Source organism: Cryptomeria japonica, chromosome 7 (assembly GCF_030272615.1).
Source record: "Cryptomeria japonica chromosome 7, Sugi_1.0, whole genome shotgun sequence".
NCBI classification, from domain to species: domain Eukaryota; kingdom Viridiplantae; phylum Streptophyta; class Pinopsida; order Cupressales; family Cupressaceae; genus Cryptomeria; species Cryptomeria japonica.
Genome location: NC_081411.1, coordinates 9,477,894 through 9,622,072, shown reverse-complemented (window position 1 = coordinate 9,622,072; position 144,179 = coordinate 9,477,894). Strand labels below are relative to the sequence as shown.

Below are 144,179 nucleotides of genomic sequence, written 5' to 3'. Positions count from 1 at the left end.
GCACCTAATGTTAGCTTAAGTGTAAAAAGATAATAGGGAACTTAAAGAATTAAACAAATATTGTTTAATTAATTAAGTAAATACCCAATTACTCTAACACCCCCCTTAAGCTAGACTTAGGGAGAAGCTAAAACCTAGAACAACTACTAAAAGCAGGAAAGATGGGTCTCGGCAACAAGGCCTGATCAGGTACCCAAATACAATGAAATCTCTATGAAATGGAGATAAAGGAGAAAATCCAGTGGGAAAAAACTCTTCTCCAAAAAGAGATAAAAGAACATGCTGAAAGAAGAAGAAGAAGGAAGGAAGGCCTCATAAAGACCCCCCAAGGACAACTTCCTTCACCCCAAGCATAGAGCACAATTGAAGATAGCGAGGCGATGCAAAAGGTTTCATGAAGATGTCTGCAACTTGCTCGGCAGTGGGAATGTACTCCAAAATGAGAACACCATCCTAAATCAACTAGCAGATGAAATGTATGTGAAGCTCAATGTGCTTCATCCGCTGATGCTCTACCGGGTTGCGGGAAATATGACTAGCACTCTGATTGTCACACCAAAGAATAGTGGGACTATTAGGAGGAAAACCAAACTCAGTCGTCAACTGTCAAAGCCATAAGATCTCCTGACTAGCGAGCACAGCAGCTTGGTACTCAGCCTATGTAGATGATAATGCATGAGCAGTCTACTTCTTGCAAGACCATGTGATAGGACCAGAGCCAAGACAAAAACCAAAGCCAAAAGTAAACTTCCGATCAATAACAACACCAGCCCAATCGGAGTCAGTGTAGCCAACAATGTGAGGGTCCCCTGATGTATAGTGAATGCCATGAGAACTAGAGCCCTGAATGTGCCACAAAATACATTTGGTTGCTTGTCAATGACTCTCATGAGGATCATGGGAGAAGCAAGAGACAAGGCCAGCCGCAAAGAAAACATCAGGACGAGTGTGAGTCAAGTACAACAAACTGCCAACCAACTACCTGTAAAGTGTAGAATCTACTAAAGGAGTGGGGCAAGTGGTGGTCAAAACAACCCTTGACTGAAATGGAGTGGGAGCAGGCTTGCAATCAAGCATGCCAAAGCATGTCAAGAGCATACTTCTGCTAGTAAATGAAGATCCCATCAGAAGACTGAATCACCTGAAGACCAAGGAAATAGTGTAGAAGACCAAGATCTGTCATCTCAAACTAATCCATCAAGGCTCACTGAGTATGTTGAATCATAGAGGATGAGTTGCCGATGATGAGGAGATCATCAACATATAGCACAAGAATCAGGATCTCACCCTCAAGAAGCTGAATATACACTGTGTGATCAGAATGACTGCGGGTGAACCTAGTGGAGAGCAAGAAAGAATCCATCTTCTCATACCAAGCCCGAGGGGCCTATTTAAGACCATACAATGAACGCCGAAGTCTGCAAACCAAAGAACTGTCCTGCACAAATCCCTAAGGTTGGTCTATGTAGATTTCCTCTTTTAGATCCCCATGCAAGAAGGCACTCTTCACATCCATCTAAAAAATAGGCCAACCTCAAGAAGCTGCAAGAGATAGTACAAAGCGAATGCAGTTCATCTTGGTGACAGGGGCAAAGGTCTCGAAGTAATTAATACCCTCAACCTATGAGAAACCCTTCGCAACAAGATGTGCTTTGTACTTATCAATGGAACCATCAGCAGCACCTAACCATCTTTCTACCCTTAGGAAGAGGACAGAGATCCCAAGTATGATTCCTCATCAAAGAAGAATACTCCTCCTCCATAGCACAATCCCACTCAAGATTACTGGTAGCCTCTGAAAACTTCTGAGGATCGATTGAAATAGCATGACTCAAAAGACTAGAACCCACAGTATGAGAACAGGTCCGATGAGTATCTGAAGGATCACCGACCAGAGGACCTGCCGCCTCAACAATAAGGCGAGCCCACTTGGGCATCAGAGGTGGGGCAGGTGGAGGTGGGGATGGTGGATCATTAGCACCATCATCAGAATCATCCTCAAAAAGATCCTGAAGAAATGTAGTGGAAGGAGTAGGCAGAGGAGTAGACACTAGATTCGGGGTATCCACTATGGGAAGGCGCTCATCAAACTGAACATCTCATTGAAATAGGACCTCTCTAGAATCAGGATCAAACAACTGGTATGCCTTAACATCCTCATAGTAGCCAAAAAAAATGAGTGGTCAGCTCTTATGCTCCATGGCTTTCCTCTGAGCATCAGGAATAAAAGCCCATGCCTCACTGCCAAACACTCGAAAAAAAGAAACATCAGGCTTGTTATGAGACGAAGCCTCCTCAGGAGTCATATGTCGAACAACCTTGTGAGGCATCTGATTTTGAATATAGTTGGCACAATTGACTACCTCAACCCAAAAAGACGAATCCATGGACCTGGATTGAATCATACAATTTGCCATCTCTCGTAAGGTTCTGTTCTTGTGCTCAGTGACACCATTCTGTTGAGGGGTGTAGGGAATAGTAAACTGATGTTGCAAACCATGCTCAGTGCAAAAATCTCTAAAAGCCTAATTCACATACTCCCCCCCATTATCTGTATGTATCCGCCGAATAGAATAGCCTAGCTACTTCTCAACAAATGTCTTGAAGATTTGAAATGAATCAAAGACATCAAACTTGTACTTAAGAAAGTACACCCATGTGCGTCTAGAGAAGTCATCAATAAATGTGAGCACATACTTGGCCCCAGAAAAAGGAGTGGGAAATGACATGAGATCACTGTGAATCAACTCCAACGGTGCCAAAGCATGAGGAGCTCTTCCCTTCGGAAAGGGCTCTCTGTGATGATTGCCAAGCACACAACCATGACAAACACCATCAGTGCAAGAAATCTGTGGGAGCCCAAGAACAAGTGCATGTGTACTCATCTGCTGAAGATATCTATAATTGACATGGCCCAAGTGCTCATGCCAAAGCTTACTCACTGAATCTGCATGTGCTATAAGAGATGAACCAACACCCATAGAGGGCTCAAATCTATCAAATTTGTGCAGACGAGATGCAGTATCCACACTCCCAGTAGCCACAACCAAATCAAAGTCATGGAGGTCCCGAATAACCACATCATGTGGTGAGAACTCAACTGTCTTACCAGAGCCAGAGTGGCAAATCTGATAAATAGATAGGAGGTTCATCGAGATGTCAAGAACAACCAGAACATCCTATAGAGTACCCCCATCCAATGAGATAGAACCTGAATCTAAGACTGAAAGTTGAACTGAGTCACCCAGTGCAATCTATGAAGTACCACAAGAGGCAAGACAAGTAACCAACTGCTAAGTGTGAGTCATATGGTGAGAAGCACCAGAATCAAGTATCCATGTGGACCCATAGGTCGAAGCTCAAGTAGTGAGAGCATGACCTTTCCCTATGGAAGGAGAAGATGCCTAAGGTGAGGAGATGTGATGCTACTGCATGGCTTCCTCTAAAGCCTATAAACATTTCCAACACCTAGAAACGGGATGTCCTTCCTTGCCACAAAAACTACAAGTATCTCCTGATTTCTTCTTAGTCTTGGAGGAATACTCACTAGACTGTGAAGATTTCCCATGCTTGGGAGGAAATGGTGGTTTAGATTCAGACTTATGAGCAGGCTTGGAGGGATTCTCACTACCTGCAGAAGGCTTCTTTGGCTTCAGTTTCTTCTTTTGTTTCTCCTTAGAGGACTGAGCAACCAATGCTTTGTTCTTGGATCCTGAAAGCATATCCAGCTGAGAAAGATGAGACTTCTCATGAGACAAATGCTCACAAAAGACATCAAAGGTAGGCATGGTGAAACAAGCACCATCCATGGTGGAGTAGAAAGAAAAGGCAAAAAACTGAAAATGACCCCGAAGCTCCGAAATAATCAAATGAATGCACTCTCTGTCTGTCTTGATCTTGCCACATCCCTGAAGAACAGATCGGGTAGTCTTGAACTTGTTCAAAAAATCCTCAATGGTGGGAAAGGAATCAAGAGACAAAGAAACCAACTCTACCTCAATCTGTAATGCCTGAATCTCATTAACCCTCCCAAAGAGAGAATCAAACTTCAACCACATAGCTCAAGGAGTGAGCAACTCATCAAGGTGAAACAGAAGACTGTCAGAGACATGCAAGGAGAGAAAACCCATGGCCTCATCCATCTTGTTCCTGTGTCGAAGAAGCTCATAAGGACACTACAATATAGGCTGAACCTCATTCAAACAAGACCACAAACCCCGTGCCCTAAGAAGCCTCGTGATGCGGGGCTTCCAGGTGTGATAGTTGTGGGAAGTCAACAACTCAACTGAAGGATCTGCCATGAAAACAAAAACTCTGTACCTACACCTACACTTGCTTGTTGGTTTTTTTTATTATGTGATCTTTTAGAATAGACAGAAGGTGCAGAAGGGTTTATTTGTTTTGAGAGTTTTGGTGTTCTAGATTTCTGATATAAATGACAGAAAGCAAGAAAAAAATACCCCCCACAATAGATAAACCCAAACCCTAGTACATACTCATGAGAAGGAAGTAGTGCATAAGAAAAAACACTTCAAATTGATATCTCATGTACCTGATGAAAATTCTAAGAAAAAATATCACAAATCTGAATAGATCATGCTGAGGGCTTTCCAACGCCTATTCATTTTTGAAAAACGAAGTCCGTTTGCACAATCTACGGCCCCGGAAGTGCAAAAGAGAAGCCTGAATTTGACTAGAAAAAAGGATAGTCAAATAGAAGATTTGGGAAAAAAAATCCAACTCCACGATGTTTGGCTCAGAACTAGCTTTCCGACTCCTATTTATTTGCAAAAAACCGACTTCGTATGCTCAAGATAGGGCCAAACAACGAACCCCCCCCCCCCCAAAAAAGGCTAGAGGGTGGTGGTCCGGTGGAGGAGCCAGGAGGAGGTGGCGATGGTGGCAGCCAGGCTGGGTGGAGGTGGTAGAGTTTTCCAGTAGTGATGACTAGATTTTGCTGGCGAGGCGGAGGCTGGTGGGGCCAAAAGGCGGTAGCCGGCAACGGGGGCTGGTGGTAGCCAGCGACGGGGGCCGGAGATGGTTTTCGGTGGTGGGGGTCAAAGTGGTTGGTGGGGGCCACAGGGGCCAGACTGATAGGTCTGGCAGGCCGTACGGCGGCCAGACTGTAAGGTCTAGTACCGTGCAAAAAACTCTTTCCCAAGATGCCAAAAAAAACTTTTTCGTGTCGTCCTTTGTATTTTTTATTTTTTTGATTTTTTTTGTGATTTTTTTTAAAAAATCAAAAATCTGGCCTGCATGTCGTAAAAAGGCACAATTTTTTTGATTTTTTATTTCAATTTGCGTGCCAGAGCCGTACGACCTTGTTTTGGAGAAAAAAATTCACCCAAATGCTCAAAAGTCAAAAATAGACAAATTTTATATGACTATAGGGGTTTTGGGGCCTTCTGAGAATGATGGTGAGGTCCATTTTGGCCCAAAGTGCTCAAAAAAAATGCCTATCCCTAAGCACACCAAAAAAATTGTCTGAAACCCCAGATCTACTTCCAATGCAAAAAATCTCAAAAACAGGAACAGATAGCTACAAATCTGAGCTCTAATACTATGTTGAAGTTGAGAAACACAACACCACAGGAGCCTAAAGATCTTCTACAAGCTAAAACAATCTGTTACAAGGAGAAGCAATGAAGCAAAGCAATCTGAAAAACAATACATAGAAAAAAAATATGCTCAAAAGAGGAGAGCTCAATGTTCACCAAAAAATGTGTAGTATCATAATAATACAAAGAAAAGAAAAATAACCTCTAATAGGTCAAGAAACCCTAAAAGGGAAAACCTAGGCTTTCACATAATAATTAATAAAAGAATTAATTATTATGCACCTAATGTTAGCTTAAGTGTAAAAAGATAATAGGGGACTTAAAGAATTAAACAAATATTGTTTAATTAATCAAGTAAATACCTGTTGATGTGTTTTTTATGCACATAACAATATAGAATAAATTACCAAAGTAATTTACCCTCTCTTGAACAAAATCACCTCAGATGCTAAGAATGAGATCAACTAAAATGATTCCAAGGTTTCTACCTATCAGGTCTTGACGAGTGGGTAAGTTCAGTGGTTGATGTGAATTGTTGTGTTTCACTTGGGGACTTACACAAATGTTTGGATTATCATGAATGATGCGGAATTGGTGTGCTGACAACTTAAGATTTATCAATATAGCTTTGGATTTACTTCTTACTAAAAAAAGGACAAAAGGAATAGGGTTCAGGAAATCTATTCTAATCCTAGGAATGTAGGAAATGATGAATAGATTTAGTGGAATCAAACCAGGCAAGGTCTCACAATCAGGCATTGACACAAGCTTAGTACAATCATCTAAGGTATAATTAAAGATTTTCAGGCTATCACCATCAAACGTAGACACCATCCAAGTTGATGCTTATCAATGGACGCATAATAGTTGAAGTTATGCTTACTTAAATTCCAGTTGACCACACAAGGCACACTTACCAGCGGCAAGAGGCTAGTGGTATGGATTAAGGATTCCACACAAATGAATTCAACAAATCTTCCACTCAATCTAACATACATGAAAATAAATTCTAATCTAACTTGGAGGAATTGAGAACCATGAATGAAAATACAACATTTGAAGAGAAAAATCACCAACAATTGAACAATGATTAGGATTCAAATAGCTGCAGCATATACCAACAATTCTACAAAAACTCTCCCTTACAAATGAGAGACAAAGGGGCATATATAGAGTCTCTTACAAAATGGATGGCCCAGATTGATCTAAGATCAATGGTTTAGATCATGCCAACAAAACCTTAGAATTTCCCTAATTAGGGTTACATAAAAAATTGCGCCACCAACATATGGCCCAATGAAAAGATACCTAGTCATCATATAAGGAATCTTCTAGAAGATTCTTCCTTGCATATCTCTCTCTCTCTCCTAGCATACTCCAAGAATCTAGCCAATATTGAATCTAACTCCTTCATGGAAATGCTAGGCAAGGTATCTTGTTGTAAATCAATCACATCCAATGAATCCGAGCAAGCATTCAAAGTGTTCTCCCATTCTGGCATGAGCTTCTGCAAACTATGAACATGAATCAACAAAGAGACCAAGTCATCTATCTAACTCTTCTTCAAAGAGTCCAACTGGCAAAAATACATAAATTTCATCGTGTCTCTTAATTCGGCTAAGTGTAAACCACTAGCATCACTAACATCAACACCCAATAATTCCTCAATCGAGGCAAGGATCTTCATCTGAATATCTTGAATTAATCCTTCCATCTCCATGCAACTCAACTAGGCATTCTCATAAGTTGATTTCTTCACAGCTAGTGAACAATACCAGCTATGGAAATTGTATTTGTCTCCACTATGCACAATGTCCTCGCTAACCAAGGTGGAATTAGAAACATTCTTCAACGCCTGGAGGCATGGAATAGTCTTGTCTTGAATAGGCCGGAATTCTTCCCAAACTCCCTCAAAATACTGGATTTTGAATATAAACCATGTTGTCCTATCATATGCATGAAAAAACTGAGTAAGGAAATCATCTGTCTTCTTTCTTGTGCTTTCAATCCACTTTTCCACCTTTGAGTGTGTACCTCTCGCTACCTCGCAGTGTGAATGTATTCCATGGTCAACTGCAATAGGGGAAATAAGGGTGGGATCTCCATGCCTTGTCCCTACAATATACTCTATGAGTCTAATACTTTCTTCTCTGTACCTTTCATTCTCTGCAACTGCTCTGTCTAACCTTTCATTGATTGCCTAGTCACCAATCTCCTGGAATTCCTGCTTTGTGGATGTACGACCAAGGGCGACTGAAGTGATCTGGAAATCCATAGGAGTGGCAGTGTTCATTTTCACACCTGCAATAGGAACAACAATCTGTGCAATCCACACTCCTATCTCATCTCTAGCTATGTGTGATAAAATCTCCGCTCTCTTGGGCTCCTTCTTCTTAGCACTACTAGCTAGGTAGTCATCAATATCATCAATAGGCTGTACCTCTACCATTTGTTTTCTTTTCTCCATACTTCTCCTCAACCATTCAGGAATAGCGGCCATCTCCAAACATCACCGAGACATACTTCTCGATCAAGTCCTTTCAATGCCAAAATAACATCATCACTGTCCTCAGGATTATCCCTGGTCCAATCATATACCTCATTTCCCAAACTAACGTCCAAAAGGACAGTATGGGATTCTGGCTGATCATTATTCTCATCAGGAGGTGCAGATGTTGTTGTGGCATGGAACTCCTAAATATTCTCTGGTAGTATCACTGTGTTGGAACACTGTTGAGTCTCCTTGTTCTATTCTGTTACTTCAATCACTTCGATTGATGAGACACTGGGAGGGGGTGAAGGAATGATAAGTGGAATGATAGTCTTCTATTTCTTCTTCACATCCTCAATCTTCTTCCCTCTATCCTTAACTTCTCTTGGCATGTTATTCCTTCTCTTGGGAGCTTGACTCTCTTCGTCTGCATGAATCCTGACATCACTGACAGTCCTCTAATCATCCTCAGAAGTAGACTCTTCTGGCTTCATCTTTTCATAAGTGAAGGGAACACCCATGTCAACTAATTTATTCATCTGTATATCCACCCATAGGCAAGAGAAATTCAAGACTTGTCTCATCAATATATTCAGGTCAATATCTTTTGACTCTGACCAATTAGGCAATAGGATTTCCTTCTTCATTTCACTCTCATACTATGGATGTGTATGATCTTTATCATCTAATACTTGATCAAGAATGAGGAAAAGTCCACAGTTCCTCATGAAATCCACTGACATTTTGGACCACATTCTTCTCTTCACTGCTTGCTCGTCCATTAGGTTAGCCCAATAATCTTCTATGTCAATCTTATGAGTGAACTTCTCTCCTCTAATCCTTTCGACCTTCTTGTCTGGATCGAATCTTTATCTCTTCTTATATGTAGCAAATGAATAGAATGCAAGCTCCTCACTCGTGGTGCTGGTGGCTATGGTGGACTGACAAACCTCTGACATCTTCCCAACTGAAATAGGGAATATCATTCATGTCTTGTGCTTCTCTCTCTAGATAACATCGAACTCTAGAAGTTGTCTCACCACTTCCAACAATATCATTATGTCAGTCGGATACCTAGGAAGTCTATAGGGTTCAGATTGAAACCCATGAATCCGGAGGTATGTGAAAGTGGGAAACTGTATATACCACGATCCACATTTTTCTATTAACTTTGTTGCCTCCTTGGACAATCTTCTGTGGATTCCGCCTTGCAGCATCCATGTGGTATACATAGTGAATGAATCATTCACTCTCTTATAGTCTTCAATTCTATGCATGCTCAACAGGAGGTAGCATTCATAACTCTTAAATTGTCCTTGCCTGTTCCCGACTTCACCTTTGCATATTAATCCTCTGTATGAAACAAATCGCGAAAGCATGTACACCAAGTAAGAAGTCATGGTGAATGACTTGGACCGCTCTACATTCCTCAGCAAAAAATCCAGATTATCACTTATAATCTTGGACCAATTCACTAGTGTTCCTCTAAGACAATCTTGGATGAGGTAGAAAATCCATCCATCAAATATTGCTCCTTGCGGCATCCCCATCACTATGTTGAGTAGGAATATCAAATCACTATATTCCTCCTTGAAATCTATGCACATAAGTGTCTTGGGAGCCTTGGAATGATGAGACCTAGGCTCAATCATCCACTCTTTGTTAATTAAATTCTTGCATACACCCATCTTCTATGTGTATCTGTCCGCATAAGCCTCCTTGGTCACATCCTTCATGTATGTTCCGCGTGGAATTCTGAACACCTCAACAATGGCATCCTCGATAAGGTAGGCGATGACAATGCCTTTAGGACTCTTGATCATTCTCATGAGTGGATCATAACATCGTGCACATTCCAGGATAAGCTCACTGCACTGTATCAACTATGGAAATCCAACGGCATGGAAAATGCCACTCTTCATAATATTCTCGTATGTTGGGGAAGGAACCTGATCTCTGACTCCGAACATCCGATGCTGCATCTGGTCAAAGTCCAGGAAATGCATGTTTGTATCAGCGATCTCCTTCCATCTGGATGAAATCTTAAACTCTAGATAAAATCTAGTCTCCAGCGTCTTCAATAGTTCTTTTCTTTCTTTATATCCTGACTTTGACATCGCACCTGTACGAAGCTCGAAGTTATACTTAGGAAAATATTCGTAATAAAATTCCTGACTTTCTAAAGATTTAGCTAATTTAGAGCATGGAGTCAAGAAACTAATCCATACACTTGGTAAATTTTAGGTAAATTTTAGCAATTAAGTTCGAAGTGTGGCAACACTAAGGCATGGAAGCCTTCCATAAAATTCATTTAATACCTCCTTATGCTTAGAAAATATGCAAGCTAGAATGCAAAGGAGTATATCGGATTGATGATGACTAAGGAAAAGTGTGAAAGGTTTGTGTTTTCACACAATGAATGTCTAAAGACACCTTCCGCAGTCAACAATGGAGGTCAAAATTTTGAAGACAACCTGAAAATCAGACTTTAAAACATGTTGTAATCTTCAAAAATGTGCATAAAATCAATAAAAAATAGTTTTATTGATGAAAGCAATCATTTTCTGGAATGTAAGTATGGCTGGTAAAATTTAGTTTTCTGAGGACAAGTCTGAAAATTGAATACTTCAGACTTACCAGCACCTTGCAAAGTGGTTTAAATCCCTAAAAATGATGAAAATTTGCTAAGGAAATAACCTAAAGCAAATTCGCCAAAATTGGTTAGGTGGCTGGAAATGAAAATTTCTGAGGACAACGGCCTAACAATGGAGTTTCAGACCTCAGATCTGAAGTGAATCAACAGGCTGGAAATAATGGCAGCCACCAAGAATGCACGAAAATCATCAAAATATGGCACCAAATCACCTCCCTGGCAAAATCGAATTTTCCCAACTATGGCGCCAAACTGAAAGTTGAAGATTGATGTCAATGGCAGCCTTGATCTGCAGTAGCAAGGATGGTAGCAATCTAAAAAATCGCCCAAGTTGGGATTGAATACCCCAAACACAAAAAAAATGCCTTCCTTAGGAAAAATCAAAATTTTCAACTTTTTGAAAAATGTTGTTAACAGCAGCAATCTGCAGCAATGAAGGTCTAAATAGCAAGTAAAAATGGTGGAGGAAAAATCGCCCCAAGTCTCCAATCATGAAATTGCCAATTTTCACCAAAAAATGCTAAAGTTTGCAAAAAATCGCCAAACTTAGCAAAATCGAAATTCTAAAACTGGTCTTTAATGGCAGCCAAGAGGAATAGATCAGCAAGATGGAAAAAATTGAGGAAAATAAATCCTCAATCCCACACTTCACAAAAACGCCTTGCTAAAAAAATTTGCCCAACTTGGAGAAAAATCACTTTCATGGAGACACCTAGCAGATTTAATAATAAAATAATGCTAAGTCTCCTCTCATATACTTGCTTTCACCTCTCTCTTTCACAATACAAGCAATGTGGGATAAAACACTTGTATAAATACTTGCTTGGTGAAACCTTAACTTGCTTCTAGAAGGTTCAAACATTAAATAATTGTTGCAAGTTATTAAATTTTGCTTTTAAATTTTAAATAATCGTTAATAATTATTTAAAAGCAATTAAATGGGCACCCGTGTGATGGAAGATTTTAGAGATTTTGTGACAGATATCAAGCAATATATGGAGCTATCCCCATAAATGATAGCACTTATCTTAAATAAATAAAAATAAATAAATAAAAGCAATTAAATGGGGTTTATTTATTAAAATATTGTAAATTAAATCCAAAATAAAGCCTCCAAGGGAAAATCGATATAGGTTGGGATTGAAAAATCCCTTCAAAAATTATTAAAATGCCAAAATTTACCCCATAAGGTAAATTCAACCCATGCTTGGACAAAAATCCATGCATAACTTCATCAAAATGCACACAAAAAACCTCCCAGGGGAAAATCGATGTGAGTTTGGACAAAAATCCAAAAAAAAAATCCACTCTATTTGCAAAAATTCACCCTCAAGGGAAATTCGATATTAGTCTGGACAAAAATCCACACTCAAAACTCACTTAACTTGGAAAAAACTTCCCTAGTGGAATTTCGACCTCAGTCTGGATGAAAATCCGAACTCAAAACTCTTCAAAAACATTCCCAGTGGAAAATCGATCCCTATCTGGATGAAAATCCAGACAAAAATCCTTACAAATGTTCTCAGGGGAAATTCGATCCCTGTCTAGATGGAAATCCGAACAAAAATCCTCACTTAGTTGTCGCAAAAATCCTGGTGGAAAATCACCCCAGGCATGGAATTATCCTCGCGCTCTAGTCCGCACTCCTAGTGGAAAATAGATGGCAATCTGGATAAATCCTCACACTTAGCCAAATTTTAACACTTCCAGGGGAAATTCGATGGCAGTTTGGATAAACAGTGGGGGAAAATAGTAACCAGTATGGATTTCAGGGGAAACCCATGTGTAGTATGGATTTTGAGTGGGGGAATGGGTTGGGTAGTCTAGAATGTGAGGGGAAAAGCACCTCTAACATGGAATTTGACCCTTTAACCCTTGGAATAAGGATTTCCCTTAGGATTTTATCATTTTAACCACTCAAAATCACTTAGAAACATTGAATTTACACTGGACTTAGGCTAATTTTCCAAAAATATGAGTGAAACGCTAGGAAAATATTGGAATAAAGTGCAAAACCAACTTAAATAATACCTTAGGAGAGAGAAAACAACTCCAAAAGGTCTATGAATACCTTGGCACTTTAAAATCACTAATGTACATGTTTAAAAACACATTAACGCTCAATAGGTCTACACTTAGCAAAAAACTTAGAATCCTTAAAATATCAACTTTTGCAAATTGATCCTATAACTTCAAAAACCCTAGACAGCACTAGGCATGATCAAAACTCCGAGACTCAGACACGGGAAACGTAAAATTGACCACTAGGCAGCCAAAACCTTAACTTAACAATGCAGAAAGCTGGCAAAGAGGGGGTCCCCATTAGCAATGGGGCGATGTGTGAAAAGGTCACAACAATACCCAATTACTCTAACAACATCTACCTCTCCATTAATCTTATTTCCTTTTGCCCTTATTGAGTTCTCACTTGGCTCCTTCCTTTTCTACAATCCAACACTTTTTGGAATCCTTGGATTGCTAGATGTCACATAGTGATTAGAAGACGTGGACTCATCAGTCCCCATGAGATCATAAGTGAGGGTGATATTCCTTGCTTTGAACTCTTTTGTCCTCTGGATTTCCCACCACTTAGAGTATTCATTCAAGAGCCTCTTTAGATCACCCAAATTAGATCTCTTAGAATCTATCCAGTCAACCAAGACAAGAGGCTCGTTTTTCAGGTTGGCATAGTGTGGCTACTCATTCATTTTCTTCCTCAAGTTGGTCTACCACTTGGAATACTCCAGATGCCCTAATCAAATTCAATGGGATTATAGACTAGAATCTCTTCCTTATCTCAAAGTTATCAATAACGTTGGCCCAATAATCTTCAAGGTCTAGCCTATTCTCTAACTTCTCTCCATTAACCATTCCCACCCAATGAAAAGGATCATAATGACTCCTTGCTTGATATTGCAGAAATGGGTACCATTGAATCTCCTTGTTGGCATGTGTGGTAGCTTGGGCTGATGGACAAGTATCCAACCCTTTATTGATACTGAGAGAAAAAGATGTTTCTGTGTGTGTGAAAAGTGGATCGTATCTGTATCTGGAATACACAACACTTCAATTAAGTCATTAGATGCATGGTTAGCAAATCAATCAACAATGAACAATAAATCATTACAAAGTGACCTATTGCCTTCTAGTAGATGCGAGTTTAGTTTTGCTCTCAGATTTCATATACAATACCAGTGACTAGACAACACCTAAACGAAGGATTTAATATGAGCATGAAATTGAGCTAAATGGATGCAAGATTAAGCTAAATGAATGCAAGATTATGCTAGATGATTTAACAAATATGCAATAACTAATATGCAAAGATTTTCAATATGATCTTAATGAACCTAGAGTAAAAACAACATGATAACAATATATTCTTCAGGATCCTTGAATGGGAGATGAGAGCCTAAATTTATAAAAAATTCATAAAGAAACCAACAACTGAGATCAAATGATGATGAACGGTCAAGATTTTCCAAGAGGAAGCACAATCCAAGTGAAATGATGTGATTGGTTGCTTTTCTCTGTTTGAAAGGAAATTGAACTAAAATTAAGATAAAATCAAAAAAAACTAATTTATTCTCTATTTCATTCAATTTTGACATTTAATTGTTTTAATTGTTTTCTTTGAGATTTTTCTTCAATTTTCAATTTGATTTTCAATTAATTTACTTTTTTGATGATTTAATGGCAAATTGATTTATTTAATTAAATATACTAGGATATTTAACAAAATAAATAGGATAATTATTTATTTTTTAAATGATTTACTTGGAATGATTAATTAATTAAATATATTTATTTAATTAATATTGAGTGATTAATTTGCCATGTGACATTGATGATTTAATAAATTAATTAATTAGGTGCTCAAGGTTGATTTAATTGCCTTTGGTCAGGACCTTGGTGATGTTGTCGAGATTAGGGGCCCATGGTTTAGATGACCATTTTTAGGGTATTACATTTGCCCCTCTTTGAATTAATGTGCGAGCAGCGCGTTGGTTCAAAGAATAGCTGATGTCAAATAGATATCAATTTTGAACTTGATTGATCATGAACCAAATGAAGAGCGAGGTATTCGGTTTGTTTTGAAGTGATGAAACTGAATAGAGTTGATTAAAGTGATACCGATCCCGAACTTGACTGAACTAGGACCAATGAAGAGAAAAGATACCGAACTTGAACTTGATGGATCAAAAAGCGGATCTTACTGATCTAGGACTTGATTGAACTAGACACAGAGAGCGAAGATAAAATTGATCTTGAACTTGATGGATCAAGACACGATGAGCGAAGATAAAACTGATCTTGAACTTGATGGATCAAGACACGATGAGAAAAGATAAACTATCCAGCTTGATTTGATGTGATGAAACTAAACACTTGCTTAGATTGAGTGTGCGATCAAAGATACTCTTTAAACCCTTGATTGATTTTAAACGAATAGTCAACTTGATGAAAAGCAATGAAACTGATTAATGTTAAGAGACAGAATTAGATGAAGACAATATCAGCTTGATTTGATGCAACAAAACTGATATGCCCCTAGAGATTGATTTGATTCAAATGATCAAGAAATCTCAACTTGATATGAAGCGATGAAGCTGAGATGCCCCTAGCGATAAGGTCTTGTTTGATGTTTTGTAAAGATTAGTTGCTCGACTTGTAAGATTTTGAAAGAAATTCTCGACTTTGACAATGTGATCACTGATGATGATGATGTCATGAGTATGCCCCCTCGGGAGCGAAATCGAAAGATTGGCAGGTTGCGTAGTGATTTTAAGCAATTTGATAAAAAGATTAAGTGATTAATGATTTGAGCGCAAAGAATGATCCAGAGGTTCATTTGAAGATTTAGCATTGATTGATGAGAAACTGAGCACAAATTGAAGAAAAGAATGAGCAGTTGATGAAAGTGCTAAGTGGTCACAGTTATGCGAAATTGATTAGGAAGATGATCTCGGATTTCGATTTTGATCTCGAAAATGGAATTAGGATGGTCAAATTAAGGGTGCAGTTTTCATGCCCATCGGATAAAGTTTGAAAATTAGGGTTTAGGCTATATAAGAGGTTCATGTGTCATTTTCAATTCATTTTCACCTCCCAAAGTTTAAAATTTGAAAAGCCCTCTGCAAAGAAAAATGGCTATTCCAATCTAGGAGCATCGATTTGAGTGCCAGAGATGACATAATCGACTACGGAACTATGACCCAACGGTAAGTGATCCATCTTAAGCCTTTGCATTTCTTAAATTTTAAATTTTTGTTAATTTTTTTTTGTATTTTAGTTTCATTCAAAGTCGGTTTGCCTCGTTTTGTCGTGCGGTGAGACACCGTTTTTCATACAACAAACTGTCCCTTTAGTGTTTTGTCGTATGGGTATATAGGGTTTGTCGTCTGATCTCATCCCATGTCTCATATGAGATTGTTCTTGGGTGCCCATTATATTGTGTGATACGTTATGTTGTATCATATGGGGATAATTTATCATGCAGAGTGTAATCCTTATCCGTATGAGTTTTTGCCTATCTATGAAAACTCGTAAGAAAAGTTTCAAGCATTTTTTAGGGTCTAAACATGAATTTTTGATTTGGCATTTTGTGTATTTGGCTTTGCGATTATTTTTAGCATATTTTTAGCGCAATTTGGATTACTTGCTAATAATTTGTATGTTTGATTTTGCAAATTCGGTTGTCGGATATCCTGTTTCGGTGTGTATATTCATCGACGATGAGGCTAGTCTGTGATTTATCAGATGCAGATAGAGCATATATTGATTTGTGTGGTTTTGGGTACCTTTTACAGATGTCATATATCCGTGTGAATCACGGGATGTTGACTTCTTTAGTTGAGCATTTCCATTTAGAGCATAATACCTTCCATCTACCAGTTGGAGAGATGACGATTACACTCAGGTGACTATGATTCTACTCAGGGATCGGGTGTCTTATCACCGAGGTGAGTATTCCATGATGAGACCATTCTGGAGCATGCCATCACCTTGAATGATATGATGAGAAGATTAGGTGATCAACATCCTCTAGCATGCTTATTAGTAGGTATTATTAGTTGTTTTGTTATGCCTGATAGAGGACAGTACAGTTTTCTTTGTGGTTGGGCTAGGATGCTTGAGAGGCTATTGACTCAGCTTGAGAAACTAGGGTGGGGATAATGTTTGCTTGCCCATATGTATCATGAGATGCAAGATATTGTGTATCGGGAGGGTAAGAGTATGGCGACAGGTGTTTTAGTTTTAGAGATATAGGCATGGGAGCACATCCTAGTATGCAGGTCAATAGTAGATGATTCGAGATAGGTGCACCAGTCTACTGTGTATTGTTATTCAGGGTATGTTACTCATCCCCATCTGGGAAAGACAGACTATTCGAGGAGACAGCTCGATGATTTTATTGTGGTAGTGTGGAGACCGTATATGGGTCTGGAGTTGTGGGATGATTAGAGAGCTCAGAGGAAGGACATGTTCATGGCTCAACCTCTCATTGGTCGACCAGTGTCTATCATTGAGTGGTTTGTAGTATCCAGGGTGATGAGGCAATATGGGAGACCATGGGGTATATCCCAAGAGTTTACAGCTTATGTCCAATATGGACGAGGAGAGACGAGGATGGGCCCCGAGACTATCATATGCATTGAGCATGTAGAAGCTAGTGGGGTTACAACGACGGAGATGGGATTATTTAGAGGATGTTGTAGATGTGGGGGTATTGTCGTAGTACAGAGATTGGTTCCAAAGACATCCTTTTCCTTGGTTCACGAATCCCAAAGAGCATGCACCTCTTATAGAGGAGGCTGAGGATGAGGCACCAATATAGGCATAGGTACAAGGACAGGTACAGGGATGGAGAGTGAAGGTTCCTACGAGGGAAGGAGGTGACCCCGGGGCAAGTAGTAGTGGGGTACCAGTTGGAGTGAGACAATGGCAGAGAGGGGAGGGTAGATATCTAGGGGTTGTTGGGGTTGAGGCCAGTGGTGCTAAGGCAGCAGAGGGTGGAGGTGAGGAGGAGAGAGAAGTGCCTAGGCACGTTAGATAGTGGAGAGATGAGCAGGGAGGTGGAGAGGGAATCAGAGAGGGAGGAAGAGGGGATGTGGGAGAGAGTAGGGAGCACCAAACACGGTATGGTCTCTGAGGACTAGATTGGCGGGTTTGCAGTCACAGTTGACAATGGTGAAGACTCAACTTGCAAAGTGGTACCGACAACTTGTTGAGGTCAGAGCAGAGCATGACGCTCTCCGGTGAGAGGTGTTACATTAGATGAGTCATGCAGCCTACTATGTTGCAGCTTACAGTGTAGCGATCCTAGTAGCACAATAGGTTGTTTCGTACTCTCAGTATATGGCTTGATCGCAGGGAGTTAGGGCACCTAGGTAGGACGTTGGTCAGTAGGCACCACCTCCTCCACCTAGCGATGAGGGAGAGGTAGAGAGTTAGCTTTTTATATCTCCTAGATTTTTTTATATACCCCATTTTTGTAGCCTATACGGTTCTTGCTCCGATGAGACATTGTATATTGCAGTTGATATCATTTGCACTCTAAGACACTGAGATTATGATGATATATACGATATCTTGATTTGATTTCATCGTATTTGTGTTGATTGATTATGAGATGTCTTTCTATATGATTTATTCTATATGTATGCATATCTTTTCAATATGGATGTATGCAATGGAGATGAATATGAATGTTTTTTTTTTGTTTTTTTTCATATCCAAATGAATGATGAAAATGAGTAACTAGTAATGCAAATGTTTATTTTTCATGCAATAATATGAATGCCAAAAAGTATATAATGAAATGTATGGATCTATATAAGATGCTCATGTATGCAGCTAACATCTCAATACACAAGTACTCGACCAGAAAAATGATGATGAAAAAAAGACCACTTAGTTGAGAAAAGACGATTGCTTCATATGCTTATTCAAAAGATAAAGAGATTATTGTTATCACGTTGAAATCACTTGAAATGCACAAAATTTAGAATGAATGCAACCTAAACCTAGTCACTGGATTTAAAGTTCTTACTTTTCATCACTAAGTATTTTACAAACACAGCAGGAAAAATAGAGTTCCTTCCTTGTCATATGCAATATTAATTATCTTGTGCACAATGACCCTTTATTCATTCATATCCTTGGACAGATTACGTATGCATCTGGATTGCACATTTAAAGAAATTCCCTCAAAAAAGTCAAAGAAATGATGCCAACCTCCCTGTAGCATACAAATAAGCGGAGTTGAGGTATGTGTGGTGATTTCACCTTGATGTGAAGGCACTTATCATAGACACCTAGTTGATTAGATGTTTCCAGATCATCAGAATCACCCCTACAAGAAGAAAACAAAGAAAAGTATCATGCCCCCAATCCTTGCTCCTCTTAGTCAAGATAGACTTCCTCGAGTTACTGAGGGGGAATAATAATTGAAAACCAATGTAAAAGACAGCACACAAAGAAAATTTCAATCATATCTCAAACTGTTTAGTGATTGTTTTCAGTAATCTCGTTTTGCTTGTTTACTCAGTGATAAAACTCTTCAGTGGTTTGGAGACAGATGGCTGACTCGGATTGGATGACCTAGTACTACCAACAGAAAGATGACTTGGTTGATACTGCTTAGGACATGTAGATTGATCATTTGATTACCTTAAGACTAGGACATTGATTGGTTTCAAGCCATGAGAGTTCCAAAAGAACCAGATGTCACAAAATCGACTAAAAGATATGTACAAGTGAAAGCAAAGATGTAGGAAAGCGGGAATGAAAATGAGAAATGCCAAATTGGAGTTGATAGATAGAGCGATTGAGTACAAGAGGCACATGTTTACCAAGTTTTCACCTGCTTGGCAAAGAATCTTTTTTTTTTTATGGGACATTTTATGATTTTTTGGATTTTTTCAGGACATTTTAGTTGTACAGGTTGTTGGAGCAGAGAATACTAAGTGAAGAATTTCTTCAAGTGGATGGTATTTATCAGTTCACGGAGTTGTTCTCCTTTCGATGTTGAGAGTTGATAGGCACCAGAGCCAAAGACTGCAGTAACGATGTAGGGACCCAGCGAGTTGGGTTCAAACTTCCCTTTGTTGTCTTGAAATTGTTGATTTTTAGGATTTTCTCTCAGAACAAGGTCACAACCTAAAATTCTCATTTTCAAACTTTCTTGTTATAACCTCTAGACATCCTCTTTTGATACGCTCTTCGGTGATCAAACGCCACTTGCCAACATTCATCCAGCAACTCGAGTTCTTGCAATCTAGATATTTTATAGCCTTCGTCAGTAACAAAACCTTGCAAATAAACTCTTAAAGATGGTATTTCTACCTCAACAAATAAGAATGCTTTGGACCCATACACCAAAGAAAAAGGTGTAGCCCCAGTAGGTGTTCTGATACTTGTTCTATAAGCCCATGGTGCAGGATTGAGTTGCAAATGCCAATCCTTTCCAGATTTATTTACTGTTATGTGTAAGATAGTCAACAATTTTTTGTTAGATGCTTCAGCTTGTCCATTACCTTGAGGGTAGTATATGGATGACCAATATTGTTTGATTTTAAATTTTTCTCAGAGTTCATCTAGATCTTTTTTTTTGTAGGATTTTGCCAAGATCAAGGGCACAATGAAAAGCATAAAAAGAGAGACAATAGAATGACAAGAACAAATTGTATTCTCATCAATATGCAAATGATCAACTGGATTCACCAATACAATGAATATAGGCTTGCTTATATAGGCAAGGCCATATGGATGTACAAGCACACAATTATGACATGTGGCTCAATGAGAAACAAGGGTAGGTAAGAAATACTAGGGGTAGGTAGGAGAAATAATATAATATTCCACAAGAGGTGGATGACCCACCGAATGTGGAGTGTAACGGCAAAATAAGACCACAAAAGATGGAATGTCTCCTACAAGCTCTATCCCTATGTGCACACTTCCCTAAGTGTCTCAAATCCAAACTACGAAGAGATGCATTATCCTAAGTTAACTTAAGTAAAGTGTAATAATATCCAAAATGAATATTTATTTACACCAACACCCCCCCTTAAGTGCAACTTAGGGAAATGAAGACTCAAGTCAACAATGCAAGATGGGTCCCGGCTACTAGGCCATGATAGGTAACCATGTACAATATGCAAATGCAAGCAAAACCATGCAATGCAATCTCTCACAAACGAAGAAAGGGAGAAAACCCAGTGGGAAAAAACTCCCCCCCAAAAAAGAGATGAAAGTACAAAAGACTCTCAAAGAAGAAGGACAAAACCTCAAAGAGGAAAAAGTCCCCCCTATAAGAGAGGAAGGAGAAGTCAGCTCACCCCCCCTAATGACACATCCTGAACCCCCAAGAGAGCTCGCAACTGCTGGAACTTACTCTCGGTGAAAGGTTTGGTGAATATGTCAGCAACCTGCTCTACTGTAGGACAATACTACAAATCAATGACCTACTCCTGAATGAGATCTCGGATATAGTGCATATGAATCTCGATGTGTTTGGTCTGTCGGTGCTGGACCGGGTTCTTCGAGATTGCAATAGCACTTTAATTGTCGCAATGTAGAACTGTCGACTGTGGAGTGGTGAATCCAAACTCTATGAGAATCTGCTGGAGCCAAATGGTCTCAGTTGTTGCGTTAACAGTGCCTCGATACTCAGCCTCAGCTGAAGAGAGAGCAATAGCATGTTGCTTCTTGCTCTGCCAACAAATGGGACCCGAACCAAGGTGAAAACTATAACCGGAGGTAGACTTACGATCATCAAGATCGCCAGCCCAATCGGAGTCTGTGTAACCAACCAAGCGAAGTCTTGTGCCTGCTGCATAGTGAATCCCATAGTGATGTGTACCCTGGATGTAATGAAGGATGCGTTTGGCGACTTTCCAATGAAGCTCATGTGGTTCCTGCATGAAGCGGGAAACCATGCCAACTGCAAATGAAATATCAGGGCATGTATGGGTCAAGTAAATGAGACTACCCACAAGCTGACGATACAAAGTGGCATCAACTGGTGGAGAAGAACACTGAGCCTCAAGCTTGACTCCTGAAAGAAAGGGAGTCGGGGCAGGCTTACAATCAGCCATATGAAAGCCTGCAAGTAGATCAAGAGCATACTTGGGCTGCGATAGTGTAATCCTGGAAGGTGACTGTGAAATCTCTATCCCAAGAAAATAGTGCAAAAGACCCAAATCAGTCATAGCAAATTTGTTATGCAAAGCAGATTTGACCCTACTAATGATGGATGTAGTACTCCCTGTAATGATCAAGTCATCAACATAGAGCACAAGTATCAAGTGATAGTCATCCTGTCACAAAATGTAGACATTCGGATCGGAATGACACCTAGTGAACCCTGCGGAGAGAAGAAAGGAATCCATCTTGGCGTACCAAGCCCTGGGGGCCTGCTTAAGGCCATAGAGAGATTTCCTTAGTCTGCAAACCAAGGAAGTATCCTGGATGAAACCCTATGGCTGCTCCATATAAATCTCCTCATCAAGATCACCATGAAGAAAGGCACTCTTCACATCCATCTGATGTATAGCCCAACCATGAGCTGCAGCAATAGCAAGTGTCAAACGAATGGAGTTCATCTTGGCTACGGGTGCAAAGGTCTCAGTATAGTCAACACCTGCAACCTGAGAGAAACCTTTCGCAACAAGCTGAGCCTTATACTTATCCACACTACCATCCGCTGTAAACTTGGTCCAATAAATCCACTTACATCGAACCATCTTTCTCCCCTTAGGGAGATGGACTAAATCCCATGTGTTGTTCCTCATCAAGGAACTATACTCTTCCTCCATAGCTTGGTCCCACTCAGGAACCCTTGATGCTTCCCTAAATGTCTATGGATCAGAAGTGGTAGCAATGAATTCATGTGGTAGATCCTGATGTTGTGATCGAGTTCTCCGGGTATCTGAAGGATCCCCAACAAGAGAACCCACAGAATCAAGTATCTATCGAGCCCAACGAGGTCTTGGTGGAGGTGAAGAACAAGGCTCCTCAACTGCAAGTGGACCCTGCGGAGGTGTAACCCTGCGAGTCGGAGTTGTAGGAGTCTCATCATCTGAATCACTAACATCACTATCCACAATGGAGGAAGGTGGAGGAGGTAGATAGGCTAAGCTAGGAGAGCTTTCCTCAAAGTGAACACTCCTCTCAATGAACACCTCATGTGTCTCAGGATCCATCAATCTATATGCCTTAACACCCTCAGGATATCCAACAAATATGCAAGGCCGACTCTGAGGTTCCAATGCCTTGTGTTTCTGCGGAGGTATGCGAGCCCATGCTGGACACCCAAAGACTCTGAAATGTCTCACAATCGGTTTCCTACCAGCCCAAGCTTCAAAAGGAGTAATACCTTGCAAAGCTTTGTGAGGAACCCGATTGTGGATGTGTGTGGCACAACTAATAGCCTCTGCCCAAAAGGCGGGATCAAGAGAACATGCATGTATCATACAACTAGCCATTTCTTTGAGAGTTCTATTCTTGCGTTCTGCAACTCCATTCTGCTGTGGAGTGTATGCAATAGAATGTTGAAGATCAATCCCCTCAAATGTACAAAAATCCTCAAGTCTTTTGTTCACATATTCCCTTCCATTATCTATACGAAGAATCTTGACCACTTTCCCTGATTGCTTCTCCACATGAGTCTTGAAGTCCTGAAATCTGTCAAATACTTCACTCTTATGAATGAGAAAGTAGAGCCAAGTGAAGCGGGAGTAGTCATCAATGAAGGTGAGGACATAGCAGGCCTTGCTAAATGAAGGTGTTGGAAATGGACCTGCTACATCATTGTGAACAAGTTGAAGAACTTCCAAAGCTCTCCAAGCTTTCCCCTTATCAAACTTCTCTTTGGGATGCTTGCCCATGGAACAACTTGAACATACACCCTCTGAAAAACTGATTCAAGGTAGACCTGTGACCATGTCTTTAGTGTTGAGCTGTTGAAGATAGAGGTAGTTGAGGTGACCAAACCACTCATGCCTTAGCTTACTTTCTGAATTTGAATGAGTAAGCAAGGCCCTAGAAGGTGAACTTGGCACAAAGTGGGAGAATGAATAAAGCCTTGAGTTGCCATTGACTTGTCCCACTGCTACCAAGACATCATCATCAAGTTCCTTTACCACAACTGAATCTGGTGTAAACTCAACCTTTTTCCCATTCCCATAGTGAGTGATTTGGTAGATAGAGAGAAGGTTGGTAGACAAGTTAGGGACATAGAGAACATTCTCAAATGTTCCATCATCCATGTCAACTGAACCTTTCCCTTCAACCTCTACTTGTGTATCATCTCCTATGTAAATGTGAGGTACTTTAGATGGCTCCAATGAAGAAAACTGCTCCTTTGTAGAACCCATGTGATATGAAGCACCCGAGTCAAGTATCCATTGCTGTGAAGAACCTGTTGTAGCCATAAATGCTTGCCCTTTTCCCTTAGATTGTGAGGAAGAGGAAGGAGATGAATCCTTCTTTATGTAGGTAGATGGCAAGTTGATGTTGTTTTTCTTAAGAAGATTAGTTAACTCATCAACTTGCTTTGTGTGGCACCGATGCTCATCATGACCATACTTCTTGCAATATGCACAAGTTGGTTTATCCTTCTTAGGTGGTGTCCCCTTCTTGGAAGAGGATGAAAAATCGCCTTGTGATGGAGAGGATGATTGTCCTTTTTCCTAGTGTGGCTTAGACTTGGAGTGCTTCTTCTTCTTGTTGGAATCTTTGCCTTGACTTCCTTGATTCCCTTGATTAGCCACCAAAGCCTTGGACTTTGAAGACTTGAGAAGCCCCATGTTCAACAACTTAGATTGTTCCAATATCAACATTTCTGTGAAATCATCAAATGAAGGCATAACATAGGAACTCCCCACTATCAAACGATGAGTTTGGAAGCTAGACACAAATGCTGCATATTCTGGTGCAAGCTTGTCCAACAAGTTGAATATCAACTAAGCATCCTTTTTGTCAATTCCACAATCCTTAAGCTTTGCTCTTAGCTCATTTTCTTTGGTGACATAATCTTGGATTGTATCAAAACTCTTGAGATCCAAGTTGGTGATCTCATTGTCAAACTTATAGCCTCTGATTTCATCAACTTGACCATACAATTTCTGAAACATATCCCAAGCATCTTTGATTGTAGTATACTTTTCAATATGAAAGATGAGGTCATCTGATACATACTTGCGCAAAGTTCCAAGAGCCATGCAATTCTTTGTGAGCCATTCTAACTGAGCATTTGGATCAGCCTTAGGATCAGGTGGTGTTGCTATTATTCCATCTATGTAATGCGTGAGACCCTTTTCCATTAATTTACTCCATACTTTAATTTTCCATGATGCATAATTATGTGGAGTTAAAGGTAGAAATTTATGAGGACTCATTGCAAAAAAAATGAAAGAGCACAAAGAGAGGCACAATCACACAAGACACCCCCCCAAATTCACTCAATCAAAGAACCCCCCCCCAAAAGTGATGATTCGGCACTTTATACTTAGTGCGTATACAATGGGCCACTTGCAAAAAATGGCAAAGTGGGCTTCTGATTACAATTTTACAACTGCCTCAATAAGGCCAAAAGAGACTCAAACTAATAATGCAAGAGATCTAAACTAAGATCCAAACACTTTACAAGTACCTAATAGGCCAAATAAGACCAATATCTAAAAGTACAATTTCCACTCAAAATCTCTAAAATCTGATCATAGATTATGAAAGTAGATGAAAAAACATGCACTTTCAAAAAAAAAAACACCTGAAAAGGAGGTCGTATGAGCTCAAACGAGGCCTTTGAAGTTGCAGAATTGAGGATTGGATAGGTACAGCTGAGAGAATCCAAAAATTCTGAAAAACATGTGCACAAAAATCAGAAAATAACTACACCACTGCAAAGATCATGAAATTTTAGCCCATTTCAAAAAAAATTGCACCAAAAAAGGAGCAAAAATGAGCAAGATATGGCCTTTCAAAGTTGAACTGCAAAACTGAAAAGCTCAATGAAGAGGGGGTCAAAAAATTTCAAAAGTCTGCTGATGTGGCACTGACGTCAGCAAATGATGGGCTTAAATTTAATGCCCATCTGGCCGTCACAAAAAATTCATCTCCCTGCATGGCATCCGTACCATACGGACTGTTGATGTGGCGCGGTGACTGGGCAGCTGATGTGGCGATGACTGGGCAGCCAACTGGGCTGCTAATGTGGTGGTGACTGGGCACACAGTCGAGGCTATGTGTGTGTCGCGTGGCAGAAGTGCAGGGCCAGCGGGAGGTACTGGCGGCGAGGTGCCAGCGGTGGTGGAGGGGCTGACGACGGGTGTAGCGGCAAGGCGGCGCGGTGGAGGCCGGGAGATCTAGGCACCGGTGCCGGTGACGGAGGACCACGGCTGTTTGCGAGGCCCAAGGAAAACGTACGGGCGGCGGCAGTGGTATAGCCCTGCAGTGCCTGCAACACACGCAGGTACGAGGTGGGGGTCTGCGGACCCCCCTAAAAAAGATTTTTTTTTTGTTTTTTTTTCTTTTGATTTTTGATCACCTTTTTCGAAATTTTTCCTTTTCTCTTTTTTTTTTTTTTCGAAAAATAATTTTAAAAAATTTCAAAATCCATACAATAATAGCCAAAATGGGAAAAAAAAATTTCTCACCAAAATAGGTCGACTTTATAGTCAAAATTCATGGAAACGGCCTCCCGGATTCAACCGTGATGTCCAAATCGATGTATGACGCCCCCAAAAAATGAAGATCACCAAATCCAAAAATTGAAGCCTCCAAAATGTCTCCAAAAAACTAATCAATGAAGCCCTATAAGCTCTGATACCATGTAGGATTTTGCCAAGATCAAGGGCACAATGAAAAGCATAAAAAGAGAGACAATAGAATGACAAGAACAAACTGTATTCTCATCAATATGCAAATGATCAACTGGATTCACCAATACAATGAATATAGGCCTGCTTATATAGGCAAGGCCATATGGATGTACGAGCACACAATTATGACATGTGGCTCAATGAGAAACAAGGGTAGGTAAGAAATACTAGGGGTAGGTAGGAGAAATAATATAATATTCCACAAGAGGTGGATGACCCACCGAATGTGGAGTGTAATGGCAAAATAAGACCACAAAAGGTGGAATGTCTCCTACAAGCTCTATCCCTATGTGCACACTTCCCTAAGTGTCTCAAATCCAAACTACGAAGAGATGCATTATCCTAAGTTAACTTAAGTAAAGTTTAATAATATCCAAAATGAATATTTATTTACACATTTTTTAACTGCCCTCCATTGTCAATCACAATGGAAGAAGGTATCCCATACCTATAGATGATATAGTTAAGGATGAATAGAGATACTTGTTTACCGGTTGCTTTGATTAGCAGAACCACTTCTACCCACTTAGTGAAGTATTCAATAGCAGTTATAATAAACTTGTGTCTGTTAGATGATGCAAGATATATTTGGCCAATGAGATCAAACACCCATTGTTGAAAAGGCCAATGTGTAATGAAGGGTATGAGATCCCTTGCTGGAGCATGTATGAGATTCCCATTTAGCTGACACTTCTCACAAGTCTTAGCAAATTTTATAGAATCTTTCTCCATGTCTTGCCAATAATACCCAGCCCTTAGAAGTTTCTAAGCTAAAGTTAGACCGTTTGAACGGGATCCACAAATACCTTCATGGACTTCGGATAATGCGCGTTGGGACTCTTCAATTTCTAGATACCTACAAAAAGTACCATCCAAACCTCACCTAAATAGATTGTTAGTGATGATGATGTACCGTGTAGTATTCCTTATCTCATTACGAGTAAGATTAGCAGGGATAATTTGGTTACGCAGGTAAGAGTAAATGTGGTTGTAGTGAGATGATTCATGTCCAATAATAGAACAGACCATCTGGGACTCAAGAGATCATAGGCAAGATAATGTAACTTTTCCACCAAGAATTCAAAGCGAAAATTAGATTCTTGTAGCTGTGGTATAGATGTCAAGGTGGCCATAGAATCTACTGATCTAGGGATCTGCTGAAATGATACAAAGGTAAAGTATTTCTTGAGATCATCAACCATCCTCTTATAGGCCATCACTTTCTTATCTCCAGTCTGATATATATCATTAATTTGGTTGATGATTAGCTAAGAGTCTCCATACATGTGTAATTCAACAACCTTCCATTCGATAGCCAATTTGATCCCATTTACCAAAGCTTCATATTCTGCAATGTTGTTTGTGCAAGGGAAGAGAATCTTGTAAGCCTTTGGGATTGAATATTTTTTAGGAGTAATAAAAAGTATTCCAGCACCAGAACCATGTTGAGTGAAAGACCCATCAAAAAACATCTTTCATGATCATTGAGTAAGGTGCATGATGGATTCATCCAGAAATTCTATGTGCAAAGGTTGATTGTCTTCAAGTGGGGAATCAGCAAGTTGATCTGCAATGACTTGTCCTTTGATTGCTTTGCGTTCTACATCTTCAATAAAAAATTCTATAAGGGCCATGACCCATTTAGCCAATCTTTTTGTAAGTGTTGTTTTGCTGAGAAGCTATTTGAGTGGATCAATCTTAGCCACCAGCTTAATAGAATGTCCTAACATGTAGTGTCTTAATTTTTGTGATGCAAAAACTAATGTCAAACAAGCCTTTTCTATGATAGTATAGTTCATCTCATAGGACACCAAAGTCCTGATGATATAATATATAGCTCCTTTTTATTTTCATCGTGTTGTGCCAAAAGTGCTCCCAGTGATGTATTGGTAGCTAATATGTATAGAATCAATGGTTTACCTTGAATTGGTGGCATCAATATAGGTGGATTAGAAAGATAGTCCTTGATTTGTTTTAAATGTTGCTCACATTCCTCATCCCAATTGTATGTTACTCATTTCCTTAATACTTTTGTGAATGGTTGAGCTTTATCTGCTAGTTGAGAAATAAAGCGTCTTATTGATTGGAGACATCCTTGTAAACTTCTCATTCGACTGATATTCTTTGGAGGTGGCATTTCCATTATGGCTTGGACCTTCTTAGGATCAACCTCAATTCCTTTCTTTGAAATAATGTAACCAAGCAATTTCCCTGATGTCACTCTGAATGCACACTTTTAGGATTTAGTCATAGCTTGAATCTTTCCATTCTATCCAGTATGAAGCCCAGTTCTTGGATATGTGTTGATCCCTTTGTGGTCTTTACTACGGTGTCATCAACATAATCTTCCATGTTTTTGTGCATCATATCATGAAGATGTTTTTGATTAAGGTAAAAACAGGTTTTGAAGGGGCCCCGAAACCCTTTACAATAGAGCCTTATGAGATAAAAGCATTTAAGAGACCAAAAGGAACTAACATGAGAAAAACCAACAAAACAACCAGAAAAGACCAGCTAAAAAAGCCCCAAAAAACCAGCCAGACCAGACAAAGCAGAAAAAAGGAACTAGTTTATGTTTTTCAAGGTATTAGCAAAGTTGTTGCTAATCCCATGCAGATCTTTTATATTATCCCTAAGATTAGGGATTTCTTTAGCAGATGTCGCAGCTGCTTTCTTCACACTCACCCTAGTTCTCTTAGCTACTCCACTAGGCATAGCCTCCCCACTCCCAGTCTTGATATCATCATCGATGTCGAGGTCCACCACCGGTTTGGAAGAGCTGGAACTTTCAAGGATCTTAGAAATATCCTCTAGGTTCTTTGTAAAAGCAGACAATATATTCGGGATCATTCCCAATAGGTTTTTTATTGCCTCTTTACCTTCTTCCAGATAGTCAATCTGAGCTGCCATCTTTTTGGCTTTTTCCTCCATGTCCGGCTTCCATTGCTTCTAGGTCTTGTCGTCTTCCTTCCTTTTCTCATCCATCTGCTTCCCATTTATTTCCAAATTCTTCACCACTTCATAAGTTCATCTATCAAACCCCAATCTAGCCTCGATAAGGTTTTTGAGGTTATCCAGGAATAACCCTTCTCCAGCATGATCCTTATCCTTACCCAGATTATCCTTAGTCGTTTCCTTCTCAGGTTTCTTATTCTTCTCCATCCTAGAATCAATTTCTTTTTCCTCATTAACCTTATCATCCTTCTCCACCATAGGCTGGTTGTTGTCATTGCCTAAGCTGGCATTGTGAATTGGACTATCTTGGTTGGACACGTCCTCGGCTTCATCTTCCTCTGCCCCCATGTCCTCATCTTTCCAACTTTCCTCGCCTCCCAACTTGTTTGTTTCCATTTCACTACCCTCTTTTCCAGTTTCCTCAATGTCATTCTTGTCATCTTGGGTTTTTCATCCCAGTGGCACTCTTGCTTTTTTTGCTCTGAATTGACTCTTCCTGGCTAGGTCCGTCTTCCTCCAGTTTTCTCTTGCCTTTCCCTGGAGAAGCTGACAACCTCTTGTTTTCCTGAATGGCAAGGATTTTGCAGTGAGGCCACAGTGAAGCACCGAGTTCGAGGGGTTCTTGTTGTGTTTGTTGAGGGACCTCGACAAAGACCTGAAAAGATAGTAGGGCAGGGAAACCCTTTTTTCATTCCTGAAATGGTCTAATAGCACAAAGTGGTATGTATGGGCCCTAGTAAACTGCCCCTCAAAAGTTATGTATTCCATGATCACATTCAACACCCAGCCCCAAATTTTCTTGATGTTAGAGGCATCATAATAACCCGATGTGGCTTTACCAATTTTAGCCCTCTCCTTTTCCTTACGCGAGAAGATTTTAACTGCATTATTGGAAACTTTAAGATCTCTAAATAAATTGAGCCCTGAGTGGGGCATACCTGTTACAGTCGCAATGAGGCCCGCGTCCAAATAAAACCTCACACCATAGATTTTAAAAGACCGGTTACTCCAATTTTTAGTTATTTTGGAAACTACGAAATTGACCCTACCTTTATCGTAATCAACTAGCTTCTCCATAAAATTTGTCAGGGACCCTTTTTCCAGCTTCTTCCAAAGTTTTGGCATTTCCTTCCATCTGGAAATGTTGTCTGGTTCCTCCCTTTTGAGATCCCCTCCCATATTCAAATTCAGAATGTCACCTATGTTCTTCTATGAGCTCAAAGCTTTCTTCCCGTTCTCTCTCAAAAATTTGAAAATGATAACCCACAAAGTGTGCAGAGTGTTAATATCTTTGATTGCAATTTTGCCACTTTGCCATGTAATCATCACCTTTCTATAAATGCATAAATTACTCATTTCAACTATCATGATTATGCGGTCCTTCTTTCCCTGTGAATCTATCCTTTCTTAGAAGATCTTTAATAATAAGATTAATATTATCTTCCCCGTGCCAAATGGTTTGAGCTTTGGAGTTAACGCCTAGGTTCGCCAAGCCATCCGCAACCAAATTTTTTTCCCTAAAGGCATGTTCAATTATGATAACTTTAAAACTAGCATAATTTCTCTTGCTTTCATAATTATGTTTTCAATAGACCATGATGGCTAGGTTTCCCCCTTCAAGCACTTGATAATATTTAGTGAGTCTCCCTCCAACCATAAGTTGTCATGATTTAGGTTCTTAGCAATAATCAGAGTGTTTAGAGTAGCTGAAGCTTCAACAAAATGAATGGTTTGACTACCCAGAGGGCCAGCAACCGCCACTAGGCAACTTCCAACAAAATTCCTGACTATGCCCTCATAACCAGCTTTACCCGGATTCCCCTTCGACACCCCATCAAAGTTGGCCTTTATCCATCCCTGAAGAGGAAAGCACCACACTAGACCTTCCCTACCCTTCTCCTTACTGGATTTGGTTGTAGAAAGGTTCCACCTATCATTAAAGTCTTCTTTAGCTGCTAGACCATGATTGGTACTATTGAGACATTCAAATATACTTCTGTATATTTTATCCACCACAACTTCAGGATTAGCAATTTTATCCCTAAAAACCCTATTATTGCGCTCCTTCCAGATGTTCTAGATAACATTAGGGAAAGTAAGTTTCCAAAGCTCCACAATCTTAAGGTTGGGGTTAGGATAGTACCATTGCTGCCAGGACTCCCCTAGAGAGTTCGAAAAAATCCAGCTCGGCTTCCACCTACTAAAAATAATTTTCCAAATTTCCTGGCTGAAAGTACACTGGTGGAGAATATGGCAAGCTGACTCGTCTTCCCTGCAACAAAGAGAACACCTGTTAGGAAAAACAAATCCACGCTTTTGGAGGTTGTCCAAAGTCAACACCTTATTTTGGATAAAGATCCAGAAAAAGATATTAACTTTAGGAATTAACTTCTTATTCTAAACTTTAGCCCAAATAGGAGTATCTTCCCTAACATTATTGTGGATAGCCACAGCCAAAGACACGGAATAGTTCCCATCCGAGGTTTCCCTCCAAATCGAACTATCCTCTTTTTTGCCCAGAAACTTTAAACCCGGACAATATTGGTTGAACTCAATCCAATTCCCGTTTCTCCAAAAGTATCTAACCAAACCCCCATACCTATTTTTGAACCAATCTTTCCAATCATAAAGGATTGGAATTTCCTCCAAAATTTTTTCCATAAGCCACCTGTCTTCCCAAAATCTAATATTTCTACCATTCCCCAATTTCCACATTCTGCCAGCAGCAACCCAACTTTTAGCCGATTGGACTGCATTCCAAATTGCAGAGCCTTCAACTGTAAAAGATTTATCCAGAAATTCTTCCTCAGAAGGTTGCATATGAATATATTTCTTTCTCCAGATTAAATTCCACTCTCTTTCCTCCCCTTTCAATCTCTAGATTTGTTTTGCTAATAAGCCATTATTCATAGAGCTTATATTCCTTAAACCCAACCTCCCAGAGGCCTTGGGAGAGCAGATTTTATTCCAAGCTATAAGGGGAATTCTATTCTTGTCTTCCACTCCCGACCAAAGAAACTTTTTTTGGATTCTTTCAATTGCCTCTGCAAACTTTCTAGGGATTTTAAACAAGCTAAGAGCATAAATAGGCAGGTTTTGGAGAGTTGCTTTAAGCAACGTAACCTTGCCAACTTGACTAAGGATAGCCCCTTTCCAACCTGCCAGTTTAGAGTTGAATTTGTCAACCAACTTAATCCAGAAGTTATTCGTAGGCTTGATACAAAGGGGAAGCCCTAGGTAAGTAGAGGGAAATTGAGCTATTTTACATCCAATAATTCTTTCAATCCTTAATTGTCTTTGAACAGGGGTATTGATGAAGAACAATGAGCTCTTGTCCCAATTAAATTTTTCACTAAAAGCATATTCATAAATATCCATAACCTTCTTCATATTTTTTGCTTCCCTAATAGTAGCTTCCCCCATGGTGATCGAATCATCAACAAACTGTTCATGAGTACAAGTGATATTGGACGAAGAAGGTTTCAGACCTTTGAGATTACCTTCTTCCATGTTTTTAAAAATAAATCTGCCCAAACTTTCAACTAAAATAGTAAACAAGATAGGGGATATGGGATCCCCCTATCTTAGACCTCTAGTGCTTTTAAAGAAACTAGAAGGAGATCCATTGACAATAACAGCAGATGAGGAAGTTTCTATCAATTGAGGGCAGAGCTGAATAACTTTTTCTCCGAATCCAAAATCTTTCATAATCCTAAAAATAAACTACCAATTCACTCTTTCATAGGCTTTAGACATATCTAACTTAAGAAAAAAGCCCTGGTTTTTAGCAACCATTAGAGAATGAATATTTTCATGAACTGAAATAATGGAATCCAGAATCTGTCTACCAGGAACAAAACCATTTTGCTAATTAGAGATAATTCTTGGAAGAATATCCAGCAATCTAGTTGTAAGAACCTTGGACAAAATCTTGTAAACAGAATTACAAAGACTAATAGGTCTAAACTTATTGAGAGAGTCAGCTCCAGCAATCTTCAGAATCGAAACAATGAAAGTCGTATTCAATTCTTTTAAAAGCCTTCTAGAACCAAAGAATTCTTTAACTCCTTTACAGATATCATTCTCCACAATATGCCAAAAGGAATGGAAAAAGAACATTGGAAAACCATCCGGACCAGGAGACTTATCTCCTTGAAAAGAGAACGCCGCCTTTTTTATTTCCTGACTAGAAGGTATTCAAGAGAGGTATTTGGTAAGTTTCTCCTGCATTCTTTAGTCCAAATGGCATGACATTCTAGTAGAAGGTTCCCCATGCACAAGTGAAGGTTGTCTTTTCTTGATCCTTGGGAGCTATTTTGATTTGATTATAACCGGAGAATCCATCCATTAATGAGCACATCTCATATTTAGCATTCATATCCACTATCATATCAATGTTGGGCAATAGAAAATCGTCTTTCGAACATGCTTTGTTGAGATCCCTGAATTCTGTGCAAACCCTAATACATTTGTTTGCCTTTGATACAAGTACTATGTTTGATATCCATTATGAATAGTCTATAGCTCTGATAAATCCATCTTTTAGCAATTTTTTGAGTTCAGCCTTGACTAGCAGTTCCACATGAGGATGCATCTTACAGATTTTTTGCTTGACTACTTTAACTCCTGGTGTAATAGAGAGATGATGCATGATGAGATCAGGATCTAGGCCTGGCATATCGGAGTATGTCCATGCAAAGTTGATCTTCTTTTCTGAAAAGAGGTTGCTAAAATCTTTTAACTCTTCTACTGATAGTGATTGAGCTAAATGGATGATATGTGGTGTCTCTTGACTTCCAATATTTAGTGGTTGAGTTGGTTCAATCAATATTGAAGACCTTTCTTGGAAGTGACTTGGCAGCATATCAAGTATCTCACCCTCAGGTGCCTCAAAGAGGTTTTCACCCTTAGGTACGTCCTTTATTTTTACCATTTTTTATTCTGACACTGCCACAGTGTGGTTTTTGCCATTAGATCTCTTATTTTTCTTTTTTTGATTTTTGCGACTAAGATACTTGAGACTTGCTGCTGCCATGTTCCCACTTTTCTCACTAGTGGAAGAGTCCATTGGTTCAACTACATTAAGATAGTAGGCTAATGTGTAGTCATTGGCAAAGATAGGTACATTCAAAGGTTGGTCTTGGAGAGTACAATAAATTAGTTCAGGATGTACCAAGGATACAGTTTGAACAAGTTCAAGGGAGTTCACGGTATTATCATCATAACTTCAAACCGACAAGTCGAGTTCCAGAAGACTACCTTGCGTAAGTGTCTCGAGACCAGGAAGAGTTACAACACGATGATCGAAGTGCATATTAATATTTAGTTGACCTAATCCAATAGACCTACTCCTACCACCATTCTCTACTCCAGACTAGACTACATATCGTGGTTGGACAGTAACAGGGTCAGCAGATAGAATCTCCACATTCATGACGGAGTAGTCATAGTTTGATGTCGAATAGGTATTGTCATAAATAGAGCTTATGTCAGAGTGATCAGAGTCATAAGATGAATTTTTTGACTCTTCTTCAAGTGATCTAGTAAAATTATGTATAGTATAAATACCTACATCTTTGATGTTGCAAGTTCCTTTGTGATTGGGTTCATTGATCACTTGTATTTGACATACTTGCTGGCAGGACCGTGATGACTTTGTTAGTCTTTGGTGTCTTTTCCATTCAGCTTCCTCTGAACTAATGATTGGTCCTGCTTTTGTAGCTTCTAATTCTTCTTTTGTAGCTCCATACATGATTTGTTCTATCTGATTAGAGGGAGATATAGTAGGTGAATAATTTTCTTGTGTTCTTCCTTCTTTCAGCTGGTGTTCATAGTCTTCTTGTCTTTTTAGTCTTATTTCCTCTATCTCCTTTTGCATCTTTAAGTGTATTATCTCTTGTGCTTCATCTATGATATCACTAGATTCTTGAGGAGTTTTTGTAGTAGATGTATCTGAGAGATGATTTGGACCCCATTCATACTCATTCGATTCAATTTCTGAATCATCTATTTGTTGTCTACCTATATATATGACCGAAATGTTCAGTGATGCAAACAACTCTTTAATTCCTTCGATTTCTTCTCTCGTGTCTTATGGGATTTCTACTCCTTGTAGTTTTATTGCTGATATAATTGGAACTTGATTACCAGCTGCTTCTTCTCTCTTGATTGTCAATATTTCCTGTTCATTTTCATACTCTTCCTGAGTTTGCTAAGTATTGATTTCCTATGATTTTGAAGGTAGTATCTTTCTCCTCCACTTAGACTGATGATGAGAAGTATGTTTATGATCTGATGACTTTCTTGGATTGTATCTCAGTCCATCTTTATCATTTGCAGACTTAGTTTGTAGCTGAATAGGTTCAACGATACCTTCTTGACACTTGCCTAGAGGACCGGTTCCTGAATATCTCATGTGTTGAATCATCTTATAGCTTGGACCATATTGTGTCGGGGAAATTTCACAATGTCGTACTTCTTTGTTTTTACTATCTTCTTTGAAAAGTCATTTGAGAACACCATCCTCTTCTATTTAATCTACAAGGGAAGTAGAGGATTGTACAAAGAGATCATCATAAATGATATTTGGAGTTGAATTTTGTGGCTTCATAACCTCTGATGGTTTTCCCGACTGTCTTGGTGATGGAGGAAGAGACATTAGTGAAAGTACGGGTTCTATTTTGTATCCATCCATGCCAGTATCTGTGATTTTTTATTTCTTTTCTAAATCTTTCATCAGAGTTTCTGAACTTTCAGCTATAGAGGTTGCTCTGTTATGAGGAAAAAAATCATCAGTACTTTGCATCAATGTATTACAGGTATAGCTTGTATCAGCAAGAATACTTACTTCAACTCCATTATAAGGAAGTGTCAAGCACTGATGATATGTAGATGGTACTACCTTCATTTTGTGAATGCATGGCCTCCCTAGTAAGATGTTATATGAAAGAGGAAGATCAAGCACCTGAAAGATAACATCTCTTTCCACAAGTCCTACCCTGATCGATAATAGTACCAGACCTTTAGAGGTTCTTTTTTCTTCATCATAAGCTTTGATTGTTATTCTCTTTGTTGGATCAATGACATTTTCATAAAAGCCCAGTTGTGTCAGTAAATTGTAGGTACAAATATTCAATCCAGTGCCTCCATCTATGAAAACATGTTTGACTTGGTGTTTATGGATCATAGCTTTGATGTGCAATGGTTGGTTATGTGGGTGATTCAATGAGTTGACATATTCTTCAGAGAAAGTGAGATAATGAGGTGAAGTTAGGTGACCCACCATAGATTGAAACCGATTGACATCTAGATCTTTAGGGAAATTAGTGGTGAGCAAAGCTTTGTTCAGGACCTCTCTATGAGCAAAAGAGATTTTAAGCAGTTCAAAATTGGAGATTTGAGTATTTGTTCTTTTCAATTGTTCGACAATGCTATAACTGGGAGAGGATGATGAAGCTAGTTGTTTAGATTTAGTTGTGATTGTATTTGGTTGTCTGTTTGAAGAAGTTGGTAGGTTTGATGTTATTTGAGCAGGAGTTGAGGAACTAGCTCCTTGGAGAGTAACCTTGTTTTGGGAATGGGTCACAGCATTTGCAGTTTGTGCTTTATTTTGTTTGTCTTTGATTATGATCACATTGCAACATTTAGGTTGGGAAGATTCAATCAAGTTGATCACATTGTCATTGTTAGTGTAAGTGTAATTCACTTTGGCACCTCCCTTGGATTTTGAGGAATCACCTTGTTCATAAGCAGGTAAGGGATCTTTAAAAGCTTTATGATCAGTGTTATTCATGTGATTTCCAGCAACAATTTTTCCAACATCGATGAGGTCTTGAATTTCATGTTTGAGCTTCATGCAGTTGTTTGTTGTATGACCCTTGTTTTGATGATATTCACAATATTCGTTTTCCCTCCACCATTTAGGCTTAACTTCTAGATCATATGGCCTAGAGTTGTCTGGCAATGTTATCAGATCATTTGCCAATAAAGTTTTTAAAGTGGATTCATATGATTCTTCCAAAGGAGTGAAGTCTCGCTTAGGCTTTGAAAGCCAAGGTTTCTCTTTAAACCATTCTTTTGATTTTTTTGGAGGATTTCCTGTTGCAGTTTCAACTGCATTGAGTGCTTGTGTGTCGTTAGCCAGGTTAAATATTGTGGATTTTGATTTTGCTTTAACAGTGTCTACCACTCCATCATTAACAATGTTTTTGTTGTTATCTTTTCCGTATTTCCAATATTTTCTCTTTTCTTTAGAACTAGAACCTTGTTGTGTTTCTTTCCAAAGTGAGATATCTCCTTTCTTTATAAGCACATCTTCCATCCTGAGGGCACTATCTACCAGTTTTTTGAATGAAGGGTACACTTGCATTTGAATACTATATTTCAATTCAGGGATCAAGTTATTGACAAAGATATCCATCTTCTCAGAATCTAGAATATGCCATGAATATGTAGAGAACATCTTTCTCTAACATTGAAGAAAAGTGAGAAAGGGCTCTCTTGTTATCTGTTTGGTATTGAAAAGCTCAATCATAGTGACTAGATGACGAATGTTATAGGAGTATTGTTGTAGAAACAATTTGATTAGTTCCTCAAAAAATTTAATTCCCATAGGTAGATTTGAAAGCCATTCCATAGCTTGTCCTCCTAAACTCCTCAGGAAAAGGCGCATGAGATATGTTTGTTCGTGCATGAACTCCATACATAAAGCACAAAATTATCTAACATGGTCTTGTGGATCTGCATTTCCATCATATTTGTCAAACTTAGGAATCTCCACTCTTTAAGGAAAAGGAGGCATGTAAAGGTTTTTGTCAAATAGAAACTGGCATATTGTGTCCAGAGAGTATTGCTTTGATGATTTATCCTTGTTTTTCAATTGTATGATTTCAGTCTGTAATGCTTGCAATTGTTTGTTTACCAGCACTAAAGGTGTCTCTTCTTCTTTAGTGATGAGGGTTTCAATGTCATAATTAATAGGAAGTTTGGCACCTTTCTTTGCTAACTCTAGAAAATGTTCTTCCTTTTCTCTACACATGATGATCTTCATCATCTTTCGAAAATGTTTATCGTTTAGGCATTTATTTATGCTAGTTTATGTAGGTTCAAAGGCTTCAGAATTGCTTGATGAGGAATCATTGTCAGTAGCATGGATGTTGAGGTTGTCATAAGTATCGTGTTTAGCAACTTGTCTTTCTTGCCTTACTCCAGACATGGTGTGAGATAAGGGTAGATCAAAAATTGGTAGATTTTGACGATGAAGGCTTATTAGAGACGGACTCTTCTACAAAGAATGGATTGTCATTTGATGAAAAGGATGGTCCTTTACCTTTGTCAGCTTTCTAGCGAGAACTTTTGGTTTGAGCAAGCATTTACAACTAACGGGATTGAGAGCCAAGAGTAATGCAGATGCCAAGATCAAATTGCAGCTAGGTGTTCGTTTAACATAGTGATTGAGAGAAGTAACTAAGATTTAGTTTGGTTTCAGGAAAGATTTATCCTGTGTAAGACGTGGTCTAAGCAACTTAGGTTTGATAAGTACTTGATTTAACTAGCTGAGAGACGATCGACAAAATCGTACAACACAATGGTAGGGGTACACTATCAAGATTGTTTATGCTCAGGATTATGATAACCAGTTTTATGCTTGTTGTAGACAGGTTTAGGCAAGTTTGACTATTCTGGACTAACAAAATCAGGAATTTGTACGACAGAGTATATAGACCCAGACGACAGTTTAGCAACTCTCAAAATGATAAAGACAGCTCCTCATACGAGTTGTTGCCTAAACTCGTAGGAGAGTTTGGTAGCCTCTAGACAACAATATATTGAGTATGAGTTGTATTCATATGACAATATGCAAAGTACCAGACGACAATTGTACAGTTTCATACGATACTTTTTACAGAGCTAGACGACAAACTGATAGGCTCAATGAAGTCTCGTACGACAATACTTATATAGCCGGGTGACAATTCAGCAGACTCGTATGATAGGGTACTAGAGAGAGACGAGATTCTGACAGACAGAGTTTCAATGACTGACGAAGACCAATTTTGGACACAGACAGAGTTTTGATTCACTGAGTTTTTGATGTTTTTTATTTATTTTCTCCAGTTTCAGTATTTTAGTTTCAGGGATGAAAACACAGTAAACACAGAATATGTATAATGACTTTCAATCACAACACGCTAACCCTACGAAAGTTGTCTTAGAGAAGAAAATATTTTCTTGCTAACTTAGGTACACACCCAATCGATAATCAGAATACGGTCATTGAGTCTCACGCAATGGATTCTCAATGTCATATTAGTCGACTCCAAACGCTAATGGGGGCATGATATGGTAAGTATCTCGGGAGAGTTACTATCTCTTGCACAAAGATTATCCCCCTTTCGGAGGTGAACCTGGTAGCTTCTATCTTATAGATCTTAGTTAGGAATTATGTTCGAAATTACCCCTTGAAGTCACACAAGCATGATTGAGGCATATAGCCCAACAAGGTACCGAAACAAGTTGTAGTCACGTAAATGTGATTGAGACCGTGAGGCCCTACAAAATGCTCGATATGAGAGATCTCAAAGAGAAAACTCAAATAATCTCATCCTCTGAGATTTTAATCACCAGAGGCCTATTTATTATAGTGAGTTGGAATGCTTAGGTCCAGCTATACTCACTTGGGTTGTTCTCACAAGGTGATTACTTTTTCCCATTGTCCACTAAAGGTACACAAATCTCAAAACTTAGAAAAAGCTTTGAGGGTCTAGATTTTTTATTGTCTGTAAAAGACAAGAGCATACTCTCCTACCTCTTAGATTTTTCTTCAAGCACAAAAGACAGATTCGTTCGTTAACCAGATAGCAATTTAAGTGCCTAAAACAAAATAAACTTTAAAGAATACATGATGTTTGGTTGATTCTTTTTAGGCAACCTGCAAGAACAACGCATTAGTAGTCATTTTGCTTTTGATTCTTTGATGGGCGTATGTTCGACTGATGTATTCTTTGACAAGTGTTATTCCTGTATGAGTATTCCCACAAACCCGAATGATAAAACACGGAATCAAATATGGAAAGCAAAAACTCGTACGAGCACTCACATTGACCCGAACGATAAAAGACAGGACTTGACAGAACTTTGTATGATGCAGAATAGATTTTCATACAATATTTCGCAAAGACTATATGAACGAGACCTCAAAAATAAATTAAATATTTTGAGGCCAAAGGATTGAATTCCGAGCCCCACGATGGGCGCCAAAAATGTGTGTGTGAAAAGTGGATCGTATATGTATGTGGAATACAGAACACTTCAATTAAGTCATTAGATGCATGGTTAGTAAATCAATCAACAATCAACAATGAACCATTACAAAGCGACCTATTGCCTTCTAGTAGATGTGAATTTAGTTTTGCTCTCATATTTCATATGCAATACCAGTGACTAGACAACACCTAAACAAAGGATTTAATGTGTATGAGCATGAAATTGAGCTAAATGGATGCAAGATTAAGCTAGATGAATGCAAGATTATGCTAGATGATTTAACAAATATACAATAATTAATATGCAAATATTCTCAATATGATCATAATGAACCTAGAGCAAAAACGACATGATAACAATATATTCTCCAAGATTCTTGAATGAGAGATGAGAGCCTGAATTTATAGAAAATTCAAAAAGAAACCAACAGCTGAGATCAAATGATGATGAGAGGTCAAGATTTTCCAAGAGGAAGCACAATCCACATCAGATGAATTGATGTGATTGGCTGTTTTTCTCAGTTTGAAAGGAAACGAAACTAAAATTAAGATAAAATCAGAAAAAAAAAAACTAATTTATTCTCTATTTCATTCAATTTTGAGATTTAATTGTTTTAATTGTTTTCTTTGAGATTTTTCTCAATTTTTAATTTGATTTTCAATTAATTTCCTTTTTTGATGATTTAATGACAAATTTATTTATTAAATTAAATATACTAGGATATTTAACAAAATAAATAGGAAAATTGTTTTTAAAAAAATGATTTACTTGGAATGATTAATTAATTAAATATATTTATTTAATTAATATTGAGTGATTAATTTGTCATGTGACATGATGATTTGAGAAATTAATTAATTAGGTGCTCAAGGTTGATTTAATTGTCTTTGGTTAGGACCTTGGTGGTGTTGTTGATATTAGGGGCCCATGGTTTTTTAGGGGATTACAGTTTCTGTCTTTTATTTTCATCATTGCACAATCATAAAATTTTCCAACTGTCTTATTACTTCAAGTAAAACCATTCAATTTGTAGGAAACATGGGCAGCTTGTATGGGGGTCCAAAGAATCCTTGGATCCTCAAGTAGGTGAACCTAGGATATTGTATGTACCAATGCCCTAACCTGTTGATCAAATCATTTGACTCTTGAGAGAGTCGCTAATGGAGACCTCCCTGAAGGGTTGTTGTGATGTGCATAAGGAATGCATCATTGACCCTCTTAAAATCAAATTTCTCCTCCAGGTGACTGCTCCTCTACACACAAGGCCTTTGTATTTGTATGTTTTGGCCAAGGAGTAGATCAAGTAGGAACTCATGTAAAATGTTCCATTCTTTTCCAAGTTTCTCAACTGATCATCTAAATTGTCACTCGTGATCTTGGCCCAATTGATCATCTTTACACCAACAATAACCCAATGGATAAAATAGTGCATCCATGGTTGAAAGGGTGCACCTTGTTGGTTGCCCATAACTTTGTTTAATAAGACAATGAGGTCTCCATAGTCCTCTTTGAAATAAGGTTTGAGAAGGGTCTTAGGCATCTTTGAAACACTTTTTCTAGGCTTCTCCAACCATAAGTGGTTGATGTTAGCCTCATACTCCTCGGTGTTGTCCTCATATAATTTGGTTCCTTCATCCCTGGTTATATAGACTGTGTTGTGGTATTCAGGGATGAGGAAGGCTTCTCGAATTGCTACTTCACCAATGTTCGCAAGCACTCTACCATTAGAAGCAACTATCTCTCTATTCTCAAGGTTTTAATGTCTAAAACATTCTATAATCAATTCGGTACACTGAACTGTTGTAAGGAAACCAATGACCTACACTATCCCATTTTTCACCATCCTTCATGCAATTGGAGTGGGTAACTGTGTATTCATGTCGTGCATCCTCTTCTTGAACTCATGAAGATTGATGTGCCCAAGGTTGGTGTCTCCAGCCTGCTTCCATTTGGATTTCATCTTGGATTGGGGAGGGGAATCCTTATCAACTTGGAACTTCATTTGAACTTTGTGTGATGGTCCAACTTCTACGGTCTTCCAAATCTACAAAAATTGAACAAAATTAAATTGGAATCTATGTCTTAAGTGGGAATTTGGAGTTTTAATATCTTTTAAACACTTAGCATTTAAAAGGGGTTTCAATGCTTAGATATTCTTGAAAATCTCAGAAAAAACCTTGAATATGACCAAACTTGGGAACTTGCATGTTTGATTTTAATCAAAAATCAGAACTGAGAATTAAAACTAGGTCCACGAAATTCGATTAAGTGTGCATTAAAACTGGTTTATGGGGCAAAAAATAAGAAAGAATAGAAGGAGGATGCAATATATTAGTTATTTCTTTCAAAAAAATTTGAAAAATTAAGTTAAGAAACTTGATAATCAACCTTGAAACCAAATTTCCCCTTCAAAATAATAAGAAAGAAGGGAGAAATGCTACTTGTGATGAAAAATCAAAGGTTGCACTTCAAAATGTTGTGAAATTTTCTTGAAAACAGCCAAAATCATTCTCCCAACTGTGTATAAACCTTTAAAATCTTGTTGGAAAGCCTCAAACCTGCACAAACTTCTTCAAAACCTTCTCAACCTGCTCTCTTAAGTTTGAATTTCTTATGAAAGAATGAGAGAATGAAATCCTATTTGTAATCAAACCTCATGGAGTTCGAACTTCTTAATTAGAAACATAGAAATCTTCTTTGATTTGTTTCCAATTACTCTTTACTCTTTCGGTTTGCAAAAGGAAGTTTCTAATTTGAGTTTCAGTTGAGTTGGAATATTCTTAGCAAGTTTGAATGGTGAATTTCAGTCCAAAAGAAAGTTTCTATTTTGGATTTTCAATTGATAAATTGAACTCAATATTCATTCTTTCAATTTAAAAAACTTTCTAAAATTACACTTAGTTCGGACATAGACAAAATGTCTTGTTGATCACCATGAGAATATTCCTTAATTCCCAATTTAGCAAGTTTCTACATTTAGGCGGACTTGGTGAACTTCATTGCTAGTGATCTAGGAGGACTTTTCTTGAGTGTTGTTTCCATTTTCAACTTGTATGGTGGACTTGGTTGATTCTCTTCCCAATGAGGGCGGACTTCATAGGCTGCATGTCCCTTAGGTAAGTTGACTTCATTGAAGTTATGCACCTTAACTTGTGATGTTGGGCGGACTTGGTTAGACTTGTGCACCATTCTTGCTATTACTTCACACCTTAAGATGGACTCCCTTAACATGCCTTCCATTTTGTTGACTAGTCCTAGGCAGACTTCATAAGCTTTGTGCACTTAGACTCGAAGGAGGGCGGACTTGGACATGTCTTTGCACTGATTTCTTGGCAGAGTTGCTCATATCCTTGCACTTTACAAGGCGGGCTTGAGGGGAGTTATGCACCTTTCACTAGCAGGGCGGACTTCATCAAACTCATGCACCTTCTCCTTGGAGGGGTTCATCAAACTTGAGCACCATGAGGGCAGACTCAGTTCATTTTGTGCATTGATTCCAAGCGGACTTTATGACAATTGGGCACCAAGGTGAGCGGACTTGGAGAGATCTCCTCCCCTTGCAAACATCATGAGGGCAGACTTCATGATATCCTTGACCTTGTCAATACCTTTGTTGGGCGAACTTGGAGAGACTCCATCCTCATGAGAACCAAATCTTCATAACTAATGCATTTTAACTCGGATCTTCTTGAAAATTGAAAATCACACATCTCTTAACCCCTAAATTCCCTTGGATCCCAAAAATTTAGGAACTTAGCTTTTTTAGACAAAATTTAAATTTTGGAGGAAATTCTTGATCATTTTCGATGTAACTCAGAGCCAACAGTGCAAACCCTAGGTCCCCTTTCCAAAAATAGAAAAAGCATCCCTAAAAAATAGGGAAAACTTTCTAAAAATAGTCATTTCGTGGATTATGCTTAAAGTGTCAAAAATGAAACTTCCTAAAATATAGGAAAAAGAGAAAAAGAAAAACTTTTCAAAAATAGAGAGTTGTCCAAATTCACTCGAATCAATTACAATCTTCATCCTTCGGGCTTTCTAGGCACATTGGCGATGTCTAGACTCTGTTCTAACCATGGCTTGCACAAACTGACTCATGACTTCCAAAGCTCAGACCATTCAAAATTGAGAAAGTTGGTGCCAGAAAGGTTGCGAGGCTCTAACAAAAACCCTAGAAAGCAAGAAACAAGGAGGGTCCCCATTCTCAATGGAGTGATGTGTGGATAGGTCATAACATTTGGCGACTCCATGTGGGGAATGTTCCTAAACATTCCTAAGATAAAACCCATTTCAAACCTAGAATATTAAATTAATTCTAGCTAACTTACCCACTGGCTAAGAATGGTACTCAAAAAGGAAGAGGAATCCTAAATTGTATCAAGATCTTTCATCCTTCAATTACAAGTGTGTGCAAATGTGTTCATTTCTCTCTCAAAAGAACATAATGACTTTCGGTTCCATCATGGCAAGTTAAGTGATTTTAAGTGTTTTGTTCTAACTTCAAAAGCATCATTGGATAGAGCCTCGCTATCAGCGAACGTCCATAGCCCCAGTGAGGTTATCTCTATAATCTCACGGAGATTGCTCTACTTCTGATGATTTATGTTTTTGTTATTGAAGGGTAAACCTATAGAGATTTCTGCACACCCAAAGCCAAGTGTCTTGATTTTTCATTCTTTTCTTCTATTTCTTTTTATTATTCTTTTCTTTTCACATATTTCCACACTTTGGCTTGCAAGCAATGAAGCTCACAATGGGCTTGAGCATTTGAGTGGCACTGAAGTAAGACTTTTGATGATTTTCTTTATGTTTTTTCCATGACTTCACCTAGGAAATCAAAATGACTCGGAGAATTTGTTAATTGAGTATGATATAATGATTGAAAGATTCAGTGTCAAGACACAATAGATGATTCCCTTTCTAGTCAAGTACTAACCTTAACATTAAGATACTTCAGAAATAATTAATCTAAGATTTAGAAGTTCTCCACAAATATTTACCAAAGGAATACCCCAAACATAACTTAGTAGGATCAATCCCGAGTGTGCGTGTAAGCAACATTACCTTTTTGCTAATGGGAATCCTCTTTATTCAAAACTAACCCAAAGAAAATGAAAGCAAAGACAACTAAGCTAACGAAAGCAAACTAATCTAAGAAAACAAGAACAACTAAACTAACAAAGATAAACGAAAAATGAAAGAAACTACTCTAACTATGTACAAAACAAGTTCCACCATGGAACTTAAGGCTTGAAATAATGCTTCAAAAATTGCTCGTTAACAGGCAAAGGAATATCATCTCCTATCAAAGTTTTTAACTTGAATGCATTTTCTCCCAGTATTTCTGCAATTTGATATGATCCTTTCTACAGACAATCGAACTTATCATGATCTCCTCTCCGTTCATGAGCTTTGTCCCAATAAAGGACCAAATCAAAGATTCTGAATGCCTTTACAGTAATGTGTATGTCAAACCATCGTTTGACTGCCACTTGATACTTTGCCAAATTTTCTAGGGCTTAGTCTCTTTGTTCTTCAAGTAATAATAGTTGTGAGAGACGAATTTAAACTCTCTTTAGGTCCAAGTATTCTTGCATGAACTTAAGCGTTGGGATCCTCACTTGAATTGGAAAAACTGGGTCATGTCCATAGACCAAATCGTACAGAGAAGTACCCAAGGACCTCTTGGCTCTTGTTTTGTCTATCCATGAAGCAAACCTAATCTGAGTATGTCAATCTTTTGGATTCTTCTCTAGCAATTTCTTGATTGCGCTGAGTAAATTCTTGTTGGTTGATTCTGCCAGTCCATTATCTTGAGGGTAATAATTTGAGGAAAATTTCAAGGTAATTCCATAATCAAACACCCAGTTTGAAAATCTCAAAGAGGTGAAAGCAGAGCCATTATCACAAACTAGAGCATTAGGACATCCAAATCTCATGATAATGTGTTCTTCTAGGAATTTAGTTGTTGCATCCATTGTACAATTCTTCAAAGCTTGAGCCTCAAACCATCTAGTGCAATAATCAGTTGCAGTCAAAATATATGTGTTGTGTTGATGATGATGGGTTTATTGCACCAATAAAATCAAGTCCCCACATAGAAAATGCTCTCAAGATCTAGAAAGCGGATGCCTGACTTCCTCTGTGACATGTTCCGAACTTGGAGTGGAAATGCTCCATAATTTTTTTGGCTTTATCATTTCCCACACATCTTAAGTAGACTCCATGATTTTTCCTGTAAATTATCGAACCTTGAAGCATATAATGTTTCCACTTGAGTCTGAAAGATCATTTCTGTGTTGAGTTCCTGGTAGCAGGATATCTGTGATTTAAAAGATGCAACATTATATCATGGTACCATTCTTCAAGTGGTGTATTGATCAACACGTGTCTATTGAACTAATCCAAGTCCTTCAATAGCCATAGTTTGTGTTAATTCTTGTCTGCAGACTAGCTTCATTGGTTGTAGCTCAATATTATATTCTTGGATAGAGGCAACCCACTTTCCTCTTCTTTCTCCTATTTCATTTTGCATTAGGAGTGTTTTGATAGTAGCATCAGGAACGATGGCGAAAATTTTGCTTCTTAAAATATAGTGCATGAACTTTTTAATGGCCTTTACCAAGGCATGGGCCTATTTTTCAATACTAGGGTATCTCGATTCTGCATCCTTGAGAGGTGAGCTCATGAAAGCTATAGGATCATCATCTTTCTCCTCTATTTGTTGCGTGAGTATGCAGCACAAGAATGCTCTAATGCAAAGGAATATAAGTAAAATGGTTATGTAATCTGGACTGACCAGGACAAGAGAATTGGTTATAGCTTGCTTGATTTCTTCGAATGCTCTCCTTGTCGGTGGTGTCTGCTCTATCTTTACATTTTTTTTCAACATTTCATTTAAAGGTTCCAAAAATAGAAAGTTGTCTGCATTCACTCAAATCAGTTGCATTCTTCGTCCTTCTGGCTTTCTAGGCACATTGACGATCTCTAGACTTTGTTCTAACCATGGCTTGCACAAACCAACTTATGACTTCTAAAACTCAAACCATTCAAAACTGAGAAAGTTGGTGCCAAGGAGGTTGTGAGGCTCTATTGGTGCCAAGGAGGTTGTGAGGCTCTAACAAAAACCCTGGAAAGCAAGAAACAAGGAGGGTCCCCATTCTCAATGGGGTGATGTGTGAAAAGGTCACAACACCTCCAAAGGTCACCCAAGTTGAGGATGTGTAAATGAACAAGAAAATGCCGACATGATGTTTTGTACAAATGAACCATCAAATGCTACTTAGGTTGTGTAAACAAATTCAAGATTTGCACCTTGTGCAAATGATCCTACACATGTCACTACCCTAAGTTTGAATTAGGCAAGGTGTAATTGTGCAAATGAACACATGAATACTAGCTTGACTTGGTGAAATAGGGCAATCATATTTGATTGAATGAATGAGCTCATACAAACAAAACCCTAAAAAGTGATTCATCTTGATGAAGTAAAGCAACTAGAATTTGATCAATTAAATCATCGCATGCAAATGAGGCTTGAAAAGTCAATTTGATTAGTTGCAATAAGGCAACCAAAGTTTGATCAATCAAATCATCATATGCAAATCAAACCACAAAGGTGGGTTTGTCTCGATAAGGTAAGACAATCAAAATTTGAGAAACACTCCATCATGATAATGTATCAAGTTTGCAAGTGCAAATTGAGGTGGCATCCTAGTCATCATTCCACCAATCAAGGGGCTCCATATCAACATGTCTAGACGCAATGTATCTAACACATTCGAAGGAGGCACAAACTTTAAGATACCTAACCTCATGTTCTATTGGTTCATATTCAATATTGAACCTAAAGGTAATTTTCTTATCGGCTAGAGGGAGTTGTTGTAACAAACCCTAATTAGGGTTCCCATCTTATAATCTTGGCCATTGCTTGTGAATCAATCTGAGCTATTCATTGTAAAGAGCTATCTACAAAAGGCTCAAATCTCTCATTTGTAAAGGTTAACAATGGTAGAGAAATAGACATTAGTTAACATAAGAGTAGTAGAGTAAGAAGAATAGGGTCGAATTATAGTAGAAGCTAGAGTAGAAGGCAAAGATTGTTGTCAAGACTTTGTTGTAAAGAGCATGTGATTTCATTGAAGCTATGGTGAATTGATGTGTTAATTCAACAAGCTCCATGGTCTCTACTTCTCAATTTGCTTTCATGTTGATTAGATGAATGAAAGAAATGGTGAATGATTGATGATGAATTTCGTTTATCCATACCACTAGTGATTTGCCGATTGTAAGTTTGCCTTGTGTAGTCAACTGGAATCCTTAAATAAGTTCAACTTCAATTGCTATTCACACTTTGATATGCATTGCCTTAATGGTATCCTTGTTGATAATGATTTGAACATCATGTACTTACCTTAGAAGATCGCACTAAGCTTTGTGGAGTTGTTGCTTTGCATGTCAAAGCAAGGCTTAGTCGAGTTTCACCAAAGATTGTTCATTGTTCCTACATTCTTAGGATTAGATTAGAATCCCTAAACCTTATGTCTTTTGTCCTTTCATTTTCCAAGCAAGTAGTTAGAATCTAAGTTCTAGCAACATCCAAACATTCAACATTCAACATTCAACTATTCAACATAATTCCCCTTGGATTACCAACAATCACATCAACCAATTGAGCTATCTACAAATCAAGACCTAACTATAGAAACCTTGGAGTCATCTTAGTTCATCATATAATTTAGCATCCGAGGAGATTTTGATCAAAGAGGATAGAATACTTTTGGTATTTTATTTTGTGTTTGAGGTATCTAAAAAACACATCAACACAGTTCTGACAAGATGGCAGATTACACTTAGATGAATACAAATTTGAGACTGGAGGTACAATATAACCCCCACTATATATATATATATGATGGAAAATAACATATAATATATTATAAATTTATGAATCCTCTTTCCAAACTGATGATAACACATAAGATTTGATCAAAGCACAATAGTTTGAAAAGATGAACAAGTTAAGAAATGAAAATATTATTCAGTGGTGGTTAAAGTCAAGTAAAATATATTGATGATCATAGGAAAAAATCCAATCAGCTGCTAAGGAGCGTTGGGGGAGGATTCTGTTGGAGTTGAGTTGATTTGTATGTGTTTTTGGTCCTAGGCAATATGTTCCTAGTTCTGCCTTAGTTACTTAAATGTTCGTGTCCTTTTCATACGGTGCTGTATCACACTGGATTTTTTATGCATTTTTTAAGTTTTGTAGCGCACAGTTCTGACGGGGTGGCAGATCATTGTTTATATGAATACATATTGAAGGCAGAAGGCCCAAAAGTAACCCAACTTAATTATCTTAAAAGTGTATATATGATGGAAAATAACATATAGTATATCATAAATTTATGAACCCTATTTCCAAACTGATGAAAAAACATAAAATTTAATCAACACAAAATAGTTTGCAGAGTAGAAAAAGTTAGAAAGTGAAAATGTTATTCAGTGGTGGTTTAGGTCAAGTAAATAGTATTGATAACTATAGGGAAAAATCTAATCAGCTACCAAGGAGCGTTGGGGGATTGTGTTGGAGTTGAGTTGTTTTATGTGTCTATGGTCCTAGGTAATATGTTTATAGTTAATGTTCCTAGATCTGCTTTGGTTGCTTAGATGTTCTGTGTCTTTTTCTTACAGTGCTGTTTCACTCTCTCTTTTTGATGCATTTTGTAAGCTTGGTACTACACAGTTCTGACAGGGGGACAGATTACTGTTTATATGAATACATATTCAAGGCGGGAGTCCCAATAAAATCCCCATTTAATTATCTTAAAAATATACATATGATAGAAAATAACATATCATATATTATAAATTTATAAACCCTCTTTCCAAACTGATTAAAAAACATAAGATTCGATCAACACAAAATAGTTTGGAAAAAATAAAAAGTTAGTGTTTGGATTTTTTCCAATAGCCATCAATACTATTTACTTGATTTTAACCACCATTGAAAAAACATTTTCACTTATACAATAAAGCTTGTGAAACTTCAAAGTATCCTAAAATGAAATCTTTTAAAAGATGTATGAGATATTACTACAATAATTTGAATGCAAAATAAATCATGTTTATAGAATTACTTAGCAGTAGTGAGTGGCCAAAAGTTAAAACAGGCGGCAAAACCTTAAGTATCATAAGCCAAACTGTTCTCTCAAACAGGTATTGAGGAACGGTACCCCTGATTGGGTAGTAACAATACAACATTATTATAAACAAGTTTGTCAGTTTCCCACCTTTCATTAAGCGCCTGCACAATAGTAGCAACAATGCCTACCAACCATGTGCAAACTGGGAATCCAATAAAATGCAGCAAAAGCGATGGAAATATTAAAAATAAGTTGATGTTTCTTGTATGACCTCTAATTGCGCTAAAACTTTAGCTGCCTTTCTCCTAAGAGTTCCATTCCCATGAGTTTGAGTTGTAAGATCCACAAGAGGAATTCTTGCTTTGGATCCATATGCTTCTACAATTTCTTTAACCTGAAACACCTTCTCCAAAATTTTCACTGCTTCTTCCTTGGACTCCGGTGTTCCCTGAGAAAGAATTTCAAGGATATGATCAATAGCCTTAGCTTCATGTAGAACACTAGCTCCCTTGTTCAGGATGTCATCATCGCTCACCAATGTTGCCAGGGCATATATCGTAGCCCCAGCAGCCTTGCCCTCCCTTTCTTGTAATAGGTTCACCAATCCAGGTAAAGCATCAGCCTTTACAAGACAAAATGTTGTCTTCACATCACAAGGGCCTAAGTGCACCCTACATACTGGAGGTGGGACAGGTTTGAAGCACCAACATCCATTCACTGTCGGTGCTACACTGAGACGAGCAGTACTCAAAGAAAGATTTCCAATAGCAAAAGCTGCTCTGGATTTTGCCAGAATTGTTCCAGAATAAAGTAAATTTACAAGTAATGGGAAAGCTCCCGAGTGGACAACCATATGCTGAGTTTCCAAACTTGATGGGTCAGTAAATCTAAGGAGTACTCCAACTGCATTTTCCTTCGCATTAGGAGATCCATTATTCAACACTTGGATAATTGCTGGAAGTGCTTCAGCCTTTATTAAAGCATCAGTTACTTTACCATCAGAAGCAGGGAGGGTTGACAGTATACCTGCAGCAGCTGCTTGTATATCACCTCGAGAATCATCTTCAAGAAAAGTCACAAAAAGCTCAAACTTATTTCCATTCAACAGGAAATGTGAAATCTCTTGAGAACCCCCCTCTGAAAGACTACAGAGCAATTTAATAACAGACTCCCTTATTTTTTGATCAGAACCTTCTATTAGAGGTAAAAGAACAGAAATCCCATTAGCTGATCTGGCAACACTTCTAACATTTTCACCATCTGGCCCAGATAACATTCCAAGAAGAGCATTTAAGACATGCCTGCGTATAGAAAAAAAAGTAGAAGGATTTTGCTGCAGTGCTAACAAGTTTTGGATGATAGGTTCTAGTACAAGGGGCTCAGCATTCTCATCCACAAGAAACTGAACACCATCATCACACATTATTCTCTCTAAAATTATGGCCGATGTCTCCCTAATATTAGAAGGGAACTTTGAAGTAACCAAATGATCCAATATAAGAGGAACTGCACCTGCATTGGCAATATGCTTTTTGTTCTCATGATTTGTAGATAGATTCTTTAAAGCTCCCAAAGCTGCTGCTTTTGATTCAAGATTGCTTGAGATCATTTTGACAAGGGGCGGTATTGCTCCTTCATCTCCCAAGAGTTTTATATTTTGATCAGTCAATTCCATTTTTGAAAGGGCTATTGCCATCTTCAGCTTTGAGCCTTCTGAACCTGGAGTATCAGACGTACAAAATATTTCAAGTTATTCCAGAATTTAATTATATGACACCAATGCAGAGAACATCAGAAATAAAATGTTGGCCAAGTAATCTTCAGTAAATGTTTACAATCAGTTCTGTAACTGCAGGTACATTAAAATTTGGAGAGCAGGATACTGAAACAACAAAATGAATGTGTGTGTAATGTGTGTCTAAAAGGACTATCGGAGAATATTGGAACCATAGATGCAAAAGTGAAAAAGCTGCATCAGCTTCTACAAAACATGGAAGCTCCATCAAGAACAGAGCAGGAACAATTGGGTAATTTTATTCTGAAGAATTGATAGATATTTGGTGTTATTTGAAGCTATGCAATCCTTTCCACCATTACGATCATAAATAATTATCATTACTTGAAACAAAAACTTCAAATTACAATGTGGTACTATAATTTTTCATTGTTGAAGGTCATTAAAGCTCAGGAGCAGAACGATCATAAATGATTATCATTACTTGAAACAAAACTTCTTCAAGTTACAAGATGATACTATAATTTTTCATCATTGAAGGTCGTTAAAGCTTAGGAGAAGACAAATCGATGCTCCAGTCAAAGTTAAGGGACATTCTGTCTGTAGACAATATGATAAAATTTCTTATGTTACACATCATTCGAGTGTTAAGATTAAATACCATGAAATGTATGTATGCTAAAACTGTGGCTTTCATGCAAATAAATTAAACTTACTTTTCTGCCGATACAACTTTCTTCAAACAGCATTAATATCAATTAAGAAATTCGAAATAGTGAAGGTGGCTGTGCAAGGTTACAGAGAAATGAAGATTAAAGACCCAGACAAATCAAAAATTTCAAGCCTGTTAACTATGCTTAAGAGCTTAACATAACAACGAAGATTTCCATTTCATGTGTGTTTAACATGACTATGGAACATATGAATACAAATGAGAAAATTTTGACTCTAATCAGCAGTTAAGAAGAAACCTCAAGAGTTGAATTCCAGAGACCTATGTTCACAAAGAACAACCCACTCCACCCTCTCCCCCTCTTCCCCCCCTGCTCCCCACCTTGTACTGGTATGGTCCAGTCTAGGTATGAGACTGATCCTGGTTCAGCCCCGGGTTACCACTCGGGAACCCAGGATGCTTGGGGAAACCCATGGCACCTAAACCCCAATAACAATCTAAAAAAACATTTCTTTACAACAAAAGCTAATCTAAAAGCATCTACTTGCCCTGAAGTGAGGGCATAACACTTTCTTCAACTCATTTAACAAACACAAAAGACCAAAACTACATTTTTTTCCTAACCCGCCATTGTTGGGTTTTGAAGGTTGTTCATTTTTTTCAAAGATGAGGGCTACACAAGAGTTAAACCTACACCAAGAAGGGAGAAATAACTGCACAAAGAATATTTAACCATCAAATGTGAGTGAATCTTTCTTTTTTACAAGTTTTAAATGCTATTTTTTAAGACTTTTCAAGTTTTCATTTTTTAAGTTTTGAATGTCTTTCTGAACTTTTTATGCATCATAAAGAGTTATGATGCCAAATTTTAAAAACAAAAAAATTTAAGTTGTAGTGTTGTTAATTTGTAATGTTTTTTGTTTTAGGAACATACAGAATGGATGGTAGTTCCACTTCAGTTGCCACAAATGACATATGAAATTGATTGAACAACTTCCAAGGTTATCATTGGCATTGTAACCAATGTGGAAATGGATATAAGAGCTCATACTCTCAAGAGAAAATTCACATATGTGCTATTCCTTGCAAGGGAATAAGAGTTTGTTCTGGGCCAAATAACAAAAAAGTTGCCAAAGCATCAAATAATGGCTAAATATAAAGATCAAGAGGATGTCGGCATGGTAAAATAGATCAAAGGAAAGAGCACATCCTCTTGCCAAGAAAAGCTTATACAAACCTCCTAGTGGCTTATCATCACAACCAATTCGCCCACATCCTTTTGTGCCATCGCCACCATCTTCCGAAGAAGAGAATGTTTCACTTAAAAGAGGTCCATGGGGAAAGGCCTTCAAGAATGAATTGAGAGAAGTTGCAAATTGCTCATTGCATATATGGCAATTGGCTTTCTTTTAACCTTGTTAAATCATCACATTCGTGAGATACAATGAAGGTCATTACCAACGCACCTTCTGATTATGTTAGTCCTTGACTCGAAGATGCATGGCCCAAAACAAGTGTATCTATCATTTCTAATGGATCAAAATAATGCAAAAATAGACCATTGATCAATGTCAATGCAATGTCCCCTAAAGAGGTGATGTTTTTGAAGGCAATGGAATGTGAGGGCCAACTTAGGGGTGCAACTTTCATTGTCAATATCCTTATAGAATGCATTGAAATGATGGGCCTTGAAAATGTTGTTCAAGTCATAACAAGCAACACTAAAAATTGTAGCGTATAGCTAGTTCCATAGTGGGGGGTACATATGGTCACATTTTTTGGACACCATGTACAATCCACTCACTCAATTTGATGTTGAAAAGATTGGCACGGGAATTGAGTGGGTCAAACAAATCTACATAAAGGCCGAGGAGATTCAAATGTGTTAATGTTAGAACCAGAAAGGTAAGACACAAAAATCTGAAACTTAAAAAAATCTCACAAGAACAAGATACACAGAATTTTATCCTGGGAAAACCCTCCACCTGAGGGTGAAAAACCCAGCCACACCAAAATCAAACTCTTATTGAAGGCACAAATCTGATACAAAGTTTCGCAAGCTTAATCACTTGACAATTAATAGAATAAGTCGATAATGTCTTAGACAGCTGATAGCTGCTACAATAAGGCTTGAGCATAGGCTTTTTATATATGTCGATCCCTTAAACTTCACGCATCCCCCAAGATACAATCTGCAACAACTGTGTGATGACAAAGCAAGCTCGAATATGAATATAGTGAAGGTAGACGAAGAGCCAACACTTCACACGCCCAATATCCAAAGCAATTACATTGAATTACGTTTCATAAACCGCCACCGACAAGAGCAGCAAATACATTGACACCATTGCACTTCTTATCAGATGTAATACAATAAGACACTTCCACCAAGTGTGAAATTCCCATGAAGCCAAAGGCAATATGCGATGGTCGGTGACAAGTAACAAGAAACTGGAAACACTTCCAGCTAAGAAGGAACTCATAAATGCAGAGATCAATATCTTCGAACAGAGATGAAGTGATAAAAGTAAGGCACGATATCAACAAAATGGTTATACAACCATCGCAAGAAAAATAAAATCTCTTGCAGCGTACGCAAACATTAACACTCCCTCTTAGCAAAGGAGATATTATTTTTTGATTTGCAAGTCATGGAGTCTCTCACCATGACAAACACAATGGCTACACCCATGTGTAAAAAGCAACATTTTATCACGGATTCTCTCAACGTGATAGCATCATGAATTCACTCAACATGATGTTCACCATGGCTACTCCCATGAGTGAAATAAACACAAGCTCTCATCACGGAGTCACTCAACGTGATGTTGTCATGGAGTCTCTCAACATGACATCCACCATGGCTACTCCCAGAGGGTGGAACAACGGCTTTCACCTCAAACTTCTCTAGCAGAGAAGAATGCATTAACAAGGGCTTGCACCTCAAATTTCTCCATCACAAAGAAAAATGCATTACAAGGGCTTTCACCTCAAATTTCTCCATCACAAAGAAAAATGCATTATAAGGGCTTTCACCTCAAATTTCTCCATCACAGAGAAAAATGCATTACAAGGGCGTTCACCTCAAATTTATCCATCACAAAGAAAATGCATTAACAAAATCTTCATGATGATGTGGCTCCCTTTAATCTTCATGATGATGTGGCTCCCTTTGAACTTGATATCAACCTTCTGACCTCCTTGTCAAAGGTTGCCTCTAATGAAATTACAGGCTCCTTCTGAAGATGGATGTCAGGCTCCCTCTGAAGCTGAAATGTTAGGCTCCCTCTGAAGCTGAAAAGACCACAATCCTAGGACCTAGAACATGTGTAGCCTCCACCTCTTTATTGTCGGTCCTTCTGACCTCCTTGTCAAAGGTTGCCTCTAATGAAATTACAGGCTCCTTCTGAAGATGGATGTCAGGCTCCCTCTGAAGCTGAAATGTTAGGCTCCCTCTGAAGCTGAAAAGACCACAATCCTAGGACCTAGAAAATGTGTAGCCTCCACCTCTTTATTGTCAGTTCCCATTGAGTTAGTCCTGTAGCTAAGTCTTATCTTCTCATAAGACTCCTCCAGCACTGTTCTTTATATCAGGAATCTTTTGGTATGCATTAAGGTCTGCTCAAATACACCACATACTTTGTGTTCTCTCCTTTGAACAAGACAAAGATTGCAGATTATAGCAATGACAACAGTGTGATAAATGATCACAACAAATACAAGCTGATAGGATGCAAATGCCAGATAAGAACAACGACACAGAGAAGTCGTGATCTTGTCCTTCCAAAACAATAAAGTGGACCTCACACGATGCAATACCCTTAGATCAGTCACATTACAGAGATCCCGACGTGTTTTGCAAGGCCGCTCAAGAAATCCGAAATAGGAAGAAATGAAGTCACAGCTTAGAGAATGGCGTTGTCTTCAGAAAACATAGATCAAATAACACCAAACAATAAACAAGCAACCCTCCCAGAATCCTGAGGCCTCCTGTGAGGGAGACGGCCTCGGACTTGCTCTGCTACCATGTTAATGTTAGAAACAGAAAGGTAAGACACAGAAATCTGAAACTTGGAAAAATCTCACAAGAACAAGATACACAGAATTTTATCCTGGGAAAACCCTCCACCTGAGGGTGAAAAACCCAGCTACACCAAAATCAAACTTTTGTTGAAGGCACAAATCTGATACAAAGCTTCACAAGCTTAATCACTTGACAATTAACAGAATAAATCGATAATGTCTCAGACAGCTGATAGCTGCTACAATACGGCTTGAGCATAGGCTTTTTATATATGTTGATCCCTTAAACTTCACGCATCCCCCAAAATACAATCCGCAACAATTGTGTGAAGACAAAGCAAGCTCAAATATGAATATAGTGAAGGTAGACAAAGAGTCAACACTTCACGCACCCAATTTCCAAAGCGACAGTTACATTGAATTACGTTTCATAAACCGCCATCGACAGGAGCAGCAAATACGTTGACACCATTGCACTTCTTATCGGATGTAATACGATAAGACGCTTCTACCAAGTGCGAAATTCCCATGAAGCCAAAGGCAATATGCGATGGTCGGTGACAGGTAACAAGAAACCGGAAACACTTCCAGCTAAGAAGGAACTCATAAATGCAGAGATCAATATCTTCGAACAGAGACGAACTGATAAAGTAAGGCACGATATCAACAAAATGGTTATACAACCATCATAGGAAAAATAAAATCTCTTGCAGCATACGCAAACATTAACAAACTGCTTGTGACTAATCATCATATATCACAAGGCATCTTCAGGATCTCCAAGTTGGAGTTGTTGAAGGCAATTTAAATTTTATTTTTTAATATTAATTTTTAATTGTGATATTTTAATTTAATTTGTCATCTACCTTTTAATATTTTAATTTGTATATTTTTACACCATGTTAGCTTGTTGAAACACAATGCATTACAAGCAATCATCTTAAGACCACTTGTGAAGGTGCACGATGCATTGAGTGCAATCATCATTAACAGTCTTTGACGTGTATGGAGGGAATCAAATATCAAGAGCCCAAAAAGTCAAAGTAGATGATGCGTGTAGTTCAGCAAATAATTAAATAAAATAAAAATGTAATTTAGTCACCAACAATTGGTGGTTACTTGGCAACTGTCGACAATTGGCTTTCTCAACCAATGTCAACCTAGCTATATATTTCGTGTTCTTGAAGTCGAGGACTACACATGAAGTTCTTGTATACATTACATATCCAAAGAATGAAAATAAACACATCTTTCTGGAATATGATTGCAAGTAATTAGAATTATTCTATTTTGTTACTCTATTATTTTCGTTTACTCTATAAATTATCCAAGTAGGGTACCTGTTGATGTGTTTTTTATGCACAAAACATTTCAGAATAAATTACCAAGGTAATTTACCCTCTCTTGAACAAAATCACCTCAGATGCTAAGAATGAGATCAACTAATGTGATTCCAAGGTTTCTACATGTCAGGTCTTGACGAGTGGGTAAGTTTAGTGGTTGATGTGAATTGTTGTGTTTCACTTTGGGGACTTACGCAAATGTTTGGGTTATCATGAATGGTGCGGAATAGGTGTGCTGAAACCTTAAGATTTATCAATAAGGCTCTGGATTTACTTCTTACTTAAAAAAGGGGGAAAAAGAGTAGGGTTCAAGAAATCTATTCTAAGCCTAGGAATGTAGGAAATGATGAATGGATCTAGTGGAATCAAACCAGGCAAGGTCTCACAATCAAGTATTGACACAAGCTTAGTGCAATCATCTAAGGTATACTTAATGATTTTCAGACTATTACCATCAAACGTAGACACCATCCAAGTTGATGCTTGTCAACGGACGCATAATAGTTGAAGTTATGCTTACTCAAACTCCAATTGACCACACAAGGCGCACTTACCAGCGGAAAGAGGCTAGTGGTATGGATTAAGGATTCCACACAAATATACTCAACAAATCTTCCATTCAATCTAACATACATGAAAATAAATTCTAATCTAAATTGGAGGAATTGAGAACCATGAATGCAAATACAACATTTGAAGAGCAAAATCACCAACAATTGAACAATGATTAGGATTCAAATAGCTGTAGCATATACCAACAATTCTACAAAAACTCTCCCTTACAAATGAAAGACAAAGGGGCATATATAGAGTCTCTTACAAAATGGATGGCCCAGATTGATCTAAGATCAACGGCCAAGATCATGCCAACAAAACCCTAGAATTGCCCTAATTAGGGATATATCAAAAATGGCGCCACCAACATATGGCCCAATAGCAAGATACCTAGTCATCATATAGGGAATCTTCTAGAAGATTCCTTCCTGCATCTCTCTCTCTCTCCTAGCATACTCCAAGAATCTAGCCAATACTGAATCTAACTCCTCCATGGAAATGCTAGGCAAGGTATCCTGCTATAAATCAATCACATCCAATGAATCCGAGCAAGCATTCAAAGTGTTCTCTCATTCAGGCATGAGCTTCTGCGAATTATGAACATGAATCAACAAAGAGACCAAGTCATCTATCTGACTCTTCTTCAAAGAGTCCAACTGGCAAAAATACATAAATTTTATCTTGTCTTTTAATTCAGCTAAGTGTAAGCCACTAGCATCACTAACATCAACACCCAATAATTCCTCAATCGAGGCAAGGATTTTCATCTGAATGTCCTGAATCAATCCTTCCATCTCCATACAACTCGATTGGGCGTTCTCATAAGCTGATTTCTTCAAAGCTAGTGCACAATACCAGCCATGGAAATTATATATGTCTCCACTATGCACAATGTTCTCACTGACCAAGGTGGAATTAGGAACCTTCTTCAATGCCAGCAGGCGTGGAATAGTCTTCTCTTGGATAGGCCAGAATTCTTCCCAAACTCCCTCCAAATACTGAATTCTGAATACAAGCGTTGTCGTCTTATCATATGCTTGGACAAACTGAGTAAGGAAATCATCTGCCTGCTTCCTTGTGCTTTCAATCCACTTTTCCACCTCTGAGTGTGTACCTCTCGCTACCTCGCAGTGTGAATGTATTCCATGGTCAACTGCAATAGGGGAAATAAGGGTGGGATCTCCACGCCTAGTCCCTGCAATATACTCTCTGAGTCTAATATTTTCTTCTTTGTACCTTTCATTCTCCGCAATCGCTGTGTCTAACTTTGCATTGATTGCTTGGAGGTTGTCACCAATCTCCTGGAATTCTTGCCCTGCGGATGGACGACCAAGGGCGACTGAAGTGATCTGGAAATCCATGGGAGTCGCAGTGTCCGCTGTCACGCCGGCTCTAGGAACAGCAATCTGCGCAATCCGCATTCCTGTCTCATCTCTAGCTATGTGCGACAAAATCTCCACTCTCTTGGGCTCCTTCTTCTTAGCACTCCTAGCTAGGTAGTCATCAATATCATCAATAGGTTGTACCTCTATCATTTGTTTACTTTTTTCCATACTCTTCTTCAACCATTCAGGAATAGCAGTCATCTCCATACCATCATCGAGACATATTTCTCGATCAAGGTCCTTCAGTGCCGAGATAACTTCATCATTATCATCAGGATTATTCCTAGTCCAATCATATACATCTTTTCCCAAACTAACTTCCAAAAGGACAGTAGGGGATCCCAGCTAGTCATCATTCTCATCAAGAGGTGCAGATGTTGTTGTGGCATGAAATTCCTGAGTATTCTCTGGTAGTATCACTGTGTTGGAACACTGCTGAGTCTCCTTATTCTGTTCTGTTACTTCAATCACTTCGATTGATGAGACACTGGGAGGGGGTGAAGGAATGATAAGTGGAGGAATGATAGTCTTCTGTTTCTTCTTCACATCCTCAATCTTCTTCCCTCTAGCCTTGACTTCTCCAGGCATGTTCTTCCTTCTCTTGGGAGCTTGACTCTCTTCGTCTGCATGAATCCTGACATCACTGACAGTCCTCTGATCATCCTTGGAAGTAGACTCTTCCGGCTTCATCCTTTCATAAGTGAAGGGAACACCCATGTCAACTAATCTGTTCATCTGCATATCTACCCATGTGCGGGAGAAATTCAAAACCTCTCTCATCAATACATTCAGGTTATTCTCTTCTGACTCTGACCAATTTGGCAATAGGATTGCCGCCTTCATCTCATTCTCATAATGTGGGTGTGTATGATCTCTATCATCTAATACCTGATCAAGGATAAGGAAAAGTCCACACTTCCTCATGAAATCCACTGACATTCTGGACCACATTCTTCTCTTCACTGCTTGCTCGTCCATTAAGTTAGCCCAATAATCCTCTATGTCAACCTTATGAGTGAACTTCTCTCCTCTGATCCTTCCGACCTTCTTGTCTGGATCGAATCTTTCTCTTTTCTTGCAGGTAGCAAATCTGTAGAATGCAATCTCCTCACCTGCAGTGCTGGCAGCTATGGCGGATTGCCAGACCTCCAACGTCTTCCCAACTGAAATAGGGAATGTCATTCCTGTCCTGTGCTTCTCTCTCTGGATAACATCAAACTCTAGAAGTTGTCTCACCACTTCTAACAATATCATTCTGTCAGTAGGATACCTAGGAAGTCTGTAGGGTTCAGATTGAAACCCATGAACCCTGAGGTATGTGAAAGTGGGAAACTGTATGTACCACGATCCATATTTTTCTATTAACTCTGTTGCCTCCTTGGACAATCTTCTGTGGATTCCGCCCTGCAGCATCCGTGTGATGTACATAGTGAATGCATCATTCACTCTCTTGTAGTCTTCAATTTTGTGCATACTCAACTGGGGGTAGCATTCATAACTCTTAAATTGTCCTTGCCCATTCCCGACTTCGCCTTTGCATATTAATCCTCTGTATGAAACAAATCGTGCAAGCAGGTACACTAGGTAAGAAGTCATGGCGAATGACTTGGACCGCTCTACATTCCTCAACTGAAAATCCAAATTGTAACTTATGATGTTGGACCAATTCACTAGTGTTCCTCTAAGACAATCTTGGATGAAGTAGAACATCCATCCATGAAATATTGCTCCTTGTGGCATTCCCATCACTCTATTGAGTAGGAATATCAAATCACTATATTCCTCCTTAAAATCTACGCACATAAGTGTCTTGGGAGCCTTGGAATGATGATTCCTAGGTTCAATCATCCACTCTTTATTAATTAAACTCTTGCATACACCCATCTTCTTCGTGTATCTGTTTGCATAATCTTCCTTGGTTACATCCTTCATGTCTGTTCCGCGTGGAATTCCGAATACCTCAGCAAGGTAGGCAATGACAACACCCTTGGGACTCTTGATCATTCTTGTGAGTGGATCGTAACATCGTGCACACTCCAGGATCAACTCACTGCACTGTATGGATTGTGGAAACCCAGCGGCATGGAAAATGCCACTCTTCATAATATTCGCATATGCTAGAGAAGGAACCTGATCTCTGGATCCAAACATCTGACGCTGCATCTAGTCGAAGTCCAGGAAATGCATGTTGGTATTAGTGATTTCCTTCCATCTGGATGAAATCTTAAACTCTGGATAAAATCCAATCTCCAACGTCTTCGGCAGCTCTTTCCTTTCCTTGTATCCTGATTTTGACATCGCACCTGTACGAAGCTAGAAGTTAGTCCTAGGATAAAAATAAATACTTGTAATAAAATTCCTGACTTTCTAGAGATTTAGCTAGTCTAGAGCATGGAGTCAGGAAAATAATCCATACACTTGGTAAATTTTAACAATTACGTTCAATGTGTGACAACACTAAGGCATGGAAGCCTTCCGTAAAATTCATTTATACCTCCTTATGCTTAGAAAATATGCAAGCAAAGAATGCAAAGGAGTATACCGGATAAGTGGTGACTTAGGAAAGGTGTGAAAGGTTGTGTTTTCACATAATGAATGTCTGAAGACACCTTCCGCAGTCAACAATGGAGGTCAAAATTTTGAAGACAACCTGAAAATTCAGACTTTCAAAACATGTTGTAATCTTCAAAATGTGCATAAAATCAATAAAAATCAGTTTTATTGATGAAAACAATCATTTTCTGGAATGTAAGTATGGCTGGTAAAATTTAGTTTTCTGAGGACAAGTCTGAAAATCAAACACTTCAGACTTACCAGCACCTTGCAAAGTGGTTTAAATCCCTGAAAATGATGAAAAATTGCTAAGGAAACAACCCCAAGCAAATTCGCCAAAATTGGTTACGTGGCTGGAAATGAAAATTTCTGAGGACAACTGCCTAACAATGGAGTTTCGGACCTGCAACAGCGATAAAATGGTCTAAAAAAATGCACAGAAAACTCCATAAAACACCTCCAAATGCTAAATGTTTAAGTTGGAATTGGCTGGGCAATAAAAACTTAAGTCTGAAAATTAATGGCAGCCATTAATGGAGGTCAAAATCTGAAACAAATCAACAGGCTGGAAATGATGACAGCCAACAAACATGCATGAAAAATCCACCAAAATGTGGCCTCCAAGCAAAATCGAAATTTTCCCAAGTCTAGCGCTAAAATGGAAATCTGAAAATTGATGCCAATGGTAGCTTAGATCTGCAGCAATGAAGGTTGGCAACAATCTGGAAAAATCGCCCAAGTTGGGATTGAAAACCCCAAACACAAAAATTTGCCTTGCTTAGCAAAAAATCGAAATTTTCAAAATTTTGAAAATTGTTGTTAATTGCAGCAATCTGCAGTAATGAAGGTCTGAACAGCAGCAAAAATGGTGGAGGAAAAATCGCCCTAAGTCTTCAATCAAGATTTTGCCAACTTTTACCAAAAAATGCTAAATTTGGAAAAATCACCAAACTTAGCAAAAATCGAAAATCTGAAACTGGTCTTTAATGGCAGCCAAGGAGGAATAAATCAGCAAGCTGGAAAAAATGGAGGAAAATAAATCCTCAATCCCATGCTTCACAAAATGCCTTGCTAAAAAATTCGCCCAACTTGGAGAAAATCGCTCTCATGGAGACACCTGGCAGAAATAATAATAAAATAATGCTGAAGTTCCTCTCATATACTTGCTTTCATCCTTCACTTTCACCACACAAGCAATGTGGGATAAAAAAACACTTGTATAAATACTTGCCTGGTGAAACCCTAACTTGCTTCTAGAAGGTTCAAACATTTAATAATATTATTGCAAGTTATTAAATTTGCTTTTAAATTTTAAATAATCATTTAATAATTATTTAAAAGCAATCAAAATGAGGCTTTTTATTAAAATATTCCAATTTAAATCCAAAATAAAGCCTCCAGGGGAAAATCGCTATAGGTTGGGATTAAAAAAATCCCTTCAAAAATCACTTAAGTGTCAAAATTTGCCCCATAGGGGAAATTCGACCCATGCTTGGATAAAAATCCATGCTCAAATTCATCAAAATGCACATAAAAACCATCCCAAGGGAAATTCGATATGAGTTTGGATAAAAATCCAGACAAAAATGCACTCATTCTGCAAAAATCACCCCCCAAGGGAAATTCGATGGGTGTCTGGACAAAAATCCACACTCAAAAATCACTTAACTTGAAAAAATACCTCCCTAGTGGAAAATCGACCTTAGTCTGGACAAAAATCCGGACAAAAAAACTCTTCATAATGTTCCCAGTGGAAAATCAATCCCTGTCTGGATAAAAATCCGGACAAAAACCCTTACAAAAATGCTCAGGGAAAATCAATCCTTGTCTGGATAAAAATCCAGACAAAAATCCTCACTTAGTTGTCACAAAATTCCTGGTGGAAAATCGACCCAGGCATGGAATTATCCTTGCACTCCAGTCCGCACTCCCAGGAGAAATTTGATGGGTGTCTGGATAAATCCTGACACTTAGCCAAATTTTAGCAATTCCAGGGGAAAATCGCTCCAGGTGTGGATAAACAGTGGGGGAAATTAGTGGCCAATATGGATTCCAGGGGAAACCCATGTGTAGTATGGATTTTGAGTGGGGGAATGGGTTGGGTAGTCTGGAATGTGAGGGGAAAATCACCTCTAGCATGGATTTTGACCCTTTAACCCTTGGAATATGGATTTCCCTTAGGATTTTATCATTTTAACCACTCGAAATCACTCAGCGTCTTTAAATTTAACTGAACTTAAACTAATTTTCCAAAAATATGAGTGAAACGCTAGGAAAATATTGGAATAAAGTGCAAAACCAATTTAAATATTACCTTAGGAGCGAGAAAACAACTCCAAAAGGTCTGTGAATATCTTAGCACTTTAAAATCATTGATGCACGTGTTTAAAAACACGTTAACGTTCAAATGTCTACACTTAGCAAAACTTAGGATCATTAAAAATATCATCTTTTGCAACTTGATCCTAACATTTCAAAAACCCTAGACGGCACTAGGCATGATCAAAACTCCGAGACTTGGGCACGAAAAACGCAAAATTGTCCACTAAGCAGCCAAAACTCTAACCTAACAATGCAGGAAGCTAGAAAAGAGGGGGTCCCCGTTAGCAATGGGGCGATGTGTGAAAAGGTCACAACAGTACCGGAGTAAACATTTGGCACCATTGTTGATTCGAACTCTAGCAAAATATAACTCACAGATGGGAAGCATGAGGACATAATGGGATAGCATGTTGATGAACTAGTACAAGCCAATGAGGAACGAGAAGATCAACTTACACAAGACCTAGTAAAGTTGTGGAACATTATGTTAAAAGAACACATTCAAAGGGAAGCTCTTAGGAGAGAGGTCCCTCAGGATGCCATCTAGGATAATCTCACTGTCAACGAAGAAGCTGATCATCCGTTGCATAGACTACCAAGGCTTATTGCACACCACTTTATCATTCTTCAAGGCCTTCAAGCAAAAAGGGTTAGTCAACGTACAATGTCTATCGTTATGTTCGATAATATCAGTTATTTGACAATGTATTGATTGTTCATATTGAGTTGTTTGTCATCCTCGGGTAGTTATAAGCATCGGTTGGTTGACAGTTGTGTTCTTCTTGGTAACCATCAAGTCCTTTAAATACATTGTGTATCATCAAGGAAGGTAGTATGATGTAGTAGGATCACTATAATCCTTGGTCAACCATCTTTCGTCTTCTTCTCTATAATAATTTCATATACAAATAAAGATATATTTTATTCATGTATCTGATATGCATTGCCATCTTCATTATTACTTCATGTATTTAATTTATTAGATATAGCAATAAACATTTTGCGTCATTGCCTTAAAAGAAATTGGGTCAAATTTGAGTGATTCATGCACTTAGATCCCAATAAAGGCAAGAACAGGCCACAAGGTGGTCAAGACCAAGCAATCCAAAGATCTTTATAGATTGTAGAACAAAGAGAAAGAAGAAGATTATGAGAAACATTCAAGGAAAATCTAGTCGAAGCCCTTCCCCAAAACAAAGAAAAGTCAAAGGGTCAGTAGGAGTGGTAGTCAAGAGGAAAGGAAACAATCCAGCAAAGAAGGCACACCTCATACGAGGAGTGAGTGGAAGGAGATTGCTAGACACTTACCACTCCCAAACAAAACATATCCCAACCTTGCTTACCAGGCAAACAACCCGCTTGTACAGTCAACATTGGACAAGGAATACAAAGAAGGGAATCCTAAACTCACAGACATATTCCACCAAATTGAGAAACTATCGATCTCAAGGGAACTGAGAATTGGGGGATCCAAACTGCAGACCCCAGAACGAAGGGGGCACAAGAAGGAATCAGTGGTATCTGTCTTTCCAGTATCTAGGGGATTAGTGGATTGTTCTGTATGTGTTTCAATCCCAATCTCAACATTTCCAACTATATCCTCAATAAGTGTTTCAACTGCAATGTTCTCTGTCGATGGCTCAGTTGCCACATCATTCTTCTCAGCGGTTTCCTTATCAACCACAATGTTTACTTCATGTGTGTCAATATTCATTGTAAATAATACCTCTAAATCAAGATTGGTGTCTTCATGCGTTGTCTCCATACTCTCAACATTATCTGTTACCGGTCGTGTATCAACAATTTCAATCGGTGGAGTATCAGGAGGTGGGGGCAAGTTATCTGTTACTTTTATACTCGGAGGACCACCTACCTTGCCTTTACCTTTATCCTTTTCCTTTTGATTGACTCTGAAAGTCTTTGGTCGTTTAAGTTCTTCTTGCTTTTGCTTTTCCACAAAGAAAATATCCCATTTGTCTATTGTTTCTTCAATGATCTCATTCACTCTGTCAGCCATTAAAGCTACACGCTGGTGACCAGTGGAAAATACTGTCTGGTTTGCCTCACTTATCAGTTCATCAATTTCTTCTGCTGATTTTACTGGGTGAACTGCAAGTAATTTTTCTACCTTTATCTTCTTGTCCAGTTCCACAATTGCTAACCTTTTTGCATCTAATCTTCTATACAAGTCACTTGGCAAGTCATCTACAACTTCTATCAAGAATTTCTTGTAAATGTCTAAGTGTAAAATAACACTGTTTTCTATACTTTCCTTTTCCTCATTTGTAAAAGTACCATACAGCTTGCTAACATTTGACAAGTTTCCATCTTCAGTTATTTCATTAAAGAGATTGTCAAGTGGGGGGATAACTTGTTTTTCTTTCTTCTTCCTCGGTGTTATTTTCTTTGTTGGAGGCCTTACAGCCTGCTGTTTTCTTCTTGTTCTCTTGGGTGTAGGAGCGGGTACCGGTGAAGGTTTCCTTTTTCTTTCTACTCTCTGAAACTCTGTCGGTATTTCACTGTCAGAGGAGGTACCAACCGGTGAAAGATGTGTTTCCAATTGTAATCCTTCCAAGTCACTTTCCTTGATACCAGTCATATTCAGTATGTTTTCCTTAATCTCTTTTGCCTATCTTGTTGCTTTTCCAATTGTTTGTTATGTTTTCTTTATTCGTTTCTGTGATTGAACTTTGCTTTCAATTACTTCTTCTATTGGTTCTCTAGGGGCTTCAAGGAGGGCTTTAGCATATGTTTCTATTATGTTCTCATCTGCCTCATAACCCATTTCAGTTACCCAAATTGTTCTAGGAACCACTACCTCCATCCAGATTTCATCATTTTTTATAACAAAGCATATTTCCTTTTGGTATTTGTCAACTATGGATTGAGAGAGTCTTTCCCTAATCTTCATTCTAGCCTTTAGTACCTGAAAGTATTCAATTATGTTCTTCTCCCTATCATCTCCCATGTTGTTAAAGATATCCAAGAGTTATTTTCCTACCGGTATGTCAAAACCAAATTCTTTTCTACCTATACCGGGAACTTCTTTAGTGATGTATAGCAATAGACATACAAGTTACCAAATCTGAAAGTACCTTTCTTTTCTCCTTTGATTTTCTTCAGATTATCAATCAATTCATCTTTTAACCATTCACATATGTCAATCTTTGCATTACTGTTTACCATGTCATAAGCACTTTTGATACATAAACTAGAAACAGAGTTTAATCTGTTGGCATGTGTAGTCTTGTATCCTAGAATCATGCTAATGAATCTTACATTAATATCCTTTACATCATTTACTCTCAAGGATCTGCTATCATGGGTTGCACTGGTTAGGGTCATCACAGTGTCGTTAGAGACCTCCTTTCCTTTTTCTGGTCTGCTACCGGTGGAAGGTAAGCTAGTTACTGCCTGTTGTGACGTTTTCACACATCGCCCCATTGCAAATGGGGACCCATGTTTTTTGCTTTTTAGGGTTTGTTTTCTAGGTCTTTTAGGGTTTTGTCAGTTGGCTTTTGCATTTTGAGTGCTGTCGGGGAGATCAATAGGATAGCAAGTCCGGCTTGAGTGATGTCCTGATCCTGAAATTTGGCTAAGTTTGGAATGTCCTGATCCTGAAATTTGGCTAAGTCTGAAAGTCCTGATCCTGAAATTTGACTAAGTCTGGAAACTGAAAAACCTCCAAAAACTAGATTTTGCTATATAACTCCTGGAGGTCTGAAACCACTCTCAAACATCCTGAGAGTATTAAAATTATCCTGATAGAGAGTTCAAAAAGTCAAATTTCGCTCCTGTCCTTCACTGAGGATCCAGAGTGAATTTCGCTCCTGTCCCTCTCCAAGGGACCAAGGCGAAGCGCTCCTGTCCCTCACAAAGGGTCCAGGGCGAAAAGGCTTATTTGAGTCATTCCTGACCTTCTTTGGTCAAATTGAAACATCAAAGACACAATGAAGGACGAAATGAGCATGATAGAGCATCCAGACTTGACAATGAAATGATGAAGTTTTTTGCCTAGAAGGTCAAATTCGCTCCTGTCCCTCACTGAAGGACCAGAGCGCTTTTCTTTATATGCACAATTTTAGACCTTTTTTGGACATTAACTTTTATTCATAGCATGAAGTAAGGTGAAATCTTCCCTAGCAAAGGAAATTTGAGATGACAATTGTAGTGATTTGGCCTTGAGGACAAAAATCGCTCCTGTCCCTCACTGAAGGACCGGAGCTTGATTTTCAAATTTGCACTGTTCTTGCAGGATCAAGACAATTTTATGATTGGAAGAGATCAAGGAGGGCATGTTTTGTCCATTGAATATAATTTAAGCAGTCTACAAAGGAGCAAATCAACCCAAATGACAAAAAGTGCTCCCATCCCTCACTGAAGGACCATGCCACTTTTTCAAGTTTCTCCTATTTGTTTGATATTTTATGGCAAAACTTGACTTGGATGGGAAGGACGAAGGATGTTTTATGCCTTGGACGCAATTGAGAGATTTAAAGAACAAAAGGGTACGCCAAGATGTCAAAAGTGCTCCCGTCCCTCACTGAAGGACCGTCCCTCTTTTCTAAAAATACAAATTTCTTGCAGAGGCAAGGCAAGTTGCGTGATTGAAATGAATGAAAGAGGGCAAGATTCATCCATTGAAGATAATTTGGAAGACTAGCAAAGGACGAATTGGCTTAAAAATGAAAAAGTGCTCCCGTCCCTCACTGAAGGACCGGAGCTTGAATTCCGAATTTGCATTATCCTTGCAAGATTTAAGTGATTTCGCGATTTGAAGAGGTCAAGGGAAACATGATTTATCCATTGAATATAATTTGGAAGGCTAACAAAGGACAGATAAGCTTGGATTTGCAAAATCGCTCCTGTCCCTCTCCAAGGGACCAAGGCAAAATGCTCCTGTCCCTCTCCAAGGGACCAGAGCGAAGTTATCAAAATTCATTATTTTTTTGCCTTATTTTAGCAAATCGCACTAGATGCCAAGTTTGCCCAAAACTTCGAAATATTTTAAAAAATTTTAATTAAATTGGCATTTAATGAAAAGCGCATAGCATTTAATAATTAATTTTGAGCCTTGAAAAATCGTTTTTTTTAATTATTAATTAAGGCATTTCGAAATTAATTATTATTAAATTAAAATTAAAAGATGAAGTGCTTGAGGTATTATTTTTATTCATTTTTATCAAGTCGGCCTCATCTTTTTTTAATTTTTTTTTTTTTTTTTTGCCTTTATTTGCAAGGTCGGCCTCATGGGTAAGTGGAAGGTGAGCGCTCTATATATTGGAGGTGTTTTTTCACAATTCAAATCATTCTTGCATTATCTCTCATGCGAACTTGAAAAGCAAGGAAAGAGGTGCGAAATCTAGCTTGTGTGGAGCGAATTTCTACCAAGTGTGGAGACTAAGGAAGGTGAAATTCATCTTGAAGGCTATTGGAGAGGCGTATTTCTTGCTAGATTGGAGGATAAATTCCAGATGTTTTGAAGGTATTTGAAGGCGAATTTCCAGATTTTTGAAGAGGAAGGTGGAGTTCTTTTCCAAGCTAAAGGAGGTGCATTTTATCCAAGGGAGTCTTGATCTACATTTTGCCTAGCAAATTCTCCTATTTTTGCATCATTTTTTAGAATTAATTCCCAAGTGGAGGTATGGCGTAATCACCTTGGCACCATTTTTGAAGATTTAAATTTTGCTTTGAAAATCCTAAATTAGGAAATGATAACTCAAGATTTATCATGAAGTTTCCTAATTAAAGTCTTGAATCTTCCTTTTAAAGTTTAATTTTTAGATTTCAAGATATATTACTAATTTTGAAATGTTGTGTAGGTATCAAGATGGCGACTCCATGCTCAAAAGATCTACAAGTCGGAAGACTCTCCTCAAGGAAAATCAAGCCAGATCAAGGACGATCAAGCAAGGACAAGGACGACCTTCTTCGATCCAGTCTAGCATCGACAAGGATGGCCTTCTTTGGACTAACGTCATCAAGGGCGACTTCTCCAATCCAGTATTCCAAGGCGAGGTACATCAATCATCCTGCAAATCAAGGACACAAAAAGTTAGAACAAGGGTTCGTTGAAGAAGCAGATAGTACCAGATGAATTAATTAAAGCTAGCTTCTCAACAACATCAAGTTGAATATTTACCAAGTTACAAGTGTTAGACGAGGTGGCATCCTAGTCATCACTTCTCCAGTCAATGTGGTCCACCTCAACATGTCCAGATTCAATGTACCTAACTCATGGAAGGTGGCACAAACTCCGATGTACCTACCTCGACTATCCATTGGTCGAATTTTTCAGAGAGGACATGTGTCCAAGCAATACAATTATTTCATTGGTCAAGCATTAAATGTTATGTAATGGTTGTAACAAACCCTAATTAGGGTTTTCATTGTAAAATCTTGGCCATTGATCTCGAATTGATCTCAGCCATCGAATTGTATTGAGGGCACTATATAAGCCCTGGCATTTCATTTTGTAAAGGCAATATAGAAGCAGATAGATAGAAATAATAGAATAGAGCTAGTGAATAGAGAGTAGTTAGAAGGTGATTAGAATAGCAATTAGAGTAGAGTAGTGAGAGAAGGCAAAGATTGTTGCCAAGATGTTGTTGTAAAAGACTTGTAACTTCATTGAAGAAATGGTGAAATTTATGGGTCGATTCGACAATTTGCATGGTCTTTATACTTTTCATATTTGATTTCATGTTATTAGATGAGTGGAAGAAATGTGCTTGATTGATGGTGGAATTCGTATATCCATACTACTAGCAGTTTGTTGATTGCAAACTTGCCTTGTGTAGTCAACTGGAATCGTTCAGATTAAACCTAACTTCAATTATCGCTTCTTTATTGATATGCATCAGCCTGATGGTGTCTATGCCTGCAGTGATAATTTGAACATCATAAAGCTTTCCTTCGAAGATCACACTAGCCTTGTGGAGATGGTCCTGCGATGTCAAAACAAGACCTAGTTAGAATTTCATCAAAGATCATTCATTGCTCTTACATTCTTAGTGTTAGAATTAGATCCTTTCCTCACCCTCATCTTTTTCCTTTTTTTCAAATCAAAGCTAGTAAAATCCTATGTTCCAGCAATATTCAAAGCAGATCAGAAGTTCAATCATCAAATGTAAGTCCCCTTGTGATTCCAGCAAATCACATCATACCACAGAGAGCTTATCCACACGTAGAGACCCTACATACAAGAACCTTGAAGTCACCCTGATTGATCCTTTTCGCGATATCTTCAGCATTCAGAGACTTTATTCAAGAGAGGATAAGGTACCTTTAGGTATTTTATTCTGTGTTAGGCAGTGTACAAAATACACGTCAACACTGCCCTAACTGCTTCTTTTGTAATCTTATGGATGGAATCTAGCCAAAAGAACTCCCCATGAACTTTGCTAAGTACAATTCTTATAACTTCCTTGGGAAAATCAGGAATGCTAAGTATCTCCACAAAACCTAGGGTTTCAATTATCTTGTGTTCCGGGTTCACATTACCATTTTCATCACAAATTATAGTCCTATACATGTTCATAATCTCATCAACACCAAGTTCTTCAATATGACAATGTATGTAAATTCTAGGGTCTTCAGCATAAGCAACTCCTTTGGGAATTTTAGAAAATGCTCCTAGGGTATCATCCTGCTTCGCAACTTCGGGTATGATTTTAAATACGGGCCTAGGGCGTTTAACCACTTCAATTACAGTAGGGATTGCAATGAATTCAGGTGCGGAGGAGGAAGCCATTGTATAAATACCTTAATCTGCCTTTAGGTTTGAATGCTTGAATGATTTTGCTTTACTTCTCGTTGTGGATGCCTTTGCTCGGGTTTTTCGTGCTCTAAGGAAGTTTGAATGCTCAGTGACTGAAAAAGAGTGAAAAACACTTGCTTTATAATGTCATTTCCTTCAACTACCATAATAAATGCCTGTCGGTTAAGTGAAAACTTAACTCATCTACCGATAAAAAAGCATTTCATCTTCTTAACATCAACCGAGGGTAAACTAGCATGTTTTCAATTTGTTGCCATACCCCCAAGGGATTTCTTTTCAGTTAGATGAAGAATCTCCTGGCAGTGGAGCGATACTCTGTTCTACCGGTGAAGGAATAGCCTCATCAACATTCTGGTCTCTCTTTCTAATCCATTGTTTTGAAAATTCTTGTTTTACCTCTTCAACCTTTTCTTTACCTTTCAAACTGGGTCCTTTGTTATTTGCCGGTGATGCCTTAATTCTACAAAATTTTGCAATATGTCCAATCTTGTTACAAGCATAACAAGTCACATTATTTTTCTGAATAGCTTTTCCATATCCTATGCCGGTATGTGTTTTGCATTGATTAGATAAGTGTCCAAATCTTCCACAAACATAACATCTTACATTCATTCTGCAATTTTCTGAATTATGACCAATTTTGTTGCATTAGAACATTGACCGGTGGGTGCATTATTGTTCTGATAGTTTCTAGATCTACACTGATTTTCTCTATGACCATACTTGTTAGAGTTAAAGCATTTCCCATTAAATTTGTATGCATTAGGTTGTCTTACCGGTTTACTGTGATCATGATTGTTTGCAGTACCGGAGCTTTCACCAACTTCAAAGCCAAGACCATTAGTATCTCCATTAAGTTTCTGATTTTTCAGCATGTCATCAAGTTCTTCTGAACTTTTCTTGAATTTCTCCTTATGTTGATTTGCAGTAGCCAACTCATTTTCCAAGAAATCTTTATGTCTCATGAGTTTAGTTTTATCATTGTTCCAAGTGAATTAGATCTGTCTTCAACATATCATTTTCATGATTGAGTCTTAGATTCTCATTTGCAGCATCATTGATTCTCCTAGCCAAGTCATCTTCATTCTTCTTTTTGTCTTCAATGTCTTTACAAAATCTCATAGTCATATCTTACATCTCATTCCTCAAGGTCATCTTTTCTTGTTTCATCTTGCTTACAAGATCATTAAGAGTTTCTTTTTCATCATCATCTTTCTGCATCTTCTCATGAAGTTCTCTTCTTTTATTCCGGGCAATATTATAATTCTCCTGAAGTCCTTGAATGATTTCCTATGCAGGCCTTCAAATCATCTTCAAGTTTGATATTCTTCAACTTTTCTGCATCATAATCTGCAAGAGTTGTTTCTAATTGCTTTCTCAAATTATCCATCTGTACCGGTGTCAGAATCTCCCTCAAGCTATTAGGCTTTTGAAAAAAGAGGACCAAGCTCTGATACCAATTGTTAGGATTCCCAAAGATACTGAGAGGGGGGGGTGAATTAGTATCTAACCGGTTTGCAGATTTTCTGATCTTATTAAACAAATTGCATTCCAAAACAGTGTACCGATAAACCAGAATTAATGTTGTAAATAAGAACAATAAGCACAACATAGAAAGCACACCATAACACAATATTTTAACAAGGAAAGCCGGTGTGGGAAAAACCTCGATGGGATTTGTGACCCACAATATTCACTCATTGGCCAATAAATGAATATTACTTACAATAGGGGTCTACACATGCAGGAAGGCCAACTGCCTAAAGCTCACTGCTTAATTACAAAAGGAAGTCTCACTGACTTACAAAATGTATTATGCAAATCGAATATAATGTACTGCTTCGGTTCAGCATTTGCTATGCCAGGTTCAGTACCGGTTTAAGCTCATACAATAACCATAAACCTTACTCCAAAATCTGTCTTTATATTCGCATATTACTTCTACAATAATCTAACCATGTTCGCATCTTAAATGATCTACAAGATCTCATACTTATATATGAGTCCTATTACAATTCGCCTTGTTGTCTTACAAAAAGATATTACAATTAAATACAAAATGTAATAAACAAAATCCTGTCGGCTGGGGTGCCGGTGTCGGTGCCATAGGATTGCAAGGTTGCCATCAATGACAATACCTTCAATCACCTACAATTTCTCATTGGAGTGTGCATTTGCCAACAGAGCACATTGGAGCGAACTTCACCTTAGCGAACTTCAGAGCGAACTTCACCTTTGAGCACTTTGGAGCGAACTTCATGTTGAAGGACTTAGGAGCGAACTTCATGTTGGAGCACTTGGGAGCGAACTTCATGTTGGAAGACTTACGAGCGAAGTTTCTTTCTTCACAAGTTTGCATTTTGAAGCGAAATTGACAACTTCATGTTTGGGCACTTTGAAGCGAAATTCATGATCTAGCAAAATGAAGTGATCTTGAGAGTGAAGTTGGATATAAATAGGTGAAATAAATCAACTTCGTGCACTAAAGGGAGTGAGCGAAGTTCTAACTTTGGTAGTTGAAAAATGATTAAAGCAACTTCATGTTTAAGGGATTAAGAGCGAACTTCATGTCTAGAGGGAAAGGAGCGGATTTCACACAGAAACAATCAACTTCATGAGTTAGGGATTTGAGGCGAATTTCATAATTTCATGAAGATGCAGGGAGATCAAAAGGAATTTCATGCTTGAAGCCTGCTCAAGTGGTGATAAAGGAAGATCCAAGAGTTGAACAAGCAATCCTTGAAGAATTCTCATTTATGCTACAAAAGGAGATCCTTGAGAATGAATTACAAGAAGTTTCAAATAGCACCCTTGGGGAACACAATCAAGCTGAGATGTTGGACAAAGAGCTACAAATCATCATAGGTGAGCCCAAATATGAAGAACAATTTGAGGGGGCGCTCAAGGACGTCCTCACTCTCATGATATTCGAGGGAGCACTGAAGCACCATATAGAGGAAGCACAAATGAAATCACTGCCAAGATTTTTTAAAGATAAACAAGTTATGGTGAGTGATGTGATTCATCATCAGCTTCGACCTCCTGAGACTATACTTGAAGATGAAATGCCACCAGAGATTATATTTGATCAACTAGAGGAGATGTTTGAAGATCAATCCATCAAGGAGACTCTCATTTTTGAAGATATGCTGACAAAATTTCATGACGATGCCTAGTTTATGCACGATGTCTCAATGAAAACAAAGAATGTTGAGCTATTCAAAGGGGCGCTGAGCTTGTTTCAAGAGGAGCTTCCTAATCAAGATCAACACATTGTGAATGCTCGTGGAATAGTTCATCATCAATGGCGACCTCTTGAAGCAGCCGGTGACCTCGCTTCCGACAATGCAGTTCCATCTAAGCCTGAAATATGCCAGTTTGTCTCTTCCCTTAATCCTAGCTTTGAAAGTTATTATGATTTTGATTATGGGGATTTGGGGAAAACAACTTGCATTTGGATTGATCATGGTCCTAACGAATTACCCCAGTTGATCATTTTAAGTGAAAACTTGCCTGAATATGAGAGATGCATGGTGAGAGCTTGCTTTTCTATGTTTAAGGATGAATTTGCCCGACTGAGAACCATCACGTTTGCCATGCTCCTGTTGCACTACCTGAGAAACCATGTAAAGGCATGTAAATATCTTGCTTCCTTGAGTCGTGTTGAGTCTAGGAGTCTTGTATATAGGTTTAGAGTAGGTTTTCCTTTCATGTGTTTTAGATTAGAGGTCTTTTGAGCCTTGTTCTTAATTTGCCTTGAGTCATTTGATTCATGATTCTTTAGTGGCTCAAGTAGTTTAGTTCGTTGGTTTTTAGTTTGCTTTAGTTTAGTTTGCTTTAGTTTAGTTTGTTTTGAGTTGGTTGTCGGTCGATTTGTTGTCGGTCGTTTTCTTTAGTTTAGGTGTCTTGAGTGGGAGCCTCCATTCATGAGAAAGGCGTCTGTGTTGTTGCTCACACACTGGCAACATCTTGGATCTTATGTTAGACTCATTTCTTAGATATCTATTCATGAAGTGCTCAGAATCTGAGGTTGTTCCTCTCCAGCTTTATCATCTAATCAGGACCTGTATTTGACTTGGAAGGGAATCATTTTCTGTATCTTGATGCACACATCTGTTGATTACTATATCTTTACACATTAATAGACTCCAAGACATTATGGTTTTCACGCAAAGCTGTGATTAGTGAAAAATCTAAAATCCGACTTCAGGGCCACCGCAATCCTCAAACCCTAGTAAGCTTCACTACTTACGAGCCAAAGGAATTGACGGAATGAAAAAGCAATATCAAAAAGAAAAAATGAGAAAATGAAACAGAAAAATCAAGAAAAAAATGAAATGAAATGAAATATCAAAATTGGCTAATGGGAATATGCGAGTAACTCCATCGGGGCTATGGACGCTCGGCTGGCAATGGAGCAATGTTCATGAGATTGCGGCGATAACCTCGTCGGGACTATAGACGTCTGACTGGCAACGAGGCTCTATATAGGATGCTTATGAAGTTTAGATATACTACATAGCCAATCACAGGGGAACCTGAAAGTCATAGTTGTCTTGTCGAGAGGAATGAATACACTTGCACACACCTGGGTAATCAAAGACTAAGTGTCTGGATCTGGTTAAGGATTTTCCTTCCACTTTGTACATTTTCTAATCTCTTGATAAGTTAGGTTGAATTTTCCGAAGGTTCTAAGTGTCATTTGAGTCTTTATCTCTGAAATGTTTAGGAAAATTTATTCAAGGTAGCGCTAGATGTTGTGACGTATTCACACATCGCCCCATTGCAAATGGGGACCCCTACTTTTTGCCTTCTCGGGTTTGTTTTCTAGGTCTTTTAGGGTTTTGTCTATTAGCCTTTGCATGCTGAGTGTTGCCAGAGGGATCACTAAGATAGCAGGCTTTGTTTTAGCTGAAGGTGAGTCAGTGGATGCTCTGGATTAGGGTCATCTTTGAAAGTCTTCCTTAGGACAAAGTTTTGCTTTTGTTGCTAATTGTGTCTTGTTTGAGTTTGAGGAGGTCAATGAAGCTTGGTGAGTGAATATCCTCTTTGAAGGTCTGAGTTAGGTCAAGTTGGTGAGTGATGAAGTCTGGAATGTCATCTCGATCTTCAAATGTCCTGAAATTCGGCTAAGTCTGGAATGTCATCCTGATCCTGAAATTTGACTGTCTGGAAAATTGAAGAATCCTCCAAAGACTAGATTTTGCATTATAACTCCTGGAGGTTTGAAACCACTCTCAAACATCCTGACAGTATATATGGAATATAACTTAAAGTATAAGTGACTTTCTTCTTTCTTATACTTAAATATTATATTCCATATATGAATCCTGACGGAGAGACCAAAATGTCAAATTTCGCTCTTGGCCCTTCCAAAGGGTCCAAAGCGAATTCCAATTTCGCTCTTGACCCTTCGAAAGGGTCCAGAGCGAATTCCTCTATAGGAGATTCTACTTTGATCCAAACTTAGAACTAACTCATTCCTAGGCATTATTGAGGGCAAAACACTTATTTGGAGTGAAGAAATATGAAAATGAAGTCAGGATTTGAGCATAAGGAGGAATTTCGCTCTTGACCCTTCCGAAGGGTCCAGAGCAAAATTCATATGAGACCCTTTTTTCTTCACAAAACCTTGAAGTGAATACTAACTTGGACTACAGGATGATCAAGAGAGGCCTAATAAGTTATATCCAAGCCAAAGAAGGGAGGGAAAAGGTGAAAATGAGCCTAAAATGAGAATTTCGCTCTTGACCCTTCCAAAGGGTCCAGAGCAAAATTCACTTTTCCTCTATTTTGCTCTTTGATATGGCCAAGTTTGGGGTTTTTGAGGCATGGTTGAGGAGGCTTTGATGCATATTTGCCTTTGAGAAGAGGTTTGAGGCAATGAAGTGGTAGAAATCAACCCAAAAGGAGAATTTCACTCCTAACCCTTCCAAAGGGTCCAGAGCAAATTCCCTATAGGTCCTGTCCTTGGCCTAGGTCCAGAGCAAAATCCTCAGTTTGACCCCCTATCTTGCCTAAAATGATGAAAACGGCCTTGTCTTGAGCTAGTTTGTTGGTGGATTCAATTAAATGTGGAGAAAGGAGCTTGAATTTGATCAAGTTTGAAGGAGAATTGGATGAAAGAAGTGGAAAACCAACCAAGAATGTGGATTTCGCTCCTGACCCTTCCAAAGGGTCCAGAGCGAAAATCCCCATAAACCTCATTTTCTTCCTTGTTTTGGCCAAGTTCTTAGTTTCTAAGGCATGTTGGAAGGTGGATTGACATGTTTTTGCCTTAGGGAGTGACTCAAAGTGAAAATGTGAACGATTTTAGCCTAAAATAGAAATTTCGCTCCTGACCCTTCCAAAGGGTCCAGAGCGAAATTCTTGGAAACTCCTATTTTCTTCTTGGATGAGGTCAAGACAGTGGTTCCTATGGCATAGGTGCAAGTAGAGTGGTGTATTTTTGCCTTGCAAGGAAGATTGGAGTTGAAAAGATGAAGAGTTAAGCCTAGAATGTGGATTTCGCTCCTAACTCTTCCAAAGGGTCCAGAGCGAAATTCCCCAAAACCTCCCTTTTTTCTCATTTTTGTGCCAAGCCAAGTGTGGGTTAGGGTGAATTATGATTGGAGATGTCCTTAAGCATGGCTTTGAGTTGCTAGTGATCACCAAATGTGAAGGATTTTGGCCTAGAAGGAGAATTTCGCTCCTGACCCTTCCAAAGGGTCCAGAGTGATTCTTAAGAGCACCTATTTCCCTTTCAAAACAAGTCAAGTTCTTGGTTTTTATGGCCTGGATAGGAATAGATTGATATGTCCTTGCCCTTTTGAGGTGAATTGAAGTGGAAAAATGATAAAATAGGCTCAAGAAGGTGAATTTCGCTCCTGACCCTTCCAAAGGGTCCAAAGCGAAATTCCTAAAATCCACATTTTCCTTTCATTTTTGTGTCAAGCTAAGTGTGTGTAATATCCCACTAATTTTTTTTTTGTTTTTTAGGCCAATAACAATTCATCCACAACAAATAACCCGTTACGATTAGAGGAATAAACCAAACAACTGAAAGGGAACCCTTCCACCTTTTGTTCACCGAGAGCCCAGACTGAGAGGGTGAGAGCATACGGTGTTCCGAGGATCGTCAGCAACAAACTGAAAATTACAATGCATGGGCGGCAAGCCAGCCCCTTCTGCTTATCCAGCAAGATAGAAACTAAACTCTTGGCGGTAAACCGACCAAGGGAAAATTACAAGAAATTGAAGTTCAATCACTCTATCGGAGGACATTACATTAAACAATCACTCTACCGCATATTTCAGTGGGAGGACCATAGCATTGAACTTATCACTCGACCACTTATTCAACGAGAGGACTGAAAATTACAAATTTGTTGCATATCAGGCGGCAAGCCAGTCTCTTCCACTTATTCAGTGGGATGAGAATTACAAAGATAGAACTAGTTAGTAGTACTACTACCTAACCTTACAATAATAGAGATGATAGAAGGAGAGTAATGCAGATTTCTACAATAAAGATATAAATTTCTGTTACAACCAATCTGCAGGTTGAAAGTACAGACTAGCAGCCTAGAGAAATGTCAAAATACTCATAACTCCCTCATTTTACATCCAAATCAGCTCAAACTAGTCCCAAACCCACCATACATCATATGCAATGGCAACCGATCAAAACAACACCCCAAACAAACCCTTATTTAATTTGCACGCATCACAATGCAAGGCAGAAAACCCACGCCTAGCCTAGGAATTTCGATTTGGCATAATAAATTCAAAACTTAAACAAACATGCTATAAACTTACAAAGTTTATCGCCAGTGCTAGGAAGGAAGATAGGGCTGATACCCATAACTGTCAGTCGCTCTAGCAGAGAGGTGTGAGCAAAAATGTGCTTCAACCACAAGCGAAACCAGCAAGTTTCCAAAATCACTTCAACACCAAAATGTCTATGGCAAACTCAGAGAATGTAGAAGAATACAATGCACAGCTAGGTACTGTATTTCATGTACGAAACCGGGTAGCACTAGGGAGACGCACTGCGAAGCCTCAAGTTCTGTCGCCAAACCGGCAGCATAACCTTACAAATTTTCAAGATGTCCCAAATGAGAGCCCAAGGCTCTTATTTATAACTTCTCACCATTCAAATTCAAATGCAAATTCAACTTCCCATTTGCATCGCATTTCATCTTCATGTGGACCTAGTGTAGCGCCCAATGCAAGAGTCAAACCTCACGCCCAAGACTTGGACCCACGTTAACCACTTTTGGCGAAATTAGAGATAAGTTATAAAAAAAATATAACATCTTCCTCAATATTTCGATATCTCTCTAATAAATATGAATTTGCCAAGAACTTAGGAAAATAGGCATTGATCCCAATTTATAATAAATCAGTCGTCAATAATCAAATTAATTAAATATTAACCTTAGGATAAGGAATTAATATTCAATTATTTCACATATGGCTCTGGTACTGATTATTAACACTCCTAGGATGAAACTGAGTTGGGACAACCACCAAACTGCTGCAGAATCAGAACCCTGTCTACTGCCAAAAATAGAATTGTGCTACACTGCCACTTACTAAAAATAGTAAGTCAAGAATCAATGCTCAGAAAAGCATGATCATCGTGTCCAGAGGCGAAACATGGAGAACTCAGTAGGACAGTAACATCAGAATTGTCAATCCCTGACTTACTAAAAATAGTAAGTCCTCGTTTCATCAAGGCTAGACCCTCACTCCTCATTCCACCTAACCTACGGGTCTCAAGAATAGGCTAATGGACCACTAAAAGAGCATCAATGAGAAGGGGACATTACAGTGTGGATCAAGGTAGATTGAGATTGGAAGGACCCCTAGGCATGCCTTGGAATGGATTGTGGCCACCAATGACAAAGATTTTGAGCTAGGACAAGGATTTCGCTCCTGACCCTTCTAAAGGGTCCAGGGCGAAATCCTAAATAGGTCCTGTCCCTAGCCATGATTTTTAGCAAAATTCTCCTTTCTAGCCATTTTGAGGGTCAAGCAAGTGTTGCATGTGTGGGAGAGGGATTCAAAGATGAGAGTCCAAGCATAGAGAGTGAAAAGGGTAGACCTTGGCGAAGGAAAACAAGCAAGTCAAGAATTTCGCTCCTGACCCTTCCAAAGTGTCCAGAGCGAAGTTCTCAATTTCACCTAATTTGCTCATGATGAAGGTCAAGAGATGGATTCCCAGGCCTTGGTGGAGAGAAGACTAGTGTATGCTTGCCTTGGAAGGCATTTTGGAGTAGAGAAATGATAGAATTTGTCCTAGAAGGGGAATTTCGCTCCTAACCCTTCCAAAGGGTTCAGAGTGAAATTCTTAAAACCTCTATTTTGCTCCAATTTCGCATCAAGACTAGTGTTGATTGAGATTAAAGGCATCCTTAGACATGCATTTGAGCAAGTTGTGGTCACAAAATGTGAAGATTTTGTCCTAAAATGCAAATTTCGCTCCTGACCCTTCCAAAGGGTCTAGAGCGAAATTTTAATAGGGCCTGTCCCTAGGGAGGATCTTGAGCGAATTTCATTCTAATGCCTTTTTGTTGATGATTTAAGGTAAGAAATGCTATGATCGGGATAAATATATCATGTGTCCTTAATCATCTTTTGGTTTGCTTTGCAGATGGAGGATAAGACCAACACAAGGACGACCTGTTCTAGTCCATCATCATCAAGGACATTCCAAAGGCATAAAGGTGGACTACATGTGTTCTAGGAGTTGCCATCTACCTCCAAAACCTTCACTTCGCCACACTAAGGAACCACAAGATGACAAAGAAAGGCTTCGCCAGCACTTCAAGGCAAGGTATGCTACCAGAGAAGGAAGACTTGACGATAAGAAAGCCTCATCAAGCACTTGGGAGTAAAAGAGGTACATCATTCATCAAATTGAGACAGAAAAGAGATCAACCAAGACATAGATGTAAGACAAGGTGGCATCCCATTCACTACTCCTCTCGTCGGATTGGTCCACCTCAGCATGTCCAGATTCAATGTACCTGACTCATCGGAGGCGGCACAAACTTCGGTGTACCTACCCCTGCTTCCTATTGGTCCTCGCTCCAAGAATGTAATTTTCTAATTGGCTAAGGAAGTTTGTTGTAACAAACCCTAATTAGGGTTTCTATCTTGTAATCCTAGCCATTGATTCTAAGTCAATCAGAGCCGTTTGTTTGTAAAGGGTTCTCTATATAAAGCCCTGGCTCCTCATTTGTAAAGGTTAATAGTGAATAGTCAGAGAGTAGTAAATAGTTAGAATAGAGTAGAAAGAGAAGGCAAAGATTGTTGCCAAGATATTGTTGCAAGAGACTTGTAAACTTCATGAGAGAAATGGTGAATTCTGTGGGTCGATTCAACAATTTGCATGGTCTCTATACTTCTCAAATTTGATTTCATGTTATTAGGTAAATGGAAGAAATTTGTATGATCAACGGTGAAATTCGTATATCCATACTACTAGCAGTTTGTTGATTGCAAACTTGCCTTGTGTAGTCAACTGGAATCATTCAGCTTAAGCTTAACTTCAATTATCGCTTCTTCATTGATATGCATCAACCTGACGGTGTCCATGCTTGTAGCAGTGATCTAAACATCATAAAGCTTTCCTCAGAAGATCGCACTAATCTTGTGGAGATGATCCTAGGATGTCAAAGCAAGACTTAGTTAGAATTTCATCAAAGGTCATTCATTGCTCTTACGTTCTTAGTGTTAGAAATAGATCCCGTTCCAACCCTTATCCTTTTTTCTTTTTTTTCAAAATCAACGACCAGTGAAATTCCACATTCCAGTAATATCCAAAACAAATCAGACGTTCAGGTCGTCAAAAGTAAGTCCCCTTGTGATTCCAGCAAAATCACATCATACCACAAAGAGCTTATCCACACGTAGAGAACCTACATATCAGAACCTTGGAGTTACTCCGATTGATCCTTCGGCGAGATCTTCAGCAGTCGGGAAACTTTGTTCAAGAGAGGATAAGGTACCTTTAGGTATTTTATTTTGTGTTTGGTTGTGTACAAAAGACACATCAACACTACTCCATGCACTCGGTTTAAGCACAACCATTTGAGTGCAAAAAAACGTTGGGGATTTGGTCTTTGTGCACTCCAACCTTCATCCCTTGTCACATAAGACACATGAATACAACGAGGAGGTGACAAAGAATTGGGATCAAAGTCCTAAGTGTGTGAACTTAGATCCTATAGTTGCATAGCTTGCTGAAGTCTCTATAGATGAAGCAGCTTTTGCATGTGACATAGCTAGTAGGAGTGGCATTCCATTTGATTGTGGTTCAAATGAATTAAACTAAATGTTGACTTTGATGCTTTTGATGCAGAACAATATAAAGACTATTAAATATTGATTGTAATTTTCATTATTTATTGACATTTTGATTTGATAAATCATGAATTTGAGAATTTTCATTTTTACAAATTATGAATATGATATTAGAGTAATATTGTAATATTTAGCTTATAATGGTCATTTAAGTCATTTAAATAGTTTAGTTAGTAAATTTATATTCTAAATGTTAGCCAATTTTAGTAACTTTTGTTTGTCTTTAGTTCTCGATTGTATCTATTATGGAAAGATTTTCTGTAATTGCTTATAAAAAGAGTACTCCTCTCCTTTGTTAATATCAAACAATCAATTGTCATTTCATGGTATCAAAGCAGAGATAATTGTTTGACGGATTTTTAATAAAATTCACGATTTCTTTACTTGGAATTTATTTCCAAAAGTTTTTTGAAACGATTTTTTGAGTTTTTTACTATACACATTCGTACGAAGATTGTTTTCGAAGGTTTTTTTTAGAATCGCAACTTTGATTCTGGGTTTTTTGAGTTCATGGATTTGTTTTTTGGGCTTGTGACAAGATTTTTTGGGAGTTCCTGCACGTGATCTAGGGTTTTTTCTTTGCACCTAGTTCTCTCTATGACGCCACCTAGGGTATTCTTCCACACATCAAGGGTTTCTTCCACACGAAGGTTGTTTTACACGAATTTTCTAAAAATCATGGATTTGCTGGGGTTTTTCTCGCACACCTAGGGTTTAAATGTGTGACCTAGGGTTTGCTGAGACTTCTATTTTTGGCAAATTTTGCATGATCTTTTTCCAAAAAAATCGTGGAGGGTTTTTTGCATGATTTTTTTCCAAAATCATTGCGAGTTTTTTCATGATTTTTTTCCAAGAAATCTTGGTCTTTTGTTGTTTTTGATGATTTTTTTTCAAAACAAAGGTTTTTTACCGCGTTTTTCACAAAACAAAGGTTTTTGCTGATTTTTTCACAAAATCGTGTGCAGTTTCAACATCGCATCAAGGGTTTGAAGATTTTTCCACAAAATCGTGGTGCTGTCTTACAACTTTTTTTGACAATATTGTAGGTTTTAGTTTTTTTGCCGATTTTTTTATCAACAAAAATCAAAGTTTTTTGAGAAGCTAATCTCAATTTTCGTGTCTTTGGATAATGGGAGGGATGGCTTCATTACCCAGCATCATGTTGGAGAGCACTTAGAGGTTCAATGGCAAGAGCTACAATACCTAGAAGCGGAGGTTGCTCACTATTTTTTAGTACCAGTGCCTAGACCAAATTGTTCTGGGTAATTTTGTTCGTCCCATAGTAGAAGGGAAAGACTAGGAGAAGTTTGATGAGCGTAACCATGAAGCAATTATGTTGCTCAAATTCTCAATCTCCGATGAGATGATTCTAGAACTATTATCTTGCAAGACTACTGCACAAATTTGGACTCACCTAAAGGATCTACACGAGATGTCAGATAAAAGCAGCGCTTTCTTCTTTAAAAATATGTTGTTCTTGATTATAATGGATGACAAGATGTCTTTGCAAGATCATTTAATGAAGATCAAAGACATTCACAATCAACTGAAGGCCATTGGTTGCAAGATGGAAGAAGAGAATATGGTGGTTATCATGCTAAAAAGCTTACCATGATCCTATGAGCATTTCATCGAAACTCTCAACATTACATCCACTAATGTTGACCTGGAGTTTGATGAGTTGTTTAATAAGCTCTTGCAACAAGCCAAGTGAAAACAACAATTAGGTAGCAGCAACGAGACGGCCAATATGGAACAGATATTTACTGCCAAGGACAAAGGCAAAGGCAAAGGCAAGTCCACTCAGCAGAAAGAACAAAGTGAACCTGATGATTCTTCAAAGAATTTAAAATCTATCACATGTCATTATTGTGGTAAACTTGGTCATGTATAGAAGTTATGCAAAAAGCGGTTGGCTGATTAGAAGTCCAACCAGGTAGGGTCTTAGTAGTAGGCTCATGTCACAGAGCAATCTGAAGAGGAGGAGCCAGCCTCCTATGCATTCGTGGCCAAATGACCAGCAAATTATGTCAAGTCTTCCATAAAGTAGTTAGTAGATGACCATTAAGGGAGGGTATTAAAGTAATATTGTAATATATAGCTTATAATAGTTATTTAAGTCATTTAAGTAGTTCAGTTAGTAACTTTCTATTTTGTATGTTAGTTAATCAGTTTTAGTAACTTTCATTTATGTCTTTAGTACTCGATTGTTTCCATTATGGAAAGATCTTTTGTAATTGCCTATAAAAGGAGTACTTCTCTCCTTTGTTAATATCAAACAGTCAATTATCATTTCATGTGATGTATTTAAATATTTTGTTTATTGGCAATTATGAGTATCACTGTTTTATAGTTTAAAATTAATAGTTTTGTGTGCATATGAATATTAACCAAAACCATACTTGTAAGTTGTACCCAAGGAAAAAAAATTGCTCCACCACAGTACCTGCACCCATACTAGGACTGGTAACTTAACCAGAAACTAACAAACCGATTCAAACAGCCATGTTAAAATTCTGTGTTTAGCGATTTGTATTGCCTATTGCAGTTTAGTTTAACATTGTTTAAAATTTAAACTAGTATTATTTTGCAGAATTCTGTTAAACTGCTAGGTAGCTAAATTTTCTCTGACTACAAAATGTTTTAAGTAGTTCTATGAAAAGGAAATATTTTGTTCACTCATTCATTTATATCATGATTTTGTTTTTTAAACTTTCAAACTCTCAAGTTGAAATTCCATGTAGAAAATATAGCTAAAAATTAAATAAAAAAGTCCTGACTCGTGTATCAATAGTTTCTTAAAAAATATATTCAAACACTTTCCAGAAACTAGAATATTATTAAATTATTTCAGATGAATAGTATGGTCTATTTAGGAGGTATTGAAGATCTACACAACAGATACAAATTTCAATCAAAACCTTCAAAAAAGAATAAAATAGGATGCGAACACACACACATAAGAACTATCATTAAAGATTACATTAACATTACCTTTATGAAGACATTCAATCAGTGGCCCATACCAATTAGCAGCAGCCATTTGCACTATATTATCATCATTATCACGAAGCCGTTGCAATATTGCTTCTGCTTTTTCTGCTGATTCTGTGACTGACCCATTTCGAAGAGTTACAAGCAAAAGTATGGCACTTTTCTCCAGACTAATCTTCCTGTAGACAGATACATTCAGCTCAGAACCATTTAGCAGCAGCTCAGATAGCAACTCAACAGCAACTGTTGAGATTCGAGCATCACGTGCAAGACAGCGTACCACTTGTTCTACACCTCCAGCATCCACAACTTTATCCTGGACATTGGCATTTAATAATAAGCATAATTTCTCATATATCATCTTCCTTAGACATACTTATGAGTGGTCAAATGACATCATAGTCACAAGCCACAGCAGAAGAGTAGCCAGCACAAATTAGCATAACATAATCAAACTTATAGTTTGCTAAAATGCTATCAATGAAAAACTTTGGTAATGCATTTGCACTTGTGTCCATTTCCAGCAAGAGAAACTCCAGAAATGGATGCTAAAAAGAAAGATGTCCAACTCAGTATCAGAAACATGGCGACTGATTTTTGAGGGTCAAACTATCTTAATAATTTCTACCACCATAGTGAGGATACAGGAATATTTATTATTCAAATATATAGTATTATTATTGCATATTAATCATAACATTTTATGCTAGATGATGTTATCTCTGCTCAGAAGACCACTGAGTGATCAAAGGAATCAGAGTTTAGCATTCCTGTGTTGAAGAAAAATTTTGGTGGAGCCTAGCAATCGACAGAGAGAGAGAGAGAGTTTAAAGTTCCTGTGTTGAAGTAATCTTTTGGTGGAGCCTAGCAGTCTCTCTCTTGACTGCTAGGAGACTGCTAGGCTTCACCAAAAAAAAATCATCATCACAGGAACTTCAAACTCTGATTCCTTTGATCTCTCTCTCTCGCTGGACTAAGAATAAGAGTACTCACCATAAACAGATCTTTTATTACTTGCTCTGATTTTCTACTAAGTTTGATCCATTGTGAACAAAATTAAACTCCAGGTAGTAATATAAAGAGCAGGACACATTTTGGGATCCCTGACTGGGAGCATGCTTGCCAGAGTTGAAGTAAAACCCAAAAGGGTACCGCAGAAAAAACTTGATTGTGAGTAGACTTATCATAGTTTCACAAATCCTGGCAGCTATTGATGTGCACAATTATTCATGTTAGTTCCCCATGGTGACAGATTACAAGTTTGAGACACCTGAGACATGGGGTTGAGTTAAAGTTGTGGATAGAAAAGGACTACCCCCGGTCTCTTATTAATAAATGCACGGAGAGCTGCATCTAATTTGTGCAAAGGCATAAGACCTGATTTTATAAAAAAATAAATTGATAGAACTATCACCAATGCGATGGTTTGAAAGCCTCTAATCCAGCATGTAATGTCCCCTTCTTTGTGATGATGCATTCAGTGGTCCATTGGCTTATTCCGGAGACCCGTAGGCTATGTGGAAAGGAGAATTAGGGTTTCCATATTCTATGTGTTGAAATTGTTGATTTTTTGTAACTAGGAAGCAAAATAAAAGATGAATTCTAATTGCCAAAGGCAACATTAGAATTCATAATAAATAGGGCTGGACCCTATTCCAATATTATGTGAATCTTTATAGGACCCTATCCTTATTGTATTATGTCCAAAACTAAAGGCCACACCTAGTCAAACGTATGGACCCAAAGTCATATCATTTAGCATGTAACTTAGGCGCCAAAGATAGGACCCATATGTGGCGTGTAAACTAAAATATTGTTTGGCGCCAAAAGTTATTGAGCCGACCCAAAAGATGGGTCTCACATCTTGCACATATATACAAGCAACAATTGCAAGTCATTCATACTATTCATTAAGGTGAAATACCTCTCTGCTCTATGCGAACTTCTTCAGTCATATGTGCGAATTATCTCAGCTAGTAGGTGCAAAGTTATCCAGAAAAGGTGTGAGATTATCCTTCTAAGGGTGTGAACTGTGTGTGCACTTGGAGCACAAATCTCATCTTCCAAAGGTGCGAACTGTGTATGCACTTGAAGCAGCCCAGGTGTGAAGAAGTGCAGATGGATGTGCACTTGATGTACACCTTGGTGCGGGCTGATGCAATGCAAATCAGTGCACAGAGAGTGCAGTGCAGGCAAGTGCAAATGCAAGGATGAAGGGCAGATCGGTGCGCACTTGGTGCGCAACTTGGTGCAGACTTAAGGTGCGACTAAAGTGCAGATTTGGTGCAGACCTAAAGTGCACCAAAAGTGTAGATCTGGTGCGGATAAAAGTGCAAATCTAAGACTATCTTGTGTGCAGACCTAGCCATCAAAGGAGCATAAAACAAATTGTTGTTTGATCATCTTCATCAGCCCTAAGAGATAAGTGTTGTACTCAGAATGTTACATCCACTTTATAATCAGATCTGAGGATCACTTCATGCTGGGTTTTTCCTCCAAGAGGGAGGTTTCCCGGGGTAACTTGTGTTATGCGTCTATGTTGTTTCATGCATTCAACTTCTAATATGTTTGTTTAAATGTTCTTATTAATCATTTAACCTACAGGTTAATATAAGCTGGAAATTAACATTATCAAAGATACAATTCTGATTTTTGTTCTTACTGTTAATCTGAGATTTTAAAATCAACGGAAATAGTAGCTAGCTCGAATACCTATCTATTGTATTTTAATGTTGTCAATGACAATTAAAATACACATGTATTATCTCTCAAGCAATTCGAACTATTTTGGGCTGGACCCAAACATATGTAACGTGAAGACAAATAAAAGTAACTTAGGGCTGGACCCAAACATATGGAACGTGAAGACAATAAATGTAACTTAGGGCTGGGCCCAAACATATGTAACATGTAGGCAATAAATGGATCTTAGGGCTGGGCCCAAACTCCTGTAACGTGGAGGCAATAAATGGAAATAAATAAATTATCTAATGCAAGCCGACTTGAGGGTTGACACCAAAGATGGGATATAAATCTAACAAGCAAATGAAGTCATAATATAATCATCATCTCATGCAAATGCTATCTGCTCTCCTAGCAGCGATCTTTCCTTCACTCGTACGAACTTGTATAAGGCTATTATGCGAACTCTTCAAGGTTGATTATGTGTGGCGAAGTTGTCAAAGATCTTCATGTGAACTCGATAAGGTCTCCTCTCGTGCGAATCTGATCTCGACATCTGTTGCTCCTCCTAACCATCTGTTGTTGATGAGGGCTGCAATCTTCACTGATATATTGAATAGCAATCTGAGATAAGTTATTGCCTTGTAACTGCCCACATTTGAGATATTATAGATTGTATTTGAGGCTGGGTTTTTCACCTCCAAGAGGGAGGTTTTCCCAGGGTATTGGTGTCTTTTGTCTTGTGCTTTACTGATGTTACTGTTCATTCACAGTCTGATATAATTTAATTGCTTAAATTAACATCCGATTGCTTTAAACTAACACTATGGACTTCTGACCAAGCTTGTCAGGGGTGGAATGTGAACTTACTATTTTTAGTAAGTTAGCGTTTGGTTGTCTAGATGGTGTAGTGTTACTAAGCTCGCCAAGCTCTTTCTCTGGTTGCGAAGATCGTGATTTTCAGAGCATTGTTTCATGACTTACTATTTTTAGTAAGTGGCAATTTGGGCATTCTATTTTTGGCAGTCCTGGATTTGGTCCTCATCCAACACAGTTCAGTGATCCTCATTGGTCAGCCTCATCTAGATTTTGTTGATAATAGTATTGGAGTTATAAGCCATTTAATTAAATATTATTTCTTTATCCTACCTAAGGTTTATTATTTAATTATTTTATTACTGATTGATGTTATGGGGAATTGTGCATAATATGGTATTCTTCCTAAGTCATGCCTGGGCGAATTATTTGATGATTGAAAGGAGACTTTATTTTATACATCATAGTTATTTTATGCCAAAATCATGATCCTCTCTCCGAGGTGCGATTTTTGATTTGGGAAGTGGGCACCATACTTGGGTCCACCACATGAAATGAAATGCAATTTGAAAGAGGTGAATTTGGAGGCAATTTCATTTGAATTCCAGACTTGAAAAGCAATATATATAGGTGGTTGGCTCCTCATTTGATCATCCAGAGAAAATATATCGTTATGCTGTCGGAATGACTCCAAACTTCTTCGAGGGTGAAAACCTCCTAGATCTTTCTTTCCAATTTCGAGTGTGAGATATCACTCCTAGCTATGGTTCGAATTTTGTGAACTACTTGGTGTACTTGGGATTGCGTTGGGTGTGTTTTTGAAGAGTTGTGTGCTGCTGCGTTTTTTGGTGTTGCTGGTGTGTGTTGGCTGGAAGTGTATTTTGTTCGTAGCTATCTGCGTGTTGGGTGCATTGTTATGGGTGAAGGCTCATTAGAAGCGTATTGGAGAGACAATAGTTCTTCTACATTGGCGTGGCATTTGGGGAACTCTCGAATTTATGGTTGCAAATCGAAATATTCAGCTAAATCGCCATTTCCAGAATTGCATTGGGTTGCGTGCATCACCCTTGTGACTCTCAAGCTGTTGTTTCAAGGTATTGAACTGATCGCCTAAGTTATACTATTCATTTGCATTTGGTTTGGCATGATTTCATTCAATTTTGAGAAAGTTATGAGCATTTTAGTGGATTTGGGTGTGGTTGGTTCTGCGTTTTATTGACTCTGATTTCATAACAGCAAGTAGTGATTTTGTGGTGTGAATTTGATATTGAATACTTGAGATATGTACTTAACGCTATCTTCTCTTGCATCTCTATCTTTGTAAGATTGTTTCAGTAGTATTGATCAATCATTATAGTTGCATTATATGGTATTTCCCACTAAACAAGTAGAAGAGAGGATGGCTTAGCCGCCTTCATGTTTTGTAATTCAGCTTTGTCCTCCCACTGAGTAAGTGGTTGAGTGATATTGTCCTCCCGCTGAAATATGCGGTTGAGTGATATTGTCCTCCCGCTGCATAAGCGGTAGAATGATTTGGTTCTGGTTATGCTCTTGTTACCTTGGCTGGTTTACCGCCAACTTCTTGGTCTTCATCCCGCTGAAAAGTGGAAGGGGTTGGCTTGTGTTGTGACGTATTCACACATCGCCCCATTGTAAATGGGGACCCCTAGTTTTCGCTTTCTAGGGTTTGTTTTCTAAGTCTTTTAGGTTCTTGTCTATTAGCCTTTGCATTTTGAGTGTTGTCAGAGGGATCATTGGAATTATAGGCTCTGCTTGAGCTAGGATGAGTCAATGGATGCTCCAGGTCAGGGTTTCTTTGAAAGTCTTCCTTAGGTCAAATTTTGTTCGTGTTGCTAGGTGATGACTGGTCTGAGTTCGAGGAAGTCAAAGAAGCTTTGTGAGTGAGTATCATCTTTGAGGGTTTAAGATTGATCCTTAGGTGAAATCTTCAGCATTCGGGGAAACTTTGTTCAAGAGAGGATAAGATACCTTGGTATTTTATTCTGTGTTCGCATGTGCATGAAAAACCACATCAACAGAATTGGCGCCAGAAGGCGGGTTGATCACGATAAACACTTGAGCAAATGAAATCCAGATTTTATCAAGTCATATTTTGAGGATTTATCTAGAACTTCTTCCCTCTCTTCACGCTCAACAAAATTGAAAGCTAAAGAAAGGTGAGCGAATGTGAACTATTGAATCCAAGGAAGATCAGTGGAAAGCCATCTTCAACGCTCGACGAAAGTGGTACAAAGAAAGGAAGGTGATCGTTGGGTCGTCAGTTGGACTTACAAAGAAAGGAAGCACTTTGCATAGCTGGAACCAGTTGAGCTTCAAGTTGAATCTGAGATATTCAAGATCTCTCTTATTCCAGACAATCCAAAAAAAGTAAAAAAGCCAAAAAATCCAAAAAAAGTAGAAAAGCCAAAAAAAATTTAAAAAACAGAAAAGCCAAAAAAAAAAAAATCAAAAAATCAAAAAGAAAAGATTTCTCATGGAGCGGCAACAATTTCACGAGGAGCAACAAGTTGATTTTCCTCAACTTTGGTGGAGATTAGATACACAGCTTTATCCACGCCGATTGTCCGAGTTTGCAAGGCCAGGGCAATGTCGAATCCATGAGACAGATGAACATGATGAAATGCATTGCTTGAAGTACTTATCAAGGATAGAATCGGCAGCGCAAGGAAAGATCTTCTTTTGGGATGTCCCCAGACCAGAGGCAAAAGAAAGGAATTTCAATGTCCCAGAAACCAAAGATCCTCTTTTAAGTTTCTTATGGATGATCGAGAGTCAGCTTATTTTGAATGGTGAAATGCGTTTAGAGAACATATTAATTCCATTGTGGTGTAGGATTCACAATTCACCTCACTTTGAATTTACTTGCTTGGTATGTGAAATGGCCATCAATCAAGTTAGAAATCAGTCTGGAATGCCAACTTTGTCCGAGGAAGAGTGTATTGTGAAAGGATCTTGGGGTGCACATCTCGCAGCTGAATTCGGGAGAACCTATGAACAAGACATTGCTCCAGCACCTAATTGTGAGAAGAACCAGTTGTACGTCGACGATACATATGCGCCTAAAGAAGAATACCATAAAACGAAGGTTGAAGAAGCAGTTGAGAATGCTCGGGCAGTGATAAAGGAAGATCCAAGAGTTGAACAAGCAATCAAAGAAGAAAAGGACTCATTCCTTGAAGAATTCTCATTTATGCTACAAAAGGAGATTCTTGAGAATGAATTACAAGAAGTTTCAAATAGCACCCTTGGAGAACACAATCGAGTTGAGATGTTGAACAAAGAGCTACAAATCATCATAAGTGAGCCTAGGTATGAAGAACAATTCGAGGGGGCGCTCAAGGACGTCCTCACTCTCATGATATTTGAAGGGGCGTTGAAGGATCTTATATTGGAAACACAAATGGAATCACTACCCAAATTTTCTCAAGACAAACAAGCTATGGTGAGTGATGTGGTTCATCATCAGCTCCGACCTCCCGAGACTATGCTTGAAGATGAAATGCCACCAGAGATTATATTTGATCAACTAGAGGAGATCTTTGAAAATCAATCCCTCAAGGAGACTCTCATTTTTGAAGATATGCTAATGGAATTTCATAAAGATGCCTGGTTTATGCAAGATGTCTCGATGAAAACAAAGAATGTTGAGCTATTCGAAGGGGCGTTGAGCTTGTTTCAAGAGGATCTTCCAAATCAAGATCAACGTGTTGTGAATACTCGTGGAATGGTACATCACCAATGGCGACCTTCTGAAGTAGCTAATGATCTCTCTTCCGACAATGCACTAAATGGTGAACAAACACTTCCATTTGAGCAAGCACTTCCATCTGAGCCTGAAACATGCCCGGTTGTCTCCTTCCTTAATCCTAGCCTTGAAAGTTATTATGATTTTGATTATGGGGATTTTGGGAAAACAACTTGCATTTGGATAGATCATGATCCTGATGATACCTCAACTGATTATCCTACATGAAACCTTTCCTGAATATGAGAGATGCATGGTGAGAGCTTGCTTTTCTATATTTAAGGATGAATTTGCTCGACTGAGAACCATCACCTTTGCCATGCTCCTATTGCACAAGCTGAGAAATCATGTAAAGTCATGTACATACTTCGCTTCTTTGAGTCATGTCAAGTCTGGGGGTCTTGTATATAGCTTTAGAGTAGGTTTTCTTTTCGTGTGTTTAGTTAGAGGTCTTTTGAGCCTTGTTATTAATTTGCCTTGAGTCATTTGACTCGTGATCTTGAGTGGCTCAGGTAGTTTAGTTAGTTTTCTTTTTAGTTTGCTTTTGGTGTGCGCTTTAGCTTAGTTTGCTTTTGGGTCAGTCATCTGTTTAGTGTAGGTGTCTTGAGTAGGAGCCTCCATTTGTGAGAAGGGTATCTGTGTTGTTTCTCATACACTAGCAATATCTTGGATCTTATGTTAGACTCATTTCTTAGATATCTATTCATGAAGTGCTTGGAATCCAAGGTTGTTCCTTTTTTAGCTTTATCATTTGATCAGGACTTGTACTTGACTTGGAAGGGAATCACTTTCTGTATCTTGATGCCAACATCTTTTGATTACTATATCTTTACACACTAATAGACTCCAAGTCATTATGGTTTTCAGGCAAAGCTGTGATTAGTGAAAAATCCAAAATCTTGCTTCAGCGCCACCACAATCCTCAAACCCTAGTAAGCTTCATTGCTTACGAGCCAAAGGAATTGACGGAACGAAAAAGCAATATCAAAAGAGAAAAAATAAGGAAATGAAAGAGACAAAATCAAGAAAAAATGAAATGAAATGAAATATCAAAATTGGCTAATGGGAATATGCGAGTAACTCCATCGGGTCTATGGACGCCCGACTGGCAATGGAGTAATATTCGTGAGATTGCGGCGATATCCTCGTCGAGACTATGGACGTCTGGCTAGTAGCGAGGCTCTATCCAGGATGCTTATGAAGTTTAGATATATTACGTAGCCGATCACAGGAGGACCTGAAGGTCATAATTGTCTTGTCGAGAGGAATGAATACACTTGCACACACCTAGGTAATCAAAGACTAAGTGTCTTGATCTGGTTAAGGATTCTCCTACTTTGAGAACATTTTCTAATCTCTTGATAAGTTGGGTTGAATTTTCCAGAGGTTCTAAGTGGCAATTGAGTCTTTATCTCTGAAATGTTCAAGAACATTTATTCAAGGTGGCGCTAGATGTTGTGACGTATTCACACATAGCCCCATTGTAAATGGGGACCCCTACTTTTTGCTTTCTAGGGTTTGTTTTCTAGGTCTTTTAGGTTCTTGTCTATTAGCCTTTGCATTTTGAGTGTTGTCAGAGGGATCATTGGAATTATAGGCTCTACTTGAGCTAGGATGAATCAGTGGATGCTCCAGGTTAGGGTTTCTTTGAAAGTCTTCCTTAGGTCAAATTTTGTTCGTGCTGCTAGGTGATGACTAGTCTGAGTTCGAGGAAGTCAATGAAACTTTGTGAGTGAGTATCATCTTTGAGGGTTTAAGATTGATCCTTAGGCGAAATCTTTAGCATTTGGGGAAACATTGTTCAAGAGAGGATAAGATAACTTGGTATTTTATTCTGTGTTCGCATGTGCATGAAAAACCACATCAACAGTTTGCCACCCAATATTGTAATTGCATTGTAATTTCCAGCAGATCAGTGAGCTAACGAACCCCTTATCACCGTATGCTCTCACCTTCCCACATTGGGCTGTTGGTGATCAGAAAGTGGAAGGGTTACTTTCAGCAGTATTGAAATTATATTTCCTAACTTTAACGGGTGCATTGTAGTATTTGTTGTGATCAAAAAACGAAAAAATTAGTGGGAATATTACACAGCATCAGGTGTTATCAACTATATACATATTTAATGGTAGACATATAACATGTAATGCTCTTGATTTTAAAATCCAGTGATAAGTTGTTTTGAGAAGAATCTTGGGACCATTGTAAATAATTTCTTCCCATCACAGCTGAAGGGTACAAGGCTTCCAACATCGATGAGATTGAGATGTGAGTAACAAATTCAAAAGTTATGAGAGAAAAGGATATGAAAATGTCATGACTTAAGTGACTAAGCAAGTAGATTGGTTCTATTATAAGGAATGCTTCCGGATTCACTGTATATGTTTGTTTCTTCAACATTTGGAACACATTCAGTGTTCCGTCATCAGGAAAGGAAGGTTAGTTCTCCTTACAGATATTTTCCAAGAGCTTTGTCACAACATAAAACCACTTATTTGATGTTGATGATTAAACTAAGGAAGCATCCAAAAGGTTGAACACATGGAGGAACCTTGTTTGGCCACATGAGGAACAGATTTTTCAAGCGACTGTCATGACACTATTTTAATATCCAAGCTAATAACAAATGTAATAATTAGTCACAACATGGGGCAAGTTTATTTCATGCTCAATGTCATTATGCCTTCAAAAGGTTACATTCATAGAGTTGCATGTAAAGTAACACTTAAGTTTTGATGTCAACTCATGGGCGTTGAAGGCAAAAAAGGGAAATAACTTGTGGGTTATCAAGCCAAAAAATGGATAATTTACAACAGAAATGGCCTTCAAAAAATAGAAGACTAATTTATTGATTTTATTTTTAAAAGAACGCAAATATAAAAAAGCATGATTCAATAGATATATCAAATTTATAAATTATGCCATTTGCATGTGCATGATTTTTCCCTGTTTCAAAACTTCTAAGTTTCTTTTTTCAGACTAATCAGAAATCTTAAAAGAAAAAAAAGAACTAAATAACTAACATAATGATGCTAGTTAGCATGTAAACATGTAATGTCCCCTTCTCAGGCATGATGTTTCAGTTGACCGATGGCCTATTTCGGAGACCCATAGGCTACTCAATAGGTGAAATTAGGGTTTCCAATTTTGGAGGTGGTTGTTGCTCGTGAATTAGAGTTTGGATCACGGATTCTTTCTGGGTTTTCAGAGAGCTTCGCAGTGGTATGTCCGGCTTTGTGTTCCGAGCACTTTTTGGAATTTACTATTTTTAGTAAATTTTATTTATGGCAGTGGTCCTGATTATTTCGGCACAATTGGTTCTCTTCTTCAGTTGGTTCAGTTGGCTTCGTCACTTTTGGCCTTGGGATGTTTTTGGAGAGATAAGTTCATTTCATTTAAATAATGCTATGTTTTAATGTTATATTTTAAAGTTGACCCCTTGGCCTAGCTTCATCACTTCAAGTTGTTTTAAAAGGTGGTCTTCAAGGGTGGACGCGTCATGGAAGGGATTTAATATTTCCTAAGGTCTAAAATCTTGCTTATGAAAAGGGGTGCCAACTTTATGAAGAGAAGTGAATTGAAATAAAGGTTAATTAAAGCTTTTAAAAGTGGTGCCATCTCTTGGAGGAAAATTCAAATGTGAAATTAGGGCGCACTTTCTAGAAGCCTCTAGAGATTTCTTGTTAAGCTTATAAATGGAGGCCTTTTCCCTTCATTTGGCATCTGATGTCTATGGAAGTGTTACTCTGCCGAAATGGTATTGGGGTTGCTTCGAGGAATGAATGCCTCCTAGCCTTGGCATTGCTTCTTGCTTGAAAGATAGCAACTAGTGGTGATTTAGTGTAGTTGTGAGAGTTTGTAGTGAGGATTGCATTGTAGCTTGATGTGTGTTGGAAGTTCAGTTATTTGCATTTCATTTCATTTTCGGGAGTCGCAGTTAGCAGAGCAGATTTGTAGTTTCACTCATATAATTCAAAATAAAAACATATTCATTCTAGGTATTGCATATTTCCTCTTGTTTTGGCTGGGCGCTCCTTTGTGCAAATTTGCAGATTCTAATATGAAGTGTTTCATTTTATAGAGAAGAATCGCCATTCTTGCCTGGCGTCACTGTTGGGAATTGCCTTGGGGTTCGTGTTAAATAATCTGTTGGGTTAATGTCTAATTTCTTGGTATTGGTTTGTTCGCCTCCTTCATAGGAAGCCATTGCTTTTGGTCTTGGGTCATTCGGACTAGTATCAAGAGAGTAATGAGCATTTTAGTGATTCCATGTGTTGCTGATTAAGCATTTCAAGTGCAGGTCTGTCGTAAATCAGAATATTAAGATTGATCCTTGAGTAGAATTTCTTGGACTTATCATTCTTGTTAAGCCCGGGAGAGTCTTCTATATTGTTGCAGCATTGTATAGTCTTAATCTTATGATCTTGGCAAGCATTCACTATCATATTGTAAGCTGAACAGTAGTACTGGCAGCATTTCTTCTCATTTTCATTTCACGCTTGTTATTTACATTTAATTCCATTTCTAAGTTTTTAGCATCTCCGCCATATGGTAGCTCCATTCCCATCCTAGGTTTGAAAGCACATGCTTGGTGTCGAGTTTTCCTTCCAGTAGTTGTAATTGTAAAGATCCTCTGACCATGGGTTAGTCCATCTTGGGCACATTCTTGGTTAGAGTTGCTTTCAGCATGCACTAAGATCCTCTGACCATATGCTAGTCCATTTTGGGCACATTCTTGGTTAGAGTTACTTTCAGAATGCTTTAAGACCCTTTGACCATATGCTCACACCTTGCCCAACCCGGGATCCTGGTGTACATTCTTGGTTAGAGTTGTATTCCGCATCGTTTTGGTTTAAGTGCTAACCCTAACAGATGTGTGTTGCATTACTTTTTGTAATTGAAAATTTGAAAAAATTGGTCTGGGATATTTCAAAACACCAATCCCAAATCAGAAAAATAAGAGAATCTAAGTTATTGGTTATATTAAAAAGAATGTATAACTAAATGCATTGTCCTCCTATTTACCAGAAACACATCATGGGTGTAGCTTTCCATTACTTACCTTGTTTTCAGTGTGATCAATAACAAGAGTTTTCAATGTTGATAAAGCTGCTCTCTTTACATCCCTGCTGTGAGATTTTATAAGCACCTGCACCATAAGAGGGATCAATCCTTCAATTGCAATCCAGTCCTTGTTGATGGACTTTTCTTCACACAATTGTTGCATCTGTTTAAGAGCATCCTTCTCCTTCGCTTCAACCCTTGACTGCAACTTGGGCTTGGCTGCTTTGATCTTCAGACAATAATTGAGCTCCACCCATTCTTCAATTGACTGCTTGAGTGGAATATTTGGTCGGAGAGTGAAGTCCAAAAGGGGCTCACGTGTATCAGGATCTATCTTATTACCAGCTTCAAACCATTGTTGTATTTCTTTCCTCTCATAGGTTGTGCCTGTACTCAGACTCACCGGATCCATCATTACATCATCTTTCAGAGGACATATGAAGGATTTCAGAGGAGGAATGTCTTCTTTTTCTGGCATGTTGCTGCCCAAACTCATTAGTCTTTCCCTGTATCTCTTTTCAACTTGCTCTGGACTGTTTGCAGCATCTGCATGAGAGAGTAGAGCAATAACCTGTTCCATAAATGCTTCTTCTTCTCGTTCTTTCCTTACAGCAGCCTCTTCCTTCTCCCGTCGAAAACTTTCAAGCTCTTTGTTTATCTCTGAAGGCTCCACAGGAACACCTACTGCTCTAGCTATTTCTCGTATCAGGTCATTTGCAAAACCTTGATCGGTCTTATGTTCTCGGAGACCCAATTCAAGCTTATCTATGATCCTAAGCTGAGACTGTGAAGCTTCAAACTCTGCATTCTGCATTTCACCCTGTAATCTATTGACATTATCACGAATGTCCGCAGACACTTCAGTGCTTGCCAGAGATAAGAGTGCAAGAGATTTACCAATATCTCGAGTAACCTGTTGGGCCCTTTTGACTATGTCTCGGCAATTAACCAGTAACCAAAACTTAGGCTTTGTTCTGCATGAACTAACCAGTGAGTCAGCAGCTTTGACATCATCAGACAGAGACTGCAGAGCCTGCCTTGCAGCCTCTGTCTCTTTCAAGTCACGCATCCTTAACTCTGCTAAAACAGGTTGTATATCTAAAAGATACTTGGAAAGCACTCTAAAGCTCTCCTTCTCAATAAGCACATCCTGTGCAGCTACAGCAGTTTCTAAGACTTGTGTTGTCACAAAGGCCAAGAGTGTGCCAATTGGCACAAGTTCCAGAATCAGAGTCATAGCAATCTCTTAGCTTCTGCAGGATAATTTAAACAATCATGATCAAAAATCAGAAAAACCACAAAGATTAAATGATAGCCATAGTATCCAGAAATGAAAAGTAAATAATTTAAAAAAAATCCACAGGGTGAATTGTATATGTACCAGTAAGTGAGTAATTCGGGTTCAACGTTCCAATCCCCCTCACCAAAGGCGGCCCATAACCCCCTTCATCTGTGCGAAGGCAGCATAGCTGCATTCAAGCAGGCAAGCTCTGTGATAAGGCTACTCTCATGATAGTATATAGGTGAAACAGACCGTAACGGAGATAGAGTCCATTCTGTCATCAGAGAACTATTTTTCATTGTTAAAAGGAAAAACCTACAAAAAATTTATATAAGGCAAAAAAAATAGAGAAATTAAATTTAAAAATCTAGTTTCCAGGTAAGAAAATGCGAAATTGAAATGAAAACCTTACTTTCCAGAAAAAGACCAGGAAATATACAATAACTAAATAAAGATAGTAGCATCTACAAAAGGAAAAGACAACTACTTAGTGTGTAGAAATCAACCGAGAGGGAAAAACAACCTAGTCTGCAGAAAATAGTCCACAGAAAGGTTTTACAAAATAAGAACCCTTATTCTCAAATCACTATAGTTCAGGAAACCTCAGAAAAACAATACAACAATCCCACAAAAACCCTAGAGCCCACGGGAAAACCACAATAATTATACCAAAACACCTGTAACTTACTTGATTCAGGCTCTGATGTTGACGTGGTGGGGCTGTAATGATAATGGTAAAGCTGAAATGTGGCCAACTTTGTAAACAGTGCCAAAAATATACTTATTTTCTCCTCTTTCAAATGCAAACAGATAAAAACATTAACTGCCACAATGCTTAGATTTCTTTCACGTTTCCCACAAAAAATTAATCGAAATTGAGCTGAAAAAATCGCAGCTGCAAAATTATATTTGCAGACATAAATGTTCAATTGGGCTGATCTCTTGATATATTGTCTTTCTGGTTAAATCAACACGGAACATCAAGGAAAGAAACAAACGACAAACAGTACCGTCTTGACCAAAATTTGTTGCTTGCTTTTTCGGGCAAAGCGAAATTGCCCGGCACTCGTGCTGCTGAGTTTCTCATTGACAATTCTATCATGGATGGAAAATTCAGAAACTTCTGATCTAGATAATTTATCAGCCTCAAATAGATTTGGTTGACTTGAAATGGTCTGTAGCTTTCAGTCAATTATCCAGAAGTTCTCAGAACGCGGAAATATTCAACCAAGGGATTAAAAAAATCGAAATCTGTAGACTTAGTAATCCCATGCTCTCAGACTATGTTTTATTAATTTGGCATTCCAAATCAATAATTAATGTATAATTATTCATTGAATTTATATATTTGTATTGAAAAAAAGTTATAATTTAATTATTAGATTATTGAAAAAAAACACCTTAGAATTATAACTGGATTGTAGCGAGAGTAGGTATTATGTTTATAAATAATGTGTAGATGATAAATAAAATAATTAGGTTTTATGTTGAATATATTATTTTAGGTTGACGTTTTATGTTTTATGCTTTGTCTTTACATTAAAGTTTGTGAATTTGTCAAATGTTTGCGTTTGGATTGATTAAATTATTATATTTTATTACGGGTCATTATCACATCTATGAAAATGATCTCTAGACTAGCAAATTTTATCTTAGTTTATAAAATCAGTATGTATTCACATATTTAAGTATCCTAAAACTTCATATTCTTATTTAACCTTAAGGAACACCTCTAAGAGTTTGCTAATTTTTTCTCCTTGATCAAGCCCCTTGATTAAATTTAACAACTTTAGAATAATAATGAAGACATGTTAAACAATCATACAATATGTCTAGTTACTATAAATGTGATAGCATGCCAATGCAATGCTCCTCTAATAATGATCATCTAATGTACAATAGATACCATGTATGAAGGTTCTTAGATGCATCTTCTTTATGATTCAAATGAATTAGATATTTTTTCCCACAATTTGAATATTTCCACACTTAAGTCTACTCAAAATGGTTGTTAAGTCTACTCAAAATGGTTGGTTGAAAAGTGGTTAACTTAGGCCAACAATAAAATTTAATTTTAAGGGCTTAAGTGTTAAATTTGAACCAAGCCATGATGAAAGAATAAATGCATAGATCAAGTCTAGACTCTTGGGATGTCTAGAGATGAGTTTGTGTTATTTTACCAACATGAATGCAAAAACATGTAATTTTGCACATTAGTCATTGCATTAAGGACAACTACATTAATGTCTTCCAAATCCTCCATTAAATGATTTAGGCTAATTATTTTTTATTAATATTTCAGTCAATATTTAAATCCATTTGATCCTCAATCCTTGTTCAATTAATTCTAGCCATTAAACCATTACATGGATCAAAATCTAGACTTACAATCACTTGACAAGTGTCCATGTCTCCATCATAACCTCCAATATGTGAGCATACCTACCTACCTTGCGCCTTTCTCATACTTGTCACGAGACTAAGTCTTTAGTCCATGCCTCCATCTTCCTCAAATCCTAGCCCTCCATTAACCAATTCATCTTGGCCCTTGATTTGTCTATTGAAAATATATAAAATGGGGGCCTTTCATCCCATTTGATCATCTTCTACCATACTAGCTACATGTTGTCCCATTGTTTAATCATCCAGTCCTATGATATCATAATGTTGTCATTCTCTTGATATATCATCATGATCTTAACTTCATGTTTCTAATGTATTAAGCAACCACAAAATAACCCATCATCAAATCAAAAGAGAAAATGAAGTGGAATTATTCAATGCACTCCATTTATGTTTGATTAGAGGAGAGAAGAGGATAAACAATGTACAAGGTTCAATTACTTAGACTCTCTATATTTTATTCTTGTTTATCATCATATCTTTATTTTGGTACATATGATCTTCTAACCCCATCATTTTTTTTATTTTTTATGAGTTTTCATGTCCCAAATCCTAGATTAATTCCTACTTTGTGTTTTAGCATCTTCATTTCAAGATTAAATTACCTATGTTTATGGATCAAAGCTTGCAATAAATTATTTTTCTTGCAAGTTTTTTTCTTAAAATAATCTAGTTCTTTTGATCTATGAAATAGTGCTTCCTTAAATCAGTGCATAGTGGATCAACACTTTCACTTAGTGAATCAATACCTTTGTAAATCATTGCATACATGAAACAAATCTTTCATTATGTGAATTGAAACTCTTCAAAATCAATGCTTCTACTCTGACATTCAATGCTTCATGCCTAAGACTTTCTATCTTCTTTTCTATCGTATTCTACATTTTCAATTTTTTTACTTTATATTTATCTACTAAAGTGCTTTCTTGTCATTTCTACCATTTTTTACATCTTTTTCAAAAAGTTCCTCTTATTTTTTGAGAAAAATAATTAACATCTATTCCCTATCTTATGCAAGTTCCTAAATTAATGCTTTTATCTTTTAGCACCTCCATAGTTCAATGCATACACAAACATGAGCTTTGGGCATATCAATTCATGCCTACACATTTTAGGTATAATCATTTATTTTCACACGAACATGGATGTTTTCTCATTAATCATGGCGTGGGGGTTGGACCTTGGTGAACTAGTGGAGGTGGTAAAAAAGGTGATGGAGTCGATTGTGCATGGTGATTACTTGGGTGACATGGACTCAATCACATAATGGGCAATTTTGAGAGTAGAATTTGATTTCAGTGAAGGAATGGAAGTGGTGCCACATGAAAGGTTCAAAAAACCCCTGTATTTCATTCGATGGCCAGAAGATTGTAGCAGAGCACACCAGAGGGTGGAAGCCAAATGTGGGTGAGAAGCATTGAAATTGTTTGTGCAGATTAAGGAGCTCGACGAAGTGATCTAGCAAGCCAAGATGGAAGCTGGCATTGTGAAAGGCAGAGTGCTTCGACCACGCAAGAGGAAGAGACTGTGCGAGATTCCTGGAAACGCAGGGGAAGGGAGCTCTCAGGGTGCATGAATTTTCCCTTTTCTTTTTTTATTACAGTTAAACTGTTTATGGTTGAACTTTTTGACCCATATATTTTTTAAATCTCTACACTTGAATCGTTTGGTTCATGAGATTGTATCTTCTCGTTTTGCACTGAAACTGTGAATGTAAATTTTGTATCTAGATGTAGATAATGGGTCTTGCAAATTTTGGGGGTTAGTTAGCAAATGGTTATCTGTTGGGTGTGGGGTGGTTTGATAAGTTCAATTTTTGTTTGATAGCCGAAAAATCCATGGATGTACTCCTTTTTAACTCTAAATAAAATATACATATTATCGAGAAAAAAAAATGTCCTAATCTAACATATCCCCTTTCAATCCAATTCCAATGTCATCCTTCATATTCATCCTTAAGTATCATTATTCAAACTATCCAATTCACTTCTAATATATTATCGTAATTTCCATCTACCAAATTTAAAATCCAATTTTCTCAACCAAACTTCCATACATTATCCCCTTCTTCTAATTGCCATCCTCATCCAGAATAAATCCCATAGTCTTATATTCTAAACATTATCCCACAATCAAATTCAACATCTTCATCTTTTAATCACATTTGATTTCTCCATAAACCTTTCTTCTAATCCAAAATACATTTCACCTCATCTACAATCACAATCAACTATTCATCCAACCCCAGTCTTCTAATCTAAGTCATATCTTAAATCACCATCCTAAATCTAGTCAGCCTTCATCTTCTAATCATATATCGCATATCCTAATCCACTTCCCAAATCACACATAGACTCCATCCACTTCAATCATCTTGTTTTAAATTTGAGCTTAATATAATTCTAAATTTTAGCTTGATTTTACCAATCCTCTATCTTGTCCAACCATTCAATCAAACTCATCCTCATCCAATATATTTTGATCAACTTTCTTCCATCTTTCAATCTCATTAACACCATGTCTTCATTCTATATCTCTCTACCAATCATTCATGAATAGATGATAAGGTTAGTCTTGTTGACAAACTGTTGGTAAACAGATTTGTTTCTCTTTATTTATTTAATCTTTGTACATTATGGCTCGAGAAAAGAAAGACAAATTTTCTACCAATCAGTTGGAAAATCATTATATTGATTAACCTCTGAATTAAGGTACAACTCCCTTTAAGAAATATTCAATCAGCTCCAAATTACACACAATCAATAGAATGCTTTTCACCAGAAAGCACTAAAAGGTAATTGCATTCACCAGTCAATACGAAATGAACGCAAGCACTGATTCATATATAACTCTTTACATAAAGCCGACAGACTTCACATGTACACTAAAACAAAATGAAAAGCCTTTAATGATGAAATTCGCTAATAATAATCTGCACACATAGAAAGTATAACGGCTCCTTCTCTGAAACAGATTTTCACATAAATCAAATTCCAAAATATCAAACACACAGATTTGAAATCAAAGAGAACTGTTAACGAGATTTTCATTCACTGATGATCATCCACCTTCTACATACACAAAGTCTTTAGCCAATTTAAAAGATAATATTTTCAAAAACTTAGTGAGCCTTTACAAAGTCATTGCAAAACATATATATAGGTCGTCAGACCAATACTTTTTTAACCAAAGTAAAATTAACTTGTAAGAGTTAATAGAAAACAACCCTAACTGCATAACCGAAAATAAGAAAAATGACTAGACTCACTGGCAAACAACTGCCAGCAGTGCTAGTCATGTCATCTGCTCGGTCTCGATGTGATCGCTTGGGTTGGTGTTTTGGACAGACACCATCACTACCTTTGCCACACTCCACTCTCGATGCACCTTCGAAAATTCTCGAATTACAGTTACGTGTGGCAAACTGATGTGAATTACTCTCTGCTTCCAGAGTTCCTTCTTTCTCTTCACCATCTGCACTTTGTCCCTGTGTGAGTCCAGGTGATCGAGACAAACTATGAGCATCGATTCTACTTTGGAAATCCTCGGGAAATCTACCACAGCCAAGGATTTCTCCACTTTGATTTGTTTAATGTGGCTGCTAAACTAGTTAATCATCTCTGTAGTATCTTCGAGAGTTTTTCTATCTTCTTTAAGCAATTGGACATCCACACAACACAAATCCTTCTGCATGGTCGCCCTTAAGGTTGTCAATTCGCCACGCAGACTGGCTGATTCACTATGGCCCTGTTCAATAATCTGGTTGTGCCACTCAATACTCTCTTTGCAAATAAACATTACGTCCTCATTTAACCCTGGCACTTGCTTTTCAGCAAGAAAATTCATCAGGCCATAACGCTGAATATCGTGCATCTGTTTTGAAATCACTGCCCATTTAGTCTTCTCTTTCTGCCACAAGATTAAGTCGGAATCCAATTCTTTGGTGAATTCATTAGCATCTTTGAAAATCTGGACTAAATTCATTATGTAATTGGTTGCTTGATGCATGATCAAGGTGAGCCATTCTGAGAAAACCTCGACAATCATCCTGTTTCGTTGAACCTTATCAAAGAATTTCTTATTACCAGGCGATTTTGGGCTAAATGAACCTGAACTTTGGGACAACGATAATGGGTTGTTCCATAGAGCATGAATATACTGAGCCATTTGCGTTAAATTTTGCTTTAACTCAGCCTTGTCTCTTTCATCTTTCCAAGTATGAGAGATAATTCGTTTAGTTGAAGTCTCCAGATGTTTCACATCTATGGCTTTGGTTCCAACCCCCAAATCAACTCGTTCAATAGCATAGTCTGCTTCTGAAGCAATAACAACATCTTTGTCGGACGCGGGTTTGGCAATGTCTGCAGTCCAATGCTTCGTGCTTTCGTCGAAATCAATCATAGCCTCCATTTTTAGCCTTTTGGGCTTTGTGGACTTTTCCAGACATTTACTTACAGCATCCTCCATTGATACCGAAATAGGGACCACGTTCCTTTTCCTGGTGATTGAATCACTTAACCACTCAGGTGCCAGAGTTAGTTCCTTTGATGGCATGGGTGGAAATCTTGCTGAGGGTGGCAGTGTGACACTGTCTGCATGAGATTGGATATCAAGTGTCCCGGGATCCTAGAAAGTAGTATCTGCGTTGGTTGAAACCTTGTCTATATCAGAAACAAGGGATGCCATATCGCATAATGCTTCCTCTGCGTCCAAATCAAGAATGAGATGGGCAGCCAGCAACTAAAAACTCTTCTTGGACCTTGACCTGGTAACTCGACCACCAATAGAAAGTTCAACCTCGGTGTCAAGTTTCTCTTCTTTAATCCTTGCCTGCCTTTTTCCTGCAATAGAAATGGGAATGTTAGTTAAAATAGAAGTTTTGCTTGTGGTATTCCTCTTCCCACTTTTGCTTCTCGAACTGGTTACTCTTGTCAGATGAAATCGGCAACTTCTAAGCCAATTTTCTGTCTTGTGAATTACGTTGAAGGTGCGTGTCTGAACACTATCCTCCATCTTTTTTCTCCAATCCACCTCTGGAAGAGGTTCATTATGTACCCGCTTCAAAAACTCAAAATCAAGTATATCTTCATCATCAGTGGTGACACCTGAAGTGTCCATAGGCAATTTCATGTCATGAATTTGTTTAAAGGTTAACCTGGACCAACTCCTTTTCCTTACTTCAAATTCATCTAGGAAACCCTCCCAATAATCCTCCAACTGAGACACATGTTGATCAGGCACCATCTTCTTCACATATTGAGCGATAAAACCTTTACTATCAAAATTATCCCTTTTCACAAAGGTCTTCAAATTAAATCCCTTAAATTCTAGCTCAAGATGCAGCGCATCAGAAACAAACCTACAGCTGTAATGGCCTAAGTCAATGGGGAAAATCCCACTCGTGTCAGAGTCCTCACCATAATCCTTTGTGACATAGGCAAGCTGCCTGGAAACTTTGATCAAAATACAGGAGTCTGAAACATACCTGGGTAGCCTAAAGGGTTCACCTTTAAATCCTCCAACCCTTAGGTAAGTGAAGTGACTAAATTGTGTAAAGAAACTGCCATAGATGTTAACAAGTTCAACGGCTTTTGCAGACATCCTCCTATGCAAGTTACCTTGTAATTCAAAGGTCAACCTCCCAGTAAAAATATCATTCCAGCGGAGATAATCATCAACATGCCCTTTTAATGTCAAATTGGGATGATACTCATAAATTTGTATGCCTTGAACCCATTTTGCATGGGACAACCCAGACCATTCTCTCACACAAGCAAGCATATATAATAGGTACGAAGACATATGAAAGTTTGACATCCCAGGGTAATTACTCAAACCTTCGTGTAACCTTTCCTCGATAACAGTTCCCTAGTCAATGAACTAATTTTTATCTAGAGTGACCTGGATGAAGAAATACATCCAGTCCTCCCAATAGAAGGAGTAGGAATTACGCTTTACTCTGCTCAATAATATTACCAAGTCTCAGATTGCGGGAATTAAATGTTCACGGGTTAGAGGTCTCGGTAGCCTTGAGCCTCCTTTCTGGAATTTTAGAAGCCAATTCCATGCAATAACAGTTCCATAATACCGCTTTTCTCAGAGAAAATTCCATAGGATTTTCCAATCGTCCAATCTTCATAGGGTTCCTGGTGTGGGATACCCATGGCTGCCATTACTGTATGTCTATCAATGGATAACAAAACCTCACCATTGTTTTTCCTTATGCATCTAATACCCTTTCATAGTGATTCATACATTCTAAAACTAATTCAGGGCAAGAAGCAGTTGTAGGAAATGCGGCTGCTTCTAATAACCCGCTTTGTGTAACATCTCTCATCATAGGATCTGCGACTGGGTTCCGTACTCTTTCTAGAAAATCATCTAAATCCAGTTGGACTAATGTTGTATCACCTAGTTCTGGTAAAGAGCTTACAAGGGAAGACAAGTTCATTAATTTGGGCAAAGTAGGCCTCATGTTTAGCTCATGATTTTCTCCAATTAACCCAGGCAAAGAAGGAAAGAGGAAACGGAAACAAACAGCTAACAAAATACCCAGATCTTTTAAAAGTGCAACAATTTAGAAAGTTGTTGGAAATACCTTCCTCTATCATCTGCAAACCCCTATCGCAGTCTATTTCTCCCACTCCAAAAACTCCTTCTCAAAACTTTCCCAAGAAAATAATAATCTCGACGTGACATCTACTCAGTTTTAAAGCCGAGAAAATCTTACCCATTATTACCATAAACTATCTCCCTTACTCTTTGTTCGTGTGACCTTACTCTGAAATGATTGTACCGGAGCATGCCTTAAATGCTAAATCACTTCACTTTTGACACTACGAATCCTCACACATACTTGCTATAAATGACAGATTTCAAATCATTAAAGAAAGAATATTCCTCTCCTCTGCAGCCGTTAATCATATCTTAAAAATCTGCGTCGTCACCTCGCGCCAAGTCACATGTCTTCCAAGAAACCTACACATCGAACTCTGAACATTGCAAAACAATCATGACACAAAATTAACATGACAAATCTTGAACTTTGAACCTTGAACCAAAAAGGTTCAAGTTCAAGGTTCAAAGAATGTAAAATGTCGACAAGGATTAGTGAAGACTTAAAACCGCGCGGAAGGAAAAACATTCAAAACAACACTCGTTGAACTTTGAACCTTGAACCAAAAAGGTTCAAGTTCAAGGTTCAAGTTCAACACAGTGAAACTTAAATGATATAACAATGGTCGGATTACATGAGGAAGATTAAGCAAATGACTTGACCAACGGATTAGACGGACATTACTTCAAACAAGGACACATATGGAATGGAGATTTTATATGGGCCCAACACAAACACAATATGATCCTTATGATGGATGATAATGGGAGTCTTGTAGAACAATATTAACCACCCACATCCTTAGCTAACATTTTACTTCCCATATCCACCATTCTTCGATCAAAAAACCCACTAGCTAGACTCCCAATCCTAATGATCTAAATTACATTATCACCCATTGCATCAATAATGATAAATATGTCTTGGTTAGGTACTGTTGTGATGTATTCACACATCGCCCCATTGCAAATGGGGACCCCTACTTTTTTTTCTTTCTGGGGTTTGTTTCTAGGTCTTTAAGGGTTTTGTCTATTAGCCTTTGCATGCTGAGTGTTGCCAGAGGGATCACTAAGAGAATAGGCTCTGCTTGAGCCAGAGGGAGTCAACAGGTGCTCCGGGTTAGGGTCATATTTGAAAGTCTTCCTTAGGACAAAGTTTTGCTTTTGTTGCTAATTGTGTCTTGTTTGAGTTTTAGGAGGTCAATGAAGCTTGGTGAGTGACTATCATCTTTGAATCTAAGTTAGGTCAAATTGGTGAGTGATGAAGTCTGGAATGTCATCCTCATCTTCAAATGTCCTGAAATTTGGCTAAGTCTGGAATGTCATCCTGATCCTGAAATTTGACTGTCTGGAAAATTGAAGAATCCTCCAAAAACTAGATTTTGCATTATAACTTCTGGAGGTCCAAAACCACTCTCAAACATCCTGATAGTATATATGTCACTTATACTTAAATGTTATATTCCATACATGAATCTTGACGGAGAGACCAAAATGTCAAATTTCGATCCTTTCCCTTCCAGAGGGTCCAAAGTGAATTTCAATTTCGCTCTTGACCCTTCCAAAGGGTCCAGAGCGAAATTCTCCATAAGACATTCTAATTTCACCCAAACTTAGAACTAACTCATTCCCAGGTATTATTGAGGGCAAAACACTTGTTTGGATGAAGAAACGTGAGAAATTAAGTCAAGATTTGAGCCTAAATATGAATTTTGCTTCTAACCCTTCCAAAGGGTCCAGAGCGAAATTCTTGAATGACCTTATTTTCTCACTTAGACCTTGAAATAAATGCCACTTTGAGAGCAATTTTACTTGATGGTGGTAGGAGGAGGCCTAATAAGTCATATTCAAGCCAAGAAAGGGAGGAAAAAGGTGAGAAATGAGCCCAAGTAGGAATTTCGCTCCTGACCCTTCCAAAGGGTCCAGAGCAAAATTCACATAACCTTCATTATCTTCCTTGATATGGCCAGGTTTTGGACTTCTAAGGCATGGTGGGAGTGACCTTGAGGTGTTCTAGCCTTTGAAAGAAGGTGAATTGAGGCAATGGAGTGTGAAATCAACCTAATTTATGAATTTCGCTCCTGACCCTTCCAAAGGGTCCAGAGCGAAATTCCCCATAAACCTCATTTTCTTCCTTGTTTAGACCAACATTCTAGTTCATTGGACATATTTGGAAGTGGATTAGCATGTCTTTGTCTTTTGAAGTGATGGGATGTAAAAATGTTAAAGATTTTGTCCTAAAACTAGAATTTCGCTCCTGACCCTTCCAAAGGGTCCAGAGTGAAATTCTTGGAAACTCATATATTCTTCTTGGAGATGGTCAAATTATTGAGTTTTGTGGCATGGTTGGAAATAATTTGATGTGCTCTTTCCTAGAACAAGAATTTTACTCCTGACCCTTCCAAAGGGTCTAGAGCGAAATTCTTGATAAACCTCTTTTGCTTCCATGTTTAGGCCCCAAACCTTGTTCCTTGGGCATGGTAAGGGCAAATTGATATGTTCTAGCCCTATGAAGTGATTGAAGGTGTTGGAAAGTGTAGATTTTGTCCAAGATCAAGAATTTCGCTCCTGACCCTTCTAAAGGGTCTAGGGCGAAATTCTTGCAAACACCTATTTTTCCTTAGGGGAGGTCGAGTCTTTGGTTTCTATGGCATGGATGGAAGTAAGATAACATGTCTTTGCCTTTTGAGGTGGTTTGGATTTGGAGAAATGAAGAATCAAGCCTAGAACATGATTTTCGTTCCTGACCCTTCCAAAGGGTCCAGAGTGAAAATCTCCATGGACCTCATTTTCTTCCTTGTTTGGCCAAGTTCTTAGTTTCTAAGGCATGTTAGAGAGTGAATTGGTTTGTTCTTGCCTAGAAAGGTGGTTGGACACATTAAAAGATGAAGGTTTTGACCTAAGACATGGATTTCTCTCCTGACCCTTCCAAAGGGTCCAGAGCGAAATCCACTTTTCCTCCACTTTGCTCTTTGATATGACCAAGTTTGTTGACTTCTGAGGCATGATGGGAAGGCTTTGGTGCACATTTTCCTTTGAGAGGAGACTTGAGGTGATGAAGTAGTGGAAATCAACCTAGTATGAGAGTTTCGCTCCTGACCCTTCCAAAGGGTCCAGAGCGAAATCCTCAGTTTGACCCCCTATCTTGCCTAAAATGATGAAATGACCTTGTCTTAAGCTAGTTTTATAGCGAATTCCCTTGATTAGGATAAAAGGAAGTTGAATTGATTGTGTTTGAGGAAGAATTGGATGAATGAAGTGCAAAATCAATTTGGAAAGAGGATTTCGTTCCTAACCCTTCCAAAGGGTCCAAAGCAAAAATCCTTATAGCTCTTATTTTCTTCATTGTTTTGGCTAGGCGTTGGCATGTTGGGGGGTGGATGGGTATGTTCTTTCCTTGAGAGGTAGTTGGACGCTTTGAAAGATGAATATTTTGCCTAAAACATGAATTTCGCTCATGACCCTTCCAAAGGGTCCAGAGCAAAATTCTTTATTAACCTCATTTGCTTCCATGCTTGGGCTTCAAACCCTGTTCCTTGGGTGAAGAGTGATGGAATTTTACCTTGCAAATAAGATTGGGATTGAAAATATGAAGATTCAAGTCTAGAATGAGAAATTCGCTCCTGACCCTTCCAAAGGGTCCAGAGTGAAGTTTCACAAAACCACTCTTTTCCCTCAGTTTTATGCCAAGTCTAGGGTGGTTCAAGGTTAATTAGGATTGGAAGTGTCCTTAGGTGTGAATTTGACTTGCTAGTGATTATCAAATTTGAAGGAATCGAGCCAAATCATGAATTTCGCTCCTGACCCTTCCAAAGGGTCCAAAGCAAAATTCCTAAGATCACCTATTTCCCTTGCAAATCAAGTCAAACTTTTAGTTCTTATGGCTTAGGGAAGAATGGAGCAACGTTTCCTTGACCTTTGAGGTGAGTTGAAGTGAGAGACATGATAGAATTTTTCCTAAAATGCAAATTTCGCTCCTGACCCTTCCAAAGGGTCCAAAGCAAAATTCCAAGAAGACACCCATTTCTTCCTTGTTTGGACCAAGATCTTCGTCCCTTGGGTGTATTTGGATGGAAGTGAGAGGAATGAAAGAATAATCTCAAAATATGAATTTTGCACCTGACCCTCCCAAAGGGTCTAGAGCGAAATTCCTTAAAAATACCTCTTTTCCTTCCATTATTGTGTCAAGCTAAGTGTGGATCAAGGTAGATTGAGCTTGGAAGGAGCCCTAGGCATGCCTTGGAATGGATTGTGGCCACCAATGGCCAAGATTTTGAGCTAGGACAAAGATTTAGCTCCTGACCCTTCCAAAGGGTCCAGGGTGAAATCCTAAATAGGTCCTGTCCTTGGCTATGATTTTGAGCGAAATTCTCCTTATTAGACATTTTTGAGGCCAAGTAAGTGTTGTCAAGTTGAGAAAAGGATTCAAATGGAGAATCAAGTAATAACAAAGTGAAAGAAATGGAGTTGAGTGAGGGAAAACAAGCAAAGAGAGAAATTCACTCCTGACCCTTCCAAAGGGTCCAGAGCAAAATTCTCCAAATCAACCATTTTCTCCTTGAGTGAAGCCAAAGCATTGATTCCTATGGCATCGTTGAAGGTGGAGTGAGGTATTCTTGCCTTGTTAGGTGAATTTAAGTGAAGGAAGTCAAGAAATAAGTCTAAATCTTGAATTTCTCTCCCGACCCTTCCAAAGGGTCCATAGTGAAATTCTCAATTTCACCTAACTTGCCCATAACCAAGGTCAGGACATGGATCCCTAGGCTTTGGAGAAGAGAAAATTAAGCATATGCTTGCCTTAGGAGGAATTTTGGAGTAAAGGAATGATAGAATTGTCCTGGAATGTAAATTTTGCTCCTAACCCTTCCAAAGGGTCTAGGGCGAAATCCCTTATAGGTCTTGTCCTTAGCCAGGGTCCAGAGAAAATTTTTATGGGGCCTATCCCTAGGAAGGATCTCAAGCAAACTTCATTTTGATAACTCTTGTTGATGTTTTAAGGTAGAAAATGCTATGTTGAATGAATTTATTATGTGTCCTTAATCATCCTTGGTTTATTTTGTAGATGGAAGAAGACCAGGCCAAGGAATGGACGACCACTTCCAATCCATCATCATCAAGGACGTTCCACAGGCAAAAGGGGAAGACTCAAGATGCTTTGCGGCATTGGATGACTAAGAGTGTTCAAGGAATTCGAGTTAGCCTCATGACCTCATTCTACCACAAGATAAAAAAGAAAGGCTTTGCCAGCACTTCAAGGTGAGGTGTACTTCCGGAGAAGGACAACTTGACAGTCAGGAAACCTCATCAGACACATGGGAGTCAAAGAAAGGCACACCGTTCATCAAGCACATTAAAGACAGAGGAGGATTAACCAAGTTCAATGCAAGGGTACGTTGAAGAAGCAGATGGTTTCAGAAGAGTTAATCAAAGTTAACTTTTCAGTGTCATCGAATTGAATATTAAAAGAGGAACGAGCAAGTACTAGACAAGGTGGCATCCCAGTCATCATTCCTCAAGTCGGATTGGTCCACCTCAGCATGACCAAATTAAATGTACCTAATTTACTGGAGGCAGCACAAACTTTGATGTACCTACCCTTTCTTCCTATTAGTCCTCACCCTTGTAATGTAATTTTCTAATTGGCTAAGGAAGTTTGTTGTAACAAACCCTAATTAGGGTTTCTATCTTGTAATCCTAGTTATTGATTCTAAGTCAATCAGAGCCGTCCGTTTGTAAAGTGTTCTCTATATAAAGCCCTGGCTCCTCATTTGTAAAGGTTAATAGTTGGTTAATAGATAATAGTCAGAGATTGATTAGTAGAGAATAGATAGTAGAATAGCAAATAAAATAGCAAATAGAATAACAATTAGAGTAGATTAGGAAGAGAAGGAAAGAAATTGTTGCCTTGATTGTAAATGAACCCCCTTTTCATTTAAGATATGCTGAAATGTGTCGTTTCTTTGTGTTGGTGTAAATAATTATTCATCATGGATATTATTACACTTTACTTAAGTTTACTTAGAAAATGCATTTCATAGTAGTTTGGATTCGAGACACTTGGGTGTTTGTGCCACATTGGGATAGTGTGTGTAGGAGAAATTTCACCTTTTATGGTGTTGATCTTGTTATTACACTATCATATCCACTTATTGTGGAGTGATAATTCCACCTTCGGTGGGTGATCCACCTCATGTGGAATATTATATTATTTCTCCTACCTACCCACACCTATTTCCTACCTACCCACACCTATTTCCTACCTACCCTTGTTTCTCATTGAGCCACATGTCATATTTGTGTGCTCATACATCCATATGGCCTTGCCTATATAAGCAGGCCTCTATTCATTGTATGTAACTATTGAATCCAGTTGATTATTGATCATTTTCTATTGATGAGAATACAGTTTATTCTTGTCCTATATTGTGTCTCTATTTTGTACATTTTATTGAGCTCTTGATCTTGGCAAAATCTAACATGGTATCAGAGCCATTGGGGCTTCATTGATTCGTCTTGAAGAGGCATTATTGTGACGTCAAGAGGCAAATCTGAGCAGCAACATCTTTTGGAGGCGTCATAAACTAGATCCGACCTCGCCATTGCGTCCAGAAGGCTGTTTCCATGAAGTTTGGTTATAAAGTCGGCCTATTTTGGTGAGAAAATTTTTTTCTCCAATTTTGCTATAATCGTATGGATTTTCGAAATTTTTATTATATTTTACAAAAAAAAAAAATTCATTTTTCTAAAGTATTTTTCAAAAAATCAAAAATCAAAATAAATTTTTTTTCGAAATTGAAAAAAAAAAAAAAAAAAAAATCAATCAATTTTTTGGGGGGATCCGCAGACCCCCCCCTGTATTCTGCAGTCTGCAGATTGCAGGTACGAACCTGCGCATCTCGTCGTCTCTGTTGCCGCTCGTACCCTGTCTGCTGCAGCGCTGTCAGCCCGTACCTATAGCACGTCCCGTCCGCCGACGCACCGCGTTCTCCCCGGGAACTCCACCACCGGCGACACCCCGAGCTTCCTCCGCTGCAGCCCAGCGCCCGCCGCAACCTGTGCTCCCCAGCCTCCCGCGCGCCTCCGCTCTGCCGCAGCTTGTGCTCCACCGCCACCCGAGCGCCCGCAGATCTCCGCCTGTCCCCGGGCCACGTCACCTACCGCCGGCAACAGCTCCCGACCGCTTTCTCCCACCGACGACCACGAGACCGGAGGACCTGCGCCCGCCACGTGGCAGGCGGCCACTGGCCCGCGGGTTAAACCGTACACGTCATCTTTTTGTATAGAGTGCCACATCATCTGTACGACTGCCACGCAGACGCCACTGTACAGTGCACAGTCAGCAAATCCGTACGGTACGGATTGCACAGTCACCTGCACAATCGACTGCCACGTCATCCGTCTGTACAGTACTGACGCTCAATCAGTAGATAGGCGAAGTTTTTGCGACGGTCATACGATCATCAAATTTAACACAGTGAATTGCTGACATCAGCGCCACATCAGCAGGGTTTGAAAATTTTTGGACCCCCCTCTCATTTGCATTTTTTATTTTGCAGTTCAACTTCAAATGGCCATAACTTGCTCATTTTTGCTCCTTTTTGGATGCAATTTTTTTTGAAATGGGCTAGAATTTCATGCTCTCCGCAGTGGTGAAGAATTTTTTTGATTTTGATGCACGGATTTTTCAGAAAATACAGTTTTTGGTGACTGTACCTGAGTAATCCCAGTTTCTACAACTTCAGAGGTTTCGTTTGGGGTCATACGACCTCCTTTTTAGGTGCCATTTTTTTTTAAAGTCTGTATTTTTTTGTCTACTTTCACATGATGCTATTAGATTGATGCCATTGTAAGTAGAAATTGTACTTTCAGATCTTGGCCATTTTTGGCTCTCTTGGTACTTGTATATTTGCTTGAATCTCAGTTAGATTCATTGCACTATTGATTGAAGTCTCTTGTATCTCATTTGAGAAGTTGTAAAATTTGCATCATAAGTCCACTTTGCCTTGTTTTGCAAGTGGCTCATTGTAATCGCACTAAGTATAAAGTGCCAAAATCATCACTTTGGGGGGGGGGGTACTTTGATTGATTGAATTTGGGGGGTGTCTCTTGTGCTTTTGTGCTCTTGTATTCCTTCCTTTTGCTGCTATGGGTTCTTCTAAGTTTCCTCTCTTAACTCCACATAATTATGCTACTTGGAAAATTGATGCATGGAGTAAACTTATGGAAAAAGGACTCACTCATTACATTGATGGAACTATTGTTGCTCCCGCTGATCCTAAGGTTGATCCAGCTGGTCACTTAGATTGGCTCACTAAAAATATCATGGCAATTGGTACCTTAAGAAAGTATGTATCAAAGGATTTCATTTTTCATATTAAGAAATGTACTCTAATCAAGGATGCTTGGCAAAAGTTTCAAGACTTGTATGGTCAAGTTGATGAGATTAGGGGATATCAAATTGATAGTGATCTCACCATGTTAGATCCCAAGAACTTTGATACTATACAAGATTATGTCACTAAGGCAAATGAGTTGAGGGCACAACTCAAAGATTGTGGTATTGATAAGAAGGATACTCAATTGATATTCAACTTGATAGGCAAGCTTCCACAAGCATATGCAGCATTTGTTTCTAGTTTCCAAACCCATAGGATGACAATGGGTTCAAGCTACAAAATGCCTACATTTGATGCTTTCAATGAAATGTTGATGATGGAACAAACTAAGTTGATAAGCATGGGCATTCTTAAGGCTTCTAAGTCTCAAGCATTAGTGGCAAATCAAGGGAACAAAGGAAATCAAGGAAAGGACAACTCAAACAAGAAGAAATGGCAATCAAAGCGTAAGGAAAAACCACCATCTTCTCCACAAGAAGGAGATTCATCCTCTTCCAAGAGAGACAATTCACCAGAGAGAGAAAGACCTACTTGTGCTTATTGTAAAAAGATTGGTCATGAGGAGCATCATTGCCATTCTAAGAAGATTTATGAACTCACACATATCATCAAAAAGCATAACATCGATTTGCCTAAAGTCTACAAGAAGGATGATTCATCAACTTCCACTTCCTCACAATCAAAAGGAAAAGGGCAAGCATTCATGGCTTCTACAAGTGGGAAGACTCACTCTTTTGGAACAAGAAAAGGAAAAGCTCTATGTGCTACTTTCAGTCATAATTCAGAGAGATGGCTTCAGGATTCAGGGGCTTCTCATCATATGGCATCTTCACAGTCTATGTTCTCTACATTTGAGCCTTGCACCATGCCACAGATTTTGATGGGCAATCATACATACATGGATGTGATTGGGAAAGGATCTATTTACATTGGGGATAACTCCTTCAATGATGTGTTCTGTGTACCCCACTTGACAAACAATCTCCTTTCTATCTATCAAATCACACATGGCACAACTAAGAGAGTTGTGGAGTTCACACCTGACTCAGTTTTCATTAGAGACTTGGAGACTAGAGCTATCATTGCAACTGGGGTGGTTGATCATGCATCTCGGTTATACTCCTTTTCAGATTTTGTTGATGATGATGATTTCACATTTGATGATTCTACACATGTTGATCACACTTCTTGTGATGGTTCAGATTTTGAGGAGAACTTTGGACACTTGAACATGGGGATTCTCACATATGACCTCGTTCTTGAGTCTTGTATTTCATCTCCTCATATTGATATCACATCACCTATTGCACCTGATGATGCGGATAGTGCGACAATTTTGCCTTCATGTGATTCAATGCAGCAGAATATTCATCGTCTTCCAGCTTCAGATTCATGGGATGATTACTTGACAGATATTACAGGTTTGTTTGTGGAATCCTACATTGCAGATTTGGGAGACATCATTGATGACATTCATCTTCTCTTTGATGAAGGTGATCCTTCTTTGATTGTTGCGAGGGAACACTCTGACCCTCTTGTTCATTCTCTACATGATCATTCTTTCGAGGTTGACATGATTGTGGATACTTGTGTACAGTAGTTGGAGGAGGTCTCTTTATTTTTTTGAGGAGACATGTGAATCTTTGGGACATGTTCTACATCCATCTCCACTAGATCTTGGAGTGCCTTTTTCAGCAGTGTGGCACGGTTTACCACCTTTGGAAGGGGTATCTTTTAGCATCGACATGGGGACACTTGAGCAGTTTTCAGAGATTCATTTCATCATGAGTTTTCTTCATACATCTTCCCTTCATGATTGGGGAGACTTCATGGATGCACCTTTGGTTTTGTTTCTTCCTAAGGGGAGGAATGTTGTTCGACGTTCGTGGAGCAGTTTCTTCATACATCGAGCTTCTTCCATTGGTGCAGATTCTCCATTAAGGGGGGGTCACAGTTTGACTTCTCTTCTTCTCTCATATGGGGGGGACTTTTTCCTCACATGGGGTTTTGTTCCTCACATTCTTCTATGAGAGTTCTCTTGTATAGCTTTCATCTCTCTTTTTGGGGGAGGGTTTTTTCCCATTGGGTTTTTCTCTCTTTCCCCACTTTGTGAGAGATTTCATTGCATTGGTTTGCATGCATTTGCATTTGTTCATGGGTACCTAACATGGCAAGTAGTCGGGACCCATCTTGCATTTCTTAGTTGCATTGTAGACTTAAGTGCATTCCCCTAAGTTGCACTTAAGGGGGGGCGTTGGTGTAAATAATTATTCATCATGGATATTATTACACTTTACTTAAGTTTACTTAGAAAATGCATTTCATAGTAGTTTGGATATGAGACACTTGGGTGTTTGTGCCACATTGGGATAGTGTGTGTAGGAGAAATTCCACCTTTTATGGTGTTGATCTTGTTATTACACTATCATATCCACTTATTGTGGAGTGATAATTCCATCTTCGGTGGGTGATCCACCTCGTGTGGAATATTATATTATTTCTCCTACCTACCCACACCTATTTCCTACCTACCCTTGTTTCTCATTGAGCCACATGTCATATTTGTGTGCTCATACATCCATATGGCCTTGCCTATATAAGCAGGCCTCTATTCATTGTATGTAACTATTGAATCCAGTTGATTATTGATCATTTTGTATTGATGAGAATACAGTTTATTCTTGTCCTATATTGTGTCTCTATTTTGTACATTTCATTGAGCTCTTGATCTTGGCAAAATCTAACACTTTGCAATATGCATGGTCTCTTGTGGAATATTCATTATAGATGATAAATGATTAGATTGAATGAAAGAAGTTATTGAATGCAATCGCATGGAATCCCCCTAGTCCAAACCACTAGCCTCTTGCTGACTGTAAGTGTGCCTTGCATGGTCAACTAGCATAGAATGAGCTTAATCTCAAGTTGTTACATGCCTATTGTTCATGCATTAAATTGAATGATGATCAATATCTAATGGTATCTGATTTGAATATATTTGAATCATCCCTTAGAAGATTGCACTAAGTTGGTGTGGAATTGTTCAGCCTGATGGTGAGACCCAGCCCAGTAGGACTCCACCTAGTTAGTCATCCATCTTCTTGCATTCTAGGTCTTAGAGCAGACTCTCTAAACTCTTTACCTTTTGCCATTTCTTTATCTTCCAACCAGTAGATAGGACTTGAGTTCCAGTAAATCAGACGTTCAGGTCATCGAAAGTAAGTCCCCTTGTGATTCCCGCAAAATCACATTATACCGCGAAGAGCTTATCCACACGTAAAGAACCTACATATCAGAACCTTGGAGTTACTCTGACTGATCCTTCAGTGATATCTTCAGCAGTCGGGAAACTTTGTTCAAGAGAGGATAAGGTACCTTTAGGTATTTTATTTTGTGTTTGGTCGTGTACAAAAGACACGTCAACTGGTGCCTCTTAATTATTAGTGTCAAACCTCTATTTTCCCCATCTACATCAAATGTAGATCTATCTCCTATTTACCATCCTTCCCCTTCCTTTGAAAATAGAAACCAAACCTCCATCTAAATTTCCCCTCAAACCCTATCCACGTCCCAAATCTTCATCTCCAAATCCTATTCAAGTTATTTATCCTCATCTTCATCCCATGAATATATTGAAACTTATACTTCTTGTTCCACTTGTTCATATCCCACATACTTATAATCCACATCATCGAAATATTACAAATCCCCTTCATCTATATCCTTTCTTTGAGGACTATTAATAAAGGACCTAACTCCCTATGCATAAAAAAGTTATGAAATCTTTCCACATCATACATCCACCCCCATCCCCTAAATATACCAAATCCCTCCAATCCCTCAAACATGTCAAATACTACATCCATAATATTTAAAACCATTTTCCCATCTATGTCCACCACTCTAAGAATCCACCTTTTCACTCATTGCTACCACCAAGCTTCCATCCTCCCACATTTTCTCTAAACACATCAAACAATGACAAGCTCTTAATCCAAAGCATGCTACCATAATTCTCCTTTGGATAAATATATATCTCTTCCACTTCATCTCATGATCTCCTTCCCTTTTAAGATTAAAACATCTCTTGCACCCCATCTCATGGTCCCCTTCCATCTCAAAATAAAAATATCCCTTCTAACACATATCATAAGCCCCTTCCATCTCAAAACCAAATCAACCCTTTTATTCCATTTCATGATCCCCTTCCATCTCAAGATCCAAACATCCCTCTTAATCCCCCTTACAATCTTAATCTTTTTGAACGTCTAATCACCCCCATCTAACCTATACACAAACCTTGCACTTATCAACTTGGACCCACCATCCTTATTCAATTTATTTTCATTTATAAACCTACAATCCCTTTCATCTCTCGTCCCCTTCAAAATGGAATCACATCTTTCTTTGAAAATAGAAATTATCCGATTAGCAATCAAATTTGTCAAAACATTCACCATTAGGGCAATGGGTTAGGTTCAATGAACAAGGCATCTTATAAAACCTTTGTATTAAAGTAAATATAAATTCCCATGGCCTTGGATACATATTTCATTCGTAAAATGTTGGTATTCCTTCAAAATCCTAAATCCCTCCATATATATATAAACATCCTCATCATTCATATTTAGAATCCATTTAGGCCCCTCATGTCTCAAAACAAAATCCTTCATCCCTTCTATCTATTGAAGTGATAAACCAAGATCTTCAATTTGCAACTTCAAATAATCTTCCACACATACAAGATAAAAGAAATAATAGAAGAGTCTATTCTACTGGTCAATAGTATAATATGAATATAATATTCACAAGATTACATAATGCAACATATGCAATAGGAGCCTTGCTTATAAAGGTAAGACGAGACCTAGGAAGGCATACAATCATTAAAGTATCATAAATATATGTAATGAGACAAAAAAGAGATAAGTATCCTAGGTGTAGTATAGAAGATACCTAAGTAAACTTAAGTACTAGGTGAAAATAGGTCCTAAAAAGGAACTGGTGTAAATAGGTCCTAAAAGGGAAATAGTTAGGTGCACGATTGTGGTTAGACACTAATTGCGGGTTGTATATAGGGAAATCATCACTAGCAACAAATTTTGTAGGCTTGGTACTTAGTTATCTATCCCTTGGGTTGAGTGCTAAGTGCTTAAACCTAAGCACTAGCACCCACAACATTTAAAAGCACTTTTTGAATAATATTAGTTTATTTTATTTTGTTGCAAATAAGTGTGGTACAACATGCACATTTTTCGGGTATGATACAACGTAAAAAATAATTAAGCCCAACTTGAAAAAAATTATAGTCAAAAATTATTTTTTCAACCTCGAGTGCATTTGTAGGGTGCATTTGGGACCGAATTTCTCCAAGGAAAGTTATTCACTAAATTTGAGCTTTAAATCCTTGTTTGGTATTGTAGCAATTCGTGGCCAAATTAAGTGAAATAAAAGCCAAATTAAACTTTTTTGAGCCTCTCAAGTGCAATGGGAAAACAAAAAGTTTTGCTATTTGTAAAGCGGAAAAATCGAACCCTAGTCGTTCTCCCCTCCCCAACTCCAAGGAGAGAGAAGGGAGAGTCACTAGGGTTGATGGTTTTCACTTAGGGGAGACTTTACATTCAAAAGAGGGGTTGAAACCCACAAGATCCAATCCCACACAATGCAAGATTGGATTCTAAATGAGTTTCAAGGGTTAGGACATCAAGGATACCCTCTTTTGTAAAGAATGTAGATAGAAAGATTGAACTAGGAATGCATGTAAAGTAGGAAAGATTCGCTTATAAACAGAGATAGGGATATGGGATGAAGCTGCGGACCTGGAATTAGTAGTAAAATGTCGAGACGGTGCTGTTCTGCAAATTTGAGCGAAAGTTGACGAGACGATGGCGCCTGGCGTGCACACGGTCCTCCGAAAAATCCGCAAAACGAAGGGGGATCTGTTCGTCTCTGCACAAGGATTCCAGATCTTCAATTACAGCCGCGTACCTGCAACCTACACACAGAAAAGAGAGGATGATTGGGGGGTTAGGGATGAGGGGTTTGCCTTTAGGTCAAACCCCAGTTTTGGAATTAACCAAGAAATGAGAATGCTGTAAATGTAAATGTTTGTAATGTAAACAAGTACTGATACCTTGTTGTAAGAATCTTTGCATTCTTACATGCGAAGGTGTAAATGTTGTTGTATGTTGTATGTTGTATGTGATCTCCTCTTCAATGGTTGAATCCTTGTCTTGAATGCAACACTTAGCCTTGAATGGAGACTTAGAATGCTCAATTGCTTGAAGGAATGCTTGAATGCTTGAATATCGTTTCCGCCTTTTTTCCATCTCTCCCAAAATGAGAGAGGAAATGTAGTTTTTATACTTGTCAATTAGGGCTGATAGACTAATTTTCCCGACCTTAGGCCGACCAGGAAACATTATTTTCCAATTTGCAAACTTAAAGACCCGAAGCCCCATAAGAGACCGGGCCCAAAATAGGGCCAGGGACCAGGGCGCTGGGCACCATGGTCCTGGGGGACCAGGGCGCTGGGCGCCATGGTCCTGGGGGACCAGGGTGCTGGGTGCCATGGTCCTGGGGGACTAGGGTGCTGGGCGCCCTAGTCCTGGGGGACCAGGGCGCTGGGCGCCCTAGTCCTGAAGGACCAGGGCGCTGGGCGCCATGGTCCCACCTCTCGGGACAGCAGGGTGCAAGGAGGATCAGGCCAGGGTGCTGAAAAATGCAGTTTTTGATGTCATGAACAAGTTTCGGGGTCTCCATTCAGGTTCCGTGTTGCATCGCCATCGTGAAGACCCAAATGCAGTCGAAATTGCAAGTGTCACAATTTCAGGACGCTACATTTAGCCCCCACTTTAGCGGGAGTATAAGCGTACGCTCATACTTCCGGTAAAGTACAAGGAAACAACATTGAAAAACTTTCACCACGTCAAGGAGGCAAGATACACCAAGCCCCCAGTGGACTAAGGATCTTACGACTTCGATTGACAAAGTAAAAGGGAAGATCACGAGGGAGAACCATGACTGTCAGTAGTAAGGTTCCCTCACTATGAGTCATGCAAGAAAGATATCAAAAATTTTCAAGGCAAAGCTAAATTTGTCAAGAAATTTTCAAGTATCTTGAAAAGATATGAACGGGATGTATGCCCCCCTACGTTAAAGCGATCGCACATGCCTCATCGGGGGTGATTGCTTTAAGGTAGTGATACATATAAGAAATGAGAAAGGAGCACGTTATCACAAGGATTTAGCCCCCAAGTGTGAGATAAGCCCAAGGATAATAGACACAAAACACAAAGCACAAGGTGACTTCGCTTTCCTCGGGGTCAGTATGCTGTATGATAATTCATGTATATCATATGTATGTATGCATAATTGTTCTTCATTCCCCAATCAAGGAAGGTCACCTAGAAGAAGGGAACACATGTGTCTTTTGAGTCAACATGAGAGAGACCAAAAGAGATCTCAATGTTTTGCATCGTCCTCAAGTAGACAACACCAAGGACAACAAATAGAAGAATGAGAGTAACACATAGAAGAAGTAACAAAAGAGAGGAGGAGAGAGTCTGCTATGCTAATGAAACTAGTCTAGCACGTCATCTACCCCCCGATCTTGCTGATCAATGTTTCGGGAAGGCAGGAAACACGCTAGAGGAGGAACATCCAACACAGCAGATGGAGCTATCACAAGATCCAAACAAGGGCTATGTTCATATCCCAAGCCGTGGTGTTCTTGTCTAGGAGCTAGGATAAGTGCTTTAGAAAATTCATTAGATAAATGGTTATCAATATCAACAAGTTCATATTCACTATCAGAATGAACAGGAGAAGTAGCATTTTCATCATGAATAACATTTTCATCTATATCATCATCAAGATTTATAAAAATAGGGTCTTTAACTCGCACAGGATCAAGACCATCATGCATCTTATGTTTAGGAGATTTCGGCTCAATCGTCAACTGAGGAGAAAATGGAATAATATTGGCTGAAGGTGTTTTCGGGGATTGCAAAGTTTGAGAAGCAGCTGCCTGAGCTCTAAGACGACTCTTTCATCGGCATTCACGTGCAGAACGATTCCGTCTAGTCTTTGTAGGAAGTTGAGAAGAGTGAGGAGGAGGTATAGGTCTACTCTTAGGAAGTTTATTAGATATAGGCATAGTCACATCCATAGGGATGGGTTGGGAATCTTCTTGAGGAAAGACATTAGTTTTATCTTTCAAAGGAAGAACTTCCTTCTCAAGAATGATAGGAATTTCAAGTTTGGGTGTTCTAGGTTCACTTAGAGATAAGATCATATCTTTTTTCCACTTTTGATAAGATTTGAAAAGATGATCACTTCGCGGAGGAAGAGATTGGAATTTTTTAGGCCAAAAGTAATCAATAGGAACGCTAGAAGTTCTTTCAGCTGGTTTAAAGAGACTATGATTGATAGTAACAACTTCACCATTATGGGGAAATTTCAAACACTTGTGAATAGGAGAAGCAATAGCTTTCATGGAAGATAGCCAAGGATAGCCTAGCTTCACACGAAATTGTTCGGACGATGGAATAATAGCAAAGTCCACATCAAGAGATTTGTTATGGACCTCAATAGGTAATGTAATAGAACCAATTGCAGGAGAAGAAAATGCATCAAATAGTTTCACAACCACATTTGTTTCATCATAGATCACTTGATTCAATTGCAAAGTAAAAAGAAATTCTTTAGTAATGATATTAACCATACAAGATGGATCAATAAGCACTCCACGACAAGGTGTATTCTTGAATTTTGCAACTATATATAAAGGACCATCAGGTGCCCTGATAGTTTCACTAGAATCAAAGGTGATGGAAGGTTCTTTAGGGATTTTCTGCTGCTCCACAAGGTTAATCACATTAGGAATCATAGACACAAGATCATCAGGTGAGACAGAGGAATCATTAGTATCAATCGCATTAGAGGTGTGAGAAGGCAATGGATCAGTAAAAATCTTAAGATTTTGGTTAGGAGGAGCTACAGATGTGTTGCCTTTATCATTCACACCAGAAACAGAGATAGTATTATTATCAATCAAATCTTGAATTTTACCCTTTAAAGCAAAACATTTTTCAGTATCATGCCCAGGATGACGATGAAATTGACAAAAAGATTTGTTATCAAAATAGGGTGAATTAATCTTTGCAGGATCTATTTGCCTTATAGGAGGAAGAGTAAGCACATTTTGTTCCAATAACTTATTCATAATACTATGCAATGATTAATTCAAAGGAGTGAACTTTCTTTCTCTCTTGAAAAACTTAGAAATAGGAGGCACACCTGATGCCGCATTCACATTGTTGTTGATGATGTTTTCATTGATTTTAATAGACTCTCTGTTCGGTTTAAACTTCCCAAATGGTTGTTGACTACTATCACCCTTATCACTCAGAGCCATAGGATTTGCTTGTTCCATTTGGCTCACAGTCAGTTGATAATTGTGAAGAGTTGCGCACAACTGTTGGAAAGAAGTAAACTCAGAAAACAGGAGTTTTTCTCTAATATCTTTTTGTAAATTAGAAATAAATATTCTTTCAATATCATTGTCAGGTACTGGAAAAGAAATTTGAGCATACAAATGCTTATATCTACCAATGAAATGAGTCACTCTTTCTTTAACACCTTGTTTACAATGCATTAAATCAATCAAAGTAACTTTAGGACTTATATTGTTTTGAAATTGTTGAATAAAAGCATTTGCAAGTTGTTCGAAAGAAGTAATAGAATAAGAAGGCAACGAGCAATACCATTGTAGGGCTTTATCTCTTAATGTTCTAGTAAACAGTTTCGCAAGCAACCTTTGGTCATAAGCAAAATCAGTACATATTGTTTGAAAGGTCTTAACATGTATTAGAGGATCACCCTTACCATTATAAAGCTCCAAATGCGGAATTTCAACATGTTTAGGGGAGATAGCTCGGACAATGTCAAGAGAAAGTGGGCTCGCAACATCAAACGTGGGCACTCTAAACTTAGATTGATTCATAGAGGCAATTTGTTGCTGTAAAGAAGAGACAGTTTGTGCAAGATTGTTAATGGTCGCTTCAGTCGAAGAGTTCATATTAGACGCGTTAGATTGTGATGGAGGTGTTATGTTATTGAAAGAAGGTAGAGAGTAAGGTGGTGGGACACTATGATAGTTAGTCATAGGAGATGATTGGAAAGGAGGAACACTACAAGGAGGAATGGAAGGGTTAAATGAATTGCCCCCTTGCGTCATGTTCATTTGTGGAGATATAATAGGGACACTCATTGAAGGAATGAATGAAGAAGTCAGATTGAATGAAGGAAGAGGGTTGATTGAAGAAGAGGGATTGCCCCCATGACTAGTGATCATAGAAGGAATGTCTTGTATTGAAGTAGTCATTATGTTTGATGTAAAAGTAGGTATACTAGCAATAGGAGTTGTCAAAGGAATAGAATGATTAACTTGAGTAGGAGGTTGTGTGTAACCTAAGGTTTCAGCACAACTTTTCATAGGCATCACATTTGAATCCACAATGCGTGCAATACCACGCAAAATATCAATTCCATTCTTATCACTTTGAACCATACGTTTTAGACCCTCAATTAAAGGAAGAGCTTCACTATCGGGGTATTCTTGAGACATCCATTGTCGAAAATCATCAAATTGGTTATCCAATTTTGAAAGTTGTTCTACAGAAACCTCATGGAGAGCTTCTTCATCACTAAGAGGATTAGAGGAATTACCCATGTCCTCGTTAAAAAGGCCATTCAAATTAGGTTCCATCTCCTCGGTAATTACACCTTGGAAAGACTTAATTCTAAGGCTTCGTCTAACGGGAATAGTGTAATTAGGACTTATTGTTGTAAAACTCATGCACTAGAGAGAGAGAAAATTTTGAATTTTAGAGGAAGCAAATTTCAGTAAAATCAGCCAATCTCCTAGATTTAAGCTGTTAAATACAATCAGGACAATCTCCCGAAATTTCAGAAAAAATGTCCGGGACCATGGCGAACGGAGTGCACACGGTCCTTGCAACTTTTTTCGAAATTTGCAGGGATGAAAGTTATGATGATTTTACAGCTAACCTGAAAAAATTGAGTGATTTTACGATCTGTAGATAGGCCAAATTAAAGTTGCAATCTCAAAATTGAACCCTACCAAGATTGTCGAAAAATACAAAATTTGAATTTTGAAAAAGAGAGGGAAACTGAAATTTTGAATTTTACGATTTTAGAGGGAATACCAAAAGCAATGCAGGTTTTGAAATTTAAAAATTGACTCAATTTCACACAAAATTCAATTTTGAAAGTGGAAATCAAGGTTGTTGCAATAAAACATTTGATTTCAAAAGTCACAAATTGCAAAAATTTGAATAAAGCACTGAAATTTCGAATGAATGCCAACACACCTTTCAGATTTAGGACAGTAAGAAACACAATTTTGACATGAATTTCAGTTTCAACAATTTTTGAATGATTAGAAGCCTTAATCCAAGCAATCACTAGACCAACTTTGACTGTAATTTTGAAAGTGTTAGAATTAATGAAATCAGCCAAAATTCTGGATTTTAGCAGAAAAATACAGTAAGATCTAACTCCCGAAATTTCGGAAAAAATGTCGGGGACGATGGCGCTTGGGGTGCACACGGTCCTCGCAACTTTTTTCCAAATTTTCAGGGATGAAAGATATTGTGATTTTATTGCGAAATCCAAAGTTACAACCGATTTGGAGGTGTTTTGATTAGTGAAATTATCAGCCAAAGGTTGAATCGAGAAGGTCTTAAAAATTAGGGTTTTGACATTTAACCACTTAATTTTCAGGATTAAAGCACAAATATGAATTGACAATTTGCAATAGAAGGGTAGATCTGAAACAAGCATTAACAATTAAACATTTCACAAGTTTAATTACTAAAAAGAAAATTTTAGGGTTTTTTATGCAATCAACCTCTAAAATTTGCAAAAGATCAAACATGGAAATATAATTAGGAAAGCAAAATTTTCAGATCTAACCATGAATAATCAGAATGAGGATGTTCACGTCGGGTTCACCAAAATGTAAAGCGGAAAAATCGAACCCTAGTCGTTCTCCCCTCCCCAACTCCAAGGAGAGAGAAGGGAGAGTCACTAGGGTTGATGGTTTTCACTTAGGGGAGACTTTACATTCAAAAGAGGGGTTGAAACCCACAAGATCCAATCCCACGCAATGCAAGATTGGATTCTAAATGAGTTTCAAGAGTTAGGACATCAAGGATACCCTCTTTAGTAAAGAATGTAGATAGAAAGATTGAACTAGGAATGCATGTAAAGTAGGAAAGATTCGCTTATAAACAGAGATAGGGATATGGGATGAAGCTGCGGACCTGGAATTAGCAGTAAAATGTCGAGACGGTGCTGTTCTGCAAATTTGAGCGAAAGTTGACGGGACGATGGCGCCCGGCGTGCACACGGTCCTCCGAAAAATCCGCGAAACGAAGGGGGATCTGTTCGTCTCTACACAAGGATTCCAGATCTTCAATTACAGCCGCGTACCTGCAACCTACACACAGAAAAGAGAGGACGATTGGGGGGTTAGGGATGAGGGGTTTGCCTTTAGGTCAAACCCCGGTTTTGGAATTAACCAAGAAATGAGAATGTTGTAAATGTAAATGTTTGTAATGTAAACAAGTACTGATACCTTGTTGTAAGAATCTTTGCATTCTTACATGCGAAGGTGTAAATGTTGTTGTATGTTGTATGTTGTATGTGATCTCCTCTTCAATGGTTGAATCCTTGTCTTGAATGCAACACTTAGCCTTGAATGGAGACTTAGAATGCTCAATTGCTTGAAGGAATGCTTGAATGCTTGAATATCGTTTCCGCCTTTTTTCCATCTCTCCCAAAATGAGAGAGGAAATGCAGTTTTTATACTTGTCAATTAGGGCTGATAGACTGATTTTCTCGACCTTAGGCCAACCAGGAAACATTATTTTCCAATTTGCAAACTTAAAGACCTGAAGCCCCATAAGAGACCGGGCCCAAAATAGGGCCAGGGACCAGGGCGCTGGGCGCCATGGTCCCACCTCCCGGGACAGCAGGGTGCAAGGAGGATCAGGCCAGGGTGTTGAAAAATGTAGTTTTTGATGTCATGAACAAGTTTCGGGGTCTCCATTCAGGTTCCGTGTTGCATCGCCATCGTGAAGACCCAAATGCAGTCGAAATTACAAGTGTCGCAATTTCAGGACGCTACACTATTATAGTTAGAATTGCTACAATCACATAATATTGCCAAAAAAACAAATGCAATATAGGACAAATAGATCTGCATAATTCCATTCCAATTCTCTAAACCATATTCAAATACAAGAGAAGAGTATACAAGAATTTACAAGATCATACAAAAAACCCAAATTGCACTAGAGAAAATTTGACGAAAAAATCTCTCTAAAAAGGGAAGAGGCTCATCAAATTCAAAGCTCTTAAACGATGTTGAACTGAGCAGCCAAAGTTTTCAATCTACAATACCAAACAACCTTTCACACACACAAGTGAAATGTTGGGAAATGGGATCCTATTCTAGAGACATACCTAAAATCCCAAACCAATATCATTCATTAGGGGAAAATAACCTCCAAGATCCAACTTATGTCCCAAAGGAGAGTTGGATATTGTGCATGATTATTTCCTCTTTTTGTGTTTTATATTATTTGATGTAAAGATGCAAGAACTAGGTAAAATGTTGGGAAATTAACAAGATTGAACATAAACAGATAGAAAAAGGAAAAAATATCAACATAGAGGTATAGATTTAGAAATAAGATACAAAAAGGAACCTGGAGTTGAAAGTGTTGATCTAGCGTGCTACGCACCCCAGACCTAAAGGTGCTTCTGTCAACTAAAACTTCAAATTTAGAATTAGGATTCTCTGTAGATCATCCCCTTCAAAATTCAACATATAGTGTTGGTCACATGTGTAAATTGGTATAGAGTAGGGTTTTTCACCTGTTCAAAGCTTGTAATTGCTTGTCTCAATATAATCTCACAAATATGCAACCTTCTTCTATTGGATTCATAACTTAGACATAGAAAAGAGGGAAAATGTTGTGTTGTATAGGAGTTTGCCTAAGTCAAACCCAATGTAGGAATTAACCTCCATTACAAGAATGATGAATGCGAGAGAGGGCTTACCTTTGGTATGATAGATACTAGATTTGAAATGATGATACCTTTGGATTGGTGATGCAATGATCTTTAGATGAGTTCTCCAAGTTTTAATACAATAACATGAATAAATCATAACATAATCCATGATGGAAACATGCTTGAAGATATCTTGTTGTAGCTTGATACTCCTTGTAATCATATCTACTCTTGAAGGGATTGTGAATGCTTTTCAATTGATTGTGATAGAATGAAAATGAATTAAAAACAATTTCGTATAGGGTTCTCAAGGTATTTTCACATTTAGGCCAACTTTCAATGGTCATATACAAAAATCAAGACCAGATTTGAAAAGGGGAAGGTTGACACTAACAATGGCTCAAAGTTTGAGAAATTTTGGCTGGTCACTTGTATGGACCATGGTGCCCAAATAGGTCCAAGGTGCGAAAAAGGGTCCATGGTGCCCAAAAGGAGCTATGGCACTGAAGTTTGACATGGTTTGGCCAAAAATAAGTCTTCAAAAGGGGAGTCACGAATGTCAGGCCTTGTGATACCAAATCAAGTCCTAATTTGAGTATTTGACAATAATAGGATAGGATAGGGCCCAAATAAACTTGAAAAAACGTAGGACAAGCCACACTAGAGCAAGGGCCCAAAACAAAGTGTGAAATTGTAAAGGGGTTATAATTTACAACACTACAACAAGAGAAGATGTTATTCTACTAATTCATCATACAATTTTAATATAATATTTACAAGATTACGAGATACAAAATATGCAAGAAAATACTTGCTTATATAAAAGTAAGGTGAGACCTAAGAAGGAATCAGATTAAGATAGCCCTGTCATAATCATGTACAATAAGACAAAAGTAGAAATATCATTAATGTACTCTAGAAGCTACCTCAAAAAACTTCAGTACTAGGTTTGAATAGGTTCTAAAAGAGAATTAGTTAGGAATAACTCTTTTCACACCAATACCATCCATACATGACAAATATAATATATTTCGACATCATTATCAACTCAAAAATATGAAATGCACTCATTCACATTTTTCCTCAAGAAATACAACAAATTAATTAAACAAAAAATATATATTATTTTTATCTAATAATTTTAAAATTAAATAAAAAATTAAGATCAATATATTATTGATTCTCTATCATATATAACTAATTAAATCTGATCACGACTTCTGCATAAATCCAAACGAAAAATAAAAAAATTAAGATCGAAACATTATCGATTCTCTATTATATATAACTATTTTAATATGATCACGACTTCTGCATAAATCCAATAGAAAAATTTAACGGTGAGAAACAAACTTCAAATTGTCATTGTTTTGACTGCAAATAATAAACCCACCCTTTGATTTTATTTGACGGATGGTAAGTGAAATGGCCTGCCATAAATATTATTGACAATTTTCTCATTGGCAGGAAATTCGTTGCGTATTTGACATGGTGTAGATAATACGCATCTTCAAATTTATTTGGTAGATAGAAAAATGCACCAGTCAAAAGGCCCATAATTTTCGGTTTCAGTCAATTGATGGAAGTTCTTAAGACTCCAAGTCACATAAAACCATGGAAAGATTTACGATGGTTCACACAAGGCGAGAAATTTTAAATTGTTAGATTTATATTAACTATAAATTGCACCGTGTTGTGCAATGGGTACCACGAAGAGGTGTGGAAGGTTGGTTAGAGAAAATTTTGGTCTATATTTTGTATATATCTATGTTGTACATGAAGTCAATTGGTAGACGATTTGGTAAATGATGTTATTTTCGCAACAAAATTCAGAATGGAAAATTGATAGATTAAAATCAACTATCCATCTACTTTTAGAAATTAAAACATGATTGAAATAAAACTTATGAATTAAGGAATATAATCAAGTTCTATTATCAACATGCTCATATTGTGTTTGCAATGGGGAGAGAGGGGGAGAAAGGGAGTGATAGAGATAGAATGAGGGAGAGATGGAGGAGGAAGAGCGAGTGAGAACGAGAGGCGTAAGGATATTTATATAAGGGATAGAGAAAGAGAGGAAGATAGAGATAGATATGGAGATGGAGATGGAGATGGACAATGCAAGGGATATGGAGAGGAGAGGAAGAGAGGGATGGATAGATATGGAAGAGATAAATATATAGAGATTGATTGAAAGTTTTTTCACTAATTTAAAAAGTTGAAATAGAAAATTTATTTTTACATGTTTTTTTTCAAGAATTGACACGCATGAGAGAGAGAGAGAGAGAGAGAGAGAGAGAGAGAGAGAGAGAGAGAGAGAGAGAGAGAGAGAGAGAGAGAGAGAGAGAGAGAGAGAGAGGCGATAGTGATTCATATATGGAGACATATTCACATAGTATACATTTATTATTTCCTATATTATAGTGAAATTTAATATAATGTACATCTATATATATACCTAGGTATTCCATATTTACAATTATCACATATATTATCATTAGTTTTATTATTAATGTTGTATTATTATTAATTAATATATAAATACTTACAAAGAGATATAAACAAGTTCTAGAAGAGAAAACGAGATATATTGAATACATTTGAGTGAGCTACATAAATATACATAGTTTTTCTTTCTTCATGGTCTCTACATTAATATTCTTCTTCCTAATTAGGTTGCTCAATTCGAGAAATATAATATTGATCATTATTCTTTGAATAATATTTTGTCTTCCTTTACTTGTCCCTTGTGTGAATTAGAGTAGAAATTGCAACAAACAGTTACTATTCTTAGTTCTTTTTTTATACTTTGAACCAAACCCATTAAGAATATAGATGACTAAAATTTGTAGATTGACATGAATATTACATTCTCTATCTTTTACCTTGTTCCTAAATGACTAGTTGACCTATAATTCTCTAGCTTTTATCATTTAAATATTATATAATAAATGATATTGTATAAAATATGAATAATAAATAACATAATATATAGTTTATAGTATAAATATACATTTAATATAGGAAAATTAATAAAATTAATAAAATTTAAAATATATAATATATTATCTATATATTATATTTTATTATATACTATAATATAAAATTTATTAAAAAAAATTAAAATAGAAATAATATTATTTTTTTCGATATATAATTAGCTATATGCAAACTATATTTATTATTTATATATTTTATAATTTAAATATAATAGGAATATAAATTAAGTTAAAGTTTTTAAACAAATTAAACATATAATTTATAATTTATTTATTATATTTGTTGTATTTAATAATTATTAGAATCTTAAAAGAATATTTAAGAAATTTAAATATATAACTAATTATTTTAAATTATTTATAAATAAAAGAAATATTAAAGTTTCTAATTAATTATTTTAAATTATATTTATAAATAAAAGAAATATTAAAGTTTCTATTTAAATTTTAAAACAATTTTCTAGATGTTTTTAATTAAAATTGAAACCTATTAAATGTGATAAAATTATTGAACTATAAAAAAATTTGGTCAATGTTGTAGACATCTAAAATTAATTCAATTAAATATTTAATTAATTTAAGTCTTTCTACATAATTAATTAATTAAATTATGTTTATCCTTATTCCTCTTAAATTTGATAAATCAAATTTAATTAATTTTATCATTATAGTCCGATAATTAATTTGCTAAAAATATAATTATTCCCCCATTCTTCTAAAATCAAATATCATTTATTTCTTCTAAACCCTACTTAGTTAATTAATTTCAATTAACTAAGCTAATCATGTGATTCCTACAAATCACTTCTTTTAATCATCACTTAATCTAATTAATTCTTCTAGAAGCCTGATTAATAATATTCCTCAATTTTAAATTTCTCCACTCATTTTCTCTCCTCATGTAACATCCTCCTAACTTTTCTCACTTACACTTTAATCCCTCATTAAGCCACCTAATCAATCTCCTTAATCATTTGCACATCCCTAATCACTTTGATCCTTTCAAAGAAATTCAAATTCTTTAAATCTCCCCATGCATCCTCTTCCCAAGAAATTTTTAATTCCTCTATCCATTTAGTCTTCCCACACATCCTCTTATTTTGGAATTTTTAATTCCTCTCATTTCCTCGAAGGAATTTTATATTCCTTTTTCTCTTCCCAATGTACTTGGGAGATCTTCCCCATGAATCTCGAGAGGTGTGGAAACAAGAAATGTATTCATGACATATCTCTTGGATCACAAACCTTGTCCTCTCAATCCTCTCCCATTATTTATTTCAATCCTAGCCCTCCATTTTGAAACCAATCTAGGCTCTCCATTTTGGCCTCCTCCAATATATAAATTGGAGTCTCATCTCCTCACAAATCATACACTTTCATTCGTAAAGTGGAAAATTGGGAGCCTAGCCAATTCACCACTTAGAAGTGGAGAAATTCACTAAACTCAATTTTCACTTGGGGAGACTTTACATTCAAAAGAGGGGATGAATCTACTAGATCCAACCCTAATTGATGCAAGGACTGAATACTAAGTAGATTGGTTGTGTTTGAAATGTATTTAACCCTCTTTTGTAAGTTGATTGATTGAATTAAGACTAAGTTCAAACAAAGTATGAGAAAGCAAAGATCTATAGATTTGGGATTTAGTCGTGCACCTGAATCTGAGAAGTTTGAGATGATTCAGAGTTGCTCTGCAAAATTGCACAAAAGTTGTAGGGACTGTGTGTTCGAACCAGGTCGTCCTCCTATCAGTCCTCCAAACTTTTTGCGCGTCAAAAAGGGTTTTTCTATCTTTGCAAATAAAGCTTAATTCCAAAAGTGTAGTTGCATACCTGCTTCTTGCACATAGAGGGAAAGGGAAATGCGTTGGGAATAGAGGTTTGCCTTCAGGTCAAACCCCAGTTTTGAAATTAACCAAGTGGTTGAAATAATGTAAATGAAATGACTGAAAGTAGAAATCCTCCTCTTTGAGGGGATGTTAAATTGATCGAAAATGGAATTCTTATACCTCCTCGTGAAGTTTTGCTTGCCTCCACATGGAATTAGGGTTTCATGAATTAGAATAATGATCTCCTCTTCAATGCTTAAAACCTTGACTTTACTTCTGCTCCTAAACTTGAAGGAAGACTGAAAATGCTCAATTTCTCTTAAATGCTTGACCTCTTGAATGCTTGGATGCTTGATTGATTTTTCTTGTTATATCAAATGAGAGGGGAAATCCCTCTCATATATTTTCTAATAGGATTAACTGATTAATTTTTTGACTTGAGCTGACATAGAGGGGATTTTCCTGCTTTAAATTTGAGATAGGTCAGAGGGAGGGGTCCAAGATAGGTCCCCATTAAGGGGGATTAGGGTGCCACACCTGGTCCTGCCTTATTTTGGGGCAAGATTAAGGTTCAAGCAGGGTGCATTGCTGAGTTGCATGGTATTTTTTATATGGGTGAGCATATTCAGGTCTCCAATTAGGCCAAGGGGCAGAAAAAATAAGGCGAAGACCCAAATGCAATTGAAAATTATGAGGGGTGCAATTTTAGGACGTTACACCATCATATTCTTATGTTGTCCATTTGAATCATAGAATCGTCCGTGGCACCCTATAAAGCCAAAATCTTGCCTCACTTAGCTAGTGCATTTCATCCTACTCAGTCACTCAATCCAATCTCTTGTTGTGTAGTGGAGAGCATTCCACGTCCCATCTTGGAGCCAATCCAATCAAGTTGAGGAGGGGCACATCCTTGACTTCATCAAAGGCTCAATCCAAGGAGCAAGAGATCATCTTCATGAAGGTATAATGGTTTTAAGTATAGTTGATTATGTGTTTTATGATTATTTTGATTAAATGTACCCATTAAACCTCTTGTGGATTTTTGCTTGGTTCATTCGGCACGCTTGGTGGGACCCACGTCGCTAAAAGATAACCTTTTTTGTGTTTTTGAAGTATTTTTCTTGTAGGTTTAGTGGATTGACATCTGAGACTGCATCTCTGCAAGCTATTTTGACGTCTCCGCTAAGCCTAATCAACGTTTGTGTTTAAATTTAAAATTTTTCCCACTCTCTATTTTGAAATTTTTCTCAATCGACATCTCTGCTTCCACCATTCAAAATCTTTGTCTAAATTTTATTTTCCTGGCTAATCATTTTTATATAGGGTCTGCAGATCGATGTCTACAATAACACACTGTGTTATGCAGATTTTGTAGATAAATGTCTGTGCAAACATTCCAACATCTGTGTCGTGTTATGCAGGTTTCACTAACGCTTTGTGTTATGTAGATTTTGTAGACTAATGTCTGCATCATGTTATGCAGGTTTGGTTAACACTTCGTGTTATGCATATTTTGCAGATCGATGTATATGCATGCGTTTCAATGTTTGTGTCATGCTATGTAGGTTTTAACCTTTCATGTTATGCAGATTTTGTAGATCGATGTCTACGTAGACATTTCAACGTCTACATCGTGTTATGTGGGTTTCGTTAACCCTTTGTGTTATGTAGATTTTATAGATCGACGTCTGTGCAGACGTTTCAACATCTACGCTTGCACTTTGGCATCTTTGCTTATTCCTACCTACTCTCAATTTTTAAATTTTTAATTTGCATGTCAACTTTTTCTATACAGGGCCTCAATTAGCGTATGCACAAATGAATTACTGTATGCACCTGCACTTCAGTGTCTCCATTGTAAGTGTTTAATTTTTGAACTTTTGCTAACTTGTCTTCACCCTTGTAGCTTTTTTGTGCGTCCAAGACATAAAATCAAACTACTAACACTCTTTTGCAGGACATTTTGTTGAAGACCATCATTTTTCCATTAGATTTAGTTTATTTTTTTGCATTCTAGATTAGCAAAAATCTTTCATTTAGGCCGAAAAAGAATGCATATTTTGTGTTTGGTGCACTTGTACATTATGTAGTGTGGACCCACCATCACACCAAGTATCCTCTCCCCTCACCTTCACAGACCTTGGGTTAAGAGAAAGGTGATTAACAACACCCGCCTTTTCTTTAGTAGTTGAGGGGTATCTTTGATTTGGGATTTCATTACCCCACAAGGGTGTTTCGAATTGGGACACATTCAGGATATTGACTCTTTTGGCATGATCTCAAGCAATGTGTTTTTGAGTCACTATACAAAAAACCTGGTCAAATGGTCAGAGTGCTGAGTGAATTTGACGTATGTGGAGGCCTTCTCTACACCGATAAGCTCAATTAGAGTATTAAGTGACTTGCTTTGCGAAATTGTTGTTGGATTGGACCCATCAGAAAATAACTAAGAACTTGGTTGTAGTAGCCCAAAATCCCACATTCATAGCACAGGGGATGCAGATTGTACCTTGAAGTTACCTCTCATGTACCCAATCAGGATGAGACAAGAATTCCCCATGTAATAGATCTTTGGATCTTCGAGGTAAGAAAATTTGGTATGCCCAAGAAGTGAGTGCGTTGTAAGGGGGATGGAGTGCTACCAAAATCTCCATCTATCTGCCTGTTTGAGGTATGGCTTGTGCTAGAGGTCTATTGAATGGTTTCCTCTATCCAACCTAAGTTGTATGTTTGATATGTGTCTTCATTTTGTGCTAAACTACTGAAATTTTGTTGGGCTAATCTAGGACCCAAATCACATTCATGCTTGTTATCAAGCGTTGTCCTTGGCCAATGTGTATTCATTATCTAATGTTTTCTTGCCAAGAGTAGACAAAACTGACATTTTCCAAAATTGACCAAGTTTGACCAAACTCAATTCAAAATTTTCACTTAAAATTATCAAAATTGTCCTTCAACATCTCCGCCTCACTATTTCAAAGTCTCGGTTATGCTTTGGTTTCTCTGCCTAAGTCAAATCCCCAATCAATTTTCATCCAAATGATCATCAATCCCCAACTAATATCTTTGGCCAATCATCAATCTAGTCTTGGGTAGCCTTCCCCTTCTTCTGCCTATCATCAATTCATTCTTCCATAATCATTTTCATTGCATCCTCAAGGACTTAACACATCAACTTAATCAACATTCCAGTCCAATCACCAATCAAATCATCCAATCAATCAATCAACCTCATCTTAAGGTTAATACTTTTTGAACGCTTGATTTATACCTTTATCTTTAATCAATCATCAATTGGCTCTTGTGCTTGGGAAAGAATCTCCCCCAAGTACCTTTGCTTAGTCATTTTGGGTTGATAAAAACCATAAATACTTTTGCTCTATTTTTCTTAGGAGCATAAGGCTATCCTAAGTAGAAGAAGGCTTGATCAATTGTATCTTAATCCAAAGGTCTAAATTTTACCTAGCTTGGTTGTCACCTTTCTTTGTGGTTAACATCATCAATCCCCATCTAAGTCCTAATCCAAGGGCTAAGGTGTCATCCTAATTACAATTAATATCATCCTAATCCAAGGACCAATCCAATCCAATCAAATCAAACTCAATCCAATTCAAGCAAATCAAGTTGAATCTAATCAATCCTCAATCAAATCCAAAGTTGCTAAGTCCTAGTCCTCATCTTCATCTATCATCATCCCATCACTTTTCTTGACCAAGTCACATTCATCAAGTCCAACTTGTCATCCCATTCTCAACATTTTGAGGTTATCCTTGTATGGCCTACACACACTCACAAAATAAAAATATGACTGCCCAAAGAGCTGAACTTCTCGATCATAATCCATATCAAAGAGCTTCTCCAACCCAAATCCAAAATCAAAACATTAGATCTTGGTATGAGCAAATGCTTATGGAAGTTCATGAATCACCTTATCAATCATACCCACCCCAACCTTCTTACCAAGTTAATCCCATAACCTCCCATCCATCTACCATATCTTCATCCATTCTGCCTCAACACATTAACTCATCTCACATATTTTATCATTCCCCTACCTTTGACAAGGGAAATCCATCTTATTCTCCATCAATGCTTTTATATTATCCCTCATCTACATACCTCTCCTATCCAACATCTATACCTCCATCTTCTCCCCCATCCACATCCCAATCCAATCTTTCATCTAATCCCAAACCTTCACATAATCCTAATCCTTCAAATCCACTCTATCCCCATCCTCCACATCCTTTCTCCATAATTTTATCCAAGAATTAAGAGAAAAGAATACAAAATCCTCACCTCAAATGTTTTTTGTGCAATCTCCCCAAGTCCTCCATCTACCCCCATCCCCACCAAATCAATACAACCATCAATTACCTAAGCTTCATGATACCACTATCCCTCCATCTACACAAGTTGAAGAATCCATATCTTTCATCATCACACCATCCCCACAACCCCAAACATGTCAAGAACTTGTTCCAAAGCATGACAACATATATTCCTCTCCACCTCAAGATCAAATTACTCAATCTCAGAATCTGATTATATTTTAAGAGGAAACTATCCCCTCCATCCTATTGCATGATCCCCTTCCCTCTCAAGATACAAGCATCCCTCCATATCATTATGCCTCTCCATATCAAAATCTAATTCTACCCTCCACTCCTTCCCATAATTCCCTTCCATCTCAAGATCCAACCATACCTTTCACTCCCCCACGTGATCCCATACCAAGTCAAGATCAAAGTATTCCATCCTCTTAATATCATGATCTCAATCCATCTCACGATCATAATATTCCTTTTAATCCCACACATGATCCTCATCCCACATAGTGTCCTCATCCTCCACATGATTCTAATCCCCCACAAGATCCCAATTCTATGCAATATCCCATCACTCCTAGTCAAGTTATCCATGAATCCCATACCTATCAACTTTTATCTTCCACCTTCATCCACTCTGGTTTCCTCCAAGAGCTTACAATCCCTTCCACCTCCCATCCCCCTCAAAATAGACTCGCATCTTGTTTCTAAAATAATAAGTATTCTATTGGAAAAAGAATGTAAAAAAATGAATTATCAAGGCAAAGGTTTAGGCCTCCATGAACAAGGCATATTGGAACCCCTTCAATTCCAATAAAATACAAGATCATATGGCCTTGGCTACAAAGCTCATGCTCAAGGTGTTGGTATACCTTCCATCTCTTCCGAATCTAAAATCCCTCCATCTAAACCCAAATATTCCCATAACCCATCTTTCAAACCCCTTTTGGGTCCTTATGTTCCAAAATCAGTAGTTTCGTCACTTCCATCCATCTTGGGTCCTTACATCCCTCCATCCACCACTCCATCACCTCAAATGATCCCTAGGAAAGATCAATAAAGGCACACATCCTTGAATTATTTCCAACATTCTCCCTCCATCATACCATCCATAAAATCTCTAAGTCATCCATCCTCATACACCCATACCATTGCTATTGGAAGAAATTTGGATACCAGATCTAATATGCGTAAAGCCAAAAAACCACAAAAATCCAAGGATCAACATGTCCCCTCAAAAAGACATGCTCAAGAAAATAAGAATATGATCCAAAAGAAAGAAAAATCCAAAAGGCCACAAAGGCCCAAAATTAAAAAATTAAAAACTATGTGGATTCCCAAGCTACTCATAGAATAAATGCAGCTCAAAGTAAAATCCAAATTTGCATCCAAACTTGTTAATCCAAAAACTCCCTCCACTCATAAGTCCTCAAATCCTCCATCTTCAAAATCCATTTTGGGTCCTTATGTCCCAAAATCCACTGTCACAAGTCCATCATCTCCTTCATCTATTTTGGGTCCTCATGTCCCAAAATCCACATTTGATCCTCCATCTAATTCAAAATCCTCCACTCCACCATTCCACCACCCTTCAAGGTGTGTGTCAATGTTGATCTTACCAACATCGCCATCCATTTATCTATGAGTCTTTCATAACCCCATCCATCATCCAACATCCATTTTATATAATCCAATTCCTTTAATACAAAATTTTGCATAAATCCTTATCCCCCACCATATTCCATCCATCCCATCTCCCCATATCTATTTCTACCAACATCTACGAGCATCCTTCTAGTTATCTTGGTTCAATGAAGCACATCTTCAAGGGATACTATCCATTTAACTAGATACTTGAGTCCTCTCTCCATCTTCCTTTCATGCATACACTACCTTTTATCCACCATCCTTATCCTAATCCATATACATCTAAACTATTTCCAAAAAATTCACAAAAAATAAGAGAAAAAATCCATCCAATGGTGAAAACCACGTCCTGTGGTTGGGTAAGTACCATGATGAAAACTTGGTAAACAAGCATCATGCGTAATACCCTCATCCCCTTGCACTCTACACTTGGGGGTAATCTTCATCCATGACATCCTATCATCCACATCTTTCATATCCCTTATATGTTATCTACATCCTATCTAAGTCCATCCTCCTTCCCTATCTTAGATCTTGACTATCCTATCCATATCCTCCATCTCATTGGATCCAAAATG

The 144,179-nt window shown here is 38.0% G+C and overlaps 1 protein-coding gene across 3 annotated transcripts; it reads right to left on the bottom strand.

The window, feature by feature from the left end:
- Positions 1-50,860: 50,860 nt before the first annotated feature.
- Positions 50,861-102,568, bottom strand: LOC131030826 (U-box domain-containing protein 43). 3 transcript variants are annotated; one of them, XM_057961742.2, is made up of 5 exons: positions 101,965-102,568; positions 101,376-101,564; positions 99,993-101,247; positions 87,667-87,982; positions 50,861-52,670 (listed from the first exon to the last, which is right to left on the bottom strand). In XM_057961742.2, exons 3-5 carry the CDS (start codon positions 101,229-101,231, stop codon positions 51,193-51,195), a joined length of 3,033 nt encoding a protein of 1,010 aa, XP_057817725.2. In that variant the 5' UTR covers positions 101,232-101,247; positions 101,376-101,564; positions 101,965-102,568; the 3' UTR covers positions 50,861-51,192. The 3 variants fall into 3 exon arrangements, with proteins under 3 accessions (XP_057817725.2, XP_057817724.2, XP_057817726.2); XM_057961741.2 differs by having other exon boundaries at positions 101,376-101,550; XM_057961743.2 differs by lacking the exon at positions 101,965-102,568 and adding an exon at positions 101,800-101,868 and having other exon boundaries at positions 101,376-101,550.
- Between the last annotated feature and the right edge of the window lie 41,611 nt (positions 102,569-144,179).

Coding starts and splice junctions, on each gene's coding strand:
- LOC131030826 (XM_057961742.2), bottom strand. CDS start 101,231: ATGACTCTGATTCTGGAACTTGTGCCAATTGGCACACTCTTGGCCTTT. Junction 87,983..99,992: donor TTGATCACACTGAAAACAAG/GTAAGTAATGGA, acceptor GCCAATGTCCAG/GATAAAGTTGTGGATGCTGG. Junction 52,671..87,666: donor GATTGAATGTCTTCATAAAG/GTAATGTTAATG, acceptor CTGATACTCCAG/GTTCAGAAGGCTCAAAGCTG.